General features: G+C 31.6%; 2 protein-coding genes across 3 annotated transcripts; one reads left to right on the top strand and one right to left on the bottom strand.

Annotated features, from left to right (window-relative positions):
- The first annotated feature begins 23,206 nt into the window (after window positions 1-23,206).
- Window positions 23,207-24,287, top strand: LOC147808557 (uncharacterized). Its single transcript, XM_087162614.1, has 2 exons — window positions 23,207-23,611; window positions 23,790-24,287. Exons 1-2 carry the CDS (start codon window positions 23,207-23,209, stop codon window positions 24,285-24,287), a joined length of 903 nt encoding a protein of 300 aa, XP_087018740.1.
- Window positions 24,288-62,195: 37,908 nt separating this feature from the next.
- On the bottom strand, window positions 62,196-142,982 carry LOC107449746 (steroid receptor seven-up, isoforms B/C). 2 transcript variants are annotated; one of them, XM_016065381.4, is made up of 3 exons: window positions 141,825-142,982; window positions 126,908-127,435; window positions 62,196-64,815 (listed from the first exon to the last, which is right to left on the bottom strand). In XM_016065381.4, the coding sequence occupies exons 1-3, from the start codon at window positions 142,168-142,170 to the stop codon at window positions 64,541-64,543; spliced, it is 1,149 nt and encodes a 382-aa protein (XP_015920867.1). In that variant the 5' UTR covers window positions 142,171-142,982; the 3' UTR covers window positions 62,196-64,540. The 2 variants fall into 2 exon arrangements, with proteins under 2 accessions (XP_015920867.1, XP_071041796.1); XM_071185695.2 differs by having other exon boundaries at window positions 63,315-64,815; window positions 141,813-142,759.
- Window positions 142,983-144,179: the final 1,197 nt, after the last annotated feature.

Here is a 144,179-nt window from a genome sequence, read left to right as displayed (position 1 = left end):
ATTCAGTTATTTAAAAAAGAATATATCTTCGAAGTCTTCCTGGATTCCTAAACTTGGCGATATATTTCGATAAACAAGGAGACCATTTCATTCTTGAAAGAAGAAAAAAAAACAACTATATGACGTTGCAAGAGCATTGGATTTGATTGGACCTATAAAAATGGAGCGTCTAATGCTGACATGCCCTTAACAAAGCAAATGAGCTTGGCATCCATTTGGCGCGCACTTAGATGCAAACAGGCTCTCTCCATTTAGATAATAGTTTCTTCTTAACTTGAAACAGAGTATAGAAAACGCTTTTAAACATTATTTTTAAAAACTTTTCAGTTTATAAAAACACAAGATGCTCTGCACAAATTAACGTTTTTTGAGAAACAATTTTAAAAAAAGTGGTGAACAGGCACGGGGTCCTTTTATAATTGCATCAATGAGTATCGGGGTGGCTGATATAATTACATGAGGCGCAGAATCGCTCTTGCAATTAAACTTAAAAAAGGGTTAAAATGATGCAAAAAAAGATTTAAAAAGACTAAACGTAGCACATTTTTCTAGCATTTTTTTTTTATCACTTACTATTGAAAACTATAAGTAATATTGTCGCTTGAAATATATGCCACTTGCTCTAAAGTCTTGGTGGTAGTTACAATTGATTGATTAAATAAATTTAATAAACATAAATTAATTACAGTCCTGACTGTAGAACGGATTTATTGTTACATTTATACAAGTACTACTTGATGATGTTGCTGTTGTTGTGGTCGTGGTCCATTTAAGGCAAGGGGTAATATTGTTCTTGTTTTCCAGTGGCGCCTTCTATAGCCGAAAACTCGACTTCTGCCACACCCATACGTCACAACCCTTTATAGGGTGGAGCCATTCATGCACCCATTCATTCACCAACAGATCGTAATTTGGACCTGAACCAGAGAATGATCAATCTCCAATTCAGTACCTCCAGAAGTATAATGTGCTATGGGAACATGAAGGAATTTGTGACTTAACGTGCACCAGTCACCATTTACACGGGGAGTCTTCTGCCCGCTAGATTCGAACTCCCGTTCTCACGGACGTGAGTCCAGCGCCCTGCCAACCAGGCTATTTCAGCCATACAAATACTTGATTTTTATCTAATTCGGGTATGGGGATTTTAAATTTGAAATCAGATTTTTTCGAAAAGCTACAGATTATATTTAAAATGATATCTTTAGTTTAGTTTATTTTTTGTCTTAATGTACAAGTTTTTAACAAACGGAAGGGTTTATATACAGACTCGAATATGCGCTTCTATGCTTCTTTCAAAATAACATTAAAACATTTGACCTTATCACATCGAATTGACTGAAACGTATTTCCGTTCTTTTTCTTAAGACTCCCCTACGTAGCAGAGAAGTGGGGACACTTGATATTCACTTGAATAAATTTTAAGAATTCCTAGATAGGAATATGTTACTAAATTGAATAAAACATGTAGCCTTTTTGAGAGATGCCGATTGCTGATTTAAAAAGGCAAGTCGAAAGTGTTAAAGATCTGTTAAAAAAAATATCATGCAACAAGAAAACAAAAACAAAAAATAACAATTTCCCCCAGTGTAATCAATCAGCCTAACTTTCGCTGCCGCAGTAGAAAATCTTTTGCAAAAAGCGAAAAATTTGACAGTTTTGTGTAAGTCGTACCAAACTATTTTTTAAAAGAAATTATGTTGTACTAATACAGTTTTGAAGTTAAAACGCCAATTTCTTTTGGATAATGTAAAATCAAAAGCTTTGGTTTAAAGGTAAAACAACCTACTGAACTAAGAATATTAAACTTAAAATCAGCAATAAGCGAAATATAGGCAAATGAGTTAAACAGTAAATGAGGCAAAGCCAATGGCAAAAATAATTATTTAGCATTTACTTCATCTGATGTTAATGATTTCGAATTACTCTTGCGCCTCAACCTCCGGATATTCTTTGAAACGCTAACGACTCATAGATTGTCGTCAGCACAAATAGATGTGCAACTTATAAATAAATATCCATGCGTTGTTTCAAATGGGAGAAGTAACAATCATTCGATGGTGGCAGCTTAATCGGTTTTTGAAACACGGCTGAATTCGATAGAACTTTGATATTCGCTTTAATGAGATCTAAAAACAAGGAGGCAGGAATCGAAAAAATAATTACCCCGTCCCAGGGTTTAAAGGGAAAAAAATGCCCCGTTTTCTTTATTGTCACCTGATCAGTTGGGTAAAGGGGGTACGGATAGTGATAAGAACACAGAGAAGTTGAAACAAAGAGTATTCATCATTTATTATAGCCTGAACTAGATACTTTATGCAACTTCTCTATATTGTTCGATTACGCTCTTATTTATAAAGTTGTCTGAATTAATCTAATTTTTTTTAATCTATTTCGTTTTCATACAAATTTGGCGTCTAGGCGATAATTATTGATTTATATTACTTTTGTTTCTTTTATATGCTAAACCTTATATCTTTTGATATTTTTTTATGTGATTCTTTCGTGTCTTTTATACATAACTCCCGTTTTTAATACTGTAAATTTACTGGATTCATAATTTTCATTAAAATTGCATGCACTTGTAATTAGAATAAGCCTATTAAAAGATTTATAACTATCAGTTTTAATAAATTTGCAAATGAAATATCAGATAATTTCGATTGTCTGATATTTCACTTCACGTAAAATTTCTCTTTAAACCATAATGAGTTTTGGACAGTAGCATGAACGAAAATCAGACGATTCCCAAACTCTTTGCATCTCTTTATAATTAAGGTACATTCCACGCTTTCTGTAGATTTCAAAATCAGACATCTTACAAAAGCAAAACTGTTCCAAATTCCAAGAGAGAAACAAGTGATAGGGAGTTACTACTGCCCATCAAATTCACTGGAGACCCCAAAATTTCGAACATCTGTCCAGTGAAGACCTTATATCCGTCACAAAGAAAATATTCATCCATTTTCGTATCAATAGAGAGCAAAGCAAGTTCTCACCAATTCATCGGAAATGGGAAAACGCTGTTAAAATCAGGGGGATGCTCGTCAAAAGCATATTTCTCTCGCCAAACCCTTTTCAAGAATTGTAATTTAATGAGCGGCCTTAACGGCATTCTTGAAGATATAAATATTTAATTTCTATCGTGCCAAAGACGGCAACATTCTCTTGGCGAAGCTATGCATTTCCCCCCAACCCCTCTGCCCATCCGGCTGGTTCGCAGAAAGTCCGGTAATACAATTTAGCTACCATTCTCTCCCCCTACCCCCTGCTACAGTCACATTTCTGTTCTGTGACAGTCTTCAGTAATTTTATGTCTTCCAGATGCGAAGACATTTCTCAAAACTAATAATTATCGCCCGTTGACTGCGACCGCAACCGCGGCATACGTATGTGTGTGAGTGTGTTTAATTGGTTGGTAGCAAGTGGATATTCTTGTTTCGGAGAGAGAGGAATGTGTCGCTGAGAGAAAAGAGAAAGAGATCTGGTGGGATATTCCTCTCAGAGAATTCTCTCGAATACCTGCTGTGGGTGGTGGGAGTCTTTTCAGCGATGAAAGGTTGTCAATGAAATTATTTGTCCGGACAGGAGGTGCCCACTCAGAGGAAAAATGGGTTTGGGGATTGAGATGGAGAGATTTTTCCATAAAGTAGGATTTTAATGCGTTTGCATTTAGAGATACTTAAGAGTCATTTCAGCTTGTCATCTTATTCATTTACGGGCATCTTTCCGTTGCCATTCATTTGTAAGTAAATTATATGATGTAATTTTTTAACATATGTTGTCATTGCTTATCTCCCATTTGGTCTGACGGAGATCTAAGAATCCGTTGACATCGAAAAACTCATATACAAGAAGAGGGGATGAATGAATTTCCTCCCATATGAGTCCGTAAAAGTTCAATATGTATTCAGGTGAAGCCTGGTGTTGGTGGTACCTGGGGCAAAGTGGGTATATTTTTATATCCTCTCAAAAGCGTAAGCTCTTACGTTAAATTAAACGTAAACGCGAGGAGCGAGGTGGTGGTACGGATTTGCTTATAAAAAGAAGGGTCAAGACTAGGCCTTCTGTGTCTTGACCATGACTATGTCTAAGTCTTGACCATGGCCAAATTATTACTGTGGAGTGCACAGGACATTAAACATCTAATTAAACACTGTCCAAGATTCCGGGCACTTCGTGGAACCCACATGAATAACTACGAAGAGGAACACCAATTCTTTGCTATATTAACCTGCAGGAAAATTGTGACTCAAGTTGTTAAACAAACCCTCGAGGATATTTTAGCCCTAGGTCAACTGACCCCAATCATGAACCAACAATAGAACATGTCATCGTTAATTTATACTAATCAACTTTTAGCCTTACGTTTTGAAATTTTATCTACTTTTGATTTTAGACTTCATAGACTTCCAGTCAGACTTTTACTTTTAGACATTTACACTCAGGCCTTTAGCTTTCGTTGATTTTAGTTTTGAGATTTTTTTATCTCTTGTTTCCTTATTATTATAATCATTTAATTTTCGACATTTACGCCGGCGCTATTGGATTTCATTGCCTTTAAAACATGTTTTTAATTGTCAAATGTTATAGTTAATCCACTTTTAACTGATCACCACCACTGTTAATTTTAGTTTTTAGAAAAATGTTTTAATATAATAATTTAACTTTTATCTCCGTATACCCCCCTGGGGTGGGTCGGAGTTCAACTTATCTTACCCCGATACCAATGGTGGGTAGAAGGTATCAGCCAATCCTTCTTAATTTGAGATTGTTTCTTTGAGAAAAGTTCTGAAGAAGAAATAGGGGAGAGACAACAGCCTTCTCTTGCAAGACTATCTGGCAAATTATTTCCAAAATCACTTGGGAAGGAATCCATCAGATATGTGTATTATGTTGAAAGGAAATGAGATTTAATTTATGCATGATGGAGACACTCATACTCATATGTGGTAGTTATCTTAGCATCAGCCCCGCGAGGAGCTCTAACTGATACATATGAGTGGGAATGTATGATATTCCACTTAGATGCCACCCCGAAGCGCAATTGAATGGTGAAATGATGGAGACACCAGGGCTGACAACTTTCTCCGGTTTTCATAAAAATTTATTCTAATTAATGTTAACTAAGTTAATGTTTTAGTGCAGTGTTTCCCAAACTTATGACTTTTGTGTACCCTTTCTAAATTTTTCGCAACTGTGTGTACCACTAATAAAAGAATTTTACTATAAAAAATTACACGAAAGTTAAAAATCACAACCGGCTGTTGAAACCACTAATTATTAACTGTTAACTCTGCAAAATATAGCCAATAGAAAAATATGTAATCGTAAATTTTCATGGCTAGCTTTGTTTTTAAATAAAATATTTTGAAATTTTCGTTTGTTGCAAGATAATTCGCATAAGAACGCGTACCCCCGCTAAACTGTTCCCGTACCCCTTGGGGTACGCGTACCACACTTTGGGAAACACTGTTTTAGTGTATAATTTTTTAATAAATTAAACTTATTTTCCACACCACTACATATAAATGATTTAAAAGTTCATATGCAGTTACGTCACAGTGTTACAGTTCCCACCAGAGAGAACCACCTTAAAGATCACAATTCAAGACGAATGGGAAAAAGGCCGCTAACGGCCCCAGGCTCCCAGATATATTTTGATGATGTTACAGTTCCTATGTGGTGAGGCTTATTAAATGCTGGTAAAATTACCAAATATTCTGAAAGCTTCGATTTTTAAATGTCTACCAATCTGTAAAATATTTTACAAAAGGCGTACTAGTCAGCAGATCTGGAAATACTAGTATTGTCCCCGATGTGGGTCCAGGTATTAAGTTACACATGTATATATAGTCATGCGAATGAATATCTACCGAAAAACATTTTAAGTATAAATGCAAAATTTCAGGTTCTTGTTAATTATCATTTACAGTGAAAGTGAAGTAAAAAAGAAACGTCTTAAAACAAATTTTCATTGACTTGTATCCTAACCCTTTTTCTGTGGACGTTGCGTTTGTGCCAAAATTTGCAGTGTTGAAAAAACGTTTTGATAAAAGTGGTAAAGAATTATCAATTTGCACTTGTAGTGCAACCACGCCGGGAAAAGTAAAAAATACTTGTACGGGAAAAGAGAAAATACTGGTAGAAGAACTATTTCAATATTAGATAATATTCGGGAAGAGTATCTATTCTCAACAATAACAATTCACTGAAAGGAAATTTATCACTGCGAAGAAGCAATTCAATATAAAAATTGCATCCGTTAAAAACAATTGCTAGTTACGGATTTTTATTATTCCCGGAAAAAAACTAAAAAAGGAAATTTATTGTTACCAGTTTTTACTCCGGTGCACTGCCAAGATTAAACAATCTAGCGTGACCCACCGGTGGGTCACCCCGGCGTGAACGTGTTAATTCAACAAATGCTAAAAACCACTAGACATTTAAAACTAATTTATTTGAAACGATTGGCAACCACTGTACTTTAAAGAAGAAACAGCTAAAGTACGTCACAATACATATACTGTCTAAAAATTTGTAAATAGTGTAAATTTTCTTTCTTTATCTTCAATTTGTTCCCTTTATTATGTATCAACTTGCGATTTATTTTTATGTATGACTCAGACTTGATTTTATCAATTATTGTTCATTCTGAGATTTAACTTAATGTTAACGCAGCACCTCCCTTCCCTTCCACCACACATTATTCAATTTAGATGAAAGAGCAGATATCCATACATGGATAGGTACTCTGAAAAACTTGATTAGTTAGTTAGTTAGTACTGTCTAAAGTAATATGTCTCTTAAACTGAAGATGCTACTATATACAGCAATGATCCGCCCAATACCTACCTATGCCTCACCTGACTGGACAACGATACCTCAACATCTACTGAAGAAATTAAACCAATGCCAAAGCAAGATCCTTAGAAAAATAATCTGTGCAAGATGGTTCATCCGGAATACCAATATACATACAGACCTCAAAATACCAACTCTATCACAGCATATATACAAGCTAAACGCAGATTTTTTCGATAACGCCATAGAATGTAAAACAGCAAATTTTAATGAAATCTTTACATTTGAAAATTATATCAAAGATAAAAACTACAGACCAATAGCTGTACATTTCACCTCCGACGCCTCATATCATAACTATCAAAACAAATAATTTCAACAATCTTTCTGAAAATAACGTTTCCTCGTGCTGATACAATTCTGAACAACTCCAAAATCAAGCAAACACAGTTTAGAGCAAGCTGCTCATTTTATTTCTTGATTCCTTTTTAGTTATTCAAGCAAGGTGCTTGAAACATTCATAAAAGCAACTCCACTTCCTGCTTACCTCAATGCTCAACCAAAACTGTGTTAAAATTCAAGATGAATGGAATATGCGACCCAGGTGCCCAATAAAATCGAAACACTAGGACTAGGACTGTCTAAAGTTACACGTTCCAATGCTCGACCAGATTAAAATTCTCAGTCGAAATGTTCCAAAAGTGTCAGAATACAGAAGTTAAAATAGAAACTGTTGACCTTTTACGATACTCCCTTAGATATTAAAAATTAGTCACTAACTCAGTATTTGGAAAAACTTTTTGAAACTCGGAGTGGCATTGCATTCAAAGTTTATTTTCTTTTATTATTATTTTTTTATTATTTTTTTAATGGTGGGCACTTGGAGTTTGTCCCATTGGTCACAGAAATGCCAGAACTGCTACTCTCTTCTCGTTACCCAGTGGGCACCTGTGGCAAAGCCACGGTGGTGCAGCAGCGTCGCCCACGTCACACAACCACAAACCCGTTTATAGGACGGGTCACATTCACACAAAGAGGAAAGGACATAGAACACAGAGAGAGAAAGAAACATCCATGCCCTGAGCAGGATTCGAACCCGCGGCCAATGGCTCCGCAGTAGGACACGCTTGCCACTCAGCCACCTGGTCGAAGTATTTTTACGAAGTATTTTTTTCAGTGATTGTGAACCAAAACCAATGTTTCTTAAATACAATTTTTATAGATCTTTTATCAGAACTTGCTCGCTATATTAATCTATTTATTAATACACCAACGTATGCAGGTTTGTGTGCTTATTACAAAGTACAGCTGGCAAATTATAAAAATGGTGCCAATATTGTAACAAAAAACTTAGTTTTCAATTAAATCAAAATAACGAAACTCGATTTTTCTGAACCAGATATGTATGGTTGATTTATTTGGGAATTTTAAGCTGGGCGGTGAACATTTATTATCTTTTTTTTTGCTTCCACTTTCTAAATTTTCTAAAAACCGAATTAATTTTTTCAACTAATCCCCTCTACCAAAATTAATGAAACATATCGTTCATAATATTATGGTGATTTTTTTTAAATTTCCACAAAACGATTAAATATTATTTCTTTTTAAACTTTACTTACAAAACATACAAGCAAAACTTACTTGTTTACATTACAAAAAAAGTTTTTGAAATTTCATTTATGGTTGATATTAAATTAAGTTTATATAAACAATTTTTAAAAGCATAACTATAAATAAAATAAACAGGTTGGTGTCGCAGTCGACATTCAAATACGGCCTACCTGACTCAGCGAATTAAAAAATAACTAAATTATAAAAAACGAACAATAAGCTCATTTTTTTATTAATGAAAGCAATAAGCTAGGAAGCATCAATTATTTTATTATTTAAATATTTGAAGAAGGCAAAAAAACGGAATCGTCTGCAGTTTTATTTACATCAATGGCTAGTTTTAACCTGTGAAAAAATTCCATTTTTTAAGCGTCTGTTCCGAACGATCTAATTAAAAGTTTTTAACGATTTTTAGGATCGAGGGAAAATATCCTGCCCAAATTTCAGGCTGCCGATGTCCGAATTTCCCGATAATAGAATATATGATTCGGAAGTTATAAGAGCAATACACAGATACTCTTTTATTAATGAAGATAAATTAATCACTTTATGATATTACCTTATATTTGGGATAAAAGTTTTGAGTTATGATTTCTTATTAACATATTATATTTACCTTTTAATACGTCATAAATTTCATAATGTTTTTTGTGTTTTATAAAAGTAAATATGTATTTTTATTGCTCATCGGAATATTCTGCAAGCCGTCTAAGCCGATTCTCGACGTAAGTTCCAATGAAAGGATATTTAATAATGCAAAATTATTCTATTGAATTGTAAATCAATACAAAATAGCACTTTTTTAAAAATATTTTTTATGATAGACTTGGATTTATGACCTCCAAAAATATAGGGGGTATCCGCAATCTGTGAAATATGGTCTTCTTAGATTGGCCAGGAGATAAGTCTAAAGTTTGAACTCCATAGTGTTAATTTTACTTTTTCGCATTTCACTGCATCTCGAGACTTTTTTAAGCGAATTAAAAAAAACATTGCACACAATTATAATAGAGAATCTAGAATACAGCAAGTTTTATATCTCAAATTTTTATTAGGTGCCGACCTTGTATTTTACATGCATCGAAAGACACAGCGCAACAGAATAAATATCCATGATCAATTTATTATAATTTTTTTTTAATTACCGTCGTTGAACAGCCGATCCAATTTTATGGGCTTACGACTACTCCGTAGCCTTGTAATTTTGAGCCCAATCCAGAAGACAAAGGAACTGCTGGATCGAGTATTGGGAGAAATTTTCCTTCGTGGAGGAATTATTGATGGAGCTAACTCGCATTTGCGTTACATGGAGATGAATACAACGAGAACCTTCCATAGTTAGCCAGACGGCAAGGGGACTCTAACCCATGATCCGTCCACCATTGAGGATATTTCACGTCAGCACTGTGGTCGGTGCAAGCCGCATGCGGAATTCGTATCGACTGGGATTCGAACCCGGTTCGCCTCGTTAGAAGGCGAACGCTCTATCCCCTGAGCCATCGCGGCTTTCATCATCAATTTATTTGCAAAAATTAAAAGAAAATGGTTAAAAGAAAATTTCGTATTTCCCTGTCTCTTCCCCTTTGACAGTGTAGGGTGAGAGAGAGAGGGCGTCTTTATATACAGCAGCTTAAAAATTCTAAAATTTCCAAAAATGTATATCTGACCGACACTTTATACCACTTACGCTTTAAACGAATACCGGACTCGGGGACTCAAATCGTAGATAATTCAGGAGCTTTTGGATTCCCCGGAGAAACGGGACTTCCTAATGGTTGGGAGTGCGCTCATGTCAAACAAGTAATTTAAAAGTCTATCCCGACCATCCCTTCCACTCCTTACCCCAATGTCCAAATAAGACGCTGTGAGTAAGAGGTGGGGTGGGGGGAGATATTATAATTTTAATGCACTGGTAGTCTTGAGGGGGGGAATAGAAAAATTAGGGGAAGACATTAAGAATTTGCAACGTTCCAGAATTTTATGTTGAATGTCAGGAGAAAATTTGTTTGTCCTGTTTCTGATTGGTGATGAAGGGTTGATTCGTTGAGAGGATGTGTTTTGAATCGGCATCAAACTTGAACTTTGACCCTGTCAGATTTTATCATTAGGTTTGCTGCAGATTCGGGTATCTGGGATATTATCTTGATTTAAAAGATGACATCATAATCTTGATTTGGTGTAAAGTTTACAGTTTTGATTGCGATAAATATTTATGCTATATCTTCTTGTGGTCTAAATACAATAATTTTTACCTTTGGAAACTGACAAATAATGTCTCTCTGAATTTGATATTGAAATAACCCTAAAACTATATAAACCTGAAACTCTTTTCACTTTAACTCGGTATTAAGCATTAAACTACGATGAATAACTACTACTATCGAGCTACTATAAACTACTATTTACTATATTAGTAAGCTACTATCTACTTTACTAGTAAACTACTACTATACTATACTAGTAAACTACTACTACACTATACTAGTAAACTACTACTATACTATACTAGTAAACTACTACTATACTATACTAGTAAACTACTACTATACTAGTAAACTACTACTATATACTACTACTATACAATACTTGTGAACTATTATACTAGTGAACTACTACTATATACTACTATACAATACTTGTGAACTATTATACTAGTGAACTACTACTATATACTACTACTATACAATACTTGTGAACTATTATACTAGTAAACTATACTACGGGCTATAATAGTAAGTTATATTAACGAGCTACTATACTAGTAAACTACTACCATACCAGTAAACTAAACTAGTAAACTACTATACTAGTAAACTATAATACGAGCTATAATAGTATAATATATTAACGAGTTACTATACTAGTAAACTACTACCGAGACTCCCCAAAAAAATGACCAACTAATTAAAAAAATCGAAGAAAAAAACGGAAGCATACTGAATAATACAGTTTACTGTGCTCCGCTTTGTAAACCAGTTACTCTTTCCTCTAAGTTTTAAATTCCTTACAAACATCATCAATAGATGGCGATTCTTAACCGGAAAGTAATAAAACAATATTTTTAAATTAAGCACTATTTACGGCAACTACGAGGTAACAAAATGCTTACAACAGTCCTACGTCTGTGAAAACGGAGTAGTTTTTATAAAGCTAAACTTCAGTTTCTATATTATTTTTAGTATTATCATATATATATATATATATATATATATATATATATATATATATATATATATATATATATATATATATATATATATATATATATATATATATATATATATATATATATATATATATATATATATATATATATATATATATATATATATATATATATATATATATATATATATATATATATAATTGAGGTCTACTTCATTATTTATGACTCTGCCTATGAATTTATTCATCTACTAATTTATACATAAATCTTTAGTACATATAAAAAAAATTAATATCCATTACTTCCATAAATATATAAATTACAATTTTTTTTAATTTAAACATTCTGGTGTATTTCTTTTAGTATACTACCTATAAAGAATTCATTTATGATTCAATATCTAAATTTATACATCTGCATAAATCTTCAGTCATTTTTATATGATAAATATTTTAATATCCTTTAAATTTCTACTTAATTTACACTTTCTGACCCTTTCTCTTTTAACATATTTCCCATGCTGAATTTATTTATGACTCAGGTTATGCATTTATGTATCTCGGTCTTACCTGCATAAATTCTTAATCATTATAACATATCAAAGTCATTAACATCCATTAAATTACAGACATACTTATTAATTCGTTCTCCTTGGTTTACACATTCTAATGCATTTCTTTCAGTAGACGTCCTACGCGAAATTCCTCTATGTTTCATTGCCTGGACTTATCATAAATCTTCAGTCCTTTTTTAAAAAAAGACAAACTTTTTAATATCCGTTAAATTACTGATGCATCATTCATTCCGGTAAAGTAACAACTGCAAATCGTGACGGAAAAGAGTCATTTTGAGGGAAAAGGAATCAAAAGTTAACAAATAAACCATTTCATGGCTCTTTGGTCACCCAGCTGGCTGCACCAACATCTGCCCTAACATGTTCTGACTTTTCCCGCAAACATTTTATTTAATCAGTTATAATATCACGGCCGAATGCCGTTTCTGTATTGGCACCTGACGACCGGCCGGCATCAGACCGTGACGTCACACTAAATCGGCCCGCTGGTACAGGTGTTGAGTTGTTCCGCATGGACTGTCCACATACCGGATTCAGTTTTGTTCTTTATGCTTACCTGTACGCACGTACAGATAGGCGTTGTGTGTAAAAGGATATTAGCGTCAACTAGTGACGTTTTTGTTCCTTTTATACTACACGTTATTTTGTTCTATCGATGTTACATTGTTTGGAAGCAGGTGTGACAACCAATTATGTTGACAAGTTTTTAAGGCAATGCATTCCTTAACATTTGTCACGATCAAACTCGATCGTGTTGTGCATTTTGTATGAAAATGAAACTAGTTTTAAAGGGAGAAGGCCATAAAATCATTTATTTATCCATTAAATGTATTCATCAAATGTTATTCATTAAGTAAATCGTGTTATACATTTTGTGTGAAAACAAAGTTTGTTTTAAAATGAGATGGCCTTAAAATCATTTATTTATCCAATAAATTTATTCATCAAATGTTATTCATTAAATAAATCGAGTTCTACATTTTGTGTGAAAACAAAGCTTGTTTTAAAATGAAAATGCCATAAAATCATTTATTTATCCATTAAATTTATTCATCAAATGTTATTTATTAAATAAATCGTGTTGTACATTTTGTATGAAAATAAAGCTTGTTTTAAAATGGAAAGGCCATAAAATCAATTATTTATCCATTAAATTTATTCATCAATTGTTATTCATTAAATAAATCGTGTTCTACATTTTGTGTGAAAACAAAGCATGTTTTAAAATGCGACCATAAAATCAATTATTTATCCATTAAATTTATTCATCAAATGTTATTCATTAAATAAATCGTATTATACATTTTGTATGAAAATAAAGCTTGTTTTAGAATGAGAAGGCCATAAAATCAATTATTTATCCATTAAATGTATTCATCAAATGGTATTCATTAAATAAATCGTGTTATACATTTTGAATGAAAATGAAGCTTGTTTTAAAATGAGAAGGTCATAAAATCATTTATTTATCCATTAAATTCATTCATCAAATGTTATTCATTAAATAAATCGAGTTCTACATTTTGTGTGAAAACAAAGCTTGTTTTAAAATGAAAATGCCATAAAATCATTTATTTATCCATTAAATTTATTCATCAAATGTTATTTATTAAATAAATCGTGTTGTACATTTTGTATGAAAATAAAGCTTGTTTTAAAATGGAAAGGCCATAAAATCAATTATTTATCCATTAAATTTATTCATCAATTGTTATTCATTAAATAAATCGTGTTCTACATTTTGTGTGAAAACAAAGCATGTTTTGAAATGCGACCATAAAATCAATTATTTATCCATTAAATTTATTCATCAAATGTTATTCATTAAATAAATCGTATTATACATTTTGTATGAAAATAAAGCTTGTTTTAGAATGAGAAGGCCATAAAATCAATTATTTATCCATTAAATGTATTCATCAAATGGTATTCATTAAATAAATCGTGTTATACATTTTGAATGAAAATGAAGCTTGTTTTAAAATGAGAAGGTCATAAAATCATTTATTTATCTATTAAATTTATTCATCAAATGTTATTTATTAAATGTTATTTATTAAATAAATCGTGTTGTACATTTTGTATGAAAATAAAGCTTGTTTTAAAATGAAAAGGCCATAAAATCAATTATTTATCCATTAAATTTATTCATCAATTGTTATTCATTAAATAAATCGTGTTCTACATTTTGTGTGAAAACAAAGCATGTTTTAAAATGCGACCGTAAAATCAATTATTTATCCATTAAATTTATTCATCAAATGTTATTCATTTAATAAATCGTGTTATACATTTTGTATGAAAATAAAGCTTGTTTTAGAATGAGAAGGCCATAAAATCAATTATTTATCCATTAAATGTATTCATCAAAAGGTATTCATTAAATAAATCGTGTTATACATTTTGAATGAAAATGAAGCTTGTTTTAAAATGAGAAGGTCATAAAATCATTTATTTATCCATTAAATTCATTCATCAAATGTTATTCATTAAATAAATCGTGTTCTACATTTTGTGTGAAAACAAGACTTGTTTTAAAATGAGATAGCCATAAAATCAATTATTTATCCATTAAATTCATTCATCAAATGCTATTCATTAAATAAATCGTGTTATACATTTTATATGAAAATAAGGCTTGTTTTAAAATGAGAAGGCGATAAAGTCATTTATTTATCCATTAAATGTATTCGTCAAATGTTATTCATTGAATGTACGGAGCGATTCAACTAGATCTTGTTACGTATTTTGTATGGAAATAAAACTTGTTTTAAAATGAGACGGCAATAAATTAAGCGAATTTCCATAAAATTAAATATATTTAACTTTATCTGGGAGATATAAAATTTCAGGAATGCCTATTCTTAGTTCCCTTTTATTAAGAAAAACCATTTTCAAAAACGTGACAGCCGGAAATAGCAAAATACATTCTAAGTTCTCACTGAAAATTGCAGTCAAGGAAAGACATAGTCCAATCGAATCAACAACTAAACAAGTTGTATTTTAATTTAATACAACACTTAATTTAATACAATAAAATTTAATTTAATATCTGCATTTAATTTTATACAAGTGATAACTAGGATGTTGCAAAAATTAGCAACGTGAATTGTTTTTCACGTTTTTTTTTCTTGGCTGGCATAACTTGGTTGGTAGGACGTTAGGCTCGTGTTCGTGAGAAGAGTTTGAATCCCACTGACCGTAGAACTCCGTATACTAAATGGTGTCTGGTGCACGTAATATCTGTTGGGGTCACAAGGTCTTAAGCTCCCAAATAAATCAATACCTCTGGGGGAACACTGAATCGGAGATAAATCGTTCTATGGTTCAGGACAAAATTACGATTTGTGGATAAATGACTGGAGTATGAATTAGTCTTCCCTGTAAAACGGGTTATGACGTGTGTGTAAGTTAAGTCGTTATCTTGGCCATAGATGGCGCCGCTGAAAAAAACAAGAGACGCACCCTCTGCCTAAAAAAATACTTGATTTTAAGCAGGCTTGCTGGTATTGGCAAGTGGCATCAGTAACGTGCCATTGGTAAGTGGCATAATTTTATTACAACTTTTTCAAACTTTGATTTCTCAGGAACTATTAGATCGATTTCACTCAAATTTTGTCATTTAAAATTACATACTTTAAAATGTTGTAAAAAACTGTAAACCTTGCAATAAAATGATAAAAAATAATAAATATTTAAAAAAAAATTTTTTTCTTTTCGCATCGAGTTATCTTTGGATAAACGAATTTTACAATTGTGTGCAAAATAATTTATATTCGCTTTAGAAGTTCTCAACCCAATGCGAAATACGTGACGTAAGGGGTCTAAGATTTGGAGCATTCTCCTAACCAATCTATTGGGACCATATTTCCCAGATTACGTCTACCCCCTATACTTTAGGAGTCAGAAATCCGAATCAGTCGCAAAAAAGGCATATTTATTCAGAGAAAGTACTTTTTTGCGTCTGCTTACGTTACTTAAAATATCGTCTGAACTTATTAATTAGCATATTTGAGGTCACCCTCTCGAGCCATTAAGATAGAGACCTCAAACGTGAGGATCCGATCATTAGATCGAAAGTTATTCGGGGTGGTCCGTTTTTTTTTCTTTCTTAGAGTACAAAGAATTGTTCAAAGAGATGCTCAAAAGATCTTCCACCAGTTGCAATGCAGCAACAATGAACGATACCACACAACCCTGGTCAGTTTGTGGGCTGATTAAAGTGTTCACCTGTTCGCTCACTGACCATAGCGCTTAACTTCGGTGATCTATCGTAAGACACGGTTCTCAGTAGATCACAGAAGTCAAACATCACTGACTGCAGTTAGTGAGCAGGTAAATGGCCTCTTTAATCTGCCTATTGAAGTACCAAGATTTACGCGTACTTCTTTAAACTGTTCAACCGTAAAGCACACGACTTCCCACGTAGTTACTAAAACGTGGAAGGATCAAAATTGCGATAAAATGCTTTAGGATCTTCCTCAGGGATGTTTCTGAGATAGGTCACCATTAGCCCATTGCAGTTCTAGTTCGAATTAAATAAAGCACTAGTACTATGTCAATTAAAAGTTAGCAGTTGTTGACATATAATTTGTAAAAATTACGTTGCTCTTTGTTGCTTACTTAAAATTTTAGTCAAACAGCATATTAGCAACTCTGAGAGTAGAACGAGAAGAGAGAGTATCCTCGATGTATCTGCAATAAAGTAGCATCTCATATGATACTTTCAATTTTCGATGTGTAGTGGTGGTAAAATTACTTAAGCTGAAAAATATTAAACTAAAAATAATTTAAATTTTGCTGCCAGTAAAAAAAAAAATTTGAAAGTGCAGCAATTTTTACTTTTTCCAAGGACTAAAATTCTTAGTGGTAGCAAAGCGATAAAATAATTTAGATTATAAGCCGAAATACATAATTATTTCATCATTCCTGGACCAGGCTTGCCTACTTCGCCTTTTGCAAAATATTTGTTAGACAAGGTAGACATTAAAAGACCAAATCTTTCAGTATTTTTCATAGATTTGCCAATATTTTAAAAGCTTCACCATGAACGAACTTGAAGAAATTATGATCGGTATGAAATCATTTATATGTAATGGTATGGATAATAAGTTCAAATGAATAAATAATAATACATTAAAACCTAGGCTTAGGTACCACTAAAATAAATTTCTGCAAAAAGTGTAGAATTATAACATAATTTCATAAAAGATAAATTCAATCTGCCGACTACTACGCTTTCTGTAAAATATTTTACAGAGTTGTAGACATTTAAAACACAAAGCTTTCAGAATTTCAGAACAGCGAAAACAGGTCGATATGAATTCCGCATCCGGCTCGCACCGACCACAGCGCTGACGTAAAATATCCTCAGTGGTAGACGGATCATAGACGGAGTCCCTTTTCCGTCTAGCTAACAGTGAAAGGTTTTCGTGGCTTTCCTCTCCATGTTACGCAGTTACGGGTTAGTTCCATCAAAAAAGTCCTCCACGAAGGCAAATTTCTCCCAGTATTTGATCCAGCTGTTTCTTTGTCTTCTGGATTGGGTTTAAAATTACAGGGCTACAGGGTTGAACATTAGTAGCCGTAAACCCAAAAAATAGAGTCACCTGTTCAACGACGGTTATGAAATAAAATTATTGCAATGAGATGAAATAGAGAGTTAATTATAGAGAGTTAATTATTTTTATTATTCATTTTATTTACTAAATTTTTTGGTGGACCGCTGGGAGACCAGTTATCAATGCAGTAGTCATTTGAATAACACTAGCGAAAAACATATCTCAAATAGAGAAAATATTGATAAATATGTTATTTTTAAACAAAACACGTTTATTTTCTTTTTATAAGATACCCTGTGTGGTATTATAATCGAACATTTCCTCAAACACGAAATCCATACTTTATTTGAAAAATTATTGCACGTTAAAAAGGGTTGAGAAAGAAGAAGTCCAATTTTACATAAACAAACGCTTGAACGAACCTAAAATCCATTGTTTTAGGGTTGAAATGCTCTTTTAATAATTTGGGTGCAGTGATGGGTAAAATCGAACAACCACAGATTCACGTGGGAATTTTTTTCTCCAAAGATTGGATGATAGCTTAAAAGAAGAAGCGCCAGGGTTAGGACCCTTCTTAATTCCCCTGCAAAGGCAGTTAACCCTTACCAAAACAGATATTGACTTCAAAGATAAAGGTCATTGCGCCACTGTTGTTGCACCTTTCACGGATTCCAAACACATCGTTCCCATTTTTTTTTTTAAATCTTATTTTTTTTCGCTAAAATTTCTCATTTGCAAACTAAGAATTTTTTTTTTAACTATCCAATTCGAAGAAAGAGGGAAACTTTGCTTTATTTACACCAGTTAGTTTAAATACCTTGATTTTTTTGCATACAGAACAAATAATTCCAATTAAGAAGAAAATAAAATTCCAATTACATTCTGATGAATAATCAAATAATCAGTAAACACTACAAGAGGGTGCTGCTAGATTGATTGAAGTGAATACTGTTTTTTTTTTTTTTTTTTTTTTTTTTTTTTTTTTAATTTTAATTTTATTTTTTGGTTTCTCTTTACATAATTCTTATTCACATTTCTTAACCCTTTTACCCATTTATAGGAGGCAGGATAAAATCTGTTCCACTTAATTTCCATAAAAACGTAAACCACTAAAATTGTAATAATTTTGTCCCTTAAACTTTACGGTTTTTTAACCCTTTGACGCTGTGGGGGCCAACCTGACAGAGCGGCAGCCGCCAAATGTTGTGCGAATTGTGGAGTTGACGGGTTCGAATCCCGCCGTAACCTTGGATGTATTCTGCGTGATGTCCTTCTCTGGTTGGTTGATTAGTTCTAATGCCACTTGCCTCACGGGCAAGCCTACATGGTGAAACCGAGCAAATTTAAGGCAGAGTGTGCGATTCTTGTTTTTCAGTGGCGCGATCTATGGCCAAGAATTCGACTTCGCCACATCATACGTCACACCTACGCGGAGCCATTCATACATCCATTCATTCATCCACAGATCGTAATTTTGACCAGAATCAGAGAACGATCGATCTCCAATCCAGTACCCCGAGAGGTATTGATTTGTTATGGGAACATGGAGAACTTTAGCGAATCGACAGATTTAACGTGCATCAGTCACTTTACTACGCGGGGAGTCTTCGTCTGGCGGGGTTCGAACCCACGAACAGACATGGGCCCAGCACTCTCGGACATGGTCCCAGCACCCTACCGACCAGGCTATCCCGGGCTTGTCCTTCTCTGAATTGTTCTATCTGTCCTTCGTCTTGACAAGGGCTTATAAGCCAAAATTGATCACACAGGCTTGCGACAACATGTAATTTAATAAAGTAATAATAAAGCAAACCTTTGATGGAGAATTTTTATTAAACATATTTTTTATACTTTTTTATTACTTTGTATTATTTTAGGTCAAAATTAGTAAAATAGATTGTATTTAGCCTTTTAATAATTTATGGTTATGAGATACAGCATGGAACACCGGTGTCTCTTTCTGCGTTAAAGGTAAAATCTTCCAAACACGGCTAACTTCAAATCAATAATTTTTAAAATTTGCACTTATTTGCTGTTATTTATACCTACGAGCAACAGTTATTTACCTTTGAAATTTCCTTAATTTACAAAATTAATTATTGATAAATTTTTGAATATGAAGGGAAAAAGATTTCTGACTGCCTTTTTTACTTTTTGTATTTTAGTACGAATATAATTCCGGAAATTTAACAGATTTTTTTAGTAGCTGGGAAACGTAATGTGAATGCGGGTAGCTATTGGAACTAGCCCCCATTCACGTTACATGGAGAGGAAAACCAGGAAAACCTCCCATGGTTAGCCACACGGCAAGGAAACTCTAACGCATGATCCGTCTACCTAAAAAAAACTAAACTCAGTGGAGCGACAGCCCATAGAGGGCCAAGGCATACTGTGCTCATCTCAGTTTTCTAGACCTTGGGCTCTGGGGTGCAGGAGCAAATGTTCCAGTTAGGGGGTCAGCCGAACGCGAAACCCCCAGTGTTTAGTTCCCGAACATGCTTGATACTCATTTATCGACCCAAAGGAGGGATGAAAGGCTGAGCCAACCTTGCCCAGGGCGAGGATCAAACCTAGGACCTGTGGCACGGGAGAAGCGCTACCATTCTGCCACCGGGCGCCTGTGAAATTTGCTTTCGTGGAGGACTTTTTGATGGAACTAACATGCATTAGCGTTACATGGAGAGGAAAGCCACGAAAACCTCCCGCAGTTAGCCTAATGGCAAGGTACTTTGACCCATGATCCGTCTACCACTGAGGATATTTTATGTCAGCACTGTAGTCTGTGCAACCCGGATGCGGATTTCGTATCTACTAGCCATTGCTGGGATTCGAATCCGGTTCACCTCATAGGAAAACAAACCCTCTATCCCTTGAGCCACCACGGTTCTCTCAGAGGTATTGGATTTCTCGGCAACTTTTAAATATAGTTCAAAACATGTAGAAAAATTTAAAATTCTCTTTGTTTTTATAATATATTCATGTACAGTTATATTTTCTCTTGTTCAATAGAAAATTACAAGATTTTTTCTATAGTTGTAAAGGGTTGGTTACAAGCCGCATCTGCGTTAAAGGGTTAATCAGCCACTTTAAATTTTGAAAATTAAACGCATTAAAAATATCACTTCTCTTTGGGCGGGCAGACATTGACCACATTGTTAGTGTAAGGCATGCAGTGTCCCTTAAAGTTGTTAGTATTTAGTAACTTGTCATCGAGGCAGTGGAAATTGATCTGGTTCAGCATCCATTCAAATGTTATGAATTCTCAATGAATAAAAATAGTTTTTTTCATTAACTGTGATTTCAGCAGGAGCATACGGTCCTTGTTTTCGTTTTTTGAACCATCCTCGTCTTGATTTTTTGGTTTTGTTTTGTGAACTTTTGGTTTTTTTTTGTATGTTGGCCCATCATAAGTCAGTCCGAATTTCTACATTTTGTCGATTGTAGTTCATGATCGTTCCAACATTTCTATGAAACCATGATGAAAATTTCTGATGGTTCAACATGAACAAACCATCAAAGTAACTGACTATTTTTATGATGCACCATCATAAATCAGTTCAAATTCCTACATTAGGGTGATAGTTACTTTTGCTGGTTACCATCAGAAAATATAATGGTCCATGATGGAATTATTAATGGTTACCATCAATATTATGTCGGTCCATCAATGGAAGCGCATCAAAAATTTTTACCTGGATAGTTCTGGGTCACAAAGCTTGTCCTAATAGTGAATTTTAATATACAATGAAGAAATTATTTGTGTGCCGTTGTTTAACTAAGATTTTAGGCAGGGCCCGGAGAAAAAAACTTCTTTTCGCCCCCCCCCTTTACTTCACTATACAGGGTGTCCCAAAACGACCGCATAAACTCTGCACAGCTAGATTCCTCATTGGGAGTACATAAAAACTGCCCAAGGAAGCTTTCCTGTACGATCCATAGTTTACGAGAAAAATACGAAAAAACAAAGTATGACGTCACTGCCGGTGCAAGAAAAAACACTTTATTGAACATATCAACAGTAGTATACTATGCACAATTTAAAGCAGATGGTCAAAGCGTCCGCCGTGCATGTCGAGGCAGGCTTGAGCACGCCGAGGATATGTCCAATAAAGTGTTTTTTTCTTGCACTGGCAGTGACGTCATACTTTGTTTTTCGTATTTTTCTCGTAAACTATGGATCGTACAGGAAAGCTTCTTTGGGCAGTTTTTATGTACTCCCAATGAGGAATCTAGCTGTGCAGAGTTTATGCGGTCGTTTTGGGACATCCTGTATATATATATATATATATATATATATATATATAATATCAATAATGAAGGAAACATAAAATAAACTTTCTATTGATTCAGGGGCCCCCTCTTAAGTGGCGGCCCAGGAAAGTACCCCTGCCCTAGTCAGGTTTTGATTTTAGGGCAGAAAAACGAGGAAAACTGAATTTTTCTCTAACTTTAACTGAACATAACTCTGAAAACATCGATGCCTCATAAAAACGAGTGCATGCCCATAACTAGGTAGACATATACTAATAATATAGCAAAATAAAACTTTGATTTGTTGTTGATTTCTTAAAATGAATCCCTTAAAATATACTTATATTTCGCTTATAAAAATATTACCTAGAGCGAAATTGATTTTTGAAGTTTTCTACAGGGGACTTTTTAGGAGATCAAACTTGCACAGTATTCATTTTTATAACCTTCTTCAATATTAAAAAAAAATCTAGCCAGTCAAAAAATACAATTATTATGCATTGTTTGAAGTTCACAGTATTGACTCGTAATTAGAGAGTGAGATATATTAGCAAGGGCAGAGGATGCATAGAATAAGATTGGTCTGACCATAAACAGGTATTAGACAGGTATAGTAAGAGTTTTAGATTCAGTTGCATCATGGAGTTGTAGAGTAAGCTTTATAGTTTATTGCAAGCTGCTTGTGCTTTTTTTTTTTTTTTTTTTTTTGTAATATTCTGTAGTAAGTTACATAGAGGAAGTCAATTGGATACATGCATTAACTTTGAAAATGTTATGCAGTGAAGGTCACAAATTATTTTTTCGGGGGGAGGGGGTAATTGAAATGTTTTTACTTAATTCAACCCTTTGCGTATCGAGTACTTGTAAATGCTGTATAAGTTAATGTGAACCTATGAAATAAAAACATTATTGCATATATAATATTTACAATGCAATATATTGTAAATATTTTCAAAAATTTGGTTTAAATATATAAGTTTTTGAATTTTTTCAATTTTACTTTAATTATGACTTTAATTTAGAGCGGAAAAAATGCATAATCATTTGTTTAGAAAAAGAATAAGGAATCATTGAAAAAATTAAACGCTCTGTGTAATGCAGGACTATAAGTACACTCATGTCCATAAATTAAGAATAATTCAGGATCACTCGGAAATCAAACTCTAAAATTAAAATTTCCCCTGTAGAATTATCACACACATCCTGAAGAAGAATATGCAAATTACAGGAAACCACTAGATGACGCTGATAGAACGTCACAATGGCGAGAGTGTAAGAGAGGAGTATATAAGGAATGGTGGCAAAGAAGTAAAATTGTTCACAAGCGCTTTAAAAGCCTTTCAGTGCAATAACCGCATAGTTATGTCACAAATGAAGCATTTGGATGATTTTTTGCGTGGCAGAATCATCGGACGACTGGAATGTGGACGTACCCAGCTGGAAGCATCCGAGGAACTTGGAATCTCCCAGAGTGTCATCTCCAGGCTTTGGCAACGATTCCAATATGATGGTAATGTGAGTAGACGTTACAGCACAGGTCGCCCCCGAGTTACAACGCCGAATGAACGAATTTGGCAGTTACTGCCAAAAGAAACAGACGGAGCACAGCATCAGACCTGTCTCGTCAGCTCTCTTCAGCTACCGGTACGACAGTTTCAAGGCAGCCGGGTACAGACGCTTAGGGCACATTGGTCTATATACTCGTAGGCCTGTCAGATGTGTTCCACTTACCGCGATTTACTGTTGCCTGCGATTAGCCTGGAGTAGAGGGCATGCATTGTGGACACCGCAACAGTGGTCTTGCGTGATGTTTTCCCACTAGTCCAGGTTTAGTTTGCAGTCTGATTCTCGCCGGACTTTCATATGGGGAGCGCCAGGTACCCGTTACCACCAAGACAACACCATTGAACGACACCGTTACGGTGGTGCAGGATGGCCCGTTTGGGGAGGAATTATTCTTGGTTCCAGAACTGACCTGCATGTTCAGAGTGTAACGATGACAGGCCACATCTATAGGGATGTCATTCTGGAACAACATGTACGTTTGTTTCGGGGCGCCTTGGGTGCTGAATTTCTGTTTATGGACGACAACGCCCGTCCTCACCGTGCAAACATTGTAGACGAATGCCTTCAAGCGGAGGATATCACTCGTATGGATTGGCCAGCATACTCACCGGACTTGAATCCATTAGAGCATGTGTGGGATATGCTGGCCGATGAATTGCAGCCCGTCAACTCCCTCGAATCTGTCTACCGGACTTGCGGAGGGCATTGCTTGATGAGTGGTGTAATATTCCCCAAGATCAGATTGATAATTTGATACTCAGCATGCCTAGGCGTTGTACGGCCTGTATTGCATCGTCCGGGAGACATACTCCGTATTAACCATCATACTAACCATGTTATATTGTTTTTTGTACATAGGTTCTTTTTTTAAATTTGCTCCAGGGAGTAAAAATCGCAATTTTTATTATGTCAAACATATAGCATCTTTTTTGTTCTTTACCTTTTGTTTAATACATAGACTTTACAATTAAGTCAAATTTGTTTGGCTTCTGTCTCTTTCTGTGCCTGAACTTCATTATCCTTAATTTATGGACATGAGTGTATATTAATTTCTTTTGGCTCTTTTTCCCTAAAATTAAATTAAATGGCGCCTTAAATACAATGAAGCAGTTTTTCTTCCCTATTTAAATTTTATATTCTGACTATGCCAATTTAAAATTCACATAAAATATCAAACTAAACTCTAAATTTACACATACTTATTTAGTTTCAAATTTTATCAATTTCCAGATCATTTGATTGACCTAGTTCATGTCGTAGCAGTTCTTTGATAGCCTTTAAAGGACTGAAAGATCTTATGAGGACATTAAGAGGCTTTCCGGTTTCAAAAGCCTAATTTCCTCGTAATAGAAAACGAGGGTTTTACCCTTACTAATGGAAACGTTTTCTAAAGTCAAAGCTCTTAATGGCTGCTCTCCGGACCCTTTAGTTATGAACGGATCTTTCGGGCAATATTTTCTACACTGGAAGTTGGAATGGATACTTATTAATTAAGAGCCGAGATCTGAATCTGACCTAATTTCACTAATTGTGTGCCTGAGTAGTGAAAATCCTCCTTGAAAAGTTTTAAGAATCCGAATAGCATCTGGAACACAGTATTAATTCTACATATATGAGTAGGATTAGGTTTGTTGATTAAGACTGTAACATAAGTTTTCGAGGAAACCCTTTGATCCAATAACATCTTTATTGATGCATGGTTGCCAACTTGCACGCCTATCTCTGAACTCGTTTCCGAAATATTTCAAATTGTAGGGAAATAACAATTAAAATTTAGCCAAATCATATAAACTTCGTCGTATGACACTTTTCTTCTAGTTGGAGGAACTAAATACGAGGGTCATTATTCATGAAATTGACTTATAATGGTATAGACTTCAAATGGACTTCATAATGGGTATACATTGAAGTCTATTTCTTACATGAAATAGACTTCGTTGTATCTCATATGCATTCTACCCTTAAAAGCTTCATCTTGTAGTATATCTTTAGGGTGGAATACGATGGGGCACCGTGTGGAGGCGTTCTGAAGTAGGAGGTGATGTCGAAGTACAGTTATGACTGTCTATATATTTCCTTAAAATTAGTTATTATAAAATAACTATAAGAACCATGTAATTTCAATTTCTTCTGTTTTAGGGCTGAGCAAGTTACGCGTGATTGGCCAGGTCTGTGACAAGAAGTCGATCCGTTCCTATTCAACAATTATCGATGCATCTGCCCATCAAAACAGAAGACACAAATCATTCATATATTTAAATTATCATAAAGAGATTTTATTTAATACTAGCCGCTTAAGGCGGCCAGCTGTCCGCCACGCTCAAAGTTTTCGCAAATAAAGATTTTTAAAACATAGCAGGAAATCTGAAGATTAGTGGACAATTAAAGTGTTCCTGTCCTGCAATTTTGTCTTCAATATTAAAATCTAAGTGCTTATCTGCTGAAACTTTCTGAAAATAACTAATTACATTTGATAAAAACTGTTAAAATAAAGAATAGAAAAACCAAAGAGATCCAAGGTAAGAGTGATCGTTAATTCAAAAACAATTAAATTCCTATTTTATATAGCTACAACGCTTAAGAAAAAAAAACTAAAATGCTAAATACATGAAAAGAACACGAAAACGAATTAATTTTTTATGGTATCAACTTCTATTTCCATATAATTTTTTATGGTATCAATTTCTATGTCTATATGGCGACAAAAATTATCGTCTTCGCTTAAGAAAAAAAAATAGAGCGTGGAAAGAAGAAAAACTTATCACAATTATGAACAACAACAAATATATCAAAGCGAAGCGTTCTATTTACGTATCGAATATGTTGCCACATTTTTAATACAAAAGTTAAACTTTTCTCCACTTTGATAAATGTAAACTAATGCGAACCTTACAATTAAATTATTAATTCATTCATACATTATTGGTTTAAGTTGTCGAAAATTAATATTTCAATTGTAAGGTTAGCATTAGCATACATTTATAAGAGTGGAGAAAAGTATATGCATTTTTCAATAGTTTTTTGAATATGGCTCTTTAAAGACGAAAAAGCATAGATTTTCTTGCAAAATTACTGATAACTAAAAAACTAATCCAAAGTTTTGAAAAAGAAAAAAAATACTTCTTCATTATGTCAAAACACAATTATGTGCCGAGTTTTGTGCCTGGGCGAGGCTTCTGGGGAGATATATTGTGATTACAGACACACACACACACACACACAGCCGCGTTTATTATTATGTATATAGATTATCTATTAAGCTGTGAAGAAAAAAAAAGTTAAATTATCATTAAATGAAATTTGGTTTCATAATACTATCTATTAGACTATAAAAATCTACAAACTTAAATTAGTATAATTTAAGAAAAAAACTTTTTCAATAAAAAAAAATCAGCTAAAATTTAAGGGTCTCCCTGGCAGACGGTATCGTCCGCCAAAAGACAAGCGTGGAGTGGAGATAGCGAGAGTTTAAATTGCGCTGTTAATCTGGATGTATCTTCGTGCTGTCCTTTGAGCCTTTAAAGAAGGGAAAAAAAGGGGGGGTTTTAAAGAAGGTACGCTTTTAGGTCTGATTTCGTAACCTAATATATAGTCTGCTCTAATTAATTAGCATATTTGAGGTCACCCCCTCGAAACATTAGAATTAACATTAGAATAACATTAACATTAGAATATGATTAAGCATTAGAATTAGAAGGTGAAGATCCGAACATTAGATCAAAAGTTATTCGTGGTAATCCGCTTTTTTTTTTTTCGTTTTTTTTGGCGCACTATAAATTGAATTAATGATATTTTGATCTTTAATCCATATATTAAGCTTGATGAACTACAAAACATCAATTGGACACATTTGAGTGGAATTAAAAGCTACTTAATATTAATTATTTTTTTCAACCCAGTTGTGAATATTTTTATAACTCACCACCCAGAAGATACGCAGGGATGCCAACTGTTTTGCTTACTGAAATAGTTTTAGTAAAGTGGTACCAAATTATTTGGTAAAATTCGCTAGAGAAGGAGAGGTACGCCTACTTTTTAATAGAGCAACCAATAAATTTCTGCTTAAACGTTGCATTTTATATGATACTTATAATTTTTGATATTTAGTGGTGAAAAAATTACTTAAAGGGAAAAATACTAAACTAAAAGAAACTTAAATTGAGCTACCACTAGAAAATACTATTTTACAAAGCGGAGCAAGTTGGCATCTTAGATGCGAGACAACTGAATTACTTCTACTTCTGAAACTGCTGAAATTCCGTAGTTATTAGGGGATATTATGTTTCCTATGTCAGCCTGAAAGACAGAGTAAATTCGATGTACTTTACCCTTTACCTTTTTACGTAGTCTACCTTTTAGTGTAAACAGTATGTCAACACTAATTCAATAAATGTTACAAATCACTAGAAATCTAAATGCTTTAAAACGTTTAGCGACAGCTATGTTTCAAACAACAAAAAGTTGACGAAAGTTACTTAGCATAAAAAGTACTGTACAAGGCAACACTTGCTTATTTTCACTCTGACTAAATATTTGCTGCCTTGGAAGCTAATTTACACTCTAACGACCTTAAAAGACTAGCTCTCTTTTTTGGAGATGTTTCCCTTGGTTGTCAGCTTTTATTTCGTTTAAAATTTGTTACCTAAACTTAAAGAAAAATAAACTCAAATATTAAAAAACACCTACAGCAGTGGTAGAAAGCCACTGCCACTGGATCGAGATAATTGGATGACAATTCCTCTTAGTAACACACACTACCAGCAAATTTAAAAAAATGCAAGTAGCCGCCTTTAAAACGATGATTTTTTTCCATGCATGATAAAAATTTAGGATTTGGGAGTATTATTTAAACTTCTATTTATTATTCGAAGTGGTAGTTAATTTTAGCAAGTATTTTTTTTAATTGATTATCAACTGGAATTAATTTTTTGTTAAGTCTAGTCACTGGAGTCAAGTATTTGCATTGCCATTTTTGATTAAACTATCTGAACTTCAGACTTTTTTTCTTTTTTTAATATCCGTCGTTAAATAGTCGACCCAATTCTTGGGTTTACGACTACTAATAACTAGCTTAACCCAGCCCTGCCCCCGTAAGTGGGCACTCCGAAAGTTCGAAGTGTGCTCAACAGTTCAATCACATAAGCAAACATATTCAAAATTTTCAAATTAGAGTTTTAACAAGTAGGTAGAATATTAAATATGAAATCCACTAAATATTTACGACTACTAATGCTCAACTCCGTAACCTTGTAATTTCTTCACTCAATCCAGAAGATAAGGGAACTCCTGGATCAAGTATTGGGAGAAATTTGCCTTCGTGGAGAAATTTTTGTTGGAACTAACCCGCATTTGCGTTACATGGAGAGGAAGACCACGAGAACCTCCCACGGTTAGCTTGACGGTAAGGGGACTCTAACCCATGACCCGTCTATGACTGAGAATATTTCAAGTCAGCACTGTGGTCGATACAAGCCGGATGCCGAATTCGTATCGACCAGCCATCGTAGGGATCGAACCCCGGTTCACCTCATTGGAAGGCGAACACTGTATCCGCTGAGCCATCGCGACTCAACTTCGGTCTTTCGGAGAAGATTTTGATTCCAAATTCTGAGATTTTTAACTAATATCCTTTTGAATGAAAGGTACCATTTGTTTTGCTCTTCTGCAAGGCAAACATTTTTTTAAATTTTTTTTTAAATTTTAATATTTTGGGTAAATTTTTTGCTCTTTGACAATGAGGTGATAAGCTGAACATTTGTTACTTTTCAGTTATTTGTTTCGAACATTTCTTCTGCTCTTAGTAAAATCCTGTAGAAATTTGATAACTTCAATCTTTCTTAAACAATATATTTACCTCACTGATTACTATGGACATGAGGAATGGCCCATGTTTGACCTATGTACCTAGCTCCATTTGATAAGTGAAGAGAAGTGATGTGTTAGCGTTTACACAAAGTCGGTGCTATATCGACTATTCTTTTTGTTACTTTCCACTTAAGCTTTAAAAATGCAAGAAATGCACAATACTTGAACTATACTGTGGTCTTGTGGCCTTTGCTCTTGAGTTATATTCTTATTGGTTAGTGAGATAGGTAAATTGATAGATTAAGGTAGGTACTAAATGTAGATATAAAAAATTAATGTAAGTGTATTTCGAACAAAGTCGATATCAATCAAGTGAAGAAGAGTATAATTGTAAATAAAAATGTAACAAAATATAGTTATAGGGAATAAACAAATGGGATTTAATTTTCGATATAAGTATGCGCGGATGAATGGAGTTTACAATACATAAATGCAAATCTGAAGTAATGTAGATGTATAGTTATGACAATGTAGATGTAAACTAAAGAATGTAAATATTTCCAACATAGATATTTATGTAAGCAAATGAATGTAGCATAAACAAATGTTATTGAAAACATTTCTTAGCACAGCCAGCAGCACATTAAACATATGTGATGTAAAATGCTTAGGAGCGCAGTGCAATGCGCATTAAATTAATGAGCTGTTGGCGTGTTATAAAGAATTTGTAAAAAATTTAAAAAATGTCGATGCAAGCAAGCTTGGCGGAAAATTGAATTTTTGAAAAAATCGCCAGTCACACACAATAGCTTTGAAAAAAAATCCTTGATTGGCAATATGTTAACATAATATTCAACTACTAAGTAATTTCTGCAGTTTTAAATGTTTTATTTTCTGGTACATGTATTAATTCAAAGGTAATGTATTAATATTTACTTCATTAATTATACTTATAAATATAGATGGCATCACTTTATTTTCATGATTCAGGAATTTTTTCTTTTTTCAAGTGTTTCAAACGAGCTTAACAATGTTATCATTTAATTTAACTTTAATTTTTTTAACAATTAGAGAATTTACATTATTTTGGTTTTTCTAACTATAACTTCCTCTTTGAATTTTTTATGTGTAGACATGGCAGTCTTAATTTTTTTTTTCTTAGTGTAGTTTTGAGTAGTGTCATTGTGTTTCACTAGATTTTCATTTTTATTTCAATTTTTGAGGTATTGTATTATTGTCTTATTTCATTTTCCATTATGGGGCCTCAAAGCACTGTCGGTTTTTGGTTTTACCATCGACCATAAAAGGGCATCAAGCATGTGGGCAAGGCGGTGGGTCCCCTGATGAAGTGCCGTTTTATGCTAACATGCATATCTTTCGTTTTATTTGTTTTTATATTTTTACATTTTTATTTAATTATATTGTTAATTCAACTGCAATGCAAATTCCGCTGTTTTAGAAAATATTTTTCTAATGTATGAATTAATTTAAAGGTATTAAATTAATATTTTAATAAAGTAGAAGAAGCCGGGGTAGCTAGGTGGGCAGAGCGTTGGACGGTAGTTCGAATCCAACAGGGCAAGGACTCCCCGTGTAGTAAGTGGTGACAGGTGCAAGTTATATATGTCGAGTCACAAAGTCCTACACGTTCCCATAACAAATCATACCTCTAGGGGTACTGAGTTGGAGATGGGTCGTTCTCTGATTCAGATCAAAATTACGATGAGTGGATGAATGAATGGATGTATAATAGGTCCGCCCTAAACGGGTGTGCCTTATGAGTGTGTTAGAAGCTCAGAAGTTGAATTCTTGGCCACAGAAGGCACCGCTGGAAATCAAGAACAATCGCATCCCTTGCTTTAATGGTTCGAGACAACAACAACAATAATAAATTGGAATTCAAAGAATTTTGCCCATCACTTATAAATAATTTTAAAGAAAGTGTAAAATAAGGCAGATACTCAATTATGATGTTCTTAAATCTAGCTAAAATTTTTGTAAATGTTATACGTATTTTAAAATGTTCCGCTTTAGTTCACCGTCACATGAAAATAAATTTCATGCAAATCTTAATGTATATATATAAAATAATGTGGATGATGTGTATAAAACAATGAATGATATTGAATAAAACAAGACAAAATTCGAAGTTACCTCTTTTTTACAAAACTTTAGAAAAATATGTTAAAAATATATATAAAAAACACTGATTCAACTCGTAAAATCAAACAACTTTAAATCACAGCCTGCACAACATCATTCGAAGCAAATCAGGAGCACTTATCTGTCCTTAAACCGAAATTCATTCCGACTTCGAAGCAGAAACACCTCCAATTAAGTTAGAGCCAACTCTAACAATCCCCAAACATTATTTCTTTGCAGCAACACATTCGCAACAACAGTTCCCACTCACGAACTTTGCGGCACTAAAAGGAAAGAAGAAAAAAAACAGAAGCACAATAAAATTATTCGAACAGCTCCACACACAGCTCCACACCTGAGTGTATCATAATGATCGAAATGTCGGCGGGACACTTTTCAAAAAGCCATTTCTCTTAATTCATCAATATTGAAATCAGTAAGCTTCCCGCTCACTCCACCCATCGAAAATTTCATACACTTCTACTTTCATCTTCAAAGGCCATTAACAGATACACATTTAGGAGACCGAAGTGAATTCCACTCCCCCCTCTCCCAACCCGAATTTAAGAGATTCGGGTCCAAGTGTGCGGTAAATATGCCCGGGTAGTCAGGAGAGGAGATGTTTAAAAGTATCCGGACGGCAAAAGCTGTAATGGCAAAATAATGAGTGCTATGCCATTAGGTGGTTGAGTCCGTCGTTGCTAGAAATATTGCCCCGATTTCCCTACTTTGCCCCACTTCAACCCCTGTGCAGAGAAAATTTAGCTTGCCATTTCGAATGTCTCTTTTCGGGAAAAGTGTCTGAGTTTTCCGATTTTTAGAGTCAGTTGAGGGGAAATGCGGATATTGTAAAGTCTGCAAAACCCGTTCGTAATTGATGGTATTTTTCTTTAAATGTTTTTATTGTGTTTTATGAAGATTCTTCGTACTTAAGCTGGGAGACACTGTTCCGCTTATTTAATTGGCGTTCGGAAATAATTCAATGAGCAATTAAAATCTTTAAATTCATAAAAATCGTCGATATGAAATATGTTCTCTAAGTTTGAGTTACTAAACCGCTGAAAACTTAAATGATTTTAGAGTAATTTTTGCGTTTAAAACCGCTTACCAAAAACAGGTGATATACTTGAATTATTTTGGAATAATTTCTGTGTTTAAAACTGCGGGTAAATATTTGAAGGCTTTCCGATATAGCGAATCATTTAAAAGTGAATATTTGATCATTTCGAAACATTTCGTTTCAGTTTTAATAATTTAAAAAGTTAAACATTTTTGGTCAACTAACCCATTCAATCCCATACCTCATCTACTATCAAAATCAAAGGTTGAGATGGTATATATTTGGGCAGGTTAAAATAAAAAGACATAAGCAAGAAAAAATGCAAAAAGAAAGTTTTAAAGCCTAAGTTATATTTTTAACTTTATCAATAATTTTGTTATGATTAATTATATTATTATTTTATTTCAGTTTATTATAATAAAAAATAATTTTTGATTAAAATTGATTCATACGATGAAACAAAATATACAGTTAATTTCCCTTGCAAGAGCGAAAAATGTTCTTTTATACTGCAAAAACAGACATCAGTGGTTGAAGAGATGCATTTTTGGACTGAATATAAAAAGAGGGGGATAAGCAAGCTGAAATATGTCGAAAGCTTAATGTGAAACAATGACACTATATAAAGAGAAAAATTAAAAATAACAAAAAATTATTTATCCTGTTGAATAATCTATTATTGTACCCAGCACGTCAGAATTCAGAAATATTTAAAACTTAAGTTACACTTTTAAATTGTAATATTTCATTTATTTTTGTTTAAATATTTAAAAAAAAATGTTGCTTGTTTTATGACAATAATTAAAACACAGATCTAACTTTAAACACACAAAATATCTAACTTTGAGGAATAAAAAGCTCGTATGAACTAAAATAATATCATATTCATTTTGAATTGTTGAATTATTGATTGACGAATAGGTAAAAATTTAAAATTTTATTAATTTAAAAGAGAACAGTAGGAAATTTTGCTTTTGGTTGAAAAAAAATTTCTCTTCTGAATACGATTAAGTATTGGGTTAAAACACGGATCCAGAATTAATTCTTTTGCTGGAAAGAAACAAAATGTTTCTGTTTTTATTACCCAGAAAAATCAGATGTCAAAATGGTGGAATTTGAAGCTCATTCTACTCTACCACAAACTCAAAAAGCACTCAACCAAAGAATATACATAGAGGAAGAAGTATAGCTTCCATAGGCATAATGTAAACCAGTCCCCCAAGTTTAGGTGCGGTTGCCCCGTATAAAGGGAAAAACAACACTTAGAGGGGCAACAGCAGAGGTCCTAGAAACGGGTTTGTACCCTCCTTTCCTCCCAGCCATTAATGAGTTAGGGTGAAGAAAAGTTTTTTTCGTTTTGTTTATTGTTCTCTTTTTGTTACCTGCATTTAATTTATCCATCCATGTTAATTAAATTTGTTTACAAATTTTGACATAGAAAGAAAGAATAAAATGGTGATTGACGGGTGGCAGCATACCCAAATATGTAATCGTATGGAATGTTTTTAATGCGTGAAAGAAGTTAACTTCCAACGCTCCTTTCAGTCGATCCAAATTTTGCGTAAGTTAAAAGGATACGTTTCAAAAGCTTCAAGCAAAATTCTTCACATAATGCCATGTAAAATCTTTCAAAACATTTGTTGCCAAAATAAAAACTGTTTACATAGGCTTAATATAGAAATGTTTTGTCTATTTTGATCATTCATTGTTACTTTCAATATATTCATCTTATTTGTTCGATCTAAAGTCTGGGTAATTCGTATAGCAATATGGTAAATATAGTTTAAAACTATAGATTTGCCTCAAGTTTAAGACACATAAATTGTGTCTTTTATTTTTATTGGGAATAGAGCTTTGAAAAAAGATTTTTAAAAATGGAAGCAGCTTGAGGTGTTAATCACTGTCAGATATCTCCGGGGAAAAAATCTCACTCAGTAGTTGCATCAATTAGCATTTTTAAAAAAGAATTCGAATTGCACAATTTCAAGTCAGTAATTGTATCTCAAAAATAAGTTTTAAAAAAAACTAAAATTTATGACATTCTACGAATTTGTAATAAAATGTCACGAAAATTTCTAAACTCACTGAAAATGAACATGACAATTGATTCCGTTTCTTAAATTACTGTTATAGCTATTGTATTTAGAAGGGACTGATGAATAATGATTTTTGCTGTGTCAGAAGAAATTAAGCCAAATTTTATATTATACTGATTTGGTATTGGTACGCACCCATTGCAAAGAGTATCGAAAGAGTTTAAAATTCAGGATCATTGTTGAAAGCTATGTCTACTGCCAAATGCACATTTTAAACTCTGCCAACCCTCTTAAAGATGCATTAGTCCATTTTCTCAAATATGAATTTTGAGCTTTGACCATTTTCTCTAAAGTGTATGCATGACCTACGTATGTGCATTGTCTTTAACGTACTTTTGGAGCTATATCCATTCTTTCATAAAAAGCTATGTACACATTTTTAACGATTCAAAGTTTTGTCCCGTTTTATAAACAATTCCTTTAAAGCTATATCAATTTTTTAAATAATGTGTTTAAAATTATGCATATTTTAACAAAGCGTTTGAAGCTATATCCATTTTTAACAATGTATTTAAAGCTGTGCCATTCTTTAATTATGCATTTAAATTTACATCCAGTTTTTAGCAGTATATATTAACTTATATTCCTTTTAAACAATGCATTCGTATCTACATCCATTTCAAACAACACGTTTAAAACTATATACATTTTTAACAATGCATTTGAAGCTCTGTTCATTTTTAACAGTAAAAATAAACTTATTATGTCTCTTTTTCAACAAAGCATTTGAAGTTATATCCTTTTTGAACAATGTATTTAGAATTGTGTCAAAATGAATGATTGAATTTAAATCTACTTCCCAACTTTAACAATTTATGTGAAGTTATATCCATTATAACAATGCATTTTTTAACAATGCTTTTGAATCAATTTTTTAACAATACATTTTAGCCTACATCCAGTTTTTCCCAATGAATGCAAAGTTATATCCATTTTTAACTATAAAAGTTCTGTACATTTATTAACAATGAATTTAAAACTGTATTTATTCTTTACAATGCATTTAAAGCTAAATCTTTTTTTAACAATGGAATGCAATTTAAGCTATTTCCCTTTTTTTTAAATAAAAAGCATACAGACATTGTTCTTTATAATATTTTTTAATAACTAGAAATTAAAACGAATTTAAAGAATAATGTATGTAGATGACGCTAAGTTTATGGAGTAAAATATTTAGGTGCAAAGTTTATTGAAATAAGAATAGGAAACTTAAACTATAAACCAAATCTGAGTCCATAATGTAAACCGTTTGGCTGCAATAACAGTTTAACTTTAAAAACTAAAATTGGTTATGAATCATGCGCATTATAGAACAAAAAGCCCCATTTTGCTAAATAAAAACTAATTTAAAATTAAAAACGGAAATACTCATATTTTTAATCATTCTATTAATGCCGAAATTCAATTTTAACCCCAAATGAGGTGACCTCGGTTCGAATCCCGACAATATTTGGTTTATACAAATTCTGCTCAAAACTCTCATCGACCATCCGTAGTGCTAGACGTATCATGGAATAGAACCCTGGGAGGATTTCGATGTAATATAAATAAGGGCTAGTTCCATCGAAAAGTCCTCCACGAAAATTAAAAATGCTTGTTCCAGATGGACCCTTTTTAATATCCCCCCTCCCCACACAATTCTGAGTTTACAACTGTAGTTCAAGACCGTAGCCCTGTAATCTTGAACCTAACCCAGATTACAAAGAAACTCCTGGATCAAACTTGACTTCATGGAGGACTTTTTCATAGAGCCAACCCACATTTGCTTTACATGGAAGGGAAAAACACGAAAACCTCCCACGGTTAGCCCGAAGGCCAGAACCCATGATCCGTCTACCACTGGTAATATTTTATGTCAGCGCTGTGGTTGATGCGAACCGGGAGCAGAATTCGTATCAACCAGCCACCTCTGGGATTCGAACTGGGCTACCTCATTGGGAGGCAAACGCTCTAACCCTTGAGCCATCACGTTCCCTTGTCTTCTCGGATGGGCTCAGAATTATAAAGGACTTGATATATATATAATATAATAAGATATATATGATATATAATATATATATATATATATATATATATATATATATATATTCATATATATATATATATATATATATATATATATATATATATATATATATATTCATATATATATATATATATATATATATATATATATATATATATATATATATATATATATATATATATATATATATATATATATATATATATATATATATATATATATATATTCATATATATATATATATATATATATATATATATATATATATATATATATATATATATATATATATATATATATATATATATATATATATATATATATATATATATATATATATATATAAGGACTTGATCATTGATAGTTATAAACTCGAGATTAGGTTGGCTGTTAAACAGTTATAAAAAAACAACATTAAAGTTCAGCTGATTGTTTTTTGTTGTTGTTTTTTTTTAAAATTAAAATAACCATATCTAGAGAAAATTATATAAAATTTTTTAAAAAACTGGAATATTTTAAATCTTTTTTTTTTTTTTTTTCTCTACTCATGCAATGCACTTCGGTAAAATCTATCGATATCTAAAAATTCTACATTCCATTCTTCATAGCACTTTTTGCTCCGAGCTTGTAGGGGGGGGAGGTTGCCGGAAATAAAGTCTGTTTCCTTCCGGAAGTTTCGATGAGTATCGCGAACTGAGCCATTTTAGAAAGCTGTAACAATGCTCCTGATTTGATTCTTGTCTTAAGAGATCGGGTTGTACCGGACTACGAAAGAAATATTTGAAGTTTTTCGCAACCGTTATGCTGAAAAGGATCAGCAGATTTTGTCATTTTTTGTTCCCAAATGTATTAATATGAAACGTTTCCAGAAAAATAAAATGTTTGCTTCATCGTTGTTTTATTTTTTAAGCCATTAACAGCTAGCGTTCTCATTAACTTTTTTCCTGAAGGCGAGGTAGAAAATTTAATTTAATGAAAATTATAAAATACGATTTTTTTAAAAAAATTTCCAATCAATTTCGACCAACTTTTGTTATTTAAATTAACTAAAAATCTGAATTAGGATAATATTTTTTTTAAAGTTATTAATTAGAATATGTAATAATAAATAATTATTTTTAAAAATATAATTATTATTAAAAATTATTTTTTGCAGGGAATAATCTTTAGATAAACTAATTTTAAATCGTGTGAAAATTGTATTTGATTTATTTCAAATTTCCCGAAATGTGGAAAAAATTAAATATATTATAAAATCTGTCGACCCTATTTGCAAATTGAGACTAAATACCCCATATTTTAAACTCAAATGTGTCAACAAGAGAAAGAGAGAGAGAGTATCATTTCGTGAATAGTTTGTAATTTAAACAACTGATTTTTTGTGATCAAACTTTTGAATCATCACGTTTGGTTTTGAATACATGAAAATCAGTTTAATAAAAACTAAAATCAATAAAACAATGGAAATTATTATTGATGATTAAATAAATACTAAAAACAATAAAACGATGGAAATTATTATTGGTGATTAAGTGAATACTAAAAACAATATAACGATGGAAATTATTATTGGTGATTAAGTGAATACTAAAAACAAGAAAACGATGGAAATTATTATTGGTGATTAAATAAATACTAAAAACAATAAAACGATGGAAATTATTATTGGTGATTAAATAAATGCTAAAAACAATAAAACGATGGAAATTATTATTGGTGATTAAATAAATACTAAAAACAATAAAACGATGGAAATTATTATTGGTGATTAAATAAATACTAAAAACAATAAAACGATGGAAATTATTATTGGTGATTAAATAAATACTAAAAACAAAAACAAAAACGATGAAATTATTATTGATGATAGCTTATTTTTAGGCCAAATTCAAACCTCAAATTCAAATAACGCTTCTGTTTTTAACCTAATTCTACGATACAATACTAATTCAAGGTTAAAACGGGCCTTGAAAACTTAAAATAATAGTGGTAAATGTGAATCAAGCCTACTTATTATATTTCATAAGAAATATGTATCTCTGATTTCAAATTGGTGTTATAATTTCCGCTAACATTAATTAATGTACCATTTCTACCACTACCAGGATGAAAAAAGTGAAGATAATAAGAAAAAAGAAAGAAGAAAAAACACTTTTTAAAATGTGTATATTTCTAAACCAAACTCTTTTGAGTTTCTTTTTTTTTTCACTTAAAAAAAACTGTTAAAGGTTTTGTTCTGATTTCTGATTTCTTTTTACTAGTGATTAAATCACGAGAGCTCGGCCATTCCAGATATAAAATGTCCATAATCAATTGAGTAAGGTTTTTTTATGGTTCTTTTCTGCAAGGATGAATATGAGGGTAGACTAATCTGCCCTCCATTAGCCACTCGGGCATATGGAGGCCATATTTCATAAAAATGGCGCTTTATAAAGCTTTATCGGCTCTTTGACGAAAGAGTTGTCCCCGGGCTAAAAGGGTAGAAAACTCGTCACACAGATTTCGACAAACGATAGACAGGCAACCCCATTTGTCACTGACTGTCGACAAACTCAGTAAAACCTATCTCCGATATTGCTGCCATTTTGGTTTCGCATTTAATACTATCTATTGTGTTGTCGAATTCACAGAAAATTAAGATAACATGGATTTCCTTATTTTGTTCCACATTTTATTTATTACTTTTTGTTTCACGCTGCTTTTTTGTTTTTTTCGCTAAAAACATTCATAAATGGCTACTGCTCCGGATTCTACAAAATGTTTAATTTTGCCAATTTTTAGGCTTTTTATATAAATAATGGGTGAAAGCGAGGCGGAAAAGAGAAGAAGCTGGTAACAAAACTATTTCAGTTGTAACTAATTTTCGGGAGAAGTTAATCCATTATCTTCTTTAAACAATTCAACAATAACAAATTTTTCTTGAGATAGTTGTTGTTGTGATTGTAGTTCATTTACGTCGAACTAGATCTGCACAATGGGTTTTTGGCGACGGTCTTGGAAGCATCCCTGAGGATGATCCGAAAACATGCCATCACAATTTTGATCCTCTACAGAGGGGATGGCATCCCTGATTCGTTAGCCCGACGACCTGCACGCGAAGTCGAGCACTTTAGGGTGAAACAGTTTAACTGGGAACCATACCGCACACCCTCAGTCCCTAATTAGACTGATCCAAGTGGTCACCCATCCACACACTGACGGCAGCCAGTGATGCTTGACTTCGGTGATCTACTGGGAACCGTGTCTTAACACGTTCACGCCGGGGTGACGCACCGGTGGGTCACGCTAGATTGTCTCATCTTGGCGGCGCACCGGAGTAAAAACTGGTAACAAATAAATTTCATTTTTTAGTTTTTTTCCGGGAATAATAAAAATCCATTACTACCAATTGTTTTTGACGGATGCAATTTTTATATAGAATTGCTTCTTCGCCGTGATAGATTTCTTTACAGTGAATTGTTGTTATTGAGAATAGATTAACTCCTCCCGAATATTATCTAATATTGAAATAGTATTTCAACCAGTATTTTCACTTTTCCCGGCGTGAACGTGTTAATCATCAGTCCACTGCGGGACTTTCTTAAGAAAGTAGGAAAGTTGCAGTTTTATACATATGCTATAATTGTAAAAAAAAATCTCGATAGTTACAGAAAATTAATTTTTCTAGAAATAAATGCTAGAACCTTTCGTACCAGTTTTTGCTCCTTTCCGTCTTCGTATATATAATTTTTCAGTCCTGATATAAATCTTTGAATTTACTTAGAGTATGTGGTGAGTAAAAACTCTATAAAATGAATTTACTAAATCGAGAATCATACTTTAAACAGGGCTGCAAGTGCCTCAGAAATGAGAAAGAATTAATAGTAAAACCCTTATATAAATAACTTGTTTTCAGGGGAAATAAAGAACCAAGGCTACTAATATTTAGTAAAAGTTAAAACGTATATATCAGATTGTTTCTCCAAGTAAGATAAAATCAAAGTGCTTTTCAATTTAACTTCTCAACGCATTAAGATGAACTGTATTACTCCACACCATAGAAGTTCTTCGGGGGGGGGGGGTGAGAAAGTGATGATCAAGATGTTAGTTGATATTCATCAATTTTCATTCATTTGTTTGTATGTAAATATTGTTAATAGTTATTCCCCTATCCAAGATTATCTTTGTATATATCCGCTTAGTGTAATTTTTATTATTTTATCATGTTTATTACTATCTTATTAATCGACTTAAGCTTCTCGCCCCCTCTTACCTTTTTCTCATTCAGTTTCGATAAAGGAACAGATAACTGTTTCTTGGCATATGTTCCAGGGAAAAATTTCGTCTAAGTGACGAAATAACTATTATCACTTGTGCGAGGAAACGAATTTCGCCAAAATAAAGGAAATATTTCGCTTTTTTTTTTATTTTTTCCAAAAAAAGAAAAACGCGAAGTGTCTTATGTATCTAACGTTTCAAACAATCATTTTAACGTGGGCACAATATTTGTGGCACAACACAGAAAAGACAGACAGAACAGAGAAATAAATTACACCCACGCCCGAAGCGGGATTTGAACCTCCGATCTTCCTGGTACGAAGCAATCTCCCTGGCCGTTCGTCACTTTATTTTCGATTGTCTAGTCTTTATTCTAGTCTTCGATTCTTAAATTGTCTAGTCTTCGTCATTCGTTTCGGATTGAGGAAACATTTTCGTCATACATCATACATTTGAGAATTTGCATTTCGTCACAAAATCACGTTATTTCGTGACGAAATGATTCTCAAAATTAACGAAACACTGCTCAAATATTACTGCATCGTCAAAAGTGAGAGTTTTATTTCTGAGAGTGTTCGCCCACCTGTTGAACTTCTCAACGCAACTAAGAACTACGCATTCGAATGTAACCGTTGCAACAATCTAGTCAAATTCAGATACACATTTTCTTTTGAAATGAAAAGGGGAATCAAAAAAGACAAACGCCATGACCTTCCATAAACATTCTAAAAGGTTAGAAGAAAAATAGCTCTATTTCTCACGAAGAATGGACGACATTTAAAGATTCGTTCTTCCCTTAAATTCCAGGATCTCTATCGTTTGATGAATGATGTCTGGGATAGTTAGAAGCTTAGTCTCAAGTCAGCAGACACTTAGCAAAAGGGTATGAGTTTAGAATATCACAACCTTTAAAAGAACACTCCTCATGTCAGAATATATACACACATCAGTATATATTCAGGAATTATAAAAAGATCTGACCCCGCCATGCATTATTCATCCCTCACCCCTTAAACATTCTCTTCTCACCCCTCATTTTTTTGGGAGGATTTGGAAGACCAAAACGTGAAACGGAATTTATGAAGAATGTTCTCTGAAAAGATCAGCATCTTTTTTACGACTGTCGGAGGATATGGAGTGGGAGGAATTGTATTGTAGGGCTAGTTTTTCCATCACTCTTTTAAGAGGACGCCATACAGCGGGAGAAAATTTTTATCGCAAATTCTTTGTTCACTCCTGTTGGTATTTTGAAAATATAAAGTGCAGGAAAAGTGAGTACAGGTAAACCTAGAGTAAAAGTTTTGTCAAATGAGGTTGGTCAAATATAACTTAAAACTACCTGTAGAGATTTGAATAGCGACTCGCGCCTCATTGACCCATAGAGTTAGAAAAATGATGCTCATGGAATATATATATATATATATATATATATATATATATATATATATACAGTGGTGGCCAAAAGTGTGGACACTTTTTGAAAGTTTCATGTTTTTCAACTTTGTGTGCTTGTAGAATATATTAATTTTCCCTTAAATACAAACGTTTTTATATCAAATTGAAGGTAATTTAATGTAGAATTTAATAATAAATACAGTATTACAGTATCTGTATTACAAAAAAAGTTATGCAATTAATAGTAAGATCTATCTTAGATTTGCATTTTTTTAAAGTGATACTTACACAATCAATACTTAGTAGGATAACCCTTAATTTTTAAGACAGCTTCACAGCGTCTTTTCATCGAGTGAACGAGTATTTGGAGTTCATCCTTCGTAATCACATGGTGCCAAGAATCAATTCTAACTTCACTTAGTTGTCTTTTATTGGATGGACGTTTTTTTCGTACAAGAATTTTCAAACGTCGCCACAAATTTTCAATTAGATTGAGATCAGGGCTGCTTCCTGGCCATGGTAATATATCTATGCCTTTATTTTGAAAGCATGCTTTGCATACTTTTGCTGTGTGGCATGGAGCTGAATCCTGCTGAAAAATAAATGGTTCGTTGTTGGGGAAGAGATCCCTGATGGAAGGTATCAATTTTGGTTTCAGGACAGTTTCAATGTATTTTTTGGCATTCAGGATGCCAAATCAGGCCGAAAAAAATGCACAAGTGCTACTACCGATAGAAAAATTAAATGGCTATGCCTTCAAGATAGAAAAATGTCATCAGATGCCATTAGATGTGAAATGAATGTAACGGGTATTGCAGTAAGTTCAAGAACAATAAGAAGAAGGTTATCAGGATTTGGACTACAAGCTAGAATTCCAAGGAAAAAACCATATTTAAATCAAAAGCAACGCGAAAAGCGAGTTAAGTCGGAAAAAGAACACATTAAATGGTCAGAAAATCAATGGAAGCAAGTAATCTGGAGTGATGAGAGTAAAATATCGCTAGAAATAAAATAAATAATAATAAAATAAGTAGAAAATACGTGACACGTAGAGTAGGTGAAGCGCTTCATCCTGATTGCATTGAAGCAACTACTAAAAATCCAACAAATGTCATGATTTGGGCATGTACGTCTGCAGATGGTGAGAGCCGAATTTAAATGATTGATGGCATCCTGAATGCCAAAAAATACATCGAAACTGCCCTGAAACCAAAATTGATACCTTCCATCAGGGATGTCTTCCCCAACAACGAACCATTTATTTTTCAGCAGGATTCAGCTCCATGCCACACAGCAAAAGTATGCAAAGCATGGTTTCAAAATAAAGGCATAGATATATTACCATGGCCAGGACACAGCCCTGATCTCAATCTAATTGAAAATTTGAGGCGACGTTTGAAAATTCTTGTACGAAAAGAACGTCCATCCAATAAAAGACAAATTATTGAAGCTATAATTGATTCTTGGCACCATGTGATTACGAAAGATGAACTCCAAACACTCGTTCACTCGATGAAAAGACGCTGTGAAGCTGTCTTAAAAATAAAGGGTTATCCTACTAAGTATTGATTGTGTAAGTATCACTTTAAAAAAATGCAAATTTAAGATAGATCTTACTATTAATTGCATAACTTTTTTTGTAATACAGATATTGTAATACTGTATTTATTATTAAATTTTACATTAAATTACCTTCAATTTGATATGTAAACGTTTGTATTTAAGTGAAAATTAATATATTCTACAAGCACACAAAGTTGAAAAACATGAAACTTTCAGAAAGTGTACACACTTTTGGCCACCACTGTATATATATATATATATATATTGTATTTCTTAATTTTCTATTTGTACACATTTGTTATTCCTGAAATGTTTTACAATTAGCCGTAAAATTATTTAATTGTTTAAGAAATTTTTAATTAATTTGCAATTTTTTTTAAAGAAATTTTTAATTAATTGCAAAAAAGAAAAACATTTGCATTACGGAAAAAAATAATGAGTTATACTGGATTATCCGTAATTTCGGACCTTAATATATGTTTTTATATTCCTTGACAAACACAAATGAATCCTTGAAATTACAAATGCTGAAAAAATGATTTCAATATATCAAACTGCAATACTATTTCTACAACAATTCTACAATACAATTACAATACAATTATTATACAATTTCTACAATAACTTCTCCCCTGCATAGTCCTAAGTGATCCTGACAAACTTAGTTTATATTTAGATATTTTTAATTTTTTTTTCTCCAGCTTTTGCAACTTTATGATCAGGGACTGATTTGGGGAATGTTCCCATGTCCCCCAACTTGGGAAGGGACCCCATCCCAAAATACATATAAAAAATATTTTAATTTTTTTTGATTTAAGCATTTTATATTATAATGTTGAGGTCTGTTGGTAATGAGTTAGATTCACGGTCGTGAGAATGGGAGTTCGAATCTTAACCGGCTGAAGACTCCCCGCTTAGTAAATGGAGACTGGTGCCCGTTAAATCTGTCGGTTCATAAAATCCTCCATGCTCCCATAACAAATTATACCTCTGGGGGGTACTGAATTGGAGATAGATCGTACCCTGGTTTAATTAGGATCTGTAAATGAATGGATGTATGAATAGATTCTACCCTATAAACGGGTGTGGCGTATGAGTGTGGCCTAAGTCGAATTCTTGGTCATAGATGGCGCCATTGGAAAACAAGAACAATCGCACCTTCTTGTCTTAATGGCCTACTACAACAACATATTATAAAGTCAAATTTCATTCAAGTATTTTAATTTTAAAATGTGAAATACATTTAATATAAGTTGCTTTCATCATCATAAAATTATTGCTATCTCGAATATATATTTTTAGATTGTGATTTTTAAAGTAAATAATATTTGATCCAGGCGTTCCCTTGTCTTCTGGATTGGGTTCAAATTCACAAGGTTACTGAGTTGAACATTGGTGGTCGTATATGCAAAATTAGATCAGCTGTTTAACGAAGTTTACTAAATATCTCTAAGCGAAACTCAGTGGCGCGACATCCAGCTACTGTGCCCATCTCACTTTTCTTGATCGCAGATGTTCCGGTTAGGTGGTCAGCCGAACGCAAAACCCCCAGTATTTAGCTCCCAATCATGCTTGGTACTCACTTTATCGACCCACTGAAGGGATGAAAGGATGAGTCAGCCTTGCCCATCCCGAGGATCGAACCCAGGAACCTGTGGCACGGGAGCTCGAAGCTCTACCACTCAGCCACCACCGTCACTAAATATCTCAAGTTTAGAAAAAATTTTTTATACAATCGCGTGGGAGTAAATAATCCGTCCTATCGAAAAGATTCGTCCCCTCTTCAACGATCCCCGTGGAAAACATCTATAATAATGTTTTAACACTAATATTTTTCCATTAATGAAACATGTAATAACATTTAAAAAAGTAATATTGTTTCTATTAATGAAACTTATATTAATTTTTTAATGTGTGCATTTTTTATTAATGAAACGCATAATGATACCTTAATGATTTTCACTATTGAAACTTGCAGTAATATTTAAAGGTTAGCCTATCTTCATTAATAACCTAAATACATATCTTCATTAACTTATTACAATATTTTTTCATCAATGAGCAGCTTTTTGTCACAATGTCAACAATTACTATAGGGATTAGTCGTTAAGCAGGTTAGAGTTCGTTAGAGTAGTAGTAGTAGCTAATTTACGTCGCACTAGAGCTGCACAATGGGCTATTGGCGACGGTCTGGGAAACATCCCTAAGGATGATCCGAAGACAAGCCATCACAATTTTGATCCTCTACAGAGGGGATGGCACCCCTGCTTCGGTAGCCCAACGACCTGCAAGCGAAGTCGAGCACTTTATGGTGGAACAGTTTATCGAGGACCAATGAGTTCAAGAAGAGATAAAAACGCAATTATCTTACCATATAAATTATTGTTATCAAAAAAATATCGCTAGCAAAATATTTTAAAGATTAATTTGTGGTACAGTAATAAAAATTCTTCACTTTTGTCTTTGGCAATATTTTCTTTTTGTTCTTAGAGTTCGAAAAGGATTTTTTTTTATTTTATTAAAATGCTCATATCTCTAACTAAGAAGCATTTTTTATATATATATTATCAGCGTGGGAGTGAAGAACCCGTCTTATCGAAAAGATTTGCCCCCTGTTCACCGTTCCATGAGCAAAACTTCAAAATCACTGTCGATTTCTGCTCTTTTTCTTTTATCCTATCACCTCTAGAGCTCATTGTTTGAAGAAATGCCCTTTTTTTCCCTTCACCTGTCGCCAACTAGGGAGAGATCAACCAAATCCAAAGACTATTCGCATGGTTCACCGAACATCAAAAAATACCACTTTCTGATTTCAGAAATTCCAATTTTTTTTTTTTTTAAATCTCTTTGGTGAAATGTCACTTCATCTTAATGGAATAAAAACAGTGACGGTTTTTTTATTTTTTATACGGGATATATTTTCTTTGGCGGACTTAAGATTTGGCGATGGCCAACTTACTGGAAACTATTAAAGATAATGTGACTTTCGGTGCTTTGTAGTGACTCTTTCTTTTGCGTTATGGTATTATTATAAAATAAGATATTCAAAACATTGCAAACTATCATAATCTTGCCATGCTGCTATTTTTTAAACACAGTCAAACCCCGTTATAGCGAACCTTCAAGTGACCGAAATTTCGGTTCACTATAACCGGGAGTTCACTGTATCCATACTTCAAACAATTTTTCCCAACTGCTTCCTTTTAGGTCACATTATTTAAATAAATGACCCATAAAAGAAGTACAAAAGTGATTAAAAAACAATCGGTAGTCACAAAATATGTGTTAACTTTTATTTTTTATGACGCTTCGTCTTGCGTACAAAAAATTTAGAGATGTTCTTTATTTAGGAATGGGAAACTGAGATAGAAGAAGCAAAAAATTTAGAGATGTTCTTTATTTAGGAATGGGAAACTGAGATAGAAGAAGCAAAAAATTTAGAGATGTTCTTTATTTAGGAATGGGAAACTGAGATAGAAGAAGCAAAAAATTTAGAGATGTTCTTTATTTAGGAATGGGAAACTGAGATAGAAGAAGCAAAAAATTTAGAGATGTTCTTTATTTAGGAATGGGAAACTGAGATAGAAGAAGCAAAAAATTTAGAGATGTTCTTTATTTAGGAATGGGAAACTGAGATAGAAGAAGCAAAAAATTTAGAGATGTTCTTTATTTAGGAATGGGAAACTGAGATAGAAGAAGCAAAAAATTTAGAGATGTGCTTTATTTAGGAATGGGAAACTGAGATAGAAGAAGCAAAAAATTTAGAGATGTTCTTTATTTAGGAATGGGAAACTGAGATAGAAGAAGCAAACAAAAAAAAAATGCTTTTGACTACATTCCACTTAATCGATGGTTTTAAAAATCGGTGCATGTATTTTATGTAGAAATTTCAAAATGAAATTTCAAATGAAAAATATTTAAAAAAAATCAGTCGAAGACGAAGAAAAGTTCACAATATCCAATTTACTCTCTTCTTTTGGTTCCCTATATCCACAAAAAATAGTATTATTTATGTATAGCAAGGCACGGGAGCGAACATTTCGTTCACTATATCCGGGAGTTCACTATAAACCACGTTCACTATAGCGGGGCTTGACTGTATTTTCTTTCTGCACGCACAATTTTTAAAAAAATTATTTAAACATGAAAGTAGTTTGCACTTTCCTAAAAACAATACCATTTTCGGCCAATCGGATGGGAATATTTGAACGAGGAGCTTACTAGAAGAACCAGGTAAGTGGCACTTTCAGAGTGATTATAATCAGGATAAAAGGAAAAAAAATAATAATTTTATTACAACAGGACTCGGCAGTGGTAGAAATATCAATAATGGTACCATATTGAAAAGTGGTTGCAATATCAATATTGAAAAATGCTTTTTATTATGTTCGTAACAACCAAATTACTTGGCGGGTCACGAACCAAATCTGCATCCAATTGATTTGAAATCGTATGGATGTGGCTTCAGACCTGCGGATACGACTGTCTGATAAAAAGCCTAATTCCAAGATTTACCCTTTCCCTTCGAGCTTCGTATTTAAATGGCATCCACTAACACCTACTAGAAGAGAGAGGGCCTCAACACAGGATCATTTTAGTAATTCAAAGTAACGAGCATTAACTGCGCAGTGGAGGAGAAATAAGAAAGATGTCACCTGGTTCGGGCTACTAAAGGATTAAATTTCTTGTTTAAGGTAATCCATACTGAAGCCTTCTCTCTTCTAGGAGGTATTGCATCTACACGATGCCTCGAGTGTACGTTATTGTCAGAATCAATGTAATAAATAACTCTCTAAATTTCATATCCTCGGGTCTCAGACTAGCGTGCTATTGCAAGAATCACCATAATGAAAAACGCTTACTGAATTTCGAATCCTCTCGTCTCAGACAAACATGTTATTTCCAGAATCAAAGCAATAAAAAACGTTTACTAAATTTCATATCCTCTCGTCTCAGACAAACATGGTAGTGCTAGAATCACAGTAATAAAAACGATTACTAAAATTCAAATCCTCTCGTCTCAGACAAACATGTTATTTCCAGAATCAAAGCAATAAAAAACGCTTACTAAATTTCATATCCTCTCGTCTCAGACAAACATGGTAGTGCTAGAATCACAGTAATAAAAACGCTTACTAAATTTCGTGTCCTCTCATCTCAGACAAACATGTTATTTCCAGAATCAAAGCAATATATAATATCTTCCAAGATCCTCTAATCTCAGTTAAACATATTTTTAAAAACATATAATATCTATAAAAGACTATCACAATGACCCATCTAGTACGCATATTTTTTAAAACCGTTACTTTAATCTACAGGTTCTAATAATTCAGTTAAGACAACTGTAAACACCCTACTCCACTTATTATGCTAAATATTCTATCAAAATAAACTTCTCCCTCTTACTAATAAAGAAACAGGCTATGCTAACACAGAGTAAGATTTTCAAATATCCAGTTGCAATTAATATCACGAAAGCTGAAAGAAAATGTTCAGTATATTTCTTTGAGTGTATAACTTTTTGATTTATTTCTTCAGAAGTTCCATTTATTCAATCTATTACTCATGAATTCCCTCACTTATTCAGCTTTTTATTCATACTCATGAATTCTCTCACTGATTCATTTATTAATTCACTCCTTTTTATACACTCACTCAATTTTTTATCTCCATATCCAGAATCTTTTTAAGTTATTTGATAATTTAGACAATTAAGAATACCCGTATTAGTAATAAAAATAAATGATGTTAATTTAAATCAATGTCTTCAAATTTCAAACAAACACGTACATGTAAATATATAATGAACGTATAATACTAGCATATTTATTTACTTGAAACGCATAGTTTCGAACACATACATTTGCTTTAAGCCACAGGTTCTGATGCTTAGTTTATAGCTAATAATGATAGCTTATTACGATGCTTATTATAATGCTTATAAGATATCGTTCAGTATTCAAACTTTTCCCTCATGCTAATAAAGAAATCACTTTATAATTCTATTCATTAAAATTAATGAATAGAATTAGTGAGTGAGTGAATGAATGAACGAGTAAATACTCATTCATTCATTCCATTCTTATTCATTTAATCACTTACTTATTCATACAGTATTTGAATCATTCATTCTATCACCCATTCATTCCATAAGTCATTCATTCACTAAGTCAATATTTCTTGATTTTTTACTTATTTAATTGATTTAATACTTTTTTTCGCCCTGGATACATTCATTAGTTCACTCATCCGAATTATCACTCATCATTCATTAATTCACTCATCATCATTAATTCATTCGATCTCTAACTCCTTCATACACTCACTCATTCATTCATTTGTAGTAGTATCGCCGTGTCCAAAATTTTACGACACCGTTTAGTAATTTAAACAAAAATGAATGGACTTCTTAGAAATAAAACTAATAAATACTAATAAAATTCAAATTCTCCCATTTTAAACAAACATGGGTTTAGAAATCTGACATAAAATTCACTTACTCATGATGTTACATGATTCACTTACAATATTCACTCATTTACTCACTCATAATATTCACTCATTCACTCACTCAAATATTGATTGATTTAAGACCCAAAATTTCGAATACGCTTGCTTTAAGCCGGAAGTACTAATTCTTAGTTTAAGACAAGTTTAAACGCGTCACCCCACTTCCTATGTTCAATATTCAAACTACATAAACTTTTCCCTCGTAATAATAAAGAAACCCCTCTTGAATCATCTCGCTTATGCTAACATAGAGAAAGAATCTCAGCTATCCTGCAGCCTCTTAATCTTGGGAAAGCTGAGGGAGAAAGAAATCGAGTCAAAAAAAAAAAGAAAAAAAGAAATCTGCGTCTTGATGCTCATGGGGATTTGATTCCATTGTTAATAGAAGAAGAGAAAAATGTCACCGAAATATCATTCAACCTTCCCTTTTCAGGAAAAAACCCAACTCGGCACTGTCACCACCGACAATCCCAGTGGACATAACGTGATGTTATGGCTATACAAAATCAAAACCACATTCTTTTCTAGTGGAAGAAGGCTAGAAATTACTTTCTTTTTGTAGTTCAAGCGTTCCATGGAATGATTGTGATCCTTTTACACTTTTCCTCTCCCCTTTTCATCATTCTGATGTACGTGAATGTGTGATCCAGTTTTCCTGGACGGAAATCTCCCGTTTTTAACGACGCATACGTTTTCGCTCATTCTGTCGCCAAATTGGAAGCATGTCCCTTGGCGCTCTTTTCTACTCCGTGTTTGAGTTTTTCGAACTTTTTTTTTTTCAATGAAGAGGAATATTTTGTGAAATATTGAGATGTAATAGATTCACAAAACTTCTCCTTCTGTTTCTTAAATGTTGAAGAAAGTTGTTTTCCCTCATCTTTTTCCCATTATCAATCTTTGTTTGATTGGAAATCTGAAGGAGTTTAAGAACGACAATGACGGGCAATTTATAGAGTGGAATGTTTTGTTTGTTTTTCTTCCTGTTTCACTCCAGTCTGAAACGTAGAACAAACTCGACATCTTTTGTCGATTTTCAAATCTTAAAATTGTCTCAGTTGTCGGAGACAAATTCGGAATTGATATCATTCTTTGGGATTTAATCCAGATATTTTTTTTATTATTATTACTCTTGCGAAATAAATTTCAGAAGCTAAGTTTGGGATATTATATCCTCAAACTTTAATTTTCAATCCTTCTTAATTTTTATGTATGATTAAATTTTTAATAGTTAGTAAAATTTAATAGTATGATTGAAAAAAAAACATTTCTGCTTAAAGTTGGATTAAAAGTTCTTCTTAATTATTTATTTCTAACGCTAGAAATGCTTATTGTTATATCGCTGTTAATTAATACAAATGACCCCTTAAGAAGATGCTGTACCGTAATTTAAACACTTTTAAGCAAACTTTAGTAATTTAAGTTTTAAAGTATTTTAGCGCCGTCGTTGACGACTAACCAATGTTCAAATCCGTAACCTTGCAATTTGGAACTTAATCCAGAAGATAAAGTAACTTCTGTATCAAGTATTGAAAGAAATTCGCCTTTGTGAAGGACTTTTTGATGCAACTAACCCATATTCTCGTTTCATGGAGAGAAAACCACAAAAATCACTCACAGCTTGTTCAACTGCAAGGGGACTCTAACCAATGATCCATCTTCCACTGAGGAAATTTTTCGTCAACACGGTGACCGGTGCGAGCCGGATGTATAATTCGTATCGGCCAGCCATCTCAGGGATTCGAACTCGGATGACCCGAATCGGAGGTGAGTTCTTTATCCTCTGAGCCACCACCGCTCAATTTTAATGTATGGAAATGTTTAGGTAAACTAAGAATAAACAAAGAATCTTCAAACACTGATCTTTTTTTCAAAATATTAAATTTCACGCAAATTATGGCAGAATTATTTAGTACATAGCAGTAGAGAAATAATCATGCAATAATTTGTATACATTTTGATATTTTGAAGATCAAAACGAACAGAATTTGGGACTTTATAGTTCACTCTATAAGTTTGCCTGAACTCAATTAAAATAAAAATATAAATTATATAAAATTAAAATAAAATAATTCAAAATTAAAAGTATAGAAAAATACTTTTAAATTAAATCACCATTACGGTATTTAAATTACCATTAAATGTAATACAGGATTTGACCTGAAATGTTTCCCCAGTGGTTTTGCAAGCAATATTTCAATTATTAAAATTGAAAAAAATACTTCAAGCAACTAAGACAAAAACATTTTCTCGGTGTTATTCTTTGTAGTAGAAATAAATTTTCATCCCAAAAACTGGATTCACGCAAATCCGTTTCGGGCAAATCCGTGGCTAAAATTATGTGGAAAACAGCCAATTCATGTTTCTTTCTCTTTCTATTTAATATATTTTTTTAAATAAATATTTATTTTCTAAAATTATTTATTGTCAACTTCTTTAAATTATCCAGTATAATATTACCTTGCGCACATTTATTTTCGAGCCCATCCTTGATAACTAACAAATCAAACGCACTTCAGTAATTCAGCAAGAACGCACTTTAATACAAAACGCTTTAGCTCAATTTACGCTTTTATTTTCATTTTTTGCAATCGGGCAATCTTGTTACGAAAATATTTTAAATCATTCTTGAAAAATTTCCCGTTCATGCAAGTTCAGTTCATTTGAAATCGCTACTCGCTTTATAGATTTCATTTCATGCTTTATGTTTTTCCTTTATATTTTATTTTCTGTTTTTACGTGATATTTTTACTTATTGTGTTCTATTTTATTTGTTGTAATTTTTTTGTGAAATTTTTTGAGTGCTTCTCACATTATTGTATTGATATATTCTGCTTTGGCTAATTGATGCAATATTAGAAAGCACCCTTTTTTGCGGATATAATCGTGTGAGCTGATGAAAAGATTATGTCTTTTATTTTCCGGATTTAAAAAAAAAAACTTCCGGTTTTTTGTTATCTCTATTTTTATTGTTTATTTTTTTTCCTTTTTCTCTGTTCTGTAATTTTTCCATTGTTTTCTCTACAATTTTCCTCTACTTTTTTTCACAAACTGGAATAATTTTAGCTATTTTTATTGTGTCAACGTATGCCTTTGAATATTATTCATGTTTCTTAGCGTTAATTAATACCAGATTATTGATTATTTACTTTTTTACCTAGTAAGCTGACGTCTATCTCTCTGCTACATTATCAGAACGGAATCTTGCTCTGATAGATTATTATTTTTAACCTCACTATACAGATGATTACAATTATAATATAATTAGGCATTATATTATTCAACAAAATTATTTAATTGTAGTCATTTTTATTAAAAACTGCAGCTCACAATTAATGATGAATAGCTGTAGAACTAATACAGTAACAGTAGTTGTCTACAACCATAAAAATAAGACAAGTAATATTCAAATGTCAGACATTTTTATTAAAAATGGCTAAATGATTAAGATAATTTCAACTCAATAAAAAAGCTCTGCGATCCATTTTCATAAAAAAAGTTCATTTTACCGAAGTCTATTTTATGAAGAGAAACCAATTGTTACTTGAGCAACCTTAGTTCCTCACCTCTGTCCCTCTTCATAAACAGCAAGCAGGAGAGGAGCAAAAATAGAAGAAGAGTCCAGCCGGTCCCGGACACTGACATTGCCGGATAATAATAATAAGAGGGGGGGGGCTACCCTTGTGGCAGGGAAAAGTCGTAATAACTTGCAAATCAGCAGGACCCCCACCACCTCCATCACCTCTCCTACTTGAACTTCTCATCTGAACTCTTTTCCCTTCCAAAAGATAGAAGTTTTGCTGCTTCCAGACAGAAGTTTTGACGCTGAGGAAGCGTTATTGCTTCAGTAATTAAAAGTTAGTGCAAGATGAGTTTCCAGACTGTTTAGGGGGGGTTTTAAATTACACTAAAGCGTCCACACAGAACGATTCGCGGTGTGAATTGGGCATGAACTTTTAAATTGGAATTTTTGCATTGCAGGTAAGGTTGGCGGTGTTTGTGGTGGTGGGGGACAGATTTGCGCCAAGATTATAAAGTGGGTTGTCTTGTGGGGTTATTTTTAATTAGCTGGATGTGTGGCTGGAGACGGTAAGCTTGCGTCACGTGACCGATTTCTTCACGCTGATAGTAACTGTATTTGAAAATGACACATTTTTGGCACAAATATCTCGGAAGGTTAAGGACCCATGTTGTAAGATATTAATTTATTTGATAAAGTTACATAAAACCGGGTAATTTGTGGTTCAATTGTTTCTATAACACAATTGAATACTGCTCCTTCCAAAAAGGAAGTAGAATTTAATCTGAGAAATCAATTATTCAATTATATTTTAATAATTTGACTCGGTCACCACTATAATTCTTTTTAGCAGAAATTGACCAGCGAGGAAAAGGGCCTTTCTGTTCCAGTGGTATTGCCCGACAAATATGTGGAGGTAGCAGGTTCGAATCCCACCGTAATCGTGGATGTATTCATCGTCCTCCTACTTGACAAAACGTTTATAAGCCTATATTGAGCTCACAAGCGTGCATATGAATGTATGTAATTTAAATAAGGCATTAAACAAACCAGCGTAGGGAGAGAACTTCTAAAAGCTATTTACACCATTTCTAGCTTCAATCATGATCTTTGAAATGGTGCGAACAGAGTCGCCATGTGAAGTCTTCCCCAAAACATGTGCCTATTTAAGACTGATAATTATTTGTGATTTTTCTAAGCAGAGTCGGACATCCATGAAAGGAAATTATGATAATATATGTTGTAAAGAGATGATTATGTGAAAAGAGATCAACTCTACATCGATCAGTCTGTTTATATAAAGTTGGACAGTTATGAAAAAGCATGATATGATTATGACGGATTATAAAACTAAATAGACAACTAAATAGACAAACTAATTAGACATTTTTTACTTTTATTTACCTCTTAACTTTTTAAAGTCGATTATTGTATGTTTACTTATTTTAAATAAATACATAGAAGTCACGTTAGCCAAAAGCTGTTAAGAGTAGTGACTAATTAAAAACAAATATCTACTAAAAAGAGATAAAAATTAACAAATAAAAAGCATATTTCGTTGAGTTTGCCAGAGATGCCAACTTGCTCCGGACAGCAAATAAATATTTTAAAGTGGTAGTTTATCAATTGTACTTCTTAGTTTAATAAATTCAATTTAGTAGATTTTTATCCACCACAATTTCTGTATAATTCATAGGCTTATATAGTTCACCACTTTAAGGAGTTTACGTCATGCAAAAATAGCCAAATATTTGTAAAATTTAATTTGTATTATTTACCGCTTACTTTTTAAAATTATTTTGGCGACTCGGGTCTGTTTAGTCTAGCTGGCCCTTTTCCCAAACATCATGAATGCATACCTGCCATCTTTTTCCCAGTGGTATTAAAATGGAATTAAAATTTCGATTTTAACCATAAAAATACGATGTATTTGAAAAAGCTTAAGCTGTAAACCGTGACAGTAGCACATATTAATATATATGATTAATTTTTTTAAGAATAGTGGTGATCAAAATCATTTAAAAATAAGTTTATAAAAGAAATAATAGTACATGTTTACTACCACTTTAAATGTAAAAATAAAATTTTACGCCAAATGCGTAAAAGTTGGCAGGTATGTGAATGTTGGGTGAACTTGAGTTATAATTTACAAAATTAGTTATGGTGGTAGTTATGATTAAATAATTTCATGTATTAAATAAATAAAAATAAATTTCCCAGCACTTTTAGGAGTGCATACCATCCCTCGCCATTTCATTTATAAACATTAAGAGTTGAAATTAAAGGCCTATCAGAAAAATGTCAAACTACTTTTCCACGTTTCTTTTATTTTACTCTTTTATTTTTCTTTCTTTTTTTCCTGTTAAAAAATATAGCTCTAGAAAAACGATGAGTTAATTTACAATCCCTCATGTTTGGTGGTTACCCCCAAAACCTTTTCATACCTACTCCCAACCCACGAGGGGGGGGGGTGTAGAGGGAATGTCAGCAGTGGGTGCAAAAGGGACTTCTCAAAAGATCGCGGGTCGGGTTACATATTTGCAAAAGAGGGGGCATATTTTTTTTCATCTGTCACAAAGAAAAGGGGTGGGGGGCAAGTGTGAGATTGAATAATGTCCCTTTGGAAGTTCAAACACTTGCACATACTCCCTACTCGCCGGTTATCTTTTTCTCCGAAATGATAGGGGTCGTTTTTTGCACCCCCCCCCACATGTGCCACCCTTTCCCCCTCATTTTCGCGGAATGATGAGTGTCAAATTTCTGAGGGGAGTTTTGAGGTTTGTGGCGACACACTTTCATTTTATGGACAGCCACATATTTTTGGTGAGGGGAGAAGAAAAAAAAAACAGAAGTTGAATTTGCTCTGAAAGCAAATATTTGATGCTATTAAAAAAAATTATTTCATTTTGGTGAAAATTTATATCTAATTAATTAATTAAATAATTTACTGAAAGAAGCAGCATTAGTTACTAAAAATTATTATTGCAGAGGTCGTTTTGGATATTGGATTTTGTCTTTGCTTTGGACCAGCCTCGCCGATTCATCTGATATGATAACAATAGAAGGTGAAATAAATGTGGCTCAGAATATTCGAATATAGGCGGACAAACACGAAACTTAAAAAATGAGGTTTTGCGCAGAGGCAGAGATTTAACACATGAACATGAAACATTTGATGAAAATAACATAGACACTATTTACAAGTCATTTATATGTTACTAACAGCAAAATTTGGAGAGGATTCCATTTGTCAACAGGAAAAACTGTTAAAGAACTGCGGCAGTTGTTGTGTTGAAGGAGCTCCAGTTTGAAAATATAATCAAAATTTGTTGTGTCACATGTTCGGATCTTACATGTAGAGATCTTAGCTGTTCTAATAAACCAAGATAAATTTTTTTTTAAAAATGTTATGACGAAGTTTTTTCGTGATTTGTCTGCAAGTGAGAGAATTGGTACATTTGTTATTGGATAATTGGAAAATCTTTCTCTTTGCTACCAGCCACCACTTTCTTGTAATCTACCAGACTAGTTGGAAAAGTCGACATTATTTTGCAGGCATGTGAAAAAATTGGTATATCTGTAGAAGGCTAAATGAATAATCCCGGCTGTTTGCAAACATGCTTCGTAATGCTTCAGGCTAGTTGAAAAATAATGTAGTTTTTTTGTCTACAGGTGAAAAAATTGGTATCTATGTTGAAGGCGGACATAATAACAGCTGTTTTCACGCAATGCATCAAGCTAGATGAAGAAGTTTCCATGTAGAGAATCTGTATATCTTTCGAAGACTAATTAGATAATCCGGCCTCATCTTCAGTTTTCTCGCAAATGCTCCTAGCTAGTGTTATTTTATTTTATACCCGTCGTTGAACAGACGACCCACTTTTGGATTTACGATTACTAATGTTCAGCACCGTAGCCTTGTAATTTTGAACTGATCCAGAAGACAAGGTCAGTCCTGGATCAGTACCTCCAGGATCTGGAACTGGATCAGTACCCCCAGAGGTATTGATTTGTTATGGAAACATGGAGGACTTCGCGACTCGGCAAAACTCTTGCACATGGGCCCAGTGCCCTACCAACTAGGCTATCCCGGGCCACTCCAAGCTAGTTTGAAACTTGCGCAGTATTTTGTCTAAAAGGTGAAAAATAGGTAGATCTGTCGAAAGCCAATTGAATAATCCGATTCTTTGCAAATAGCCACCGTTTTCACGCAATGCGTCAGGCTAGATGAAAAAGTTTCCAGCTAGAGAATTGGCATATCTGTCGAAGACTAATTGGATTATCCGGCTCTTTGCAAACATCTGCCGTTTTCTCGCAATGCTCCAAGCTAGTTTAAATAGTACGTAGTCTTTTGTATACATGGGAAAAATTTATATATGTATCTGTCGAAGACTGATGTTATATCAGACTCTTTGCAATTAGTAGCAATCTTAGGCTAATTGAATATTTTAGCTGCTTGCAATCTGGCTTTTCTCATAATGCGATGAACTGGGTGAAAAATTTTCCAGAATTTTTAACCGAATTAACTTTATTCAGCTAACATAAGCCCACATATCATAGGATAATTAGAAGATGTATCACTTATTTCGCAACTAATCTCACTTATTTCAGGTAATTATAAATAATTCCAAAGTAGTAAAAGCTAATAGTAAATACCTTCAATAGAAGTTTATTGTAATAAGCCTAAGCAAATTCAGTCTGATTGAGCAACTATTGGTGCATTTTCTAATGAGTCAAAAAGCATATAGGCTTTCGCACTGCGAATTCTCAATGACTACGAACCGGATTTGTTAATCAGCCTACAACACAACCATACTACTAAAAATTTATAGGGTTATTTTTGCAACTTAAAGGAAACCGGGAATTAAATGTAATTTAATTGATTGAAAACTTTATTTCAATGAGTTAAATACACATGGATTTCTTGTCCAATTTAGGGCAACAAGTCCTTATAAGGGCATAGTAAATAAACGCTACATTCAGCCTCTTCAAGTCGCTTTAAAATGTGTTTATAAAAATGTGTTAAAGAATAAAAAGAGACCAAAATAAAAACATTTTACATTTATTTTCATTTATTTACATTTCGTTCAACCTCTTTATAAGTGTACATTTTACTTGAGATGACAAATAGATAACACAAAGTATTCGTATCTAAAATTAATAAATAAAAAAGAATTGGCAACTCAGTTGTTTGGCGTTACTATCTTGGCGAAAAAATTATTGGCATATTTATATTCATGAAAATATTATAAACAATCTGCACACAAATTTAAGTTCACATTATAATGATATCCATAAAGTAGTAATAAATTAAATGTTCTTGTTCAAATTTAAATTATTATCAATTATGACAATCCTATATTTTTTCTTAAAGCATACTCAATAAGCGTCTTTTAATTCAACAAAGAAAACACATAAAACAAATGAAGTTTCACTATTTGAAATTTATTGATATCAGTATTAAAGGTAAGTGCTAACAGTCATAATTAAATTCTTTAAATAATTCGTACTTTAGAGCGTGCTATGAGACAATAACAAGCCGCAAGAAAAGAGTATGAAATTTGGGGTCATATTTTCAACATCAACGTTATCGATTAATTACATGTAAGCTCTAGATTTATTTTTACTATTTAATCAAAACTCGGCAATTTTTAATTATGAAAAAAAGAATACTCATATCCGTGTGTCCAAAAACTACCTACAATTTTTAAAAACTATTTAAAGAAAGATAAAAAGTAGAAATGTACAATTTGCATTAGAAACGAGAGTTATTTTAACCTGATTTCACAATTAGTTAAAACGTTCAACAACAGGTGGAGCTTCAGATTGTAAATACTATATTTTCTGTTGTATATCAGACCATTCCAACCGTAACATTTGCACAGCCGTTTAGCTACTTTTATTCTTATTTAAAATGATGCTGTAGGTTCAAATGGCAGTTATTTTCAAATTGTTTAATATTTTTTGTACGGTTGCATACGCTATTTGTTGATGGATTTTGTAAATGATTATTAAACTTGGTTAGACTAAATAACTGGTTTCATTAGCAAAATGTAACAAAACATACATTTCTATTTTTCTTTAAATTGATTTTTAAAAACATTTGTAATTTTTGGGACACTCGTTGTACTTTAAGTCAATATAATAGGCCTAAACAATTACGGAAATGAAAAATTGAGAAGATGGTTGAAGTTGAAAATCATGGAATATAAAAGAGAAAAAATTTGAATGTTAACAGAGCAAAAAGAATTTTAAATTGTCTTTTACAATAACCAAGGAAATTATTTGAAAATTTATTAATGAAAACCAGCAAATTATGAAAGAACATTTAAGTAGTATGAACAATTCTGGCTAGTCTCTGTGAACTTTTAAGTATATTGTCCGTTAGTTTGTTCATAATTACATATATTTTAAAGGTAATGGTATATTTACAGGGCATAATGAAAGCAATGTAACTATTCACATACATTTAATGAATATTCATGATGTAACATGAATGTTTGATCAAAAAGTGCTAGTTGAATTTAACATGCATTGAATAAAGTAACCAAGATAATTTAAAACTTCAAGATACTTTGAAACTTAATGCGTTAAGTCATTAAACACAGCTGAAACACCAAAATTATTTTAAATCAGACCTCTTTAGAAAGGTACAATTAGAAAAATCTTTCATCTTGAAATGGGTAATAGGGTAAAATTGAGTGAAATAATAAGGTAACGTTAAAATGTTTTACCCTTAGTATTTTGTCCTTTAAAAAAACAAAAACATCAACTCTGGGTCATACATGTAATAAAACGTAATGACAATGCCTATTATAACGAAATATCAATAATTACAGTAAAATCACGAAAAAACAATTCGAATGATTTTTTTTTTCGTATTAACAAAAAATGCAAATAATTATTTTACGAAGCATTTTTTACATTTAAATTTCATTAATTCAAACATGGGATTCTATTTTTTAATGTTTTGAAAGAAGTACGCGTGATTAATAGAAGTCAGGGCAGTACTATCCCGTTAAAATAGTATGTTAAATGACCTAATTCAGCCAAATTATTGTTTATTGCAGTATATTATTTATTGAAAATAGAAACTAATGAAAGTCAACGTCAAATCAGTTGTTTAATTACATAAATAAGCTGAGTCGACAAACAGAATTAAATACCTATCACGTGGTAGTTTAAACTTTTTTTTAAAAATAATTATAGTACATGATTTTATGCCAGAGTTATAATGATGATGATCTCATCTATAATTAAAATGGACAAGTCTTTTAATCAATATTTTATAATCACTGATATTTGGCTGTACAATGTATTATACATTTATTGAATATTTTGTACAGTGTGATTGTTTCCACAGATGTACAAGATTGTTTCTATAAGCAACATGAAAGAAATGAAATTAAAATAAATATTGGAGTTTACATAATGGCAACTAGATATAAAGTGATAATTAAATGTTTTCCATTATATTGACCAAAAAAAAAAAAAAAAACATTCTGTTTTAAAGTTTTCTGACATTCTCAGTTACACTGATCTTTCAGGTGTAACTGAGCATGCGCAGTTTTGAGGAATCAGATCGTGGGCATGCGCAGCTACTTTAGAACGTACAGACAGACGTGAACGTGAGCTGCTGTGAATTCGAAAAAAAAAAAAAAAAACCTTTAAACCGTGTTATTAAACAAAAATTGCGATCGTTGTAAAATGAAAAGAAAAACATTTTGAAAAAAACTTAATTGCCATGAACTGAAATTAAAAAAATATATAATTATCTAACTTAGAGGCATTGAATATACATTCAGATCAATATTTATTAAAACATCTTTATGTCATAAACTAGAAGAATAACAGACGACAATTTATTCTATAAATTCAATATACGTATAAAGAGCAAAATATGTTACATTAAAAATATGTCATTTCTTCATATTTTAAATATTGCACAAAAACATTTTTTTAACTTTACAACATCGACTTTGATTAAGCGAAAATATAAAACATGGCAACATAGAGCACATGAAAACTAATAAAAACATTCTAAATGAATTCTTAAAGTTTACTTCATGGAAAATGGTAAATAATAATCTAACTTCGCGCACAACTCATAAATATTTTTGTTTAATTAATTAGTATTCTAAATACATGGTCTGACGGTTTTGATTCTTCTACATTTAAAAAATTGAAGAAACTGCTTTTTTTTTTAATTTCCTTTAAGAAATAAAATAATTTGAAATTTGATAATTTATTACACGTTTTAAAATTTATTATTTCCTAGTATTAATTAATTTATTTTTGATATTTTCAAAAAGTGAAAGATTTGTATTTCAAAAACAGCAATGAAAGCTGCACTGCCTTTGTGCATAAAATTTTAAAAAGTTGTAGAGTACTAAAAACTAAAACGCACAGAAATTTTGTTATATTTGCAACGTTTACAAAGACTCAATAAGGAACCGCTGTGGCTCAGGAAAGTGTTCGCCTCCCAATGATGTAACCAGAGTTCGAATCCCAATAGTGGCTTGGTTGATACGAACTCTCCTCCCGACTGACATCGACCACAGTGCTGACGTAAAATATCTTCAGTGGTAGACGGATCACGGATTAGAATCCCCTTTAAAGTCGGGTTAACCGTGGGAGATTTTCCGCTCCCTTCTACGCAAATGCGGATTAGTTACACCAAAAAAGTCCTCCGCAAATGCAGTGTGACCCAATGCTTGATCCAAGAGTTCCTTTGTTTTCCGGGTTGGGTTCAAAATTACGAGACTACGGAGCTGAACATTGATAGTCGTAAACTCAGAATTAGATCGGCTGTTCAACGTCTGTTATAAAATAAAAAGTTTCAATTCGAGAATGAAGTAGCGCTTCATATGAGCTTTTGAATTAATTTTTTTTTCTGGTTTATAAAATAATTTTGAGTCAAATCTTTTAAACCAAAAATCTTTCATTAAGATATAGATTTCTATAGATAAAATATATATACTTTAAAATATAGATTGCATTTTTTTAACTGTTGAAAGAGCTGTAAAAGGTTAATATTTTAATCAGATTTTCTGATAAAAGTTTTATAAAAATTTCATAAAATTCTGCTTTAGTACACTATCACTAAAATAAAACTTTTCGCACTTTCTTAGTATGAGCATGAGATATTAGAATTTTTGAAATAAAAGAAAGTTCAAAAATACCATTTTGACCATGAAGAAAACTGTAAGAGATTTGAATGAAACTTTAAAATTCATTTAACAATGGCCAAATATTTATATAGCCTTTATGATTTTGTACAGAACAAGTGATAACTTCATGTAATACTGAACAATCATGAAATATTTGTGGAGTCATACAGATGTATAAATTCGTCTAACAATGATCTGAACCGGTTCATGAATATCCTTGTATCAGATATCGATATCTTTTGAAGATATTAAGATTGGTTTAGAAAGCTAAAAATTGAATAAGCAAATTTGCTTAAAGTTGTATTGGTTACTTTTCGATAAACTAAAAAAAAGTTATAAGCAAATTTTGTACCTTAATATTAAAATTTAATAATTATAATGAGAATTTTTGAAAACTAAACAAAGAAAACTTGCAGAAGTTTATCTAAAGAACAAATATCATGGTAAGGACAGACCGTCACGAGATAAATTTCCAAATGATGCCTCACTCGGAAATGCGGAAACACTGGTATTTAACTACTACAGTTCAAGCTTTTTTTGGGAGAAGTAAAATATCCGTGATTCCATGATTTATTAAACGATGTTTCCATGACTTCCATTCCGTAGTAGTTGGAGGGAATTAAATAGGTTATAATTAGGAAAAGTAAAACCCTTTTATTTTTAATTATCGCTTGAGTTTTAAAAATAGTGGCCATAAGAGGTTTTAACCCTTTGTACTCGAGGAGTCATCAACAGTCAACACTCTAAAATTGAAAAATTGTATACCTTAATAACTATTAACCACATTATTATAAGAATTTTACAAATTTAATTTTAAAAAAATACTGTTTTATGTATTTTAAATGATTTAGTTCTTCTATTAGTTTAAACAACAGTCGGAGTGCAAAGAGTTAAGTGAGTTATAATGTCACGGATTACCCACGGATGTAAGGGATGCCACGGATATTTAAAAAAACTAACAAAAACAAGCTGAAAATAAAATGATTTTACAGCTAGTTTTATTTCTAATTACAGGATTCAGCTTCCTGCAGGAGATTTTCTCGTGACGGTAAGTCAATACAATAAAACTATTACAATTGCATTACGTTTGCAGCAAATTGGTTTGTCAATTTCATAATAAATTTTTTTTACTTCATACTGGTACTAAAAATCATCCAGATCCAATTTTCGGATGTCGGTAAAAAGTTTAAAATTTAATAGAAGCAGTCAAATTATGAACTTGTTTATGATAATTATCGATATTGAACAATAATGGAAGAGGCGTGTCACTTTTTTTATTAAGTTTCGTCTTAATTGTTACTTCAAGAAGACGTCGTCAGTTCAGCAGCGGGCCGGCTTCGCCTCTAATGCTACCTTTTAGGAGTAACGCCACAAAGCTGCTGAGGCATCAGAGCGGCAGCCATACACATTAGCAACCTCTGATCGGGAGCCCCCATGAATTCCGGGTGACCCCCATCCATGGGTCACTGGAGCGGCATATACGGCCAGTTGAACGAACTACCGGACAACAGCATGTCCCGTATTAGTGTCTCTATCGGTGTTTTGCCCACTAATCTCACAAAAAATATTTGTTCGATCACTTGTGAGCTTACAGTTCTCAGAGAGGGCAAACGAAGTAAAAGTTTACCAAATCTGGTCGGTTGGTTGGGATACTGTGTCCTACAGTACTCCTCCAGTGCACACTGTGACTTTTCTTGGAGACTTTCGATATGGGCAACATCAGATAAACCACATGCATCTAGAAAGAAAGAGAGAAAAATAAATATAAGCATATGAAGCTTATTTCAAACATTTTTACCTGAAAAAACAAAAGCGTCATAGAAAAAAACATATGAGAAGCTTATTTTTAACATATTTTTAGACTAAAAAAACAAAGGGCACATAAAAAAACATATGAGAAACTTATTCTAACCATATTTTTAGACTAAAAATACAAAAAGCTCATAGAAAAAACGAATGAGAAGCTTATTTTTAGTCTTAAAATACAAAGGGCTCATGGAAAAATATATGAGAAGCTTATTTCAAACATATTTTTACCCTAAAAACAAAAGCGTCATGGAAAAAACTCGAGAAGCTTAATTTAAACGTATTTTTAGTCTAAAAAAACAAAGGGCTCATAGAAAAACATACGAGAAGCTTATTCTAAATATATTTATAGTCCAAAAATACATAAAGCTCACAGAAAAAACATATGAAGCTTATTTCAAACATGTTTTTTAGCGCAAAAAAACAAACAAAAGGCTCATACGAAAAACATTTGAGAAGCTTATTTCAAACTAAGCTTTCTCATGAAAATTATTGAAAGGACTCAATAATAGATCGTATGTTTATAATTTCTTACAATATCAGTTTGTCATTAACTTGAATCGTAGAGATTTTCCTTTTAAACCCAGAAAATTTTCGACTGGCTCTACGTTTATTTTCATTAGCTAAGACCAAGCTCTCGACCCCAGTTAGTTACTACCCCGTAATTCCGTAGATGTTTTGTAATGTGTCGTGTGTAACTAAATGTAAAAAATAATCAAATTCAAGTGGGCCCCTGATCACTGATTCGTGTAACTTGTGCTCCAACGAAAAAATAGTATGTTATAAAATATATCATAATACTTTTATATTGCAATTCCAAGAATAATAAATGGAAGAAAAAAATTAATCTTTGATAACCCTTACTTCAACAGTATTCATATATTAAAAAATCATTTACTTTAGAACGACATCTATTTCCTGTGTACAAATTGACCTCCAATTGCAGTTAGTCCAAAGTCTTACTGTTCTAGTGTTAAAGATCGTAAGATAGTAGGGAATAAATATAGCTAATCATAGTAAACAAGTACGCCTGATCAAAAATAAAAAAAAGTGCTAATTATAATTACGTATGTCTATTCGAAATACGCCATCAGATCATCTTTTAAACTAAATTAAATGACCTAGAAATTATCATATAGTAAATATTGACATCTAAAGACTCGTTGTTGTATTACCAATCTTTGTCAGTGAAATCATTCATTTGAAATTGAAATAACCAATTGCCAATACGTGATCATAATTATTACATCCAAATCGTTAATTCAATTAACTTAATAAATTGTTAATTCAATTGACTAAATAAATTGTTAATTCAATTGACTAAATAAATTGTTAATTCAATTGACTAAATAAATTAGTAATTCAAATTAACTTATACTTGAGTTTATATTTTTCAAATTATTTAATGCTTTCGATGCGGCAATAATTTAAGATTCAATCTTAAAATTTAATTATACAAATTCAGATAAAAAAAATATCAAAAGAGAATAAAATATATTGATCAATAAAAATATGAGATAGCCACAAATATATAGATATCTAAAAATATATAGTTAAAGTGTTCTGATTGAAGAAAAATAATTCGGAGTTGTTGAAAAAAAAAAAGTATAAAGAAATGTCAGAGAGAGAGAAAGAGAATAAGGAAAAGGTGGGATCAAGGAACAATCTGAAGACGCATAGAGGACAGGCAAACTTGATAGATCGATCTTCAAGTTTTATAGAAACGCCCACTGGAAAGAAATATTTGACGCTATTAAAATTGTTTCTTTCAGAAATAAAATGGTCTGGATTGAGATGAATTTTTTTTTATAAATAACATTTAAACATTGGAGGCCTTTTTTTTAAAAAATAAATAAATAACGTGAAAATGTTCTTTTTAACAAGCAAAACTGTATAGTAATAACATTTTAGAAATTCGTAACATTTTGCAAAAGAGAAAATTAGAAAAAAAATATTTAACTGCCAAATAAGCATCGAAAATAAATTCTTTTACGTAATGAAACAAAATGAGACTGTTCAGTTAATTGAAAATAATAAAATAATAATAAAATAAAATAATTAATTTACGATCGAAGAAAATAATTACTGTAAATAACAAAAACTATAAATATTTTTGTTAAATTAACCAATAGATGGCAGCACATAGATCAAAAGAACTGACATTTGTTTACGATTCTACATCATTATGTCTTATATGAAAAAAAAAAAAAAAAAAAACTGTAAACAATATGCCACGCACAATTCGAAATTTCTCTAGCTTTTGACAACTTTTATAGCTGCAAGTTACTCTCGTTTTCGGTGAAAATTTTTCAGAAGAATTATTTTAAGCGGGGAAAAACTAGTCATTTCATTTTTCTGGTTGAACAATCATATCATTCTTTGTTTTTAACTGGTGAAAACAATACGTGCATGTCCACCATACCCATTTAAAGCTTTTTCAGTAGTAGACAAATTATGAAACAATTTTATCACCACTAATAACTTTTATAAAACTGTTATTTTTTTTTTAATGAAAAAATAATAATCTTGTCCTAAAATTAATTAGATTAATTCAACGTCATATTTCAAACGTTACTTCAAGCGTCTGAACTCGATCTTCGCGGACGTAACGCAACAGTTTGTATGTTTAAATGTTAGAACTAGAAGAAGTGGTAGAAAATCACATTCAATTCAAAATTCACGTTATCGGATCAGAAATTACAATGTAATGCGTGTTCAATGTATTGCATTCGATGAGTTGCACATTTCTGCAAAGACTGTTGCGTAGTTAGTTCAATCAGAACAGCTGTGAATTCAAATATCAAGAAAGTACCTAAAATCTCAGATAGGAATTTTTGTGGAAGAAAAAGTGACAAAAACTAAATGTTTTGGAAAGTAGCTAATATTTTATTTTGATAGCTTTACTTCATTTCTATGTAACTGTTAGTTTTTACCCAGAAAAATGCCGAAGCAATCAAGACAGCACAAGTTCTTAGAAGAAGTAATATTAATTATAAGAATAATTATAATTCTTATAATTATAATAATTATAGAAATAAAAATAACTAGGAGGCTTCGCCACCTGCTCGCTTGCGCTCGCCAATCCCCGGAACAGCTTACGCAGTTCTTTTCGGATTGCTTCGCAATCCGATGCTCGCTTTGCTCGCGCATTGGATACGTTCTTAACGTCTAGCTTTTGTATACTTTTTTGAACACTGAAGTTCCGAAAACTTTAACTGTAGAAAATTCTAAACCTATGCATTTCAATATTAATGTGAAATTGCAAACAGTTCACATATTTTTCTTAATCACACTATTCTAAATTTCAGTTGTTGAGAAAAGTAACTGTTGTAAGTTTTGTTTTAAAGTCTTTCCCACCAGAGGGCTAAAACCATGTGTTGTAAAACGATATGAAATAGTACAGAACGCCGGATGTAAAGCATCGGCTTCGATGAAGATAATTTTGTGAGAATTTTTTTGATAATTCGGTGAGAATTGGGTATAATATTAAAAAAAAAACGCAACTACTTCCACTTAGTAGGAATAACATTTACCATGACGCAATGCTAAATTCTATGCCACTATCCACATAAATGCCACTATCCACATAAATCAATTATTAATCAAAAATCGAATATCAATTACTTTTCTTTATAATGCAATAAAATCTGGCGAGCAGCTATTTAAACGATCAAACACTTCGTTTGTTTATTTGTGGCTTGAAGTTAGGCTCGCAGAAAATGCCGTTCATGGGTTAAATTTAGTAGGAATAACACAACATGTGACGTAGGCTATAGTATACCCAATTCACCCGATTAGACATATGATATGCTCACTACGTACTCTTGCGCGCCGAAGCCTATCAATTAAAACGTATTAGCGTTTAATATAATATAGATTAGCCATATGATGCTCACTACGTGCTCTTGCGCGCCGAAGCATATCAATTAAAAATGAAAACTGTTGCCAACGCGAGAAAAGAAATATCATCGTTTTTATTGATACATACGTATTAGCGTTTTATACAATATAGATTAGAAATATGTTTGCGGAAAATGTACGATGGAAACATCCTGTATATGTAAAAAAATGAATTAAAAACTCTTATTCTTTGTGTATATAATGCATAAAAATTAGTAATATACAATTTTGTTTAATTATCATAAATTTTTTAAGCTTACTTCCTTCCTAACATCCATATTTTATGCATTCAATCAAGAAGCATAAAGTCTGGTTATTTGACCAGCTATGGTAGAAATAGCTATGTACTAAGTGTTGATATGTTTAGTGTTAAAATTACAGAGATTTTTTTTTTCCAAATGTTTCCTTTAATTCTTTAAGGTTGAAGAAACCTTCAACTTTGATACATAAAATCTTAATCTAAAATTTATTCGAAAGCTAATGATAATATTGTATTTCCAACAACTTACTCTAAACTAAACTTAGTTAAATGGTATCATTATCTATTTATTCTCGGATATTGTTATTACCCATTAACTCAAGTCACCTCATTGTGATGAATGAGAAATAATGGGCCCCGACTAAGGGCCACGATGAAGAATGGGGCTACAGGGGCGGGGATTGAGTCTATAAACAACCCCTCTGTAGAAATAAATACTCGCACATCTCCGCCCCCTACCAAAGAACTCGCGCTCAATTAGCGAAAAGGACTTATTTCCTAGCCTGGGAAAGAGGGAAAATTCCTAGAATTATTTGGAAGAAACCAGAAAAATCACACAACAAAAATTTACTTATTTTATTTATATATTTATTTTTTTAACGTTCTTGTTATTGAGCCTTCTTCTTTTCCATTTTTTATGCTTTTATTTTGACGTTTCGTAAGACAGAAAAGGAATTTCGAAGATGAATGATGCGGTTTAAGATGGAAACAGCCTGGATTTCGAAGGAAATCAGGGACCGAGATTTGGAATAAACTAGCGGCCTATAACGAAAACGAACGGAATTCGAATTTAACGTTCGTTTGTTAATAGAGTAAATAAAACAACAAATAACAATAATGCCAACCTACAAATCCCGGCATACTAAAATATTTAAAATAGTAGCGAAATAACTGTGTGTGAAATACGTGTCTTAGATTTGTTGAATAGATGCAGCTAGATGAGTTTGCTATAGTAGAAATAAGAAAAATAATAGCAAATACAATATCATGGCGTACGAATACTCTCTTGGACTCATAGTACGACGCAACAGGGGATATGTATATTTGTAAATGATTGATGCAAAAAAGACAAAATAATCAAACATCGGGGACAAGTGTTTTATTTTATTTTATAACCGTCGTTGAGCAGCCGCCCGATTTTGGGTTTACGACTACTAATGTTCAACTCCGTAGCCTTGTAATTTTGAGCCAATCCAGAAGACAAGGAAACTATTGAATCAGTACCCACAGAGGTATTGATTTGTTATGGGAACATAGAGGACTTTGTGACTCCACAGATTTAACGTGCATCTGTCACCACACAGGGAGTCTTCGATCGACGGGGATCGAACCCACCCCCTCTTGGACATGGGCAACAGTGCCCTACCAACCAGGCTGTGAAAGTTATAACTTTATTTTTAAATTCTGGTTCATTCCAAAAAAGAAAAAAAAAATTGTGAACAGATCGTCGCATGTCAGTTTAAATTCAAATAGTCACAGCGTTCAATTAGGGAAAAAAAAAGTTACAGAACTTGTGAGATGTTTTTCAATTTAGTCAGAAATTGATAACTATTTAAGTGATTATATTTGGATTATATCTAAAAATTACAAATGTGTAATTTTTTTGGATTGAAGTGTAAGCTATAATTGCAGTTTTTAGTTAAATTTTAATTAGATACCACATAGTTTAACGACGGTTCCCAAATTGTATTCTCCGGAACACTAGGGAACCTTGCAGTTCCCCAGCAGGTATAATAGGCTTCCGAAAATTTAACATTTTAAAATTCTGTAACTGTATTTAGATCAAATCAATAATCCATTATTTACTAAGTAATATGCCAAAAAGTGAGAAATGAAAAATTTCTTAAAAAATATAATTTTTTTAACAACAATAATGGAAAATTATGAAAAGGACATACAAAAAATGTAATACTATTTCATATTATGCTTTTCAAATCAAAATAAATTAACTGAACTGCTTAATAAAGTAAATGTTTCTCGAATAACTATTTTCAACATTTTTAAAAGTGCTTTATTAATATTAAATAGAAATATTTAAATAAATTTTGCATCTCCAAGACAACTAGATACTGTCAAACATTCAACCTAATGTTAGATTATTAATTATAAAACGACGAAGAAAAAATTCATCCTATTCGTAATAAAAAAAAAAGTCCGAATGTCGAAGTTAAGCAGTTTTTTGATGGTTAAAACGTACACAACACTTAGATACTTTTAATGAATATTGTTGGGATATTAGTATATTTTAAATTATTTATATGCAGTGGAGGCCAAAATCATTACGAATCAATTTTGTTACACAAGATAAATGTATAAACGCATACATTATGCTACCATTTTCAAAATAAAAAAAAACTCTATCTTGTCAATCAGGAGTTCGGCAGGCATGTTTCGTAGAATCTATCGTAGAATATTAATGCAGTTTTTATTAATTAATTTTTTTAAAGCTGCAACCGACAAACAAAAAAACATTAGTTTGACACTTACTAGAAATAGAAAAATACATATTTTTTAGAAGAAAAAAAAATGTGATGACTCATGAAGCAGTCCCCTTTTCAACCTGATGCCACAAAAAGTGGGAGGGTGTAAATGTTAAAACCTCAGCAGATCGTCCCTCTTTAGCTAAATTGTGAAGGGGTGGGGACATTGAACTAATATGCTCATTTTCATGGCTTCAGGGGTCAGAAAGCAGATCCCCCTCTTCTCGCTTGCAAAATTATGGCCTTGGTTAAGAGGGGGGAAGGCAAGACAATTAGAAGGGAGCTTTTTTACACTTTCCCCGGGCAATGTTAAAAATCATTTGCCACTGATTTGTGAAACATTAGATCTGTTTCTGAACTCATGACCACAGAATCTTTTCTTCCAAGTGCCAAAGGCTATATACATGCGGGTTTCGAATATATTCCGAAAAAAAGGTTTCTAAGTTTATGAATTTTTTAAGTGTCTTTACAAAAAGAAAAAAAAAATTAGATATGGAATGTAAATTTTAGACACATTAAAGTAATGTAAATCGTAATAATTTAATACAAATCATATTAAAGTAATTAATTGTCTTTTTCATACAGTAGATTTATTCAAAAAATGTAGATGAATTACAGTCTCAGTTTCCTAATAAAAGTAAAATAGTGATAGATGTTCTACGATATTAGCAGAGGCTCACACTGACCACAGTGCTGACGTAAAATGTGGTAGACATATCATGAGTTAGAGTGCCCTTGCTGTCAGGCTAACCGTGGGAGATTTCGTCTCCATGTGACGCAAATGAGGATTAGCTCCAACAAAAAAGTGCTCGACGAAGACAAATTCAGCAAAAAAGTCCCCACAAAGTCATTATTTACCGTTTTTTTTTTTTTGTTCCTCTATTATTTTCAACATCAACAATATTAAGTATCAAATCAACAATGGTATTACGTAATTGAATTTATTATTTTTGCAATTAATTTCAATTCATTTGCTTAATTTTCATTTTAGACCCTCTCTTTATTATTTGTTCGACGATTAACATGGGTCCCCTGAAGGACTTATTAATGGTGCTTCATTGTTCACTTAGGCCAAAAATTTAAAGAATGTATATATTGTTTTTAATAAAATCCTAAATAATATTAATTAATATTATTTAGGATTATAATATAATATTATTATAAATAATATAATATTATATTACAATAATATAATATTATATTATTATAAATAATATAATATAATATTATATTAATTACCTAAATAATATAATAATAATTACCGTACACGGGAAAGGCAGGAATTAAAAGTAAGCAGTAAGCAATTTCGAAGCTAAATACAAATATTTATCTGAAATTTATCTCTTTGTGTAGGGATATTTTCTTTACTCTATCCACCATTCTAAATTCAATATAATTTGCAAAACACTTTCGTACAATTTTGTTTTTGTTTGTTATTTTTTTTTTCCAGTTTTTTCTTAGTGTGAAATTCCTGCAGAAAAACAAATAGATAAATCTTTTTCCTGTCAATTAGAAAAAAATAGTACACTAACCTACATATTTTCAAATTGCTACCTGAAAAAAATGGAAGCTAGTAAAAAATAAATAACTAGTAAAAATAACAATGTATCAAAGCTTGGAATTCACTGAAATTTTAACTTTCATTTTCCAAAATGTAACAGACATAAACAAGCTCATATGAATATGAAATAAATATCAGCAACTATAAATCGGAGTAAGTCAATAAAATGGATTATAATATAAACGTATTATTATATAAACGTAAAAATGTCTGTTTTTGGCTACAACATTCAATTGAAAAACTAATTCTTAATTCCACCTTAGCAACGAAACTCTAAAACTGTTGCTGGGGACATTTTCTAATTTCCAACAACTGCAATCAGCAGAAAAAGAAGACGACAAAAAATTCTTTCGAGTACTCTTAAGTTCTAGTACTCGCCCTGAAGCACTGACATTTAAACTGTTATAACATTCTAAGCTAGAAGATTTTCATAAAAGAAATTAATCGGGGCTTTAAAAGAACATTCAGAACCGAACTCTGATATTTACATTTCAATTGTCTAGGACACTGTCTAGTACGGGTAGCAACAGTCCGATGCATTTCATTGGTTGAGATCTCAAATAGGAAAACGAATTTTTTGATGACTTATGGAAAAGAGTTAAGAACAATTATGGCTTCCTAGTGTTGAAGGTTTGCATACAAGTACAGCGACTGAAAGAGACAATAATTTTTTTCTGATTAAATGACAGCGAAAAGGGATTTAGGTTTAAAAATTAATGTAGTACTCGATAATTCGATTCGTAATACTAGTTCAAAGTTGCCAAATTTTAAACCTAATTTTCAAGTTATGATAAAAACATAAATTTAACTTTGTAACAATTTGTATAATTTCTACACCGCTTAAATAATCCTTCAATTAAATAGATTCCTTTAGCGTGAATTTCATTTTGTACAAAGTGGTACCAAATTGTGTGCTCTATACTATTTCATTTTTGATTTTATAAATTTGGTTTACAATGATTTCGACCACGAATAAATATAAAAAATGTTAACAAATATATAATCACACAAAACATGGCCCGATAATCATATAAGACAAAGAACTGTTATGCATGCGGAAGAAATAAAATGCAGAGAAAATTAAACGAAACAAATAAAATTATTTTATATATATATATATATATATATATATATATATATATATATATATATATATATAACATTTTCAGGCACTTGTTTCATGCCAAAATTCAATTTTCATTCAATTTTTGCAAACGAGTGATGTGTTTATAAGGCAATGAATTTGATTTTAACGTAATCATTTATGTCGAATAAAAACCTAGCGTGAAAATAGGAGATGAATAAAAAAAATAAAAAAAGTAAACAAACGAAAAAAGATGGCTGTTGGTGAGGTACAACCAAGGTCAAGAGGTTTGAATGGAGCAGGCGGGGTAAAAAAGAAAAGAAAAAAAGAAAGAAAGAATAAAATGAATCCAATGAAACTTATAAAATAAATGAACCGAAAGAACTAAAAAAAAAAAAGAAAGAAAGAAAATTAGCATTTTAAAAGAGCTGGACCGTCAGTCCGTGAGCGGGGGGGAACCTCGTGAAAGGGTGGTTAAAGGGAAAAGAAAGATAATAATAGTTAATAATCACTGTCATAAAAAGAGGTGTGTTTCTATAGCTAAAAATTCACGACCAGGAAATAGAGACGATTTTTATTCTGAAAATTTTTTTTGTGTTGCGATAAAGGCGTTTACGGTCTTGCAGAAATACATGAATTATCCCAGATTTTCTTCAGGAAAAAAGAAAAGAAAAAATGATTTCTAACGAAGGATCATCCACAAACTGACAATATGAGCCTTTATTAAATCTAAACGGATTTAAGATAATTTTTTTTCAAAAAAATTATTACATAGCTGACAATTCTTCCGGATTTACCAATTATCTTATGTTTTTATCATTACTTTTGTCCGATGAATATCTTATTCTGAAAATAATATTTCCTTTATTTTAGCATATATTATTCTAAAATATACATTAGCATATATTTTTAGGAGTACGAATTAATCAATTATTTTTATCGTAATTACTGATATTGTAAATACGAATATTGAATTCAAAATAAGTATATGTTAAATTGAATGACAGCAATCTGTGGTTGTTGACTTCTACCGGTGACTGTTGACAATCACATAGTCGCCTGGTAAATGTGAGAAATATATACTAGGTCTAGTTAAGTGCCATTGTCCGGTATACTTGCCTGGTATAACCTATACTGAAGTTTTTTTTAAAGTTCAGTGCTACTGCCCGGTATATATTATTCCGGTATACCCTATACTGATGTTTTTTTTAAGGCTCAGCCACTGTCCGGCATACATTTGTCCGGTATACCCTACACTGATGTTTTTTTAAGATTGAGTACCACTGCCCGGTATACATTTGTCCGGTATACCCTATACTGATTTTTTTTAAGGTTCAGTGCCACTGCCCGGTATACATTTGTCAGGTTGACCCTATACCAGAGCCGGATTATACCTTTCGTAGGCCCTAGGCATAGTCGTTTTTGGGCCCTCCCCTTCTTCCCCCACTCCTCCCCTCTATTCAAAATATATGCTAAAATTTGCGTAGTTTGGAATTCGACAGCATAATACAAGATTTCGTTTAATCCAAAAATCGCAAAAAAGTAATATATTAGATCATAAGATTCTGCAAAATAATTTATTACCGAAACATATTATATTTTTATTTCTATCTTCATAATTTTGTGCAAAATACACTTGTTGTTTTTAAAGCTAAATTATTTTTGTCAACAAATTTTTTTCTCCCAGGTTTTTCGTAGACCACTGAATTTCGTAGGCCCTAGGCACGTGCCTAGTGTGCCTATAGGTTAATCCGGCCCTGCCCTATACAGATATTTCTTTAAGGTTCAGTGCCACTGCTCGATATACATTTGTTTCGAACACTGATGTTTCTCCTAATCTATTGTCAGCAGACATTAAAATATCGATTAAATATAATAATACCAATGAATAAATTAATACATACTCGGATATTACAAATATTTCGGACATTCACCAAAGCGACTGTGTGATTGTTGACATCAGCCGGTGAATGTAGACATTCTATTCCTTTCAGTTATTTACGGTAACTGTAGCGCCATCTACGGTAAGAGCTTTATGTTTTTATATTTTGAGTGGCATCAGTCTCAATTGTAAATAGAACAGATATGAGCGGTAGTAATAACTTGTCTGAAAGAAAATGTTAATAGTTAGATGTTTTGTATATATATGTAAATAGTTCTTTATTAAATCGTCTACCAAATGAAACTTCTTGATCTTCTACTTCCTTCAGTCCTCTCATGTTTAATTCCGTCGGTTCTTGTATCCGACAGTAACATAAATAGTAATAAAAGTGCAGTTTAAAATTCCAATTTATTTAACAAATAAAAATGACAACAATTCCACGAATTATTATCGCTACCTTGTTTTTGTGAAGGTGGCGAAACTCAACCAAACAACATCCTTAACCATCAACCACTAAAAACGAAAAAAAAAATAAACAAAAACAGTCCTTAATCCGCATTAAAGTCGAGTCGCTTCACCCTCATCGAAAGTTAACAAAGAGGCATTTATAAAAATGCCCGATCAAAACCATTACAACATATCAGGGGGCAGGGAAATGTGATGTACCCCCTCCTCTATGCCATCGTCTGTATTGAAAAAGCCGTGATCGTGTCAACCTTGGAGCAACATTTCACATAATACACCAATGCCGGTGATGCGGATGGAATATCTAAAGCGACCCCCCTTTTTGGCCCCCCACACCCCAATATGTATTTTCTTTTTTAATTTTATTTTTATTTATTTATTTCGGCCAGGGTGACACACTTGTTAAGGAAAAAGCGGAGAGTAAAAAGGGTCTGTCAGAAAGCATGCAGAATGTTTTTGTTGCTCGTAATTAGAATAGAACGAAAGATGGAATCGTGAATGGAATTCATAATGTCACTGCTGAATTGTCTGTCTAAAGTGGTAATTTTTAGACAGAAATGAAAAGTATTTAAAAAAATCAGCTATTATTAAAATGACAGCCCGAGAAGGAAATAAAATGTTGGCTTTTACATCTTAAAAGAAAGATTTAACAAATAAAAAAAATTCGTCGTATTTTAATGCGTTAATTGGCTATGATCGTAGCTTTCAATAGTTGTATATGAAATGATACTAGGATATGAAATGATACTAGGATACCTGAATATTGATACTAGGACTTAAGATAAGATCGTTACAGAAAATAATTAATAGCAAAAAAAGTTATAACGTCGCCTAAAAACACGTCTTTCAGTGATTTTTCAAGCAAATGCTATGGGAGGAAATATAAATATATATTTCTATTTTCACATTTTACAAGAAGAAAAAAATAATTGCGCTGCATTTTGATGTGATAAATTGGCATTGTTGTATGTCCATGGCTTTATAAGTATTGTTGCTCTTTGAAAAATCCTGAATATGATACTAGGATTTACGAGGATACTTGGATTTAACATAGGTTACAGAAAATAATTAATAGCAAAAAAAATTATAACGACAAAAAAAAAAAAAAAAAATCTTTCAGTGATTTTTCAAGAACATAGGATGTGAGGAAATGTAAATTTATATTGCCATAAGAGCAATATACCCTGCTTTTAAAAAATTAATTAAAAACTTGAAAATTTAAAAAAAAAAAAAAAAAAAAAAAAAAAAAACGATTCTTCACCTTTGGTAAGGCAGTGTATACGCTGACCCAACATTACCCACCCACCATTATTGAGCCAAGATTCGTGAACATTGAAACAATGAGAGCCCAAATTAAATTAGAACCCTGCCAACTTCTCCCGGCTATCCTGAGCATTTAAAGTATTGGTCTAATATTTAATTTGTCTAACATTTAATTTAAAATAATCTTATCCACTACAACAATTAAAAAGTTCAAAATATGTTTTAAAAAAACTTATCAACTTGTTGAGAAGTTTCAAGATTTAGAAATTTCGGGATTGCAGTATCTGTAGTATCAGTGAAGGAAAAAAATTTACTCTTTAAGTTCATTATCATCGCATCAATTGATGGAACACGCGCTAAAAACTTTAAAAAAAAGTGCATTAATAATACATAATTTCATTAATATTTAAATTGCGCGCGTTTCATCATCGATTACACCAACAACTACGATTGCAAACTTTTTTTCGTGCATTTCTCCTACTCGTTTTACTGCATAATTATAAAGTCTTCGTTACGTATTTGAGTTATTAATTTTTAAAAGGGAAAATACTCAACATATTTACAACGAAGAACCTTAATTTCTTTTCTTCTCAAATCAATGCAATTTTTTTCTAGAATTAGAAGAATTCGCCATCAAAATAGTGTTGACTGCTAGAATAAATCTAATATTCACCACAATTATTGAAATATCGTAGATTCTTAACTAAATTAGAAGTGATATATACAACGAAGACAAAATGCACGCCATTTTGAAACTGGTGCTCTTCACGTAAACTATAAACAAGTAAACTAGAATATTGGACTAAAGTTCTTTACTTAAATTAAATTATTAGACGAAGTTCTTCACGTAAATTAGTAGAGTATTAGACGAAGTTCTGCACAAGAATTAGATTATTAGACGAAGTTATTCACATAAATTAGAGTATTAGACGAAGTTCTTCACGTAAACTAGAGTGTTAGACATAGTTCTTCACGTAAACAAAATTATTACACATTATTAGTTACTTTGTAATTATCTCAATGAATTTATATATTTGATGCTTGCTCACAGAACCAGTGCATACGTTAATAAAAATAAATTACTTAACTAAATAAATAAATAAAAAGAAAGACAAAATTCGGCAAAGTCTTTTTTGATTTTCGGTTTTGACAATAATAAACGCTATTTCTAAAATATACGAGTTATTTCATAAAATTTTATTCTTTTAATTGAAATTCGATCCAGCAGCATAAAGAAATTTTTTTTATTGTTTGACACATTGTCTCATCGTTATTAAACATCATTGATTTGATATAAAAATTTAAACCGCAGAACGAGAAAAATCCTAAATATGGCGAAAAGAATAAATCTCGCTAAAACAATACTTGAATAAATCGGGTCCACTCAAAATCTCTTCGAATGCGAAACACGTAGAATAAATCAGAAGAGACGCCAAATGAGACTGAGTTTTATTAATGACAGCTCTGAAGAGATTTTTCTTTGAAAAGATAACAATTATGCCGAAATGAGAAGAGAGAAACTGTACTCATATAACAATTGCAATGCGCATTCAATTAACTTGTTGACTTCAAAAGTCAGAATTGAGAAAATAGAAACTAAAGTCTGCTAACTCCTCCCTCATTTCGACATCATGCGAAGATATAGAAAGAAACATAAACATTATTTCACTGAGGAGATAATCAGAGCGCCATGTTTGTCCCGTACATACATTTTAGAAAGAAAAAAATAATTATTTTAATGAAATAAACATGTTTTAGTTTAGTATTTGTGGTAATTTCTTTAGTTTAATTTTATTCGGAGAAACAAAGAGACAGTCGCGTTTGCGAAAATATAATGTTTTGATTGGGAATTAAGAATATTTTGCAAAGCTAAAGTGTCACATAGGACATTTTTAAATTAGCTTGAGCACTACAGTGCGATTAAGACTTTAAAAACTGGCGACGAACGAAATCCCGTTATTAATCAATAAAGATTCTAAATAGCAAAATTTCCTCAATTATTTCTTTCAGTTTGTATAGCTAGAGAGCACTGCTTTTAAATAACAATCTAAAGAAATAGCATTCATTGTTAGAGTTAAAATATAGTGATAGTTACGAATGAGTAGTTGAGAATTGAATAAAATAAAATTCCAACAATGGCGTGAATTCTAAACAATTTTTTCAAAATGGTACTTTTTATGCTTCAACCTGGTGTTGTTACATGATCGCAAGATCAGCGGAAATAATTCTGCATTGGTCAAACATTGGTGGTCTACTAGAGGTTTTAAGGTTATTAACTTAATAATAATAATAATTAAAAAAAGAACTAACACTGACAGAGAGTTGTGGTGGTTCAAGGGCATTCGCCTTCCAATGAGAAGAACCGGGATCGAATCCCAGCGATGGCTGGTCAATGCGAATTACGCAAACCTGCTCGCACCAAAGACTGAGGTAAAATATCTTCACTGGTAGACGGATCAGAGGTTAGACCTCCCTTACCGTCAGCCTAACTGTGGGAGGGTTTCGTGGTTTTCCACTCCACGTAACACAAGTTACATGAAGAAGTCCTCCGCAAAAGCAAAATTTCTCCTAATACTTGAAGACACCCAGAAGACAAAGGATCTTCTGGATTGGGTTCAAAATTACTGCTGTCGGCTATTCTGTCGGATGTTCAGCGACAGTTATAATATAAAAATAAAACAACACTTACAGAGCTGCCAACTTCTCCAACTTCAGCTGGAGATTTTTCTCTACTATTTAAAACAGGGTTTATTGTATTGGCTTTTTACCATAATATATTGTCCCATAATATTTACTAAAATTTTTGCATAAATCTGACAATCGTGAGAGGAAAATTGTCAGTTTTTTCACTTGTTATCAACTTCTAGTTTCAGAAACTAGGCAGTGTTTTTTAATCATGTTTTCATTTAATTGCCAATAAAAATATAAGAACGACATTTCGTAAAACAACTTTATTTTTTCGAACAATATTACCACTTAAATATTTGACAATAAAACTTTCTACTTGAAAACTGATTATCCCTTGAAGTGCTGAAAATCGTGATACTTCTAACAGTCGTTGAACAGCCGACCCAATTTTTGACTAACGACTATCGATGATCAACTCCGTAGTCTTGTAATTCTGAATCCAATCCAGAAGACTAGGGAATTCCTGAATCAAATAGTGAGAAAAATTTGCCTTCGTGGTGGACCTATTGATAGAACTAACTCGGATTTGCGTTACATGGAGAGGAAAGCCACGAAAACCTCTCACGGTTACCCTGACGGCAAAGGAACCCGTGATCCATCCTACCACTGAGGATATTTCACGTCAGCACTGTAGTCGGTGCTATCCGGGGTGCGAAATTCGTATCGACCAGCCATCACAAGGATTCGAACCCGGGGCAACTTATTGTGGGGAGAGCGCTCTATTCCCTAAGCCACCACGGCTTCGGTTTAAATTTGTAATATTTAGTTAAAATCCATTTTTAAAAAAATTGAGGAAATAGAAAAGACTCCGCAATTCTGAAAAATTCCGTCGACCATTTAGGCGGAAAAAAGTGGTCGACCAAAAAATGGAATTCTCCTTGTAAATAAAAATTTTTGCGAATAAATTGAGTCACAAGTTCTTTGAATGGTATGGTCTAAAGCAGTGCTTCCCAAATGGTGTTCCACGGAACCCTATGGTTCCGAGGAAGATTTAAAGGGGTTTCGCGAGTTAATACTTTTCCTAACCAATGATGAGTTTTGAAACCATTCATAGTTTATATTATCTTTCGGTTACCTTTGTGAAATCATTTCAAGAGAAATGACGATGAAATTGAAATGGCATTTATTAAAAGAAAGCATATTATTTCTATTAACAATACTATTTCTAATAACAAATTATGAAATGAACATGAATTTATAAAGTATTGCTCTAGTATTTCCTATCGAGCTTCCAACGGAATATTAGTCATCAATTTAGACTTATCAACGGGATTTAAGACATGTAAGTTTCAATACGTTAAATATCTTGAATCAAAAAATTATGATATCAAAAATTCAGGAGCCGCTAGTCTATGACATTATTAATTTTTTTTTACTTTTTTATTCTTTTGTTTATTTTAAATTACTTTTAAACACGCACTGGTTACAGTATGAAACGATTTTGCGTCGATTTGGCGGAATATGTACCAATTTTCAGATCAACGGGATTTTAGACATTTACTAAAGTTTCAATAAGTTAAATTATCTCCCTAATATTAACGATTAATTACTTAATAAATTTACAGTAACGAATAATTAGCTCACTCAAAATATAAATTTCATCGAATAAATTTCTCGTTTGTCTGACGCCAATTTTCAAAGATGCAATCAATCACGCAGAGACGCAAATGAATATAAATTAGATAAGTACAATAAAAGTATGTTGCAAAACGATTTAATGAATGCGTCGGCTTTTCACGTTTTACACATTCATTTGCATTTGAAGAAAGCAGGTAGCATATAAAACGAGTCATTTTAAGTTTTTTCTTTGCCAGACCAATAATGGCCGACCTTGAAGTGTGTTTGGTATCTGAAAAGAAGAATTACGTCATCGCAGAATTAATGAAGAGAGAAGAGGGGGTAGATGAGATATGAATGTAGAATGTTGACGGGAAAATCCCGTCGAGTAATTTTTTTCTTCTTTCTCTCTCTGTTTTGGGCAATTCGTAAACCAGTCTTGCGGTTGATAATGCAGAGAGGAGGTTTATGTTTTTCCTTACTCTGGTCAAGTCTGATGTGTTGCTGACAATGTCACGTGATTTTTGTAGCAGAAACTTATAGTGTTTTTATGCGTTCGTTTTTAAAAAATGTTATTCTACAATATACCATAATATCAAGCTAAACAGTTGAAGAAAAATATTAATCACTTGCTTCTTTATTACGTTATTGGAAATACATTTTATTATGCATACCGATTTATGCCTAGCACCTTCACGGTTCCTTTAAAAAAAAGAACTGGTAGAGCAAACGTTTTATCATATTACATTATTAGATCTGAAGTTGATAAACAATGCTTATTAATTTAAAGATAAATTGAATGGGATATCAAAAGAAAGAGCACTTATTTGCACTTGGTGTTTACAAAAATGTAGTTACTACATGTTTTACATATATTATAAACACTTGAACAGCTATTTAGAAGTACTTATTTATACAAAAGAAGAAGAAAAAAATTTAAAACATTAAAGTACAAAAAACGTTATTCTGTTTTGAATATGAATCTAAGATATTTAATGTAATTCATGCGCTCTAGAATACTTCATTAAATTTAAGATCTAAATTTATGTTTATAATGGATATTTTTAATAATAATAGTTATTAGAGTAAAAAAATATTTACTCAGTTTAAACTTGTTTTAGAATAAATATACAGTGGAACCCCGATTTTACGTTGTCCGTTTCGTACGTTATTCCGCTTCCTACGTCATTTTCTGCTGATCCGTAAAAATTGCCTATACCGATAATGTTAAAAAATCCCGGATTTTGCGCTACCCCTTTTATGAAAATCCCGCTTGATGCGTTTTTCTACTAACAGATCAAAAATTTTTTTTTATTTTATTCGAAATGGTTTTACTTATTTTTCCGTGCTAGCATACAAAATGAGATTTTCAGTCGGTTTTGTTTGAGTTTGAAAGCTATAGCATTTTTTCTCATTTTCGAAACATTAGTCATCGTGTTCTTTTCTCGAAAGAAGATGTCGAAACGAAAATGCTTTTCTCTGGCCGAAAAGGCTGAAATCATCGAAAAAGCTGAAGAATTTCATGGCACTAAAGTTGATCTTGCTAAATCTTTGGGTATTGCTTATTCAACTTTGCAAATGATTTTAAAGCAAGAAGTTTCAGTAGAACTACACGCTGAAAAACTCGGAAAATATGCCAAGAAGAGAAAAACACTTGAAACATCTCCGTATGATGAGTTAGGAAACATTTTATTGAACTGGTTCAAGGAAGCCAGAGCAACAAAGATTCCTATAAATGGATCCATCCTGAGAGAAAAGGGGCTTGAAATTGCTGAAAGACTTAAACTCCAAGGCTTCAGTGCATCAAATGGCTGGATCGATCGATTTAAAATAAAGGAACAATGTATGCTTCAAATCTATCCGTTGCGAATCCGATAGTGTGGATATGACAATTGTGTAACAGTGGAAAGAAGAAACTCTGCCAAATTTATTAAAGGGCTGTAATCCAAGTGACATATTTAATGCGGACGAAACGGGATTGATTTTCAACCTATTGCCAAACAAGACATTGACAATTAAAGGTGAAAATTGCCATGGAGGAAAGCTTTCAAAAATGCTCTTTACTGTTTTGCTCTGTGCAAATGCCAATGGAAGTCAAAAGTTAACGCCTCTTGTGATCGGTAGAGCAGAGAAACCACGGTGTTTCAAAAATATCAAAAGTTTTCCTACCGATTACACTTCAAAAAAGCATGGATGACGCAAGCACTATTTAAAAATTTTCTTCGAAAACTGGATAAGAAAATGAATTTTCAAAAGCGCAACATAATTTTATTCCTAGACCAATGCACTGCTCATTTAAACCTTAAATTGAAAAACGTGCGAATAGAGTTTTTTCCAGCTAACTGTATGAGCAAACTTCAACCACCGGATTTAGAAATTATACGATCATTTAAAGAGAGTTGCCGGAAGCAACTGGTTAGAAAATCTCTTATGTTTCTTGATTCTGATGGCTTTCAGGATACTCCTAAGGCGAAAATTATTGTTCTCTTAATTTGATATCTTTAGCTTGGGACAGTGTCGACCGAAAGTACATTATCAATGGATTCAATAAAGCAGGATTTTCAATATCGGAGGAGAGCGCTGTTGTTTTGGAAGAAGAAGAAGGTAGCGTGCCTGACGTTGAGGACCTTCCGGAAGTCGATGATGACTGTGACACAGATATCATTACTTCAGAAATCCCTTTCATAAGTGATTTAATGCCTAATTACGACGATAGTGCTGATAACGATGAAGATGCAATAACAGTAGACGTGCCAACAGCTGAACAAGCGATACAAAGCATAAAAACTCTAAAACAATTTTTACTTGCAAATGTAAATCAAGAAGCAAATTTGCAAAAAATTGTTAGTATTGAACGAGCTGTATACGAAATTGTAGCTAGAAACGAAAAGCAAGTTAAGATTACTCATTTTTTCCATTAATTTAACTGGTAGGTGTCAATTTTTAAAAATATGCATAGATTTTTCTTAACCCCGATTTTACGTTATTCCGCTTCGAGCGTTTTTTATCGCTAGTCCGACGGAAAACGTAAAATCGGGGTTTCACTGTATTACCATTAATAAATAATCCGCATGATCGTGCAGATTTGGCCATGGGTAGACAGCGTTTGGACGCTGGGCATTAACACTTTGACGCAGAATTTTTACTAGACATATTTTTCTTACTTTTTTTATTATTTTGTATTAATTTAGGTCGAAGTAAATAAAAATATTGTAATTAACATTTCAATAGTTTATGAAATACGGCATGAAACCCCGATATCTTTTTCTGCGTTGAAGGTAAAATTTTCCAAACACGGCTCACTTCCAAAACAATTGTTTTTTTTTTTTCAAATTTGCACTTATTTGTAGTTATTTACATCTAAGAGAAACAATTATTCATTATTTAAATTTTTTTAATTTACAAAATCAGTTATTGATAAATGTTTGAATATGAATGAAAGGAAAAAAAATTCCAAACTACTTTTTTATGGATTTTATATTTTAGAACAAATATAACTCCGATAATCTGACAGATTTGTCTTAGAGCTATTAGATTTTTTATAGTTAAAAAATGTCAAAATATATATGTTTTGACTAGCAATTAGAACGTTTGAAAAAAAATCATATAAAAGGAACACTGGTGCGCCATCTTCGTCAAAGGGTTAATGGATTGACACTTTGGGGAATTTTTTTTCTTAGTGTCAAGGATATGGTTTTCATACACGTAATTTTCTTTTGCAAAATAAATAGTGATGATCACAAATATAGTTAGTTTGCCTCCTTTTCGTTATCATGATTTTTATTTTAATAAAATCCAACAGAAGTTCTGTTCTAATTCTTCAGTTGCATGAATTCTTTGAATCGTCAAAGAAATGACAGGACGCTTCAAAGGGTTTTAAATCTGTCTTAAACAGCATATGTTGATCGTGCTAGCCTCAAACCCAAATTGACAGCGCACATAACCTCGCTACAAATTGCGGTAATCATATTTATATGACTTCAATTGTTCCCTGGTCTGCCCCCCCTTTAAGCGCCCCCCATTTCTCCCATATCTAATAAGTCCGATGATCGGCCATACGGGGGACTCTACAGAAGGGGTGGAAGGGTGCTCGAAATTTCATTAAACCCTACAATCGATCAGATACGACTAACCGGAAGCACGTGCCCACAGTTGACTTTGGATGCCGCCTCTGTGGTTAGTAGACACCCCCCCCCATGTCACCCACGCATCCCTGTATCTGGCATCCGTAGGGGGGGGAGGGGCTCTTTATTAATACTTGCTATGAGTCATCACTGAGTTCCATATTAAATAGGCCGAGTCTTTTATCAGACGACACATACATTTTTTTATTCTACAACTATAGGATTGATCGAATTTTTTATGCTACAGCTGATCTTTTCTCTGTATACTATATATTGTATGGGAGGGTGAAAGGTGGTTTGCAAAACAAAAGTTCTAAATGTGGCTAAAAAGTCACGAAATATTATAAGAGGGTGAAAGATTGTTTGAAAATCAAGAGTTTTAAAAGTGGCTAAAAGGTCACGAAATATTATATAAGAGGGTGAAAGATGGTTTGCAAATCAAGAGTTCTAAAAGTGGCTAAAAGGTCACGAAATATTATAAGAGGGTGAAAGATGGTTTGCAACTCAAGAGTTCTAAATGTGGCTAAAAGGTCACGAAATATTATAAGAGGGTGAAAGATTGTTTGAAAATCAAGAGTTCGAAATGTAGCTAAAAGGTCACGAAATATTATAAGAGGGTGAAAGATTGTTTGCAAATTAAGAGTTCTAAATGTAGCTAAAAGGTCACGAAATATTATAAGAGGGTGAAAGGTGGTTTGCAAATCAAGAGTTCTACTTGTGGCTAAAAGGTCACGAAATATTATAAGAGGGTGAAAGGTGGTTAACAAAACAAAAGTTCTAAACGTGGCTAAAATTTCACGAAATATTTATTATAGGAGGGTGAAATGATATTTGCGAAACAATGTGGCTAAAAAGTCATGAAATTATTCTAAAAAAATTATAATTATTTAATTGGAATTATTGATATCGTATTGTAGCGAAAATATTTTTATATTTAAAGGTTTTCGGGTTTTTTGTTGTTGTTTTAACTTACAAATGGAAACCCAGAGCTTTTAAGATAATGTTTTGCAGTTTTTTCTTTTTTTTTTTCGTTTCGATCATCTCCATAAGATCGAATTAAAAAATAAATTATAAAAGAAAATTATAAAATGTAAATCAAACAAAAAATGCATTAATTGATTGAAGTGCTTTTCGAGGTTTAGAAGACTTTCTGAGTATTTCATTTCGATAAATTCTATTCACAATCCAATTAATTATAATTTATTAAGATATTTCGTAGACTTTCTGTTTACATTCATGCACTAAGAAGAGACAATATATTCAAAAATCTCTATCATTATTAAAGTTGTTTTCCACAGAAAAATAATAAAGAGTTCACAATTCCAAAAGTTCCCTCCCCCTACGAATGTATAAAGCAATGTGAAAGACTTTTTAAGCAAGGGTAATTTTTTTTATTGTTATCAACATAAAGCTGCTGATTTTCTGCATTCCTCCCTTCTCGAATCAAGGATTATAGAGTGATTAATGTTTTCTAGTCCCTCGTTCCTTCAGGAAACTCGAGTATATACTTTTATTGTTAAAATTTTGTACGTGTAACATACAAAAGTATGAGTTTAAATACAAATGCATGTGTTTAAACGCATAAGCAAGTTTTAATACGTAAGCAAAATGAAATTTATAAAGTAATTTTGAATTTTTCATGGGGCAGACTTTTTTTACTGCACAAATTTGAAAATTAAATAAAAATATTTTCATGTCAAAAATAACTGTAACTTTCATAAAAGTGTGGGTATTAGATAATAAAATCTAAACGTCACAGTGACCTAAATTTTTAATTTCATTGGTACTAATTTAGAAATTGTCTATAGAAATATTCTATGTATAAGATGCATATTACTCTTAAACAAATATTTTTAATTAATGCTTGATTTTCATATATTTTTTTTAAATTTCACTACTTTATGTTTGACGTTCGAAATACATCAAATCTTTCCATTATAATTATTTAATTTTCAATGGTTTTGAAACATTAAAAGTTTTTATTAATTTAACTAAATGCAATTTTTAAAATAAAAAAAGCAAGATATTATTTGTTATATTGTAGCTACTACTCGTTTCAATATTTACATTTTTCCACTATCCAAAAATTTTAATTCGCAATTTTTCCACTCTTAAAAGGGAAAAGAAGAAAAAAATTCTGAAAAAGAATAGGAAAGCAATGTTAGAGTTCTTGAAGCATGAAAGTTTGAGAATCACTGCTATAAGTAAATGACCTATTCTAGATGGTACACCTTTTTGATCAAAAATTTCAAACTTCTGCTCGAAAAGAAAAAGAAAGAAAAAAAGAAGTTATAACAATTCGAAAATTCAGTGAGCAAACGCACCAACTCGTTGGTGCGAAACTCGAGTATTGTTTGTTCCCCACAAAGAAACAAAGTGACCTGCCACAGAGAGAGAGAGAAAACTGCCTCTGAATGTGATAAGTTTTCGATTCGTCAGGTCATCAACAAGTCCCGACATATCATCGGCTTTCTCCCTCACGACTTCCGATGATTGTTTTCGATGATAGAAGCAGACGTTAACCACCTAAACTCGCACACCGGTCGCCCATTTTCAATTCTGGCAGACGATATTCGCATGCGAAGAAAAAGAAGAGAATATGGCAACAAGCATTCATTCAACGACGCGTGAAAAGAGGTCCTTTGAAGAATGAGTTGGCAACTTCGGAATGGAAAAGTATCTCTGATATCGGAATAAAAATATAAAATGAAAAGTTTCATTTGTTTGAAACAGTGCACTTTTCTGAAAGTTTAGCGAAAGCACGGCACTTCTTCGTAAAAATAAGAATTGGTATTTCATATTTATGGAACAATAGTATTTCATATTATGTATCACTCGTACGATATAATTACTAAATTTTATATTACGGCATAGTTTTATATAATTTAAAAATGATTTCAACTTGTAACTTAGCATTAACATTTGCTCATAAGGCTCATAAGGATTGCTCAGGGGATAGAGCGTTCGCTTCCCAATGAGATGAACCGGGTTCGAATCCTACCGATGGCTGGTTGATACGAATTCCGCTTAGACGGATCAAAGGTTATAGTCCCTTTGGTTTAACCATGGGAGGTTTTTGTGGTATTCCTCACCATGTCACGCAAATGCAAGTTTGTTCCATCAAAAAGTCCTTCACGAAAGCAAATTATATTATATTCGATTCCTTGTCTTCTGGATTATATTCAAAATTACAATGCTATGCTATGGAGTTGAACATTGGTAGCCGTAAACTCAAAAATTTGGATGGGCTGCGCAACGAAAGTAATAAAATGAAATAAAATTGCTCGTAAAAAATCTTAAAATCTGCAGAAGATTTCCTGAAAAGCGAGTGTTTCCAATCCTTGAGTCTTAATTTTTTTTCCTTTCGAAGATTAAATTTTTTTTATTTTTATTTTTTAGAGTTGACATTTTCTAGAATGTTCTTCATTTTTCTTAGAAACTTGGTGCTCTTAAAATATTGTTTCTTACAGACTTTAAGATTCTTACGAATAAGTGCTTCTGATTCGAACTTTCAACAAGCTAAAACTTTTGGGCTATCTGCTGCAGTAAAAATGTCTAATAGAAACTCGTATTTCTTTTTAGTGGATTAAATACCCCATTTTAATTTTAGAAGTTATTCTTAACATAAATTAGTTATGAAATTTAAAAAAGCAAAATTATTAGGGAAAGTAATGTCGTTTCGGCTTATTAAATATTCCTTAGTCTTAAAAACCAATTAATTTTTTTTTTCCATTCCATTTCAATTCATTTTCAATCCGGCATTGAAAGGTTACTGCTAACGAGGGAGAATACATCATTGATTAAAAATAAAATCTTGATCACAATTATCAAATGCTCGGAAACGATATTACTTTCCGGTCTCCCTAATATATTCTAAAGTAACTACACAGTTGATTTATACCTTAATGTCACATTCTAAAACTGAGCATGCCCAATTATTCCAGAATAGGTTACATGAACTTAAGGAAATATGAAACACATGGTGGCAGTGCAAGATATTTAATAGATGTCAATTTATATAATTCAACCAATTCGATGTAAAAAAAAAAATTATTAAATGAGCAAATGCACTTCTACATGTAATCAAAATATTTTCCTAGGCATAATTTGATTTATGATATTTTACTTTTAAATGGCCAACCGAGAACAGTTGAACTAATTTTGTAACGAACTTTATTCTTTAACAAAATCATGCATAAAGCAAAAAAGTCTACTTATGTTTGTACTAGGAATGCTCAATAATCTAAAATGATATGTTGGTACAAATAAATTCATAGTAGATTGTCACTTAAGTTAATTTTAAAGACACATGGACATTTTCATCCTTGTTCAAACTAAAAACGGGACAAATGTTAAAAACCTGTTCTAATTTGCCAAAAAAAAAATTAATAAATAAATAACTCAGAATTATAATTTGTAATGATTACATCGGACAGCAGAATGGGACTTTCTAATATGCCTAATACAAGAAATGTATTTGTCTTACAATACAAAACAACACACTTGATAGAATTCATAACACATTAATGTTTTAAATAAAAATTTAATCATTTAAATTCTTATTTCAGCGCACTTCGAATTCTCATTTCTACTAAAATATTTCTTTAATTAAAATATCTTTATCACATTTCAATTCAAGTAGTTTATCTGAAAAAAAAAATTATTGTAACAAAAGTTAGTAACGATTTATGTGTATTTAAATATAAGAAAGAAAAGAGATAAAAAAAAAAACTTATGTTTTTAAAACAACGACAGGCTATTTAAACAAAAGCTAAAGACGTTTTTCAGATACAATTGTTATCGTTCCAAATGAATTCTTTGAGTTAACTTCAGTGTATTCGGGTAAACATTTTTTTGAAATTAGTTTTTCTTGTTTTTGTAAAATAACAGCCTTCAGGTGATATTAAACAAAAGCTTCAAAGAAATAACGACAGATAAAAAATATATCTCGCTCTAAACTTGCAGAAAAAAATAAAACACGACAAACAGTTCAGCTAATGAGCAAAAATATAACACAAAACATTTTTCGCAAACGATATTCAAAACGCAAAGAAATGAAATGAAGAGAAAAAAAATAATCTCGAACTAAGAAAACAATACAAAAGGGAAAAAGTGTAATGTCAAAAGATCTGTCTTCAAATATTCTTTTCTAGACAAACAAAACAGTGTAAGAAGAAAAAAAAATAGGAAAGAAATGCACAGAAAAAAGAAAGAAAAATAACAGAAGTTAAAAGTCTGCAATTAATACTTGGAAGAGGGAATCTTAGGAAAGAGAGAGCTAAAAGCGAACATTTGTGTTGTTCTACAAAAAGAATAAAAGAAGGCGGGGCCATGACCGCGTGTGAACAGCTATTAAAGCGCGGCTTGTTTGAGAGCTATTGTCAAATGCACGGGGACCTATTGTCTCGGAGCAAGATTCTATGCTTCTGTTGCGCCTATTTAAAGTGTCTGCTGAAGGTGTTTAGGAAGAAAAGAAACACATGATATCATTTTCTTTCACTTTTATCTTTCTCGGAGTTATGTTCTTGTATTTTTTTATACTTATTAATTGAGCTCATTAAAAAAATAACAGTAGGCTTAAGTGTAACTTTCTGAGTCAATTAATTTAATTAATAGTAATTGCACTTGAAATCGTGCTCAAATCTGTATTTGGAGTCGGTTATCAGAAATAGCATTAGGTTCAGACATAATGTATCCTTGAAGTCTATTAAATAATTAATACTGGTTGCACTTGAAATTTAGCACAATCGCAACTAATAGTCGGTAAGCTGAGAAGAAATGTTTTAGTGTTCAAGTCATAAATAGTTTAGATTTAGGCTTTAAAATGGGAACGATTTTCACCTCCTCGTGTGTCTAATTTAACTAGTTTATTATTTATGCTAACAGAAGTTAAAAATGCCGGTAACCTTTACAAAAACATGTTGAATTGGATCTGAAATAGGATTTTAGAAACCTTAACATTATATGCATTACTTAAAAATCGGTTAGAAGGAAGGGTTTGTTGATAGATGAGTGGTCTTGACATTCAAAATTCTATTCAATCTTCCATTGTCAAAACAATTCAAGCTATTTTTTCTAAAAAAAAAATAAAAATATTGAAAGTTGGAAGTTCTAAATACTGTTTCACGTAAATAATATATATTAATATAAATAATGTTAAACACAATAAAGGTCATGGAAAGAAAAAAAAATGGTGGTTGAATGTTGTATTACAAAACGGTTTCATTTGTGGATTTCAGTAATGCTCGTACTTTAACTCGAAATATATTTCAATAATTTTTTCTCTGGAAGACTCCAAGATATGGTACGAAACGTCTTTTCCAATAAAACACCCTAAGAATGGCTAGATATATGTTTCCCAAGTAAATGACATGACAATTGTTCGAAACATCTTCAGCTAGAAGACACCACGACAATTGCTCGAAACATATTCTCTTAGAAGATAATACGACAATTGTTCGGAACATCTACCATTAGAAAAAACCATTAAATATCTCGAAACAGCTTTCTTTAAAATACAACATGATATTTCCTCAAAACATCTTATCTTAGAAGACACCAGGGCAATTGCCCAAAACATCTTTCCTTAGAAGACACCACGACAATTGTTTAAAGTATCTTCCCCAAAAGACACCATGACAATTGTTCGAAACGTCTTCCCTTTAAAAGACGCCATGACATTTCTCAAAACATCTTATCTTAGAAGACACCAGGGCAATTGTTCGAAACATCTTACCTTAGAAGACTCCACAAAAATTGTTCGAAACATCCAAAAAATGCTACGACAATTGTCCAAAACATCTTAAGACACTACGGCCATTGTTCACAATATCTTGCCCTAAAAGCTACACAATAATGTTCAGGCATGTTTTAAAATCGCAAGTATCACAGAAGCCTGAAATTACACTAAGTGGTCCGCTTTTGATAAACTTATAATAGCTGTCGAGTCATGCGAAAATATGAGAGACTTTCATGGTAGAATGAAAGGCTGTTTTTCGAAGGCCCTGTCGACAAATAAAATGTTTTTTTTTTTTTTTTTTTTTTTTAATAATATGCAATTTTCATAACTGATGTGAGTTTACAACTGTTACATGTCTGTTAGATTAAGTTTAGCCTATCGATCGTCTCTATACCTATTCTGAAAATGGCCAATATGGAGAAAAATCACAGTTTTGTAAAACTGACTAAAACTTGCTCCTACGTTGCATTATTTGGGCACAAAAAAATTAGCAAAAACTGAAGAATAAAATTGATAATTTTCATCTAGACAGAAAAATGTCGCTAAATCGGCGATTTTTAAAAAGTTTAATGACTTTTAGAATATCTGAGTAATTTGTCCTTTTATAAGCCCTCATAAATCTTCGCGGAAAGATGATAAATATAATTTAAAGAGTCGTGATGGCTCAAGAAATAGAGCGTTCGCCTTCCAATGAGGTGAAGCGGGTTCGAATCCCAGTAATGGCTGGTCGATATGAATTACGCATCCGGCTTACAACGACCACAGCGCTGACGTAAAGTATGGTAGACAAATCATAGGTTAGAGTCCATTGCCATCAGGCTACCCACGGGAGGCTTTCGTGGCTATCCTCTCCATGCGTGTTAGCTAATGCGTGTTAGTTACATCAAAAAGTCCTCCACGAAAGCAAATTTCAACCAATACTTGATATAGAAGTTTCCTTGTTTTCTGGATTGGGTTCAAAATTGCAGCCTATAGAGTTGAACATTAATAGTTGTAAACCCGAAATATTGGGTTGACTGTTCAACGATGGTTATAAAAATACATAATTTAAAATCATCGTTTTGGTTGAAGGGCACTTAAAAATGGTTTATTTTTATTTTCCTTGACGACCGATCTTCGAAAAACCATGTTAGGGCATTACATCCCAAAATTATTTTTCAAATGCCCAAAGTTCACGTGTCATTTAAAAGTGCATTAAAAAACGAAATCGTCCTAAGTTCAGTGACATGCCGTGCGACCGAGAGGCTTTTCTCTGAGAACGAAAGCACAAAATCTATCTGCCATTATTGTTTTTCTCACGGTGAGTGTTTACCCAAAAACTACTTGAGTATTTAGATGGCTCGCCAACGAGTTGTCTTCGTCTTTGTGAGTGTTATGAACTCTAATTTTACGCTTCGTGTGATCTATTTTGAAGGTGATTTCCAGAATTACGAAGATCGGCATTTGATCTTCGGTGTTGATAAGAATTAAGGATTCCCTTCAATGATCTCAGAGAATGGTAATAAAGATAATGGAGCTATTTTATTTGTTTATTTGATTCGGCTTTTCTTCAGATTTTACATAAGAAAAGTCCTCTAAAATAAGATGGGAATCATTTATTTATTGACAATTTCATATCCGAAAACATAATTTTAAAATATTTAAATTATATTTCATGAAAAGAATACTTTAAAGTAGAGAATTTTAATATAGTTAAACCAGTGTAATTTAACCACTTCTCTGTAAAAAAAAAAAGGTCATTCAAATTTTATGAAATTTTCTTCGTTTTTACGGATTTGTTTCCTTGTATATGCTCCGAGCGAACATTACGTCAAAAAGACGAAATTGCGCTATCGTCACTATTTTGACGAAACTAATTTCGTCAATAGTAAAGAAATATTTCGCCATTCTATTCTTTTCCCAAAAAATTCATACTGATTTATTTCTCTAATTGAATAATCGTATTGCTGAATCAATCTTAACACAAGAAAGAGAGAACAGAGAGATAGACTACATCAATGCCGGAAGCTGGATTTGAACCCGAGATATTTCTGGTATGATGTCAGCTTTTTGGCCAGCAGACAGCCGGTCGGCTTAATTCACCACTTTATTTTCGATCGTCTAGTTTCGTCATTCTAGTGAACAATTGCCCATAGTTCACTGCGATGAGGTTTCGAGTAGAAGAAACTGTTTTGTCATATATTTGAGAGTTTCCCTTTCGTCAAGAATCACATGATTTCGGAACGAAATAAATCTCAAAATTGACGAAATATACCTCAAGAATTACTGAATCGTCAAATGTGAGAGTTTTATTTCTGAGATCGTTGACAAGTACTCAACTTATAAAAGGGAAATTTAATTGTTTTCAACAGCTTGATACTTAATCATTAAGATCAGCTTAGATAGGTGATCAACATACTCATTCAAAACAGGCAACTCAACATGTTTCAGTGTGCTGTGAGCATAGCTGCCAAATTCAATGCTATACGTGAAATATTTATACTAGTTGCAAAATGTATACTTTATCATTTGATTTTTGGTTTAATAAATTCAGTTTTGACGGCGCAAGCACCATTGAAATATTTATTGAAACTCTGATAATAATGATGATTTAAAGGTCTGGTAAAATTTATATAGTTTTGGTGTACTTGAATTGTTTTAATCGGCTGTTATAACATCACAGTTAATCTTTGATAAAAAGCGATGACATTGTATAACCACTGTCGATACTTAAGTTGCTGAAAGACAGAATATTTTGCTATATTTAACATAGCTAATTCTGTATATATATATATATATATATATATATATATATACTGTGCAAATTATCTGCAAAAATCTTCTAATGTTACAACGAAATGAAACAAAAAAAAGCGAGGCATAATAATCAATCTATTAAAAAAAGTAATATCAAAATACTATAAATATCATTCTTTTAAATAAAAATATGTTTAGAAGTGAAGTAATCGTTTGACATCAGCTTCGGACATAAACAAGTTAAGAACTGAAGCTTCCATTTTTAATACGCTTTCCTTTTTTTTCTTTTCTTTTTATTGGTTTTTAAAGGTCAACATGCAATTTATCCAGAACTCTGAACAGCAAGTGGGCGTCCTTTTTTTTTTCTTTCCTTCTAGAGGAGATGTCTCGATGGCCGTAGAAAATCTATGGCGGTAGAAGGGAGGGTTGGCTGAACAAAATAGAAGTGAAAGCTCACATCCGGGTCTTGCGGTGGCGGGGAACTTGACCTTGGCCGGAACTGACTAGCGTTTGAATCTTTCTCGGTGATTCTACTTGTTTTCTCGAATATGTTTATCTGCGTTGATCGTCGCTGCTATTATTGTCCATTCTATCTGATATTTACCAGCTACTATCCGTCTATTTTTTTTTTTAAATTTTGTAATTGATTTAGTGTTTGTTCTTTATTAAAGCAAATTATGAATTGATTTTGATTTAAAAGTCGAAGTTTAACAAAGTCATTATCTACCGTATTGGATAAGTGATTGTTCTTTTAATCCATAACGAGAGAATTATAAGTTGACATTGATTTGGAAGTCGAAAATCTGTTTAACAAAGTCATTAGCTACCGCATTTGATTTATTTGATTAGTACTTGTTCTTTATTTCTGGTAAAGAGCTGATTATCAATTGACTTAGTTTTAGAAGTTGAAAAGATGTTTAACAAAGTCATTAGCTACAGCATTTGCTCTTTTTGATTGGTGTATGTTCTTTATTTCGCGTAAAGAGGTAATAAATTGATTTCGTTTTAAAAGTCGAAAAATTGTTTTAACAAAGTCATCATCTACCGCATTTGATTAGTAATTGTTCTTTATAATATGTAAAGAGTTGACCAAGATTTTAAAGTAGAAAAGCTGTTTAACACTATCATTAGCTACCGCATTTGATTTATTTGATTAGTGTTTGTTCTTTATTATACGTAAAGAGCTGATTATCAATTGATTTTGATATAAAAATTAAAAAATGCTTTAACATAGTCATTGGTTACCGTGTTTGATTTATTTGATTAGTGCGTGTTCTTTGTTACACGTATAGAGCTGATTCTAAATTTATTTTGGATTTTAAAGTCAAAAAATTGTTTAACAAAGACATTAGCTACCTTATTCAGTCATGGTAAAAAAAAAACTGGTAGTCCAATTATTTTCGATATGGTCTTTTTATATTTAAAGTGGTAACAAAATGCAAGCGTTGATGTTATTTTGTCTTATTTTTATCGAACAACTTGATTTATAATGATTTTGTCCACCATTCCTCATAAATGACTTAAACAAATCTGTAAATTTGCTTTCAACATTCCAATATTTATTAAGTGCTTGCGTAATTTAAAAGTGCACTGTTTACAATTGTAAAGTCAATTGATAAGTTGCTGCCACTGCATCGGACGATAAGAATCTAAACCAGAAAGTGTAAAAAACGATAAATAAATATTTTAAAGAATTTTTATCTTGGCGAAACAAAACTGCCAAGTTTAAGCATTGTAAAGAAGCTTTTACGTAGAGGTATGCCATTTGAAAAAACATTGTACGCAGATATTTAATTCATATTTATAAAACGCTTGAAACACAATTAGATGACAGGTAGTCTTTATATTATACTGGGTGCGTAGTCAAATCTTTCAACAGAAAAGAAGAACCATTTAAGCACTTTTCACGCACTCAAAAAATATTTTTAAGCGCTATATTCATTAAAAAAAAAATGCAAAATAATTTCCAAAGACTTTACATGATCATGATAAAATAACTAGTTTCTGACAAAGAACTCTTTTTCTTGATAATATCAGCCATTATAAAATAATCAAAAGATTTTTCGGTTCGATATCAGAGGGTGGAAAATGAAGCCTAAAATTGAGAATAGTTTGCAAAATGCAGCATTAAGCATTTTATGAGCTAAAATATCAATATATTATTTATAAAAAAAATCATTGTCAATTTTATATAAAATTCAGGGGTGGACAAAAACATGGAAACATAAACAATCTTTTAGCAGCGAGTGTTTTGGAAGATTTTACAGGGCACAATTTGAATGTTCATGCTTCAAGCTTTTGGAAATGGTGTCATTTTTACATTTACAAAAATGAGGAGAGAAAGATTCTTTCTTTTTCTTTTCTTTTTTTTTTAGCTTTAATACCAGCAATTTTGAAATCAAGAGAATGTCGACTTTCACTGGTGAATGTCAACAGTTACATAGTCGTTTTGGTGAATGTCCTAAATATTTGTTAAATCCAATTTAATAATAATTTATTCGTTTACATTATTTTATTTATTCGATATTTTAATATCTGCTGAGGATACATTAGAATAGTGGTTTCCAACTGCGAAGCCTTTTTTTGTGGCCTACGAACTAAAATACATTAGTTGTCATTTTTTTTAGGACAATTTTCGTAAAAAATCTATATCTTAAAAAATACTTTTCTCGTTAATAAAAACCTAATTTCTTCGTTTCTGTGAAATTTATCATACCAACGGTGCAAAAAAAATTATTTCTCAGGTTTTGCATCCAAGAAAATATTTATTCAAATACAAAAATAATCGTGTATGTTGCTCTTTTTTATTTCATTTTTTATTTTTTTTTTATTTTGTGAATATAATTTAGCATGTGTGTATCAGTAATTTTCTCGAAAAAATTCTCCGATTTAACTTTTTGAAACCACTTATTCTGAACGAAAATATTTACACACCCATTTGTAAATTTTAAATTTAAAATGTAAATATCTATTCTCTGGTAGTTGCAGCACACAACCCTCAATTTTGTCATTGAACATTTTGTGTGCTACTATGTTAGATTTAATACCAACCTTTTTAAAGTTTTATATCTTAACAATTAGATATCTGTTGCACATTAATTGCTTAATACATGGGTGCACATTAAAGTTATTGTAGCCCGAATTTTTTAATATACATTTAAATATTTTTAAAAATCTACTTCTTATTCTAATTTGTAATTTAATTCTTTTGTTTTGCACAACTTGGTAAAAATCTGACAGTAATATTTAATGTTCCTTCAAACATAAAAGAGTCCTACATAAAATTTTGATAAAGTTGCGGCCCGCCATTTGATTTGTGTTTTTAATTGTGGCCCCCGGCCTCATGTAAGTTGGAAACCCCTGCATTAGAAGAAACATCAGTGTTTGGAGTACCGGTTAAATGCATACTGGGCAGTGGCACTGAACTTTAAAAAAACATAAGTATAGGTTATACCAGGCAAATGTATACCGGACAATGGCACTTAACTAGACCTAGAATATATTTCGGACATTTACCAAAGCGACTATGCGATTTTCAACATTCACCGGTGGAAGTCAACAACCACCGATTTCTGTCATTCAGAGTAACATTTATATTAGAAGCTGTTGGGTCGATTTTGTATGGGTAAAGGGACGCCATTTCTAAATGCTCCCAAGCATAATTTTTCAAATTTCACCGTGTAAAATCTTGCAAAATATTTACTGCAGTAAGAGAGACAGTTTGCGTAGAAGTATTTCCATAACTTTATCCAACTCCCATATTTAAAATATAGTTGCAAACTGGATAAATATTTTATTCCATAAGGAAAATATTAGTAATAGATTGAAAGTTTCATTGCTCTTATTGCACAAATAGATGCCCCTTTGACAGCAAGTCTGAGCCCGTTATTCCCCTTGCATGTCATTGCAAAAACTGTACTGCAATAAAAAAGAATCAGAAATGTCTATATTTAACTACAGAGAAAAAAATAAATATAACTCAAATGAAAATACATGTGTGAGGATAGTGTTTTGCACTATTTCTTTTCAGCATCCATCAGGGTCCTTGACCTTTGAGGTCAATCCGCATCACCCACCACAATGCGGAATTCGCACATCCTCGCTCCGTCGCACTCACTTCACTTTATTGCGGACATTAAAATCATTTGTGGCAAAAGGTGTTGCGAGTTGAACAATCACGCGATCTATCGCGTTTGTTTAACGGCGGATACTGTTACAAAAAAAAAAAAACTCAATTTTATGTATTTTTTTGTAAAATAATTTTTATGAAGAATTAAAAAAAATAATGTTTATATAAAGTTACCAGCGTTTTCTCTTCTTTTTTTTTCTCATCCATGGAGCACTACGACTGCTTCGCAAAAATCATAAAATGATTAAAAAATGATAATAAAAAGCTACTGACCATAAAGTTGTTTGCGTCATCATTTAAAAGTAGTTTGTTTCTTTTAATAAAATAAAGGTAAGACCAATAAGATAAAAAAAAAATATTTGAGAAACATTATTTTTACCATATTATTATTGATTGATTAGTGCAGAAAAGCTTCTAATTGGAATTCATTATTGATTGATTAGTGCAGAAAAGATTCTTATTGGAATTCATTGTTGATTGATTAGTGCAGAAAAGCTTCTTATTGGAATTCATTATTGATTGATTAGTGCAGAAAAGCTTCTTATTTGAATTCATTATTGATTGATTAGTGCAGAAAATCTCCTTATTGGAATTTAAATTTTGGAATTGCGATTTTTCTTTTGTATGTATATAGGCTAATATAAAACGATGCACACTTAATCGGAGCATTAATGTGAGTATAAATACTCTATTGCAATACAAGAAGTCGAGCTTTAATGTTTATTAGACTAAGTTAAGAAGCGAAGTACTTTTTTTTTTCCAAATAAAAAATTAAAACTTTAACACAAATATTTCAATCTTATCACCTAATTTGCAAAATTAAATAAAAAAACGTGTTCATCTATACATTTTTAATAATTAGAGGAATATCGTAACAATTGGACAAAAATTTTTCCTCGTGATAGCAAAAATTAGATTTTTACTTGATTCTTGGTTTAATAATTTTAATTTAAAATTTTTTTCCCCTATTTGTATCACGGCAAAAAAAAGTTAATATTAAAGTTAAACCATTAGCTTGTTTTCTATTTAGCGTGTTTTCTGGAATTGATGAATAAAGAACCATGGTTACCAAAACTTATTAAAAAGTTATAACAACTGTTACATATATATATATAAAAAAATAAAGTTATATATAATACAGTATCTTACATCGGAAAATTAACTGTTGATAATTCTTGGTAATAGTAAACATTTAATCTTTGCGAAAGTAAGGCAAAAAATGAAATGATTTTTAAAGTAATAGTTTTAAGAGTAAACAGATTATATATTTTTCTGTAACTAGGTAATTTCATCTAAAACAGAAAATTTTTATGAAATTTGGAACAGAAAATACCTTGATCTGAAATTCTACAAAATATACGCTTAAGAAAAATAAAGAATAAGGGGGAAACAATATCTTTACGTTAATATTTCATACTTATAACTAAGTGTAGCTCAGCTTTCTTTTACTTTTTTTAAAGAAAAATAATAACAATCTGCTTTTTTAAAAGGTAAAACGTTTCTGTGGCTTTATATATTAATGAAAAATACTCATACAAAAATGAAGCACGGTAATAATTATACATTGTAAATGCAAATAAACTAATTTTTGAAAGTGCAGATAAAAAAAAAGCGTTGATATCTAATATTTTCTGGGGAATTTTATTTAAAATTAAGTAAATAATGAATAACTTCTGTATAAATATCTTTCAACATGCAATCCTTTGTACTTTCGGAATACGTCTTTAAAGAAAATACATTCCGGATTGTTAACTAGTTAGTCAATATAAGACTACTCGACAATACCTATTTTGTAAACACTCCAAACAAAAATTTCGAAACAAATGAATCATATTCAACTACCACATTGTTTATTTAATTGATAAAAATACGCACAAAATTTCCATCTATTACTTCTAATCAAATAAAGTATAACTTATTCATCCGGGACCTGGGTAAAAATTTGAATTTAAAATATCCAATATCTTAGTTATCCATCGAGCACAAACAAAGGGGTAAAAGCAAGCACGCATGAAATGGCACCGACCAAAACATCCGGAAATTCATATTAGCAAATACTAATTACTTCATCTTTACACAAAACTATATCATGCTTCCATGAACCTATAAATAGTCACCGCTATAGTCATGCCTTTTTTTTTTTAATGACTCTTTTTTTTTGAGGTTTGGGTTCATCACTTTCGCTTTTGTACAGGTAGGAGGAGAGTTCTATTGTCTTGTTTCCTCTCCTCATTGATGAGCGGGTGTTTTGTGAAAATTCACTCGTTCGGGTGCGCTTCACTGCCCAAGCAAATGCTCTCATGAGCCGTGATTGAGGCTTATTACACAGATTTTAATGCGCCGATGAAGATACAGGTTTCCCCCTCACCTCACCCCTTTCTCATAAATGTTGCAAAAGAGGGGTATTGATAGAGGTACCTTCGTATAATTTTTGTCGTACTGAAATATACAGATACGACGAATTTTAAAAAACTTTTTATGCTTAAAATTTGATTTCTCAGGAACTATTCAGCCGATTTCGTTTATATTTCGTATTTTGCCATGCAAAATTACATACTTAAAAATGATGTAAAGAAGTGTATACTTTACTATTCAAAATATTTTCGCTTTTTATTTTATAAACTAATAAAAAAAATTACTAAGAGTAATTTTTTGCATTGGAATTATCTTTGGATAAACGAATTTCATAATTGTGTGCAAAATTTTTTCTTGTCGCTAAAAAAGTTCTCAAGGTATGGCGAAATACGTTAAAAGTAAAATTAACATTAAGGGGCTCAAACTTTAAATCGCTCTTCTGACCAAATTACGGGAACCCTATTTCCAAGATAGCGGCTTACTCCTCGAATTTGGGGCTCAGAAATCTAAATCCGTTGAAAAAAAGGTATGTTTATTCAGAAAAAGTACGTTTTTGTGTCCTAATTCGTAACTTAAAATATCGTCTGCTCTAATTAATTAGCTTATTTGAGGTCAACCCCTAGAACCATTAAGAATGAGTCCGAGAAAGTGAGCATTCGATCATTAGATCAAAAGTTATTCAGGGTAGTACTTTTTTAGGCTTAGAAACTGCTACGACTTTTCAGCTACTCTTATGACTCTTTAGCTACTGCTATGAATGACTCTTGTATTTTCATTAATCATTTTTTTTTTTGCTGTTGTGCCTCTGGTATTTTAATAGATTATGTTTCAATATTGCAACGCTTGAATTTTAATGAATAAGTTAGTTTTATTGCTATGACTCTTGTATTTAAATGCTCTTTTGAGCCGTGATAGAGGATCATATTATACAAATTTTAATGCGCTGGTGAAGATACGGATTCCCATAACCATACCCTTTCTCATAAATGTTGGAAGAAGGACAGTAGCATACAAGAATTATTAATAGTGTATACCACTGTACTGAAAAATACGTTTTAACAAATAAAAATAGAAATTATGGGTAAACTTTTCATTTTGGTTCATTACTTATTTTGGACAGATTTCTGAACTAGCTTATAAGAAACAGATATAGTACTTTTCTTTCGCTACAGTTATGACTCTTGTATTTTAACCGATCATTTCATACTGTTATGACTCCTGTATTTTTATTTTCAACGGTTTTAATTTTGAGTCGTAATTGAAGCTTATTACTTAAGATTTTTATGCTCCATTGACGATACAGGTTTTTCTCCCTCATACAATATGTGTTAGAACTAGGAGGGTGACTTGTGCAAAAATATTATTAATAAGTGTATACAGGAAACTTTTATCGTATTCAAAAATAAAATTACTCAAATTAAAATTGATATAAAATAAAGAAAGGTGATGCAATTCTTCATTGCAGTCAAATATTTGAAAAGCTTAATATTTACACGAAATATTTAATTTGCTAAATTGAAGTGACATATGAAACAACCCAAATTGAGGTGACAGGTGGATAAATTGAAATTAAAATGATAGAAGCAACCACTAAAATTGAAGAGACATATAAAATAACTGAAACTGAAGGGACAAATAAAGCAATTAAAATTCAATAGGTAGATAAAAAAAATTAAAAAAAGAACTAAATTGAACAATTGGAAGGAAGTTGTAGATGGCAAAACTAATAGATGAAACTACAAAAATTGAAATGCCAGTAAAATTAAGATGACAGATGGAATACCTGAAATTAAAGTGATTGTTGAAAGTAATCCTATTTAAATGACGAATAACAAAACTTAAAGTGGAGGAACTATAAAACCTATAAGTGAATGAAAAGCTGAAGTAATTGAAATTAAAGAGACAAATGGAACAACTAAGACTGAAATAAACTGACACAAGAAATTTCATTTTTGTACTTTATCACTTTTTCGCAATAAGACTCCATTTATTTTTGATTTCCAATAATTTTTTGTTCAGTTGGTTTTTAAGAATTAGTTCCAGATTGCAAATTTTGTGATGCATTTTTATCATTATTATTTTTTTTATTTGCGAACATTAACAACAAAAAAATCATTTCTAAAAGGACTAAAAATATCATTAAAACGAAAAGCAAATTTAGTCCGGTACTTGTTTTTATGACAAGGAGAAAAAAGATTAAAAATCTAGTGCTTATAAAAAAAACTAATTCTTTTGGAAATGTGCACTGAAAAATGACCACAAACGTAGTGAAATGAAAAGTTGAACAATAAAATGAAAGCAGAAAAGAGACATAAATTAGACACTGTTGAGTAAACAACCTCGAGGGTCGCGGGCATTAAAAGTTTTCCTACGTAAGGAAACAGAGCGCATTTTAAAAGCAGTTCTCCACAAGATTAACGCTTCCAGGGGCCCATTTGTGTTCTCGAACATAATTCTTGGGAGTCTCCAACTATGCTAAAAGGAATGAAAAAGAAAAGGGTCACCCCCAGCACCGACTTCTTCTTCCTCCAGGATCGCTTAATTTACTGTCAGAGCGTAAAAGCTGTTGCCACAAGACACCCCATAAAATTACACAACCACCTTCCCATAATCCACTCATTGAATCACTCGCTAGGACTCACTACTACAATGACGTCACCGACGAAAAGGCCGCTTGAGGGGGGAATGGTAGGGAGGAGGATGGATTAAATCTTTTTAATCCCCCTCAAAGATCGTATTTTTGAGGTTCGTAGAGAGATAAAAATCGTGGTTTTCGCCAAAGAGATGGGGGAATATTTAAATCCCCTTTAACTCCCCCCCCCTTCTACTCGTAAAATTAATGTCGAGATGTGGGAAGGGCCTCGAGTTCAAAAGTGTCGACCCTGGCTTAAAGGTTTTAGAATAATGTGTGGATCGATAAGTGCGTAAGGGTATGCGGGATTCAAATAAGATTCTAATGTTCTTTTATGTTGCACCTTGCGTTAAAAATCGTCTGATTTATGTTCGAGCAAAAGTCGAGAGTCACAAATCCCTTACTTAATTTTTAAAGCGCAGACTTTGGAACGAAATCAATATGTAATAAAAGAAAACAAATTTCTCTTTTTCTTAAAAATTGATATTGCTGATGAATTTCTTATTACTTTATCAATAAAAACAGTTATAAAAAAAAACTCAAAGATTATCGTAACCTTAAACATATACACAACCCTCTTCTGTATGTAATTTTATTTAAAAGATATGGTAGAAATGTCACCCATACATATACACTACCTTCTCTTTCAGGTTATATACTTTTTATAAGATATGGTAAAAACGTCCCCCCTGCATATAAATAACTCTTTCTTTCAGGGTTATATATTTTTTATAAGATATGGTAGAAACGTCACCTCTACATATATACAACTCTTTCTTTCAGGTTATATATTTTTTATAAGATATGGTAGAAACGTCACCTCTACATATATACAACTCTTTCTTTCAGGTTATATATTTTTTATAAGATATGGTAGAAACGTCACCTCTACATATACACAACTCTTTCTTTCAGGTTATATATTTTTTATAAGATATGGTAGAAACGTCACCTCTACATATATACAACTCTTTCTTTCAGGTTATATATTTTTTATAAGATATGGTAGAAACGTCACCTCTACATATATACAACTCTTTCTTTCAGGTTATATATTTTTTATTAGATATGGTCGAAACTCACCCATACCTATACGCAGCCCTCTCTTTCAGGTCATATCTTTTTTAGTTTATAAGATATGGTAAAAACGTCACATAATACTGAACTCGATAATGTAGTCATCCCTTTAGCAAATAACAGGGATAAAAAAATGATTAAAAAAAAATTAGGGAAGAAAAAGACTGGGAAAAAAAGAACACTGAAAAAAAAAGTATCACTTTAACAGTTAGTATATGAATTTAATTTTCCATTCAATTCAACTGTTGACCTTTTAGGGACGGGCAAGTCATAAATGCATTGGTATGGAGTCAGATTCAGAATATTAAAAAATAAAAAAGCGGTAGTAAAAGTTTGGGCAGAGCTAATTTGACAGACTTATAATTACTTTCCCTTTAAATCTAACACAACCAATCCTTGTGTGCTAAAAGTGTAACTATACAATTTTTAATTCGAACAAAGTAGTGGTGAATTAAATAAAGCAAACTATTATTACCCCACCCACAAATAAACTGCTATAAAAATAATTTGGCTGCCAGTTTTATCTTTTTTGCCCTGATTATCGACACCCTGAGGAAGCATATATGATTTACCCGTGTCGAAGAGATTAAACTCGGCTTACTCAAACAAGTTTCGAATTATTTACAGAAAAAAAAGCAAGCTAATTTAAGAAGCTTGGCCAACTTCTCATCTATATTTAAATTATTTACAAATTGAATCATTAAAAGCAAAAACTGGTTATATAATTAATCTTCGATAAAAATTCATGAAGATGCTCAAAAATTTCGGCTTTATTTTACTTAGCAATGGGAAAAAAATCATTCTCGGAAGGTTGTGGCATTGATACTAATCTGCCGACCAACATGGAATCTCTATTTGAACTATTTCCAACAACAAAAAAAAAATTGCAAATTAATTCAAGTATCAGACAAAAGTAGCACCTATAAACTGAGAATTAAAATTATGTATACGTTTCCCTTTAACACTCTTTCTACGACACAACACTTTATTTATTGATAAAAATAAATCGAGTTAATCTGATTGAAAGTCTGCGTAGTAAGTTTATTCTAAGAACGATATTAAAATCGGATACTAAAAGATAAGATTCCGAATGTTTATCACGTTTCTAAAATAAACTCGTGCTTTTTTTTTTTTTTTTTTCTTCTTCCCTGATTGTATCTGAAAATTATAGTTTTAGCTGTCAAGAATAATCAGTAGTAACTTATTGATAAAGGCAAGGACCAATGGCTGGTCGATACGAATTCCACACCCGGCTCGCACCACAGATCATGGGTTAGAGTCCCCTTTCCATCAGACTAACCGGTAGTGGTTTTCCTTTCCATGAAATGCAAATAAGGGTTAGTTCCATAAAAAAGTCCTCCACGAAGGCAAATTTCTTTCAATACTTGATGCAAAAGTTCCCCTGTCTTCTGGATTGAGTTCAAAATTACCAGGCTACGAAGTTGAACATTGGTAGTCGTAAACTCAAAATTAGGTCTGCTGTTATAAATAAAAAAATTAAAAAAGGAAACACAGCATTCTATTGCACTATTATGTATTGATATAGTATGGTTAGACCTAAAGATATGTGGCTTTATAGATATGTAACTTTATAGATATGTGGCTTTTTTAAAATAAAATGGAAACTAACAGAACAAAACACCCACTATGGCAAAAAAATAAATTCAGATATATAATATTTTTTTTTGTGACCTATTACATTTAGCAATAAATTTACTGAGAAAATGAATTTAGCAATTGCTGGTCCTGAATGCGCCTCTTCGTTGCTATGGTTGCATTTCCCGTTACATCTTTAGTACTTTTATCTCACTAGAAAGGAGAAAAGTTCTAAGCGAGAAATAATCTTCCCCCCTCCCCCACCTTTTATTTCGTTTATTTTTTATTTATTTTCTGAGGGGTTTTCTTTATTTTATTTCATTATTGTTATTAAGCTTTTGATTGGTGGGGCAGGGGGAACTGTTGCGGTCTTTGGCATCAGGGACACTGACTCAACCGCTAAGAATTCCCCACTGCGGTGATGAAATTCCTTTAATTCCCCCCTTTTTGTCAGTCCCCCTTCTAAAGCCTAAAATCAAGCGAAAGATTTTCTCTTATAATTGTCTAAAGACAACTTTTTTCCTTTTAGAAAAAAATAAATAAATAAAAAATCAGATTTGTTTGATTCTTCCATGTTGCTGACATTGAAGATATCATGATTATTAGGTTCTTTTTTTTAATTATTTTCATGTCGTTTTGGCTAAAATAATTTTATAATACTTTAGCCAAAAGAATGATTTTAATTTTAATGAATAAAATTATTAATTTTCTTATTATTATAATTATTTTATAATTATTAATATAATATTTATTATAATTATTTAAAATTATTAATATAATATTTATTATAATTTTAAAATTATTAATTTTTAATAAAATTATTTATTGATTATTAATTTTAATGAATACAATTATTAATTGTTTTAATAGATAGATTTCAAGCGATTTTGATCGCCGCACTCATGTGAATAATTTGAATATATTCAGATCTAGAACTGATATTTACGCGGTACTTTTTTTAAGAGCTAATGAGGTGTAACCATTTATTTGTTTTCACTACCAGTGTCTGATTTATTTTAAGGCACGACAGGCATAGGCCAAGGACTCCAACATTTGAAGGAGAATTCCGCAGTTGCTGAAGAATATGAAAATGTATCGTAAAGATTCAATTAAAGGAAAAAAAAGCATTCCTCGTTACTAACGCCAGGGATGTCTACTAGCTTTTTGAAACATATTTTGGAGAGTGACAGGAAAAATTAAAAATTAGCTTTCAGATTTTTGGTAATTTTGCTAACCTTTTGAATTTGGCGTTATATATAAACTTTTGAATCATTCACAAGCCAGTAATGTAAAAAACTTTAAATCGAACTTAGAAAGTAAAAAAACATAACATAACGTAATATGCATTAAAACATAAACTTAGCAACTACTAGAAGACATTTTACCCAAAAGCGTAAAAAGTGCCACGACTAACATTATCAATAATGGGATAGTGTTTGTTGAATTTAATAATATACTACGACCAAGATGTATTAGATCTATCATCCAGTCAGAGAAGTGATTAAAACGCTATCGTAGCATAAAACCAGTAATGTAAAAAAAAAAAAAAAAACTTTAGATCAACTTTACAAAGTAAAGAAGAATGCATTAAAACATAAACTTAGCAACCACTAGAAGACATTTTACCCAAAAGCGTAAAAAGTGCCACGACTAACATTATCAATAATGGGATAGTGTTTGTTGAATTTAATAATATACTACGACCAAGATGTATTAGATCTATCATCCAGTCAGAGAAGTGATTAAAACGCTATCGTAGCATAAAACCAGTAATGTAAAAAAATAGCTTTAAATCAACTTTACTAAGTAAAGAACAAAGCATTAAAACATAAACTTAGCAACCACTAGAAGACATTTTACCCAAAAGCGTAAAAAGTTTGCTGCCACGACTAACATTATCAATAATGGGAAACTGTTTGTTGAATTTAATAATATACTACGGCCAGCCAGGTGGCCGAGTCGTTAGCGTGCCTGACTACGAAGCCATAGGCTGCGGGTTCGAATCCCGCTCTGGGCATGGATGTTTCTCTCTCTCTTTGTGCTGTCCTCTGTTGTGTGTGTGTATGATGTGTGAATGTGGCCCACCCTATAAACGGGTTTGTGGCAGTGTGGCGTGGGCAATGTTGCTCGCCTCCGTGACTTTGGTTCACAGGTGCCCACTGGGTAACGCGAAATGAGCAACAATTCTGGGATAGTATATATAGGCAAAGATTCAAATTCAGTGCCTGCCATTGGAAAAAAAAATAATAATAATATACTACGACTAAGATGTATTAGATCTTTTATCCAGTTAGGCAGGTGTTAATTGATTAAAACGCTATCGTAGCGTAAAGCATCAATAAACACTTTTTTTAAAACAAAAAATTCTAATAAACATTGCTGAAAATTACAGTACGTGATGAATTAAAGAAAATGTATACAAAACTGAGTCTAGTTTGAGATAAACGGAGCTCAGAGAGATATCAGTGAGAAGCTGTAATAAGTTTATTTCATAGATGGAAGATGGTGGTTGAGATAAAAGAAAAGAGAGAGGCCCCGAAGACGGCTACTTGAAGGTCAGGAAGATGAGAGATAATGAGGCTGTGTACACGTGGACAGTTGAGTTACGAACAGTTGGCATCGCGTTCATCTTCTTCTTTTTGCCTGCAAACAAGAGATCTCGACATTCTTGTCAGATGAGAGAACGAACGATGGGAGGATGCTTGCAATTTGAATTCGTAGTAAAATTTGCGAAAACTTAACAGAAAGGTTGTTTTGCGAAGGCTCCGTCATAATATGAAATGATGCTTTTTGTGAATAATATGCTATTTTTATCACTGCTGTGAGTTTGTAACTGTTAACTCGTGACTGTTCACTGAAAACACAAATTAAAAATTTAACCTGAAATACAAGATGGCGAAGGTAGAGACCTCTTAACGCGGTATTACATTTTAAGACATATAATTTTTTTTTGGTCTTATAAATTTGATTTTGAATTATTTTTGTCACTATTTGTAACAATTCGAGTAAAAGTTTAAGGCTGGGTAAACATTCAGAGTACTAGTTTTAAGCAAGAGCAAAATTAGACAAACTAAGCATAACCTTAATTGTAAATTTTCTACCATTTTGTTAGTGGGAATGGTTTAAATTACCCATACTTTGGTTTATCGTTGAGCCAATTTTTTTTGGAATGAATTCAAGGCTTTTAAACTATATTTCGATTAACAGAAGTTTTTCTTTAAGAAAATATATTCAAATATTTCTAAGCAGGAGCTGTGGTGGCTCAGAGGATGGAGCGTTCGCCTTCCAATAAAGTTAACCGGGTTCGACGGCCGTTCGATACGAATTTAGCACCCAGCTCGCACTGACCACAGTTTTAAAGTAAAATATCCTCAGTGGTAGACGGATCATTATCTATGGATCAGAGACATGAACTCCAACCCAGAAACAAGAAAAAATGCTGATTACCTGGGAAAGAAAAATTCTTAGAACTATTTTTGGACCTGCCAAAGAGGGTGGTCTGTGGAGAAGGCGATACAATTTTGAAATTGCATGACTATTTAAAGAAAGAGATATAATAAATTATGTAAAAGCAAAGAGATTTCAATGGCTAGGACACCTTGAGAGAATGGAGGATAACAGAGGCACTAAGAAGATATTCAAGGGGCAGTGCTAGGGCCAAAGGAAAAGAGGAAGGCCGGCCAAGAGATGGTTAGACGAGGTGGAAAAAGATCTTAAGACTCTAAAAGTCCGGAACTGGAAGCAAAGAGCTAAAGACAGGCGACTTTGGAGGAAAAATTTTAGTGAGGCCATGGTCCAACATGGACTGTAATGCCAGGGAGTTAGTTAGGTAGACGAATCATGGGTTAGAGTCCCATTGCCATCGTGCTAACCGTGGGAGGATTTCGTGAGTTTCCTCTCCATGTAAAGCAAATGCAGGTGAGTTCCATCAGAAAGTTGTTCACGAAGGCAAATTTTTCCCAATACTTGATCCAAGAATTCCCTTGTCCTCTGGATTGGGTTCAACATTACAAGATTACAAAGTTCAACATTAATAGGCGTAAACCCTAAATTGGATCTGTTGTTTAACGACGATTATGAAATAAAATAAGGAAAAATTCCTATTCGATGCATTATTACTGTAACAATGAATTGGACTGCTAACTATAACAAACAACAACAGTGCAGTCTTATGACAATCAGGCACACAGCAACAGTTAATAACAAAAATTAAATAATTATCAAATAACAGCCAAGATTGTTTCTACAAAAGCTATCCAAAAGCATATTTCTCCACACTGGCCAACTGTTAAACTCTACTGAAAATACTAAATGATCGATTATTTCAAACATTCAAGACACGGAGCTCACGTAGAAATAAACCCCCTTTAAAAAAATCCTTCACAATAACCCCCTTTTTCTATGGCGCCACAGTTTATAAACACACAGGGGGGCTTGGACTTGGATCCCCTGTAGGGTTGTAAACTGCATACACAAAAAGAGACATTTTAGTAGTACGTAAACCGACTGTTATGCCGAAGAAATGTCGAAAATTCCCCCAAAACAGTTCTTTTTTTTTTTCTTTCTCAGACACCCCTCAACTTTTTTTAATGCTCGGATTTTGAATGTGAGAAAGGGAGGGGGTCACAAAAACGACAAACACGAATTTAAGTGACCTGGAGTAGTGAAAACGGTAGAAGGCGATATGTAAAGCAGCAGCTTTAGAATGGATGGAAGTGAGATTTGTTCCAGAACTAAAACGAACAGAATATTCTCTACACGTAAGAGTGACTTTAAAAACTGAAGGATTTCAGAAAGATCTCAAAAAGGTGTCCAAAGGCAATATAAAATAGTTCCTTTTAAAACCGAGGTCGGTGCAGGCATTTTTTTATAACCATTTTCTGCTTGAAATTTTGAAGCGCGTTGAACTATAATATCATGTTGGTCGCAACTTTAATAGGGTGATAAAACCATGGTATCACATTTATTTGCAACATTAGTAACGTGAAAAAACTATAATCTTAATTTTATTGCAACCAAAATATGATTAAAAATTAAAAATCAAATTTGTTGCCTCCTTAATAAAGTGAAAAAACATTATGAAACTTTAATAAGTGAAAAAAAAACCATAATATCAAATTTGTTGCAACTTTAATAAGATGAGAAAAAAACCATAACAGATAATTAATTGCAATCTAAATAAGGTGAAAAACCATAATATCAAATTTGCTGCAATCTTAATAAGATGAGAAAAAAACCATAATAATAAAATATTAATTGCATCTTAATAAGATGAAAAACCATAATATCAAATCTTCTTAACCATTGGCCTCCTATAGCCTCCACACGGTTTTCTATAGGTAGTCCGATCAGACCACTGTGAAGAATATCCACTTTCCGAACGAGTCATTTAATACAAAATCTAGTTAAAATAAGAAAGTGCTGGCAAATATAAGACTAAAAATTTATTTTATTTATGAATATTATTGGTTTTCTTTATTTACTTGTCAACCACTATGGATTCAATTCTCAAACATTGATAAATTTCTCTCAATTACTTTTATAAAAAGTTTTGGGTTAATGCGCAGAACTGGCTCAGTTTTTAAATAGTCTGCGTGGACTACTTATAAAAGACCGTGTGGAGGCTTTCTGATGTAGGAGGTGATGGTACCGGTCCTGAAAGTTTAGCGAGTTTTATTCCTAATTCGGAGATTTTCAAGAATTTTTGAGCTAACCTAATTTTTAAGTTACAATTTCTCCATCGAATCTGATATTGAGGAATATAGGATTCGATTTTACAAAGAAATGGTAATTAACAAATCCACTGAAGGAAGTTTTTGTATAAGACGCTGTTGTTAACTCATTCACTGCCAAAACACTCGCTTCTCTCGAGTATCAAATAGAAAGTGGTGAATTAATTATTTTACTTTTTAAATTTATTTCGTTGAAACCTTCATTATATTTATATTATATTTTCTTTCGTTTTTGAATTTATTTCGTTCATATTTTCTAAAGTATCTTAATAATATTAGAAGCATAGCTATCAATTCATATAGATTTTACGGGAGATTTTATTTTTAAAGTGATACCAAAGCATATTTCTATTTCATTCTTGAATTTATAAATTTAATTTATGATCATTTTAACTACCACTATGAACATATAAATTAATTAAACAAATATATAAATTCATTACCATTTGCATAACTGCCAACTCTTCCGGATTTTCCGGAAGATTTTATTTTCATATTTAAAGTGGTAGTAAATATATACTATTTTCTCTTTTATAAACTTAATTTTTAAATGATTTTGATCACCACTATTCTTTCAAAAATTAAGCACATATATTAATATGCGGTACTATCATGGTTGTCAACTTAAGTTTTTTCAAATGCAACGTATTTGTTTGCTTAAAATTGAAGTTTTAATTCCATTTTAATACCACTGGGAAAAATGATAATGGAAGGGATTAAAAGTTGGCAGGTATGCATTTGCATCACAGTGTGTTAACTTTTAACGCGCTAGCCAAACACAAAATTATTTTCCTATAATTGGATTCTCATTTCTCTACAATTCGTAGAAATCATTTTGGGAAAGAACAAAAATTGCTAGAAATATTTTGAAATTAAGCATTTGCAATATTTCTTTATAGCTAAAGGGATTGCTACGTTAGAAATTATCAACGTATCATAATAATATTTTTTGTAGAGGAAAAAAAAATCCACAGTTTAAGTTAAGTTTAACACTTGGAGAGCTTTTTTATTTTTATATCCGTCGTTGAACAGCCGACTCAATGTTGGGTTTACGACTACTAATGTTTAACTACGTAGCCTTGTAATTTTGAACCAATTCAGAAGACAAGGAAACTTCTGGATCAGTACCCTCAAGGGTATTGATTTGTTATGAGAACATGGAGGACTTTGCGACTCGACAGATTTAACGTGCATCAATTACCATTTACTACACGGGGAGTCTTCGGCCGGCGAAGATCGAACCCTTGGTCATGGGCCCTGTGTCTTACCAACCAGGCTATCCCGGCCTTTTGAATAGCTTTTGAAAAATAGCCTAAAACGGCAATTCTATAGAGTGCCTTTGATTAACAGCATAAATCGTTAATTTCTTTTAGAGCTTTTGAAAGCAGTCTAAGATGCCAATTTCACAGAAAGCTTTTGAAAAACATCCTAAAACGCCAATTCCACAGAAAGCTTTTGAAAAACAGCCTAAAACGCCAATTCCATAGAAAGCTTTTGAAAAACAGTCTAAAACGTTAATTCCCTATCACTTTTTCAAAAAGTATTTTTTACAACGGAAAAAGGCATTTTTTTAGATTTTTTTTAATATTCTAAATTAAAAATCACTCAAAATAGATTTGAAAATTTTTTAGTGAAGTGTAAGGTACCTTATGCAAATTATTTTAGTTAACCCAAAAGCCCCAGTGATGGGGTTAACGAAGATGAAATATGAGTAATGAAATGATGTTACTACTACCATTTACTTCTTAAGAAGTCAACCTGTCATTAAATGATGATGAGTTAACCCCATTACAGTGTAAAAATTTTACAAAAAAAAAAAAAAAACTTAAAATAAGACAAAAAAATAACATTGAAAGAGTAGAGGAGTCGATAAAGGAATGAGTATAAGGAAACTACAGAAAATAACTACATAAAGGTAACTACATAAAAATTAGTCATTTAAAAAAAATGTATTCAAATAAAGAGTTACACTAAATCAACAAAATAAAAAAACAAGTCGAATAAAAAAGTATTCGCAGAAATTTAAATGAAATAAAATATTGTAATAGCAAACAAACGCGGGAAAATGAAGCTATTTTCCTATTATAAAGACCAAAAAAATGTGGGGTAAAAAAAGCTTAGAATGTGACAAAACAGAAGCAAATAAAAAAAAAAAAGGTAATCAAATTCAGTTCATGACCAAAAAATCATTATTGGGGCCATAACCTCGCCCCTCGAAAGAACAAAATAAAGAAAATAAAATCCGATATAGATTAAATGAGAGAAAAAGCAGAGATTTTAAAGAGTTTCTGCGAAAAAGAGAATCAGAAAAAAAAAAATGGCGTTAAATAAATTCCTCAAATAATAAAAAAAAAAATAACTTTCAAGTGTCGGGACTTCTGACTCCTGGAGTTCACATTAACGATTTCGAAAAGGTTGTAAATGTGAATTCCTTTTTTCGTGTTTTTCCCTTTCTTTTTCCGAATAATTCCCATTCCTTTGATGTCAAAAGGGAAAAAGGATGGTGACAATTACACTGGGATAGGAAGGAAAAAAAAGAAGCTTTTTATTTAGCGCGGAAACTTGCTAAATGTTATTATTTCAAACGATAAAAGGGAAAGAAGCTTGCATTAAATGTATAATATCCAAATACATTTTTATTTGAAATTTAACAGTGATTCGCAACATTGAAAAATTTTTATTTTTTTCATAAGTATATTATTATTGTTTTGGTAAGTATAAAAGTGTACATTTGGGTTTTTGAGAATTAACTGGTTAGTTTTGAATTTATTCAACTGAGTTCTATATTTAGTATAAAATTCATGGTTAATTAACATTTACTAGTGAAATTGTATAGCTCTAGTTTTGCGAATCAATCAGCTTAAAATGTATTCAATTGAATTCTATAATTAGTATTCCACTCTATTTGAATTCTATAATTAGTATAATCTAGACATTGAATTATATAGTAAGTATTGGAATAATCAATTTTTCAATTAGTAAAGGAAATTCTAAACCTCTTGGTGTGTGACAGTGAAATTGTATCACTTTCTTTGTATCGTTACCTTTGATTTTTTTTTAATGGAATTTTTATAGCTGTTGCAATGTAATTGAATTTTATAGTTAGTGTAATCTTGATATTGAATTATGCATAGTTAGTATTCCAGTCTGCTTTGAATTCTACAGTTTGAATTCTATAATTGAATTATACAGTTGGTATAGTAAAACAGTGAAATTCTTTGGCTTAATTTTTGCAAAGTAATCAGCTTAATTTGTTAAATCTTATAGATAGTACTACAGTCTATTTAGATTCTATAGTTAGTATAGTGAATTCCAATCTATAGTTTGAATTCTGCAATTGAATTCCATAGTTGGTACAATATAAGAGCGGAATTGTTTCCCTCGATTTTTTTTTTTTTTTTTGAATTAATCAGATAGCTTTAAAGTTCTTCATTTTAGTTCACTAGTTACTTTTTTATTTCAAATTATTTTTTCATTATAATTAGACTACTTTTTAAAAAAATCGTGACATTAGTCACAATAAAATAAATAAAAAATAATGCTAGTGATTAAATAATAAATAAGTAAGAAATAAAAAATAACATAAATAAAATGACAAATAACTTAAACTGTTTATTAAGCGATGTAAGTTATTTTAGATTTCAAATATATTTTGGCCAATTATATTCCATATAATATTAAATCTTTATTTTGAAGTGAAAAAAAAACTTTTTAACAAAAATTGTGGGAAATCTAAAGAAAAATAAATAAAACATAAATAAAAAAAATAACAAAGCTTCAAGAAGAAAATGCTAAGGAGAGTAGAAGATTAATAATTGATTGAAATAATTTATTGAAATAATTGATATAATTAATTAATATAATAAATTGAATAACTATTTGATTAAGTTAATGATTAAAACACAATTTTCTGGCTTCTTATTAGATTAACTTCTCAGAGTTAAAGTAAATTTCGAGAATTCTAAATAAAACATATTGAAATGTGAGTAATCTTATTTTTTTTTCCCTCCGTTATTTTTAATTGATTTTTTTCTATTTTAAGGAAATGAGGGGTCACGAAAGTGTCAACTTGCAGCAACTACTTTTGCATCAAATGACCCAGATTAACTTTTTTTTTCTTCCCTTTGATTGAGAAGAATTTAAACAAATCTCGCCAACTAATGGATATTGTTATAACAAGTAAAGCCGAAGACTATTTCCAGTGTCTCGGTTCAATATAGAACTTAAAATTCTTTTTTTGAAACACGGAAGTTCAAAAAGCATAAACGAGACGACCCGGTTGAAAAAAAAAAGAGAGAAAAAAGTCAAGCATGATTAACATGATTTTGGCTAAGAAGGAAAACGAAAAAAAGATGCGTTATTTTACCGTTGCCACTTTTTTTCTTCCTAAAGAGAGAAAAACAATATCACTGGAGCTGAGAGGGAAATTAATCGTCTGCAGACGGACTAGATATTCGTCTTTGTCCGCGTTGCCTACAGCGACAAGTGCTCCAAAATTAATTGCGCCAGTCCTCAGAACACCCACTACACTTTGTTTAGAAAGCGGGACGCTTGTATGGAATAAATCACAAGATGAAGAACATAATATTTTTCATGTTTGAAATTCAGGACAATTTGCTAATGTTTTATGCATAAAAGCACGATTTTTTAATGGATGCTTCTTTTTCCCCTTACATTTTTAGTCATTATTACGTAGTTCGTAAATTCTTCAGTTTAATCCGTATTGAATTCGCAAATGCTGTTAAAACATTTTCGAATAATTCGTTTACGTTAATACAGTGTCTACAGATGAGGAGCAAACTGAAACAAAAATCTCTCTCAGTAGTTCTGTTAATTACCACTTCTTTTCAACAACTAATTCTCATTCTACACTTTCTCTTGCATTGTTTTGTCTTCGCTTACATGGGCAAACAAAAAACTGAAATTTTGAGAAAGTTGCTTCTTTACTTTTACCTACATTATTTTCTCAAGCAAAGTGCATGAACCTCATCCTCGTATACCGCCAGCAAACTAATGTTTTTGAGAAAGCTGCTTTTTTATTTCCAAATATTTTATTGTCCTCGAGCAAAGTGCTCGAACTCCTTATCCAGCAACCACACGGACAGCAGATCTTACAGAGTTAAAAAAATTTTAAACAAATTCATAACGGATATGATAGGAGCAGTTTCACGGCCCAGTTCCACAGCACTACAATGAATATGTTTCTGATTCGTGAAAAAAATTGTATCTTAACCGTTTAACACCTGATGCAACTTGAAAGCACTTATTTTTTCTTTAGTCAAACTCAAAACGTAAAAAGTGCTAGGAAATTATATTGCTTTGAATATTAATCTAAGAAATTAAAAAAAATCTGTGCCCACTGGAATAAATTAAAATATAATTTAATGTTTGTAATGGCTATTCTTAATATTAACAAGGTTTTTCGAAGCTCAAGGAAAATAAAAAAAATCTTGAGTATAAGTGCCTTACTCATGAAGCAAAGCTACAATTTTAAGCTGTATATGCCGTCTTGCTGCAAAGAATTATTTGGGATTTAGAACGAATGAATAATTAAAATATTTTAAAAGTTATTCTTCTTTTAAATTTTTACCCTACAAAGAAAATTATCAAAATCATCAATGCCTTAATTCCATTTTTTTGCAAATTTTTATGAGCTAAAATAATGCAGCATTGGAGTAGGTTTTCAAATATTAAAAAATTCAAAATGTCCGAAGAGGTAGTAAAATGTAAATCATTAAGACACAAATATATTTGTATGTTTTTATGGAACTTAATCAGTACATAAGTTTAATTAATTCATTTGAAGTGGCAGTAAAAAGTATTCCTAAAATGAAACTTATAAGCCCGAGAATGAAATAGAAGGCCGAATTTTTACTATTACTCAATATTAAAATCTGGAAAGAATAGGCAGATATGGTATGCTATAAAAGAAAATACTTTATTCCATTTTTTTAAACATCACTAAGAGAGCAAGAGAATTTGATATCTATGATTCCATACGTTATATTCTAATTAAAAGAGTACAATTCGGAGATTATTATTCTATGCAGAAAAAAAAAAAAAACTATCTCGCCTTTTTATTTACTGATTCTTACAGTTTTTTCTACGTAATAAATCACAAAAATGTTGATAATAGAATCTGGTTTTAGAAAGAAAAAAATATATTTTAGAAAAACAACATAATCAATGTTTAACTGCTTCGAAACGATCTGAGTACGATTTTTGTCGATTTTCCTTCTAGCGATGTCTCCACGACCTAGCAGAATCCTGTTCTGGGAAATATCTAACATTTGCGATGGGGGGAGGGAATAAACGTACATACGATTATTTAGGATCATGTCATTTTTAGCTTCTTTTTTTCGATAATGAATTTTAAAAAGTTCTGTAAGTTCATTTATAACATAAATCGTTTGAAAAATGATGAAAAGCTGTGTTTAGATTGTTCGAAAAGCAAATAAGTCTCACAAGGAATATTTTGTTAACGAATAAACTCAGCTTCAGAGATGCTTTTAAATTAGTAAATTTGTGATCGCTGTTAACTATGCAAACAGAATTTCCTTAATTTGTTTTAAAAAGCTTCTGAAAAATTCGCGGAACAATTAAATCATTTGAAAAGTTTTAAAAAAAATGCTTTTGATTAGTAGAAAAGCAAATAAATCGTTTGCAAACTCATACAACTCACTAAGACTAATTTGATTAATAAAATTTTTTAAAAAATCAGTTGATTTGTTTATTGAAATCGTGTTCAACTGTTGAACCAAACTAATTTTTTGTTCCATTATTAAATATGCTAATACAACCATGATTTGAATTTTTTTTTCGATAATCAAAGTTTAAAAGTTCGGATGAATCGTTTGAAATGAATCCTTTGAAAGTGATAAAAGTTGAGTTCGATAATTTGGAAATAAATCGTTTGCGAACTCATAAATGTCAAAAAGAACCCCAAAGAGCTAAGCAGACTTGTTTAGTGGAATTTCTGTCAAACTAATTTAAAATCAAACATTAAATATTGCAACACAATTAGGATTTAAATTTTCTGCGAAAATCATTGTCTAAAAATTATGAAAAATTTAAAAAAAAATAAATAAATATGAAGCCGAATAATTTGTTTGAAACGGAATAAAAACTGAGATCGATTCTTTGTAAATAGCCCTACCTCTGATAAACTCAAGAGGTTTGTTTATTGATATGTTTTATCAAAATTACATATTTAAAGAAAGAAAAAAAATATTGATTTCATTATATTTGTTTTTATTCGTCAATGTTCCTGTGTCATGCTTGTGAATGTTTCTGTGTCATGCTTGTGAATGTCCCTGTGTCATGCTTGTGATTGTTCCTGTGTCATGCTTGTGAATGTTCCTTTGTCATGCTTGTGAATGTTATTTAGTCATGCTTGTGAATGTTATTTAGTCATGCTTGTGAATGTTATTTAGTCATGCTTGTGAATGTTATTTAGTCATGCTTGTGAATGTTATTTAGTCATGCTTGTGAATGTTATTTAGTCATGCTTGTGAATGTTCTATTTATATTCGTGTGTCATGCTTGTAAATGTTCTATCAACTTAACTTACTTATCAACTAACTTAAATTTCTAAATGAATATTGAAATGTCCTCTCAAAATTAGATTTTGATAAGAACTTGGAAAAATAATAATTTCAGGCCATTCGCAGAAAACACAAAGCAAAACGAAAAGTATGAACTACAAGTTGACTGTAGCACCTTTTAAAATGCTGGAAAAAAAATATTTAAAAAAAATAAAAATAACTTTTTTTTTCTCAAAATGTAGGCATTCTTTTATTTTCGTCTTAAATAGCTTTAAGATGTGTCCGGGATAGAAAAAAGGCTGAAGCCGATGGGGTAAAACAAGACGGAGGGGGGAGATGAAGAGTCACGGAACAAAGTCACGAAATCTCATCAAAAGCAGAGGGCCAAGCCCCTCCAAAACATTCGGCTTCCGGCCCGCGCTTGATGGAAGACCACCGAATTCGTGTTATACAAGTCCGTAAAAAAATGATAACAAAAAAGTTGAGAATTCATCTGGGTGATATGACTACGAAGAAACGAGGAATGCATGGGGACTGAAGAAAAAAATAATAACTACTCGTAAGTTACACGACTAAAAGAAAGATAGCATATAGGGTATTTCGCGAAAAAAAAAGAAAGAAAAAAAAGCTTTTTGTAAATTGCTTTTAAGCTTTTTTTCTTCACATTCGCCAGTAATTGTTTTCCTCTTGCTTTACACGAGGATGTTCGTAACAAGTAATTTTATCAAATTAAAAAGGTTTTTCAGCTCCCCCCTTTTTTTCTTAACAAGAAGGAGTTTACTGCGTTCGAATGCTTTATTACAATAATTTGCACTTGCTTAAACCTCTTGTCTTACCACAGCTATATTTTCTAAAAATAACTCATATTTGTTGAAAAAACTTCAAGAACCGATTAAAATAAATAGAACTCCATTCAAGTGTTACGTCATAAACCTCTAACTTAACTGTTACTCTTTGGATCGCATTCTACGTTAATATCACTCAAATTTTTTGGAAAATCCCTAACGAATACTGTTACTCTTTGGATCGTATTCGACGATAATATCATTCAAATTTTCTGGAAAATCCCTAACGAATACTGTTACTCTTTAGATCGCATTCTACGTTAATATTGTTCAAATTTTCTGGGAAATCTCTAAGGAATACTGTTACTCTTTGGATCGTATTCGACGTTAATATCATTCAAATTTTCTGGAAAATCCCTAACGAATACTGTTACTCTTTGGATCGCATTCTACGTTAATATCATTCAAATTTTCTGGGAAATCCCCAACGAATACTGTTACTTTTTGGATCGTATTCGACGTTAATATTGATAAAATTTGCAGGGAAATTCCAACGAATACTGTTACTCTTTGGATCGTATTCTACGTTAATATTGTTCAAAGTTGCAAGGAAATCCCTAACGAATACTGTTACTCTTTGGATTGTATTCAATGATAATAATCTTTCAAATTTACTGCGATTTTTATATTAAATTAATAATCCTGAAATAGGGTCACTTTCTTATGCAAACTTCTAAATAACATAACAGTAATGGCAGATGAGCTTTTATAATTTTTGCCGACTTATTCTTTTTTCCCCACAAAACATATGGTATGAGATACAGTTGTCTCACATTAAGATCCAGATTTCTTCGGTTGTCAAAAGCATAAAGTTTGTACAAGTTACAAATGTTCAGCTGTAAAATATTTTTATCCCTAATTTAAATATATTTATCTTTCTCCATGTGTTTACTCCTGTGATATTTATCATAGTGTGCTATCAGAACGATTATGATTTTAATTCCAAGTTATAGGTTTAAAACTAGGCTATGTTTCTTTATTAAAAAATATCTTAAATGTAACATTTGATACCGAAGCTTTCAAGCAATCAATAATTAAATAGGAATTGAATTTAAAAACAAAATTGTTGAGGAGTTTGCAATAGTAACTGAGGAATATGAATGAGTTCAAATTTTATCCTAATTGAATCTGAAACTTTATCGGGATTTTAATTTTTGAAACCGTATTCATTTGAGTGCAGAGTAGTTAAATCAATTTACTCGTATATTTTAAGCATTTTAAGGCAGCATCAGTTCCAAATAAATGCAATCTTTTACAAAACCTCTTTAATTTAGCCATTTACTTTTGATTTTTATTTATTCTAAAATTTTATGACTAAAGAGTCAAAGTAACTGCTACAATTAATCTATAAAGAAATCATGAATTTCCAGAGGTGAACTCGATATTAACAATAATTTTCTTTTATATAAGTTGAATATTTATGAAGGATAAAAAAATTTTTTTATTACCATCGCCTAATTATTAACATTCATATACAAGAGCCAAGTGAATTAAACCTCGCCCAGCGTGAAAAGATACTAACACAGTAGTAATTTAGTTTTTACAGTTCTAAACTGCTAATGAAACTATATTACTGCAAAAACCATTAATAAGTTTTATCATAAGCTGATCTTTCAACTTGAGTTAAGAGATGAATTGTTCTAATGTCTAAATTAGTTTAAAAACAAGACGAGTGGCATACACAACTATGCCGTTTTCCACGGGAAAGAGCGATGCAAGCGTGGGAACAAGATCAGTGAGGTAAGGAAAATGAGGCCAAAGCGGCAAATATAGTTCCGACCGCAGCAAACGCTCTTGGCGATAAATTAACTCTTCCATATCGGATTTAAGAATAGCAAAATAGCCTCCTCCCAACAGCGGGAAACAAAGAGAAGAAGCGCGGAAACTTAAAACTCAGAGAATAGGGTTAATGATTGTCGGCCGTTATTTTAATTACTTCAGTTACTGTTTGTATTATGGCTGAATAGTACTAAGAAAAATACTTTTCACATAAATTTTTTTTTTTTTTAATTTTACTAAAAACTAATTTGAACAGTAAACAGAAAAACTTATGAAAGCTAGATGTTTTTTTCTCTAATCAAAACAACATAGGTTTTGAAAGCATTTTGAGTACATGCGATGTAATGTTTACAATTAATTTATAAATTAACTAAACCCTGTAGAAAGAATTAACTAATTTTAAATAAACTATTTGGAACTAAAGAATTTTCACTCAAAGCTTTTTTCAAGTATTATTTTAAATAAAGAAATCATTAATCATATTTTCCAATACATTTTAAATGCATGCAATACAGAGTAAAATTTATTAAAACTTGATAAGGAAAACCTTGACGAATAGGTTCGCAAATTTATTTTATTTAATTTTTTTATAACTTAATATATTTTCAAAATAAGTTTTTTACAAAAGTGGATCATCAATGGAAATCCAAAGACATGTAAAGCTAATTTAAAAAGTTAGTAATTATTACGATGAATTTATAAAAAATGATCACGTTGTAACGATTTTGTGTTGTAGTTTTAAAAAGAAAAAAACATTTTAATACAACAAAGTAGTCTAAAAAAAAGAAAAAGTAGTACTTATGCATCAACAATTCTTATAATTCAATGTAAGTCACTTGTCTACGTATACTGCTCTCTCTTTTTATTTTAATTTTAAATTAAGTATATATTTTTTTTCAATAAAATAATTTTTTTCAGTGTTATCTACTATGCAACTCGATGAAGATTTTCAAGTTTAATTCAGCTTTTTATGAAATTTAAAATCTCTTTGCTATGTACCAAAATTAGATTCTAAATTGGATTTCAAAAATGGATTTTACGTTCCACCATAATATCAGTACTTAATTTGGAGCAACATTAACAAACTACTAAATTGAAGCAAGTTTCAATCCCAGTTGAACCATAGTGTTGTGTAATTAAGAAGCACGGTTACATGGTTAAGCTTAGCATATTAATGTTGCACTAACAGCTTTCAATGATATTGTAGTTTAACATTCAGCAAAAATTTTAGCAGTGTGAAGTGAGGCAGGACCCATAACTTAAGAAACATAGTTTCAATCTAATACCTTCACCATGTAATAAACTCTTTTTAATTCCAGTTTAAAACGAAATTGTTTTTCTATACCAAAGTTAATTTCATTGTAATACAAACTCTCACTTTGTAGTTAGATTCTCTATTTACTTTAACTTTAGGCAGTTTAAAAAAGCATAATAATTGTGTCGAAGAATGACGAAGCACTTTCTAGAAAATTTGATTCCTCTTTATCTTTTAAATGGTGTAGGACACTATGCAAATTCAATACTAGGTTAACGCGCTATAATGCGCCAAATACACCAAAATACAGAGGTAGGACGCGAAATCTAAGTCATGGCGAGTTCCCGGGGCCATCAAAATTCTGCAGTTGAGCAAAAAAATAACGCTATAGCAGATTTATGTTGGCAAAATCGTAACCAAATTTTAAATGCGCAAGATAAAAATTTTCTTCTTAATGAAAAGCTGAAGGATAAAATTACAATAATTATAAGTATCAAATTATATCATAGCTTTTCCTTAATGAAGGAGTTTGATTAGTCCTATTCAAATGTAAGTCTAGGTATTGATTATTCAAATATAAGTCTTCCTGCTTTGCTTCCTCTGTCAATAGATAAAAAAAATTTCGAATGTGCAATTGTGCATATTAATAAAGGGATAATTTCCTTACCCCTGCAGAATTTACAGTTTAGAATAATTTTGAATGTGAAATTGTGCATATTATTAGATGGATAATGTCATTACCACCGTAATATTTATAGTTCATATAGGAATCCACTTTTAGTAAAATGGGACCCAGAAATATGGAAGTCCTGCGTTCCAAGGATCCGTAATTTCTAGATTCTAGCGACATCACTGACTAGCTATACTTAGCTTCAAATTGTCATCAGTAGTCGACAAACATCATTAATTCTCAGTTAAGATCATTATTAAAATAATAGCTCAATTTCTCATAATAAAGAGATGATTTCAACTAGAACACCTTGGCTTTGTTTCTTTAACCCACTTCTAGTCGACCACATAGGAGAAGAAAAAAAAAAGATCGAAAAGGCGCACAAAAGGTCAAGTGCTGCTTTAAGATTAAAGAGCCACTCAAAAATCCAACGCATAAACGAATGTACTTAAATCATCAAACGAAATTCTATATGATGAAGGTAGCTGCGTTAAATATATCGCTTTTTTTTGAAAAAGCGCTGGTTTTTCAGATGAATTAAGCGAATATATATGAATTAAAGTCTAAGAATGAACTGGGCTTCTCATACTGCTAAAACTAATGCAAAAATCTCATAATCAAGATCTTTGCTATGATGAAGAGTCCTTAAAAGTGAAAAGAAAAAAGAAAAAGAATAACTGAAATGGCTAAATGGAAAAACTGAAATGGCTAAATTATGTTGAATCAATATCTAAAGCGAATTATGTGAAAAACTGATAAACCTGTCTAACATGACATGAAAGAGTTCTCAACAGAAAGGAAGGTAGGCTATAGCCTCCGCTGTAGTGCCAAATACGATGATGATGTATTTTAAATATATGCTATCGAATATATTACGGGAGCGTTAGAGAGTTTAAAGAGAGTTAGCAAATGGCCTAATATTTGAATATAATAAATAAAAATATTTAAATTCCGTACAGATTTATACAATTTATTTTATTGCATTCAATGAACAAACAAACCACTTAAAGCAATTGCTCCATTCAAAAGCTCCAACGTGAACCATTCTAAAGATCGAAAGTATTCAATTTGATCTTATTGTGTGCAAATCACATCGTCAACTTGTCATGTACAACTTATTGTATGAAAACAAATAAGATTTTTGTTAAAACTTTACCACAAAACCTTTTAAGGAACTTCAAGATTTAAAAGTGAACTATGTTATGAAAAGAATATGAAAGGGCTTCCTGCTTTAATCTTAAACTAGTGTACCCCAGCTTAATTTTATCGTCGAATAGAAAGCATTTAAATCACACAATAGCCGAAAAGCAATTAACTCATTGGACCATGTGCTTCAATATAGAATTGTCTTAGTTTTCAATTAGGGCACTACACGATAACATCCCTAGGTTATCTAGTTAGTGATGACGCATACCATCTATTGAAAACTGTGTAAAATAGCAAAAGCCATAATAGGATTAGATACAGATAGTAGTAGCAATCTTTTTTTATCTAAATCTATCGAAATCTGCTAAGTTGACCAACTCAAAGAAACTTGCAAAAGTTGACAACTTCAAAAAGGCTAAATTCATATTTTTACCAATGGCTTTGCTTAGACAGAGAATAAGATTAAACTGTTGGTCAAATTAACAGGTCCGAAATATTAGTTAAAAATGTATAGTAAAGTACTTACCGGTGGTGAAAAGGACGATGGCCTTGAGACAACTGTACTCTGCTGCATCTACGTGCAAGGCTTTCAGTTTCTCAACTTGCTCTTGGAAGATTCTTATGTGGTCCATAAAGGCCACCACCCTGTCTGCAGCCATAGGAGAAGCAGGCAGTCCAGCCGCTGCAAGCAAGGGGGCCACATGCAAGGGCATAGAGCACTGTGAGGCATTCAGCACAAATAGTTCGCTCCAAACAAGCCTCAAGAGCGCCACCTGGTCAGCCACTTGAAGGTCAGGGAAGAATGGTATATTCCGTGCCCACTCAACAGCACTGAAGAGCAACCTTGCAGCAAGTTCGCAGATATTGTCAATGCCCATAATATTGTTCGGTTGCATACACTGGGCGTACCTGGATGGTGGATAAGGTTCAGCCCTCAACAATAATGAGATGAAACTTGAGAGATAAGAGTGAGCACCGTTGAGGTCACCGTTGGTCAGTGGGATCTGTCCAGGTAGGCCATGCTGACTCGGGGGTACCCGCCCCCGTTGAACAGCTAGAGGACAAAGAAGACACCTTGTAGTTAGCCGGCCATTGGCCTGGCATAAATTGCAATAATAAGGCAAAGACTGCATTCAAATGTAAAAGTTCACATTTTTATAAAGTTTTTAAGCATGGGTAAATAAACGTCTATAAAATATACAGCAAGAACGCTTCTTAAACTTTTATTGTAGAAGCGCTAGCAATCATTTAAAAACAATTCTTATGAGAAAATATAAAAGTTCCTAGCAATTAATTTCAAATTTCATTTTCCACACTGTGCACAAGTCAAATATAATACGACAACTAATGAGAACATTTACTGTTATCATAAGCGAGTAGAAATATTAAAATCAAATGCTTGGCAGAGAATTTCACGTAAGGTATGTGTACATAACATCTGAAATATTATGATCGAAAAGTTTAACTTAATTTATGGTTCTTTTGTGGTAAGAGAAGAACTTGATGGTTAATAACCCGGAAACTATTTTATATATAAGGAATAATTAACTAAAAAAAACTACTTTCTCTAAACGTTTCTAAAACATTTTGCGAGGAGATGAATTAGAATTAAGTTTTTTTACCAATTTTTTCTTCTTCTTTTACTTTCAAGAAATTTTTAATTCAAGATACTATCTTAATTGTTAAATAATTTTGGCACGGTGATTGTGTATGAGTAATAGTAAAACGCGTAATTGATAAGTTCAAATTAAGTAACAATAGTATGGGGGATTTAAAAAAGCACCATAATAAAATTAGTCCTTAAAGTTGGCTTAAATTATTTAAATGTCACCAAAAGAACTCAGCTGAAATTACAATCGTTTGCATCATTTACGTATGATTTTCACCAAACGGCGAGTGCCGTTCTATAAGAGGGTAAAACGTTCCACTAGAACCGCAAACCGTTCGAGCGAGCAGACGATATCGCATCATAGCACCGGCAGATGATAATCGATTAATGAACGGCGATAATGAAAACGATGAAAAATCGATCAGACGATGATGATGATGATGATCGCAAAAGAATCTTTCTCGGAGGAAAGAGGGGAAAAGAAGCGTTCTCCGCTGAGCTTTAAAGAAAAGAGGGGTAACTGCGGAATCGAGAGGCTCTGGAGCTTTTTCTCTGGAGGAGAGAGAGGATGCGTTGGAATTGATGCGCGATTCTTTTGGAACAAGAAAAGAGCGAAGGAGGGATTGTATCCTCCCCACTTCTAACGTTCGGGAGTATGATTTTTATTCTGTCGAGAGTTTCGGGGTCTGTATGGGGAAATGGAGATGCAGGCAGTTAAGAAGTCTGTTTTTTTGAAGTACTACCGATAAAAGGAAAAGAAGAATGCGAATATCTCGGTACGGACAAAACATTGACAAGTGTTCTGTACGCTTGTGTAAAAGGACGGAACAGAGCGATAAGTGGTTTTGCATTGACAAAAAGGAATTTCAGTTTCAGTTACATAGTTTATGCGACATATTTTTAAATTTAAGTGATGACCAAAAACCTTAAATATGTATTATATTTTTGCTATATATTTATATTAAAGCGGACCCGAGAAGGTAGTAACTTAAATGTTTCAACTGTAGTCTAGAAAAAGTGTCAACAAGCATTGTTACGAAGTATGCAATTAATTTAATATCCCCTGTCGACTCAATAGTTGTGAAAATTCGACTAAAAATGTTTAAAATTCAAAAAATAATTCACATTGTTGATCGGCATGTGGCAGAGTATTTCGCTTTTTCAACAAGAAAATTTGTCTTCATGCAAATTTTTTTCAATTGACAAAACGTTTAATTTTTGTAACTATAGGCATTTATAGTAAAATGCTCACAATATTTGACCAATTAAGGTGACGGAAGATATTAATCCAGAGCTATTTGATTTTACACCGTTCTAAATTATTGTAATTGACAATTTTTCAGCACCACCGCTAACATTCTGAGTTTCTTAAAAAAATTTCTGGTCTGTTTTTATTTATAGGAATCTTAAATTTTACAAGTAAACATAATCTAAGGGGCATAATCTAGTGTATCCCTATACACTATTATAATAAAAAAAATCACATATAATCATGCATAAATAAATAGTGTTAGTTAGTCTACAGATTTAATAAACGTATGCAAAAATAAGAATTGCTGCATCAGTAACAATCTTTATTAAAACTGTTATTAGTAATCAAACTACAGGGGTTACTCCACACATTTTGCCAAAAGGTCCGATTCTCTTGAATTTGTAAAAAATCTTTTCGTAATTTTGTGAATTTGTGAAAATAGTGTGCTTATTTTGCGAATTTGTGAAGAATCTAAATGTATTTTTGTGAATCTGTGAAAATAGGGTCCTATTTTCGAATAAAATCTACCCGCAAATTTGTGAAATTGTGATAAGATGGTCCCGCTTTTGGAAATTAAGAGCTATTTACTCGTAATTCTGTGAATTTGTGAAAATAGAGTCCTGTTTTTAAAATTTGTGAAAATTCTGTTCATATTTTTCTGAATCAAAAATTACAGCAGGCTATTCCTACCAGGATTTTGTTTTTGTGAATATAAGAAACTTGTAAATAATTTGTTTTTGAAAAAAACACAAAAACTATGTCTATAAAATTATGAATTACGAACGTTAAATTTAAAATGAAAAGTACAATCCGCATTTAATATAAAATATTTTTAAAAAGGATTCGTTTTTATAATAAATATTTTTGTGAGGAAAGCGTTAAAGATTTTTCTAAACACATATTTTTCTAAAATACTCCTTGATTTCATTTCTACTAAGATTTTAAATACCAAAAATTTTGAAATATCTACGTAAGAAAGATATTAAAAATCATAATCCATTAAAAATTATATCATAAAAATAACAAAATAATATTTTGAATAATACAATGGTAAAATAAATCTATAAAAATGGTAGCATTTTAGAATCATTAATAGAATACATACAAATAATCACTTAATACTAAATATTACTAAATAAAATAATTTTTTTCATTGTGGGATCGAATGAATTAAAATTCAAAGTCAGAGTACTAAATAAAGACATGTTCACTTTTACTGGAAAAGATAATTTGCGCAAACCTCACATAATGAATGGTACGTTTATAAAAAATTTTAAATTAGAAATTGAAACAATATATCATAATATTAAAGAGCTCCCGAAAATTGTTTCGTTTTGAGGTCGCAAAGAATTCAGTTTTTATATCAATTGATAATAACTTAATTATTCCTTAAAGCAATGAAAAAAACTTTTTTTGTAAAAATCTCAAATGTTGGAGAAAACTTTAGCTTCAATGGTTTAATATTTTTTTTATAAATAATAAAGGTTAGATTTTTTATAATTTGTAAGTTCTTAAACCATGACTAAATAGAGTAGAAAGCGCTATTAATGCATGCAAGACGATTCAAATATTAAGCTAGGATCTTAATCAGTATCTCAATAAAATATTACTGAATATGCCAGACAAATATCCCATTAATATTCTTGAGTAAGCAATGAAAATTTAGCAAATAAAATTACCTTTTACTCAAAACAATAATAAAAATAATAGTAATAACAATGTTGCTGGGCATCTATCTAATCTATTCTATCTAATGATTCCTTAAAGAAATAATCAGCCAGCAAAAAAAAAAAAAAAAAAAAAAAAAAAAAAAAAAAAAAACTTAGAAATCGAAAATAATGGATCTAACTTTAGTAGTCCTCAATAATCTAAATTAAAATAAATTTTATGAAATTAAGAATTTTTTTAATTTTAAAATTTCTTAATCATGACTAAATAGAGTAGCAAGCGCAATTAACGCGTCTAAAGCAAAGATCTCAAAAAATTCCTTAAAAAAATATTACTAAATTTCGTCAAACAACCAAACCACGTATATTCTCGAGTAAACAATTAAAATTCAACAAAAAAACTATCTTTTCCTGAAAACAATAATAACAATGATGTTAATAACAATGTTTTTGAGCATCTATCTAACTTATACTTAAAAGGCTTTTCACATAGAAAACTAATTTGTGTGGAGGCTAGACACGACTTATACCCCACTTAATGCTGTGTAATTAACAGCTCTGATATCCGTGACCGCAACCACCGGTTCATACAAAAGACCCCGCGATTTAATCGGTTGCGGCAGCGAGGATGGTTTACAACATTGTCCTGGTTTAAGGCATTATTATTATCGTCGGTGAAAACCGTGGCAGACAAACCTCGAGGAGGATTTTAAATGCAATTCTGATCGTGAGACATTCCAGAATGTGTTGCTCACCCCCCCCTTTTGGATATCTAATCTTGCACAAATATGTAAAACAATTAGGCGAAATTTAGCAATCGGCAGGAATTAAAACGATGAATGAAAATTGTGTAAAATAAACAAAATCGAGTGTGTAAAAGGAATTTATTTAGGAAATCAAAACAATGTAAAATTATAATTTTTAATTAAAAATCACGAAATTCTTGCAATCTAATTCGAAATCACTTTGAAAAGTTTGATCACTTTCACTTTGAAAAGTTTGATTCGAAAAATTTTATCAAACCTCTTCTTTTCTTTCCAGTAATAATGTCTTAATATTTAAATAAAGATGTCAAAAAAATATTTGTCCAACCACTACCTATAATTAATATTAAAGGTCATACAGAAAAATAGCCAATGTTAAGTTGAAATAAAGGTTTTATAAAAATTCTATGTTATTTTTTTAAAAAGAAGTACTTTTGCTTTAGTTTACAACTACGGAAAAAAAATTTTTTTTTTTACGCTTCAAGTAATGGAGTGTATGTTATATTAATCGATATTCACCAATTTAAACTTAGTTATCGATATTCACTAACTAAAATTAAAGCTTTTTAATGGTTTAGATGTAAAAATCTTTTTGTTGCATCAGCAAAATATAAAATAAGATGATCAAGAAGAGTTTATTGTCTTAAATTTTTTGATATTGCGGGAAAGTTGACTATCAACATTTAGTCAAAACTATATATAACTATTATCAAAACTATCATCATTTAAAAGTACACAAAACTTTACAACTCCGTATTGATATCTTCTCTTGCTTCAATCGGCATAAAATAGTTAATATTTGTTTAAAAATGCTTGAAATTCAGTTGTTTGGTTAGCGCGAGCGCTTAAAAACAAGTAGCTACGCATAATAATACTAGACAATGTGAATAAATATCTCTACAATATTTTATAATCTAGATATATCTTTTCCCAGCACACGGACAAAGAAAGTCCTTATTTATTTACTGCGTTGGTAACAAGGAATTAAAATATCAGGTGTATGAGCTGTCATACAAATATCCGAATGAAAATTATTTCCTGAACGAAAAGCTGAAACTAACAAGTTCAGAAGAATTGGAGGTGAAAATTTCATATTTACAAACAAAGTGCTCTATATTATGTTTTGATTAGACTTATGTAGGTCCTACAATAATAATAATTTTACTCATAATAACAATGATAATAATAGCTTTGCAGTGAAAATTTAATGTTCTGAAGTTTAAGTTCTGAAATTTATAATTTTTCTATTTTAAACAAAGTTGTGAATATTCAATAGTTTAAAGTATTTTTAAATTTAATTTAAACAAAGCTTGACAAATCTTACATAAATAATCATGTAAAATTCTCTGCTTTGGTCCACTTCCTATGCGAAAAATCTTCCCTAAAATAAAAGCTTTTTGTAAATGTAGCGAATGACAAACAATAAACATAAGAAAATAAAAAAAATTGTGGTGATTTTGATAATTTTGGAGATGGGATTGGAATTTTGTCCCCATAAACTAAAACAAAATAGCATTTCTTTCCCCCCTGATCTTCAAATCACATTTTGATTTATTTAGAATACATAGTATATTTTTGGAGAAAAAAAATATAAATTATTTTTACATCGTTTACTGTTTATTAATTGATGTATTATTTTTACGCAGAAATGTGATTACAAGGTGGGAACTCTGGACTTTCAAACCGGATATTTTTTTTATTATCAATAGTAATACACGTTAAAAATGAATTATAAAAAAATACTAATTAAATATATGAAAAAATTTATTATCTCAGAGGTTTTATTTTTTATTTTTAAACTTAGCATCTGTTTGGTTTCAAGCTAATTTGAGTAGAGTAATTTTGCATTTTGCCCCCACCCCCAAAAAATATATATATATCGCTATGTCGCTGTAGCAAAGGTCGTTTTCTTCTTTCAAAATCGAGATAGGTGTGAAATAGTTTAATGGTTTTTACTACCGGTTTTTTCTCTTTTCACGGAGACAAACAGCCCTGGGTACAGCAAGAAAAACCAAATTTTAATTTAAATTTTTTGTTTCATGATTCCGTTGAAGACAACGCATATCGTCTCTAATATTTAATGCATTAGTAATCAATACTCGAGTGTGTAGGGGCACTAGATGAAGTTATAGGGCTCGAAATAGATTAAAATATTGATTTCCTATTGGTGGTCTAAAAAGTGCTTTGTTCACTCATATTGTCACCCTTTTATCTCCCCTTCACGCCAAGGCTGTCTTTTGGCGACATAAATTATTCATACCCACATTTGCTCCCAATTCTATCATCGCCTAATAATCAAGAAATGGTTGGGGACACATATTTTTTCATTAAGGGACCTAGAGGGTTTTTCCAATCAAAATTTGCAAATTTTTCCCCCCGCTCAAATATGACCGCAAATACGCTAATTAATTAGAACTGGCGGTATTTTAAGATACGAAATCAGACACAAAAACGTACTTTGTCTAAATGAACATACCTTTACTCCTCGCTGGATTAGAATATTTGATCCCTTAAATATAGGGGGTAGCCGCAATCTGAGAAATATGGTCACAATAGTTTGGTTACTATTGTGACCGCAAGACTTTCAATACTTTTGGCCACCTGTCTTATCAGAACTGGTCAAAAGTATTGAAAGTCTTGCGGCCTTGCGGAATTTTGTTTTTAATGTAAATTTGTAAATTTTTCTTCTTTTTGTTTTCTACTTACAACTGTAAGCCTCATGCTATACTTTGTGGTGCATGAGGAGTTTTAAGTCGTTTAAATAAATAAAAAAATAGTTTGGTTAAGAGATCAGTCCAAAGATTGGATCCCTAGATGTTAATTTTACTTCATGGGAATTTAGCAATATCTCGAGAACTTTCAAAACGAATTAAAATTTTTTGCACATTATTATAAAATTCGTTTGTCCAAAGAAAATTCCATGCAAACAGTAACTTTTGGTGAACATTTTTATTTATTACTAATTGAAAAAATTTTCGATTGTTAAGTATAGAATTTTGTACGTCATTTTAAAGAAACACAATAAATCAAAGACAAAATATCGGAGAAATTCAATTCTATGCACACGACTTTCTTTTAAAAAAAAATTCGATTTCTCGTGGACTATTACATCGACTTCACTCAAATTTGTATTTTATCATGTAAAATTACGTTATTTAAAGTGAAGCAAAAATGTTATTAATTAATAAAGTAATAATCAGTAACTGCAAGTCATTATTTAGCAGCACATTTCCTCTAACTCACACCCTCGAGCCATTATGATTGAGTCCTAGATGTGAAGATCAGATCATTAGATCAAAATAATTTTTTTCTTTTTATATAGTTGACTTAAGAAAAATTGGCATAGATTTATGTTATAAGTTTGCATTCAAATCAATTGCAAAAGTAGCCTGGCAATGAAATGATTTATTTTTAGCTGAGCGTTGTTTATAAAACATTAATTAAAGCGTAAAACATATCTAAGAGCTTTTAAAAGCACGCTGAAAAAACGATTAAGTAAGGAGGTCATTCATATAATGAAACCGTTTTAATTAAAATGGGCATCATCTTTAACAAAATTGATTAATTAAGTTATAATAATATTCATAAACTTTTCATGCCTCCTTTCTTTCACGAATATTTTCAAGGTTTTCCTTTAAATTTTTTTATTTTCTCATACAGCTAGCAATCTTCAAAGATAAAATCTTCTTTAAAGATAAAATCTAGTACTTTCTACAAAAGAATTTTCAAAATAATAGAGATTTTTTTTTTCTTCAAAAAAACCTTTTAAGGTTTTAGATTTTTGTTTCATTTTGTGCCAAATTTTTTAGAAACGTAAAACATATTTACATCGACAAAGTAAATTTATATCAAATTTAATAAACTAAGAATCAAATATTATAACATAAAGTTTGAAAAACTTTAGCCCACAAAGCAGATCGTATTAATCGGGATTCATAGTTTCCCCTTACCTATATATAAAAGTAAGAAAAGTACTTCGCACTCAACGAGTTTTCCCATGTATTCACTTCCTATCACGATAAAAATGAAATCTTCACAAGCATGTCATCAATGTATGAAATCTTCATTACCGTCAATGTTCGTACAGTCAATTGTCAATGAATACCTAGTCAATTGTATAGAATGCTAATAGTTTTTCATCAGTCATTCTATAGAATGAGGAGTCATTGTAAAAAATTATGACGCACTTTGCTCAGTCGCTTTCTTAGAATGCCTTTAGTTTTTCATTATTAATTACCATTTGTAAAATTGTAGTCATTATATAGAATTCGCTAAGACGACAATGTATAAAATTATTAATGTTGTTAGCATCTCTAAGGCATTCTATCGAATAACTAACGAAAAACTAAAAGCTTTCTATACAATGACCGGGCGAAATGGATGATTAATCTCATGTATAATAATTTGATTAAAAGGCTAAGATTTTCAAAGACTTGATATTCAACAGAATGCCAGCATATCATATAACATTGACGAAAACAGCTATATCAGACTTTCTATATAATGTAAGCGTTTTGACAATTGTCTTTAGAATTGTACACAGGAATTAAACATACCTCAAACATTTATTACATTAGTTTTTATTATACTTTTGCCTCAATTTTAATACTTATACTATTTGAAGTTATATTTAGTCATTTAAATTATTTATATGTAGTGTATGTAGTATTAAATTACTTATATGGGACTAAAATCATTTAATATAGTATTAAATCATTTTATATGGGGCTAAACTTTGCTAAGGAAAATAGAAACGAATATTTTGTTTGAGCGAATATAACGAATTCAATTATAGATAGAATAACGAATATAATTTAATTTGCAACCAATATAATAATAGATAAAAATATAAACGAAAAACCACTTTGTAACATACTAATTTTTTAGAAAAAAAAGTTACATAACATACAAGCATAGCCCTCAACATTTGAGTACTTTTGCTAGCACTAGGAAAACCTTTCTCTGAAACTACGGAAATTCTGTAATAGTTGTAGGGTATGCATAAAGGTATATATTAGCGGATCCCAAAAAGTGGTCCGCGGAATCACAGGGTTCCCTGAACGGGCTTCAAGAGTTAAAATTTTTTTAAACAGTTTTTTTTTATTTTGCATATTTGAAACCTACAACTATATTTTGATCCTATCAATGACCCATTAGTTACTTAATTTTTTTTTTCTGTCTTTACTGTATTACTTAAAGCAAAATGCTAACAAAAAAGAAATAGCACATTTTTAGGAGAAAAAAATGTACATCATTTTTCAAATAACTATGTATGGAATAAATTATGTAAAGGACATCTATTTATATAATATTGTATTAGTACTTAACATCACGCTTTTTAAACCAAAAACTAAATTGTTAATAAGGAAATATGTTACCCAAATAACCATTTTCAACGTTAGCAGTTCTTCTTAGTTTTAACCATAATTCGGCTTATTTCATTCATTTTCAGCTTATGTTTATTCACCAAAAATAAACTCAAGGCAAAACTAGATTCAACTCCAGGACTGTGAATATAACTGTCTGATATGAAACTTAATGAAAGATTATTAATGACGATTTAAGAAAATCCGGTCTTCTTAAGTATTTTCAAAATAAAGCAGTTTTTTATAGGTTAATACTTTAACAATTGTCTTTATAAACTCCATTGATTATACTTTATTATTCATCTATAATACTGTTATTAAGTCAGGGTTCCGTAGAAAGAATGTTGATCAATTAGGAGCTCGAAAAAAATTGAGAGTCGCTGGTACACTTCTACGAAGATACACTAAACTTATATAAAATATTTATCTTTATTGAACTATAATTTAATAAATATTTTGGAATAAATTCTAAAATTTTAACATTTCTTATGCGATCCACGATGTGTTAAGCTAAAGGAAAAGAAAAATATTCAATCTTCAGTTGGTATATAATTTGATAAAATAATGACCAAAGAATAAAATAGTCGCGTAACTGCATTCTCTCAATTAAGATAATTTTCGAAACCAGGGATTTATTGAACCCGACGATTAAAGATTCTAAAACCATCCTTCGGAAAGAAGAATACTTCCTCATCGATCGAATAAACAAGCTTTACCGTTTTCTGAATAAGGAACTAAATAATTAACCGGACAGAGGCAAACGAACTTTTTCACAGAGAAGAAAAATCTTTAAAAAGCAACGACTTGACCTATAATTTATGCCCCATATTCCCCCCATTATTAACTTTTGATTTAAAACATTCCGTCGAGTTCGAATCGGTACTTTCTGTTTAGAAATATCACTTATGCGGCATTGTCACGAGATCTATTAATTAGGAAAGAAAAAGCGTTTTATTTACTTTAAATTTTATTTATAATTCATGAAAATTAGAGAAATTTTGCGTTTACATTTTATTGCCGGATCAGAAACATATTGTCATGTTTTTAATAATTTAAGGAATAAAAATTTTTTTATAATTTTAAAAACAATTATTAAAACTACATACTTTTACGTCCAATTATTATAGCTTAGGTTTAAAAGCTTTTTAATGTCGATTTATTTAAAAGCTTTGTGGGTGTTCAATATTTTAAATTTAAAAAAAAAAAAAAAAAAAAAAAAAAAAAAATCGAATTTTTTTTTAAAAACAGTTCCCAGCTTAAGCAATACTACCAGTTTATTATTTGACTTTTTATATGTATAATTTAAATTATCAACGTCGTTTGAATGAATTTATTTCAAATAAATTGATTAAACCAAAAAACTAATGCATGAGCAAAATTGATACGAGCAAAATACTTTCATAACAATTTGGTGGTGATTTATGCTTGGTTATTTTAACTGTTGGTAATTAATATAAGTATTTTGTGCACTACTACTACACGTTATTTGCAGTGAATTATTTACTACAACTTTCTTATTAATTTGGAAGACAATTTCAATGTAAAAAATATTTTTCCCCTTCAAAACTTATTAGAGAATGTAAATCTTTTCGCTAGAAATTTTTTCCTTTTAAAAATAATGATAAAATAAAAGTATCTATATAATATAACGATCTCATTTAAAATATTAAAGATAAGTTGTAGCCAAATAAGCCATTAAATTACAAGAAAGTTTAGTTACATGAAGAAAAAGAGGTTATTCCTTATTTATTAAATATTTTTTAAAAGCCTATGAGTGAAGGTAAATTGACAAATGACAAAAATAATTTTTTTCTTAAAATAACAAATCAACTTAAGTGATCACACAAACAATTTAAATCATCAATGTTAATATAAAATTTTATTAAAAATCTGTGTAAAAAGTACTACGCTTTGCAGAAAATATATTCAACATAGGACTTTAAAGCAAACTTAGAGTATATAAAAAAAAGTAATATAACTGCGAATTTTTATTTCATGTTTTTTTATTTATTTATTTTTCCTCATTATATTTCGAACAGAGGCTGCCACACAATCGCAAATGTTTTAAGAAAGAATAAAAATCAATTGAATAAGTCCATAAAGAGAGACTTTTCATAATTATGCACATTAGAAATTGTTTAGGATTCATTTATCGAATTATAAAAAAAGTTTCAATTGTTTGAAAGATAAGAATACATTTCGAAGAAAACCTTGGGTAAATTTTAATTCATTGTTTGTTTCGCATTCTGTATGAAGCTCATGCACGTAAGTCTCTACGCAGTCTACGGCACATCAGAGTTCCGTAGAAGAGATTTCTTTCTTTTAAAACAAGTAATGATTTTTGAAAGCTGTCATTATATTTAAGTCCAATCATTATTTGTATTCTGGTTATTTTGATGAAATTATACAAGTGAAATACTAGCTTTAAAAAAAAAGTTTTTTTAAAAAAGTATAATAATAATTGTCCTGGTATTTCCCATTTAACTTTAAAATTCGAAGAAAATAACCGAATTCAACAATTTATCAGAGGAAATGTTTTCCTCTGATTTGCACACACAACAGTTTTTTTCGCTTTCGTTTCAACGAAAACCGTAATTCAGCTTATTTTATTCATCTCCAGTTTCTACCTACACCAAAACAGAATTCAAAGCTAGAATAGATGCGACTACAAACCTGTTAATTCAACCATCTGACACAACGCCCAATTATAAGACTATCATTGACAAAACGATGATAAAATTAAATTAATTTCGCGCATTAAATATTTTTAAAATGTTAAGTAGTTTTTTTTGGTTAATATTTTACAATTGCTAATGAACGTTATTTTTTAATCGCAGTTCCTTTTAGAGATCCGTTACCGGTAAAAATTAGAAACCGCTTTCAAATGTACCAACTAAGCCCTCCCTTAAATTTTGATTATAAATAAAAATTTGTCAAAGTCAGCTTATTCTTTTTAATTCATTTCACCAACCTTTTTTTAATTTATAAGGAAATCACCGCAAAGGATAAAAATAAAACATTAAAAATAGCACATTAATTATAAAAATTCAAATTCAAATTCGGAAGCAAGAGAAAGAGTGATATTCTAACCTAGCTTTAAATCTTTGAAAAAATTCGAAAATGCCACTGCAGGTGACTATTTTTTTGTGTTTAGTTAGTTTAAAATTCATTCCTACTTGCTATTCATATTTCCTTTTAGTAGTTTCTATGGTTCTTCGATTAACATGGTCATAAGGTTTTTTAATGTGCAGTTACATTCGTGTGTTTTCATTAATACACATTTGAAAATGTTTGGGAATGCGAGGATGGTATTTACCTCGTAGAATCACATACATGGTGTGAAAAACTGTTGAGATTTTCAGATATTTGAGCCAGACAGTTGAATTAACTAATTAATAATATAATACATTGAAGTTCTATTTTGCTGATCTATCAAATGTTTTTTTTTTTCAATATATATGGTTTAAGAAGAACTTGAAGCAGAAGTATATTTAATGCTCAGCGTGAAAAAAAAAAGTGCACAACGAAAAAAAAAAAAAAAAAAATCAGCATTCACTAGTTAATCCATTACCATTCTTTAACTGACTATTAATTTTACTTAAAGAACTAAAAATGCAAAAAACGGAATCATTGATTGTAAAGTAAAAAGGCATGTTAAAATACTAACATGATTAATCAAAAATTAATATCAGCATTTTACATTTTCATCTAAACATGTAGAATATACTATCTGCAAAAGTGACGTGAACTACCTCAAGTTAGTTATATGGCGGAAGGTCTAGTAGAACACGAACGAGATAAAATCAGTCAGAAAACAATTGATTTGATATTTAGGTTTTTTGAGATAATGGTAATAAACTAAAAGTTATTTTGAAAAAGTAATAAAAAAAGAAAAAAACAGTTTATAATCAGCCCAAAACAACATTACTGATTAAATAACCTTTTTATTCACATTTAAACTATTTATCTGCTGTAGTGATCAAGATTCTATTATTTTAAAACTTATTAAACCAAGTGCCGAATATCTCTGATAATATTAAAACAGATTGAAGCATTAAAAATATTGCTCATGCATGGGTTACTAAATTATGTCAAAGACAAAACTATAGAAAAGTGCAATTAATCAATTCGCATAAGTATAATGATTCTATTAAAAAAGATTCTACTCACACAATTCAATGAAATTCAATTGAAAATTATCAGATTAACGAGTTTTTAAAATACGTCGTAAACAAAATAATCATTCAAAAGCTTTGGATATTTCAGATCATAATTGAGAAGTTAAAAGTTTACATTTTTAATTTTTTTTTAACAAAAGTTTATCAGTTGACACATTAATCAAAATTGGTCCCTATTTTATAAAATTAACGGAAATAATAGTTTTTATTTAATGCAACGGATCGTATGTTTTTTTCTTTATATTATTAATTTAGATTTAAAATATAACCAAGAATTAATAAGACAAGTTTTGATACATGAGTTAATTAATTAAGCAGTAAAATATAGTATTAATTTACTATAATAAATACATTTTTCAAAATCAAATGCAATTTTGGAATTAACTTTACTAACACAGTATAAACTGAGCCTAATATATAAATACGGCACATTACAAGGCCAATTGTTAACTATAATATATTATAACCAAAAATTTTTCTTAACTACAACATCAACTATTACTGTGATGAAGTCATGTCATACATTCTATGGAAAAGAAAATCAATTACTATGTCTACTTCTGAATATTAATTGATTAATTGATAAAAAAATTACCAGAGCACCTACCCTCTCTTCTCATGCCCATTTTGAGACATTTTTTCAGACGACAGTACTGACATTGATTCCGGTGGTGTTGGTCAATGGGGCAGTTCCTGTTGCCCCTGCACGTATAAGACAAGTTCCGCCGGACACTTCTCTTGAAGAAAGATTTACAGCCTTCGCATGTGAATTGACCATAGTGTTTGCCGCTTGACTTGTCCCCACAGACGACACACTCGATCTGTTGCTGCTGTTGACCACCAGACTGACCCTTGTCCGAACTAGAGGGGGTGCCTGGAGGTTGGGGAGCAATGTCCGGCGGCTCGACCACAGTCGTCGTAGGGTCCCTCCATGGGGTCACTGCCAGGGCCATAGGTGGTGTGGTCGTGCTAGATGTCGAAGTACTAGGTCGACGTTCGAATGAACCCGCTGGTTGGGGCTGGCTCGGCCAAGGGCCTGCCAGCAGCGGGTGAAATGGCCCCAACTGCAGAGTTCCCGGAACCGTTGGGGACGGCCCTGGGGTTGCTGTCCACTCCGGAATCAACAGCTTTTGGCCTTGGTGAAGGCTGGCCACAAGGGCTAGCCTTGTTTATTTCCAAAGAAAGTTCAAAAACTGTTCGGATAAATCAAAGTCGCTGGTTGTTAATGCTACACTGAGCATCAACTGTTATTTTTATTCTGTGTCAAACGATCTAAAAAAGACAAAAATTGTCCATAGTTTGAATCGACGACAATTGTAAAGTCCACTTAAGAAATGTCAATTGAGTATAGAACAAACACTCATGTAAACAACAGACACCAAGTCATGCCAGACGATCTTTCGCTTTCCTCCTCAAACGATCTGAGAGTCAACGTGAAGTGGAAGCTTTTTCTCCGCTGAACCGTATTCTGGTCGAACGAACCGACACGCCGAACGGCGAGATCTCGTCTGTTCGGGGTGCCTGAACTATGACACCCCCAACAGAACGCGGTTGCCAAGGAGACGGGGAGGGGGGGTCATTAAAGTTCAAGCAGGCTATTAGCGGCGCGATAATCCGCCGGTTCGTGGCCCCGGGTCCCGCCCTCGGTGCTCTGCCATTGGTCGAGGTGGGCGGGAGGCTTGCGCGTCCAATCGACGGAGGTCGTGCCGAGAGCACGTGCACTCTTGCACCCGCCACGCGCTTGCTCTTGGCAACTTTTTGTTGTGATAGTTGGCGAATTTTTCTTCTACGATTGAGTGGCGCTGGATCGCCAAGTTTTAAACTCCTAAACATACACTTCCACAGGTTCTACTCAAAGATTCGAGTGCTGGCGCGAGTAAAAAGTATGTTTTAGCGTTGATTAGTTTTTGTGCATATTCAAAATGTATTCAAATTAGAGCATTTTTGAAGAATATTTCCTACTATTAATGTTAAGAGAAAAAAAAACTCAATCTTTTTTTATTTATTAATTTTATCTGATAAAAAATCAATTTCTTAATATTAGCGGTTAATATTTGTATCAATTATTTCAGCAGCATTTCAGCAGTTATTTAACTATTTTATCATTTTTTTATTATGAGTTATTTAATGTTTTCTCAAATTTTATTATCATTTGCGAAATCTAAATTTAATGTTTAGCAAATCTTAGTTTCTTAACATTTTAAAGTTATTTTATCAACTTTAAGTTATTTTAGGTAATAAATCGGATTTATTTTTTCGTGTTAACACAATAATGTATTTGTTCGCGCAAGTGGTCGTTAATATCAGGGATAAATAAGATTTAAAATTTTTTTCCATAATATAAGAAAAAAATAATAATAAATAAATAAAATTTTATTCTAGCTTGGTAAAATAATTTATTTTGAATCAATTTCATTTGAATTATGTAAATATTGTTAGATTTATTTAAACATTTATAGTAAAACCTAGATATCATAACTTAAAATTAAATACCAAAGAAAAAAGTAATGATTGTAACATTTTTGACGATATGAAAAAATATGATATCGTTTTAGAACTATGTAGGATACATTGTTTTTTTTTTTTTAAGCGGAAACAATAGTATGAATTTATTTTTTATTGCACTTTGGGAGAATGCCAATTACATTTAAACAATTCAATTCTGATAAATGTAATGCTTAGAACATTATCATATTTATAGCTTGCAGCAAGTTTTTTCTCTTATTCCCATTGATTAACTTATTCCAATTTTTTTAAAAAGGTTCTGTTTTTATAAATGCGTGAAAAAAAAAACTCAGAATTTCCTGAATTTGCAGAATTATTGCACCGTAGGAAATCAAGAATATGGAGTTGGAGTAGTCGAAGTAGAAGAAAATCGGAATTAATTAAAGTCGAAAAAGATTTCGTAGGAGTCGGAAAATTTTGCTTGTCTCCGTCTTCAGTTAGTTTAAAGCTAGGTTCG

This window comes from Parasteatoda tepidariorum, chromosome 5 (genome assembly GCF_982258835.1).
Source record: "Parasteatoda tepidariorum strain Cologne lab strain chromosome 5, Ptep-v5.0, whole genome shotgun sequence".
Taxonomy (NCBI): domain Eukaryota; kingdom Metazoa; phylum Arthropoda; class Arachnida; order Araneae; family Theridiidae; genus Parasteatoda; species Parasteatoda tepidariorum.
The sequence above is the reverse complement of the archived record's forward strand: the minus strand, read 5'-3'. Positions and strand labels throughout refer to the sequence as shown.

Coding starts and splice junctions, on each gene's coding strand:
- LOC147808557 (XM_087162614.1), top strand. CDS start 23,207: ATGACGCTGATAGAACGTCACAATGGCGAGAGTGTAAGAGAGGAGTAT. Junction 23,612..23,789: donor TCAGCTCTCTTCAGCTACCG/GTACGACAGTTT, acceptor TTTTCCCACTAG/TCCAGGTTTAGTTTGCAGTC.
- LOC107449746 (XM_071185695.2), bottom strand. CDS start 142,170: ATGGCCCTGGCAGTGACCCCATGGAGGGACCCTACGACGACTGTGGTC. Junction 127,436..141,812: donor AAGAGAGGGTAGGTGCTCTG/GTAATTTTTTTA, acceptor TTTGTCCTCTAG/CTGTTCAACGGGGGCGGGTA. Junction 64,816..126,907: donor CATCGTCCTTTTCACCACCG/GTAAGTACTTTA, acceptor CTTTCTTTCTAG/ATGCATGTGGTTTATCTGAT.